Raw genomic sequence first — 144,179 nt, 5'->3', positions numbered from 1 at the left:
CCATAGCGGCCGTCTTTTAGTCAGCTTTATGATCAGAGACATCATTATCAGCCACACTCTGCTTCCTACCGGTCTGTATTTCTTCCGTCCCCAGAGCAGCTGACTAACTTCTCCCCATGCAGGAACCATGGAACTTTGGGTCCACTTCCCAGCATCTATCCCTGGGCTGAGTACACCACAGGTATTGAATGCACATCTGAAGAAGCTTTATTGAAAAGCAAAGCGTTGCGGGACAGCATTGTGGTGCAGCAGGTTAAGCCGCCACCTGCAATGCTGGCATACTATGTGAGTGCTGGTTTGAGTCCTAGTTGCTCCATTTCTGATCCAGTTCCCTTATAGTATACCTGGTAAAGCAGGGAGAAATGGCCCAAGTGCGTGGCACCCATGTGGGAGACCCAAATGGAGTTCCATGCTCTTGGCTTCGGCCTGGCCAAGCCCTGGTCTTTGCATTCATTTGGGGAGTAAACCAAGAAATAGAAGATCTCACACTCACCGTCTTTCCCTCTCTCTGTAACTCTTTCAAATAAGTAAATAAACCTACAAAAATAAATAAGTGAATAAAAACAAAATATTGGAAGATGGATCTGAGAAATCCGAATGTTCTTTGGAGGACTGACAAGATGGTATATTTGAAATATGACTTTCCCAAGCACCCAGGCCAGGTGAACAAGATACATGTATTATTGATGTCTTGGAGATAATAACAACCAAAACAATGATAATAACCACACCAGGTGCCTTCTTGCACAATAGATCATAAGATCGTGTCCTCTGACTTCCAACATCTCAAAAATTTACAAGATGTCTCCAGAAATTTGAGGGGAAATATGCACTTAAAAAATGCATGGTCTTCAAACTTTTTTGCACCAAAATTAACTAACTTACTTATTTAAAAATATTTTATTTATTTATTTGAGAGGTAGAGTTACACAGAGAGAGGTGGAGAGGCAGAGAGAGAGAGAGAGAGAGAGACCTTCCATCCACTGATTCACTACACAATTGGCCACAATGGCCAGAGCTGGGCTGACCTGAAGCCAGGAGCCAGGAGCTTCTTCCGGATTCCCATGTGGGTGCAGGGGCCCAAGCACTTGGGCCATCTTCTGCTTTCCCAGGCCATAGCAGAGAGCTGGATTAGAAAATGAGCACTGGGACTCGAACCAGCGCCCATATGGGATGACAGCACTGCAGGCAGAGGCAGCAGCAGCCCCACTATCTTACCTTTTAATTTTATTTTTCGTAAACTTTTTGAAGCACGCTCGCATTTACCCATTCGTTAAATACTTAGGGAACACTTGCTGCGGACCTGGCCTTTGGGGAAGGGGCCTTAGAAGCAAATCCGGGGGGGAGGGAGAAGGGACGGGCACTTGGTGCAGGACTTAAGACAGCACTTGGGATGCCCATATAGCATATCAGAGTGCTTAGGTTCAAGTTCTTTCTCTGCTCTTTCAGCTTCCTGCACATGCGTGATCCCAAGAGGCAGTAAGTGACGGCTCAAGTGATTGAGTCCCTGAAAAACCTGGATTAAGTTCCCAGCTCCCTGATTTGGCCTGGTCCAGTCTAGCCACTGAGGGTATTTGGGGAGTGAATCAGCAGATGAAGGATCTATCTATCTATCTATCTATCTCTGTCTCTCTCTCTCCCTTCCTCCCTCCCTCTCATATGCATTCAACAAGCAGAAGTTTAAAAACAACGAAGGCAGCCTTGCGATCTGCCGGCCAGAGTCCTCAGATGCGTCAGGCTTAGGGGGCAGATGCATTAAGAAGGAGATCCTATATAACACGGTTACTGCTACCGCGGGGTGAGCAATTTGCTGTTGGGGCAGAGGAGAGCCATGAACTCTGCAAAGAGCAAACAGAGAAGGAACTTCCGAGTTGAGCCTTAAACCATGGGTGGGCAGCTGAGAGGGGGGAAGGGAGCTGGAAGAGGTTTGCAGAGCAGGGGCTGGGAGGAGGGTATTGAGAAGGGCTGGGAAGCTCCACGGAGTTGTGAGGAGAAGGAGGCTGGGGATGGGGGGTTGGGGCTTTGGCTTCGGGTGCAACTTGGGGAGGTTTGTGAAGCAGCAGCACCAGGCTCTGGCGGGACTCTTGGGACAGATGGAGTTGCTGGATACCCCACGCAGATTTTGAGGGCTGCTGCCACAGAAAGGGATTGGGAAGCAACCTGGACATCCCCAGGGGCTGGGGAAATGACAAGACTTAATAACCATTCGCATGGAGGGAGAAAGACAAACGGAAGGTAAGAGACGAGATTTCCAACTCACGTAACAGAAATTCCTGGTGCTGTCAGCCAAATTTGGAAATAAGACTGAGAATCCAATGCAGGCAAAGAAGCAGTGAGGGCAGAACCATCCCCTTGCCTTGCTTGGCGCTGCTCCTCACAGATCTCCCGACTCCCCCTGCCCGACATCCAGCTCCTATCGCACCCTTCATTACTGCTATCTGCCCACTAGAAGCACACAGTGTCTCGCAGGTGAAAACATGGGCATACGTGATACAGTTACAAGACAGACAGCAATACCTTTCAAAATACAGAGCTCTGGAAGGCAGAAAGAAGATGACCCATGTTGGAGAAATCAGGAAAGACTTCCTGGAGGAGGTAACGTTGAACTCCAGCCTGAGAAATGAATAAGGCTCAACCCACAGAAATGGACCACAAATCAAGGCAATGGGGAACCCTGGATCAAGATGGGCTGGCAATAGCACCAGGGGATAGGAGGGGAGTTGTGAAAGAGAAAGCAGGGAATGTCAGAAATGCCACTGGAGATGGGTGCTGAACCAGAAGCACAACATGGGGGTGAAGCCCACTCTGGACCTCAGAAAGTGCAGCCAACACCAGGACAGAGCCATTGTGCGTGGGGGAGACAGAGGGGCTCAAAACGGGGAAGCAGAAAATGACTTCCTGAGCTGCCCACCCACCCTCACGGGTTTGTGGGTTCCGAGGCTCATGACAACCCTCTTCTGGGACCAGCTCGCGAAAAGCTCTCAGAGCTGATAATTTTATGTCGAGTCTTGTGTAAAACCAGGCTGGATTAATTATTGATGCAAACTTAGGCAAATGAAAGCTCGCTCTGGCTTGGCAAAGTTCCCCTCGGCAAAATTAGCTTACGCCGCTAGGGCTGCCTCCTGGGGAGAGGCACAGGCCTGCCAGCGGCTTGGGCTTGCGACCCCCCCTGCGGGGACACACGCATGGAGGGGCTTTGAACCTCTGACTTCGGATCTGTGCCCAGAATCGCTGCCACTTCCCAACACCATCTGGGTCGGGGGTGGGGAAGCGGGCCCAGAATAAGTAAGGAGCTTGCTCCCAGGCCTCCCGTGGATTCCCTCACAACCCGCCGTGCACAGAAAACAATATCAGCCATAACAGCCTCGCAGATTCAATTCCATCCTATTTAATTAAATGGTTTCAGCACTCACAAATTGCAGCGATGAATGTGAGCTCATGCCAGACACACAGCTGCAGACCTGCAATACGACGCACTTCACAAGGTGCAGCAAGGGCCAGTGGCTGCCACGGGAGAGTGTGCAGCAGGATCACGCTCCTGTCTGTGTAGCCTCCTGGAATGGGCAAGTGCCATCCAGCCATTCCCTAGACAGGCGTTTGGTGAGGTTCCTCTGTGTGTCTCAGCATTGGCAACACAAGCGAAAGATGTGACCTTGCCATTAAGAGACCCAAATTCCCCCAGGAATACAGAGGAGCCAGCACTGACCTGTTGGTATGGTCTGTTTTTTCCCAATACAGCCCAATCTGAGGGTGCTAGGGAAGGCCTGGAGGACAAATGGGAGCAAAAGGTGAGGGTACCCACTCTGCTGTACATGGGCGTCCCTCGCCTTGGAAGTCATGCCAAGAGTTTGGACGTTATCCAGAGTGGATGGAAGCACCTCAGGGAGTGAGAGGGTTATCAAATACACCCTCCAGCATGGACACCATGAAAATGATGGAAATATAAGGGTACTTCAAAAAGTTTATGGAGAAATGAAATTAAAGCATACTTTTTTTGATGCAAAAATGTTTTAAATGCACACATATAAGGCATTCTCAAAGCAGTCATGAAAATGGGTACGATGAGAATCCTATACATGAATTTCAAAAACATTTGCACTGAAATGAACTTATCTTTCAATTTCACTTTCCACAAAGTACCCTTGTACTACAGAGAGCAAAGCTTTCACACCCCCAGTCTCCCCTCTCCCTAGGAGCTTCTCCCCTGCCTTCCAGATAAACACCAAGCCTCTGGGAGGCCCAGGAAGCAGACCACCAGACAGACTATCTTCAGTGGATGGAACTTGGAACAGACCAACCGAGGCAGAGGAGACAGGTTCATACAGCATTAGAGGGTCCAGGAGCAAGGCAGCAGGATTCCCTAAGGCATTTCCCTCTGCCTGAGAAATGGACATAAAGCAACAAATGTCATCTATACTTTAAATTCACCACAAGATTCAAGTGTGAAAGCTCAGGAACACAATAAGGACTCGGCAAGTGCCTTGAATGAATGGAACACGCCAGGAGTTCTTAGTCGACTGAAAAGCACATTGCCATAAAGGAAATAGCTGTTGCCCTTTCTAGTTCTGTCTAGAACTCATTGGTCAGTTGGAGTCAGTTTTTTTTTTTTTTTCCGCAACAGAGACCTGGTTGCACTTTATGGTTTACCAAACAGAATGAGGGTTGGGAATGGCATTTATGAGCATTCATTCTTTCACTTATTGATTCAGCAAATCACTTATTGATTCAGCAAAGTCTTTGGATCTTGTGATTACAACAATGAACAAAACGGATCTGGGCCCAAGTCTCTGAAGTTCATGGCCAGTGGAGAGGTGGATACTAATAAAACAGACCCACGAGTGTATATAACCCACCAATGGAGATGATGATGACATGAAAGAGATATACAAGAAAATGCAAGAAAATGGCCAGGAGCCACCTTCACACCCTGGGGCCTTTGCTGTCATTGCCCTGTCTGGTATGCCTTCCCCAGCTCTGGACAAGGCTGGCTCCTTCCTGTCTCCCAGACCTCAGTGAGGCGTCATCTTCTCAGAACAACCCTCCCGGAACATCCCCCCAGGCACTCTTTTACATGATCTGGTTCTGTTTTCCGCAAAGCACTCATCATTATCTAATATTTCCCTTTTTAATGTACTTCTTTGTTTGTTTATTGCCTGTTTCTGCATAGTAGACTGAGTTGTTTGAGAGCTGGAGCCATCTCAGTGCTCTCAGCCTCTAAAAGAGAGCTACAGTAGGAGCCAGCAAAGAATCAATCAGCAACGGACATCTCATGAGGGAGAGCTGGGGCGGAGGTTTCAGCCAGTTCTGAAACCAGAAGTTCTCATGTGGAATTCACTCAGCCACATGAAAAGATAAGGACAAGTCTTGAAAGAGCTGAGATTTCCAAACACATGAGCTGTCCTGAATCTCATCTATGAGCTGGGGATAATAATAGAACTCACACCCTAGAGTTGTTACATAATGAGGTTAGAGCACTTCTGACAATGCTACTGTTGTTACTGCTGTTGTCATTCATGGTAGTAATTGAAGTGATGGTGATGGTGGTGATGGCGGTGATAGAGATGGTGATGGTAGTGATGGTGGTGGTGATGGTAGAGATACTGGTGGTGATGGTGGTGATGGTGATAGTAGTGATGGTGGTGATGGTGATAGTAGTGGTGGTGGTGGTGGTGATGGTAGTGGTACTATATAATTGTGAGTTTTAAAGCTACTCTGAAAAATGTGTATCACTGAAGTTAACTTTCAACATCACAGAGACTAACTCCATTGAAGGCTTCATAGCCTCTTTCTCCTTAGATTAGTTTGGGGATTCCTATGTCTAGCTCCAGTGTGACTGCTCAGTATATTTTGTGTGCCTTAAATAAAACTGTGATGTAGTAACACAGACTCTCCATTAGAGAGTAGACTGATGGCCAGTTCTACTTCTACCTTTTGCCATTTGCTAGAATCTGAAGAGTTTGCTGAATAAGAAACAACTGCTTTGTGGGACTGCACTAAGGATAAAACCATACCATAAGACACTGAATATAACACACTGTTGCACGTGGCATGTCTTAGGTGCACCATACACCTCCTCTCTCATTTGAGTTTGCCTGACCACCACAGAGTGCTCAAGGCCTTTTATGTCCCTAATTTATCTCTAATTTTCTGAAAAACTTTGGGCTACAAAACCACCCTTGCTGAGCCTCAGTTTCCCAGGCTTGAATGCTAGAGCATCCAATTCTTTTCTAGCTTAATTATATCCTCCAAGAAAATGCCTGATAGTGCATGTACTAAGTGAAAACATTAATTAAAATAAAACATGAGCTCAGCAACAATTAAAATGGGAGAAGAAACATACAAGAAAATAATTCAGAGAGAAAGAGAAAGAGCTCACACACTCAGCCTCTCGCAAAGCCTTCAGGATCCAAGGCTGGCTTGAAAGCTGTAACCAGGGCCTTCTTCCCCAAACCATGTATGGTATCCAGGGCTACAAATTTTCAATGGATGTGAAAAGTTGAGAATTTTGGGGCAGATGTTTTGAAATGTTATCAGAATCCAGTCTTTGCTCACCTAAATGAATTCAAAGGTATCTGATGAAGTGCACCTAGGTACCTGGCCTGCAGAAAAACACCTCCCTTCACTAAGTAAGTGTTTTTTGTTTGTGTGTGTGTATGTGTGTGTGTGTGTTTTGTTTGTTTGTTTGTTTTTTGACAGGTAGAGTTATAGACAGTGAGAGAGAGACAGAGAGAAAGGTCTTCCTTCCGTTGGTTCACCGCCACAAATGGCTGCCACGGCCGGCGCTGAGCCGATCTGAAGCCAAGAGCCAGGTGCTTCCTACTGGTCTCCCTTGTGGGTACAGGGGTTCAAGCACTTGGACCATCCTCCACTGCCCTCCCAGGCCACAGCATAGAGCTGGACTGGAAGAGGAGCAACCAGGACTAGAACCCAGCGCCCATATGGGATGCTGGTGCCGCAGGCGAAGGATCAACCAAGTGAGCCATGGCGCCAGCCCCTAAGTTAGTATTTTACATGCACTTGTTCCTGTGTCAAGCTCTGAAATGCAGACATGGCCATGTGGCCCCTGTCCCCTAGAGGAGCTCCGAGTCCCGGGATCAGGCAACGTGACTCCAGTGTGAAGCAGAGGCTCAAAACCTGGTGGCCCACCTCCCACTCTGCTGACTCCTCACTGTTTCCAGAAAACCTGTTGCACAGTCTTCCCTTGAGTCAGTGCTGGATCACTCCCTCCCTCTGCATCATCTCTCATCTAACAAAACCTTGATTTTCCTTCAGGACTCTGCTCAGGACTAGCTGTCCTGGGGAACCTGCCCTGATGGGCTCACCCAGCCAACTGCACCCTTCATCAAGCCTCTTCCAACCCAACTGACCTCATAGCAGCTCCTGCACCTAATACTTCCTGCTTAGTTGTTGATGTGAGTGTGTGTTTGCAAAGACAAGTCACATACTGGGGAACATTTAAAATTAAAAGAGACCTGAGAGATGATCTAGTCCACTCTGAGAGCCCTAGCAGAGAACCAACAAGCCTATAGTGACTCATGAGGTGGAGCAGACCTGGGCTGAGATCCCAGACCTCTTAGCTCCCAGGGAATGCTTTCTTGTTCCTGCAAACCATGTGCCCCCAACTCCTAACTGGATACAATATTCCCTCAGGTCTCTGGGTAATAAAAAGAGATCCTGATCTCACTGGCAGGATCTAAAGATTTGGGTGCAGCAGCAGGCTGTGGACCATCCCAGGTCCATAGCAATGGAATGTGTTTCACAAATATTACCTCCTCAGGACCAGCCCAGCCATTTCTCAACTCCCCTGCATAAGGAATGTCACATGGTTATCAGCTCCTAGAGGGAAGGGGTGATAAGTTTTCACATTGCTGAGCCCCCAATTTCACTAATCCCAAAGGATGGGCTCCCCATGGTTCAATTTCCTCGGCATTTGTGATAAATGGAATTGTGAGCAAAAACTGGACCCCACATCTGTTCACCAGTCCTGTGACTTCTAAAGCAGTAAAAGAAAGAGCCCAGTGGTCTGGTCTGAGGCTCATTTGGGGACTTCTTGCCTGGATCTCTTTCAGCTTGGCTCAGTCTTCCTCCAATCTCTGTTACGGCCGGCATCTCATGGCTGGTGGTTAGCGCATTCGTGGAAGAGACTGGAGGAGCAAGCCCTCCAATGTGACACACGCTCCCGATGTCAGTCTCTGTGGTCTCCTCTTATCTCCTTGTAACCTCTTGGAGAATGGGCCAATAATCTGTGAATGCTAAACAAAGGCCTGACCGTGGCAAGCTCCCTCTCACATTATGACAGACTGGAAAGGGACGATGTAAGTTCAGGGAGCTACTCTGGTCTTTACACTCAGGCAGTGGGGACTTTGTAATCGAACCTACTTTGGCTTATGTGGCTTTCTTGGCTTCCTCTGAAGTGGGTGAAGTTGCAGCACTGGATCTGTCATCATTCCTGCTCATCAGAGCAGTGCTGTCTGGTGATAGCCTCTATCTGCTTTTTCTCTTCCAACCCCTTGCCTTTACCCTCAGTGATGTTGAAGGTCAACATTAATCAGGCCAACCATGCCTTGGTCAGAGCAAAACATGCAGTGTGATAAAACATTGTGAGGTTTAGCTTGAACTGGCCTGAATTCAAGCCTTTGTTCTGTGCCTTCCTACCTGGAGGATCCAAGATGAATATCCACACATCTCTGGGCCTTAGTCTTCTAATCTGTAGAATGGGAATAATAGCAATGCCTGCCTCATAGGTTTCTGTGAAGACTGAATGAGAAAATCTATGTAAAATACTTAGTGGAGGATCTGGCATATAGTAAGTGCTGCATAAATATTAGCTGTTACCACTGGCTATATTGCCATCATTATCTATATCATCACAATCATTAGTAGTAATAATTGCAGTATTAATCATTCTTATTAATTCAGTGTGTCTCCCGCTCCTATCAATGTGCTTCCAGCAGAAATCCCCACCAAAGTCTGGGTGCAATTTCAAATACCCCTCGGCACGTCCAGGCTCCAAAGTTATGGAGCACTCATCAGAGCACACGCAAGACTTGAATTTGATTTAATGGCATATATTAAGCACTTACTGTGTGCCAATCTCTGTGATAAATAAAAACAAAATTACATGAGACAGCCCTTGTGCACAGTCCACTGGGAAACAGACAAGGAAGCAACTCAGAGCAACAGTTTCTCCAAGCCATAGCCGTTCATTTATCCCTCATGGAATTACTCCGTACTCCCCTAGAAAGCCTTCCCAGATTGCTCCCAGATTTCTGAATTGTCTCCTACAAAATCTCTCCTGCCTCATGATTTAACAGCTCCTTGAGATGACTATCCTCACACTCCTCTTCACGCAGCTCTGCCGATCTCAAAGGAGGAACAGACCAAAAAGCCGATTCCTTTCCCATTCATTGGAGAGAAACTGTTTGCAGCTTTTCTTCCTTCACTTCATGGAATGGAAAAGAAAGAAGTCCCACTCTGGAGTCCACCAGCTGGCTTTAATCTCATTTAAAAAATATTTATTCACTTGGATGGCAGAGTTACAGAGAGAGAGAGAGGGAGAGAGATATCTTTCATCTGCCAGTTCACTCTCCAAATGGCCACAATAGCTGGGGGTTGGGCTGGGCCAAAGCTAGGAGCCTGAAGCTCTATCCAGATCTCTCATGTGGGTGCAGGAGCCCAAGCACTTGGACCATCTTCTGCTGCTTTCCCAGGCACGTTAGCAGGGAATTGGATGGGAAGTGAAGCAGCCAGGACTCCAACTGATACTCGTATGAGATGCCAAGACTACAGGAAGTGGTTTAACCCTCTGAGCCGTAGCACTGGCCCCTTAATCTCACTTTTCAGACTCAGATGAGTCACCTTTTTTTCTGACCCCAAGGGTCTCCATCTATAGGATGGTGTTGCCCCCTGGGACTACTGTGACAGATGCATAGATGAATCCCAGTGGTTGGCACATAGTAGGACTGTCAGCAAATCATTTCCACTCTGTACCCTAGAAACGCCTTACCCCTAGAAAGTGCTTATCCCTAGAAACACCACTGGTGGATCATCCATCCCTGCAGAGCCTGGGCCCCTCTCAGAGCCACACAAGTCACATGCAATTAAAATTGGATTGCCTTTACCAAGCAGAGTACAGTACATTGACTAATATAATTACACTGCAATTGTCGAAGTCAGTGAACAATGTGCATTTACGAGGCAGTGTCTGCCACAATTACAGCCCCTTCCCTCTTCCTAACGCACAGGATCACCCACTGAGGACTTTAGATTAGTCTGCCTGTCTTGGAAGGGATATCAGGTGGGCGCTCTGGTTTGAGTGTTTGTGTCCCCCTCTGAAATTCCTATTGAAATATAATCCCTTTGCATCCATATTAAGAGGAAGGTCCAGGACTGGAGTAGTGGTGCAGTGGGTTAAGTCACAACCTGCAAAGAAAGCACCCCATATCAGAGTGCTGGTTTAAGTCCCAGTTCTGGTCCAGCTCCCTGCTGGCACATCTGGGAAGGCAGTGGGTGAGGCCCAAGTGCTTGGGTCACAGTCACTGGTGTAGGAGACCAGGATGGAGTTCCTGGATCCTGACTGTGGCCTGGGCCAGACATAACTATTGCAACCATTTGAGATTGAACCAGTAGATGGAAAATCTTGTTCTCTCTGTCTCTTCTTCTCTCCATATCACTCCATCTTTCAAATAAATAAAGAAATCTTTTAAAAAGAAAAGTAAAAGAGGAACGACTTTTAGGAGGTGGTTAGGTCTCGAGGACATCACCCACATAGGTAAGCTTAGTCCCTTATGATAGAGCTGGACAGAACTAGGGGCCCCTCTGTGCCTTCTGTTCCTCCTGCCATGAGAGGACACAGAGATTGTCCCCTCTAAAGGACATGACAGCAAGGATCCATCTTGCAAACCTGGAATGGCTCTCACCAGATCCTGAGCCTGTCAGCACCATGACCTTGGACTTTCCAGCCTGCAGAACCATGAGAAATAGATTTATGCTCTCTATAAATCAATCAGTCTCTGATATTTTGTTATAGCAACACAAACTAAGGAGGTAGGAATTCAAGGTTGCTTTTATCTTTCCTCTTTGACTATGCCAGTCAATCTGATCATGAACAGAAGAGAGGAGAGGAGAAAAAGTCAAAATACCCTTTCTCTTCCAAGATCTGGGACAAAAGCTCTGGATACATGCATACATTTCTAAGGCTCTTATCCCCACAGACCCTTCAATTGAGCAAGCACATTCTCCGTGTCCTCATATTCAACTTTTGAGATGCTTTTTTAAAGATTTATTTATTTATTTATTTGAAAGTCAGAGTCACACAGAGAGAGGAGAGAGAGAGAGAGAGACAGAGAGACAGAGACAGAGACAGAGAGAGAGAGATCTTCCATCCACTGGTTCACTCTCCAATTGGCCGCAAGAACCGGAGCTGCACTGATCTGAAGCCAGGAGCTTCTTCTTGGTCTCCCATGTGGGTTCAGGTGCCCAAGGACTTGGGCCATGTTCTACTGCTTTCCCAGGCCATAGCAGAGAGCTGGGTCAGAAGTGGAACAGACAGAACTCAAACCGGCACCCATATGGGATGCTGGCGCTTCAGGCCAGGGTGTTAACCCACTGTGCCACAACGCCGGTCCCTGAGCTGTTTTATAAAACCTAAAGCAAAGAAAGATGCTGGTCCTGCCCAGAGCTGTTTCCCTAACAGAGCTGTAATGGCACTGACATTCCAGCCGGGGGCTGTCACTTGACCCATGTGCCATGCGCTCGTGGCTACGCTGTGCAAAGCCGTGTTGACTTTTTATGTCCTGTCTCATCTTCTCATGCTGGCTCAACCACATCAGCATTCTTCGCATTGATCGAGGTGGGTAAACTGGCCCAAGACTATTTAGATGTTGTAGAGCCGAGATTCAAACCCAGCCTCCTCTGGTGGAAACTTGGAAAAGCCAAGGCTTTCTCAGCTCTCAGACCTTCTAAAGGAGATTTTGATTTCCACTTCTGACAATTACGAAGTACAGAGGCCTCCTACCAGTCACTTAACCAGCTCCCCCCAGTGAATCCTCCATAAGCCACAATGAAAAGTTTACTGCCACGATCATTTGTTTATTTTCTGGCTTCTGCATTGAACTCTGAGCTTCCCGACTGTATTGATTTTGTTCACCAATACATCCTCAATACCTAGCAGAGTGGTGGACCTATAAAGGTGATTAATGAGAGCTTATCAACCAATTCAACAAATAGACAAATAAACGGCCAAGTAAATAGCTCTCATTAGCTGTGTGAGATTGGGAAATATACTTTCTGATTTTCCATTTCCTCTTTGCACAGTGGCAACTTTCGTATCTACTTGGTAGCACTCTTAGAGACTTAGAGACAATGCCCATAAAACACATAGCTTAGTGCCTGGCACATAGTAGGTACTTAACAAGGTAGAGTAACTATTATCATTATTTAAAGAGTTGCCACTTCAGGACAAACTCTCTTGCTTCCACTCCCATGCAGCTCTGTCCTCAAGAAAACGAGAGCTTCAGAAGCAAAGCTGATGGGCTGTGTGCTGTGTCTCTAGCATTTTCATGCAGATGGAAAAAGTGCATTAGTGCCATCTCCTGCATACTGGGAGCTGAGCTGGCAAATTGCTTTCTCTCCATGCTGTCTCACCAATACTGCTATGATGGTCAGTCATGCTCAAACCCCACACCTGGACAGCACTGGGGGCAGGCAGCGCAGTGAGAACTCAGGTCCACCAATGACCAGTACTTGCCAAGGAAGAATGCAAACGTGCCTACTAAAGCTCAAATGATCTGTCCTGGGCTATGGGAGCCCAGCCTGAGTAGGAGCTCCCAACACACTGAGCACATTCAGGCAGACTGCTCCCTGTGTGGGCTCAGTTTGTCCATCTGCAGAACACAAAAGATAAAATCCATCTCATGTAATTGTGAGGACTGCATGAAAGTATATTAAAAAGAAGGATGTTAGGCACAACTACCAGTGAAGTAAGATTTAGTATGTGTCATAGACTGTACCACTGCATCTTCCCAGCAATTCTATTAAAATAAATTGCTATCATCCTTTTATTCAGATGAGAAAATGCAGTCTTAAAGAGGCCAAGGAACATCCCCAATGTAACCCAGCAGTTGAATGGCAGAACAAGGAGTCAAACCTTGGATCTTAGCCACCAGACTAGTCTACATGCTGGTCAAGGAAGGGTGACAGGAGCCTAGTCCCAAAGGGGCAGGCATCCCTGTTGATCTGAGATGCTGGGTCCAACTCTCCCAAAAGGCAAACCTTCTGTGGCCTCAGGTTTCCTATCTGTGAATTTAGGGTGTTGAGTTAGGTAATCTCCAAAGCCTTTCCCTAGAGTAGGATGCTAAATACGTATGTGGGGCACAGTTGCATAGAGATGACTGCTCCGTCTTCCTTAAGCTCCACTTGAAGGCAGTGCCATGCTGGATGCTGGTTATGAAGGGTTAGACCTCCAGCCAGCCTTGGCCCTTTCCTGGAGGGTAAAACCCTCATTGTGCTTCAGCTTCCCATCTGTGTGATGGAGAAGACATATGCAACCTCACAGAGCTCTGGCACGAATTAAAGCCAAAATCCCCACACTGGCCTACAATGTCCTCTGAGCCAACCCATCTCTCCGATCTCTTCTCCTATCTCTCTCACTCTGCTCAGACCACAGGTTTCTGCCTCAGGCCCTCGCACATGCTCTCCTCTCTTCGTTCTTGCTCACTCCCTCATCCGCTCCAATCCTTTGCTCAGATGTCATCTTTTCTGGAGGCCTAACCTGGTCACCCTATTTAAAAGTGTAAGCCTGTCATCTCACTCACAGCCTCCCCAACCCCTTCCCAATCACAGCCCCATTGTATTTTTCTCTGTCACCCTCAGTGCCATCTGATAGGCTGTATGCCATCAATTTCTTCTCACTAAAATGTTGGCTTCACAATAGCAGCAATCTTTATGTCACTGCAATATCTCCAGTACCTGAAACAGTTCCTGATACATAGTAGCTACTCACTAAATACCTGTTGAATTAACAAGTGAATGGGAAATATTATTCAAGGAATCAATGGTTATTCAACTGCTTTCTCTCCTTTGCAATGTACCCTAACATTAGCTGAGCACCTGTACTGAGCCCAGTAAGCACTTGCTATTTACCTGTGAAGTCATTCTCAATACCGAGAGTTTCAAACTACTTGGTCTCCCAGTGTTCAGAGATGCTCTTTCTCACCTGTCATTTGTTGCATCCCTGTTTCTCCAAACCAGTCTCCCAGATGTGTTCAAGGAACCAGTGAGTCTTTTAATTAAAACAGTCTGTTATGATGAATCTGTTATGACTGAGCTTTACCTATGTAAAACATTAATAATACAAATTTCATTTGTTTATGTCAGTGCCAAGCATTAATTTTTAATAGCAAAATGTATGAGTTATGAAAGGCATTAATGCAAACCAAATCACCAGCTGAGGATGAAAAGGAAATCTATTTTTTAGGGTAAGCAGTGGCGATGAAATATTATTGTGACTTCCAAGCAAAGAGGAAGAAAAAAATATATTTCTTTACCCTTCAGCAGCAATTAAAAAAAAGAGCCAGATAAAGAAATAACTTTATCATCACCTTAGCATCTATTCCGAATGCAAGTAGACAGCTGTGCCTTTTATCCTGCTGTGTCTCTGGTGGCAATTTCAAAGCAAGAGGTTTATGCAAAATTGTCCTAATTACCCGCCCAAGTCACATGAATACTTCTAGGATAATAAATGTGTAATAATTTGTTACATTTGTAAAGGACAGTAGAGTTTACAAAGCACTTTTGTCTGTTTGCCTCAACTGATCCTTCCAATATGGCAAGAGAGGATAGTTTATCCCCATTTCACAGATGAGATCACTGAGGTGCCAAAAGCTTAGGTGACAAAACTGGGACTGTAGCAAGTATCTAATGAAGGAAGGAAGAAAAGTAGGAAGTCAAAAAGGAAAGAAAGAAGAAAGGAAGGAGGGACGGAATTGAGAAAGACTGGCCAGCTGGGGAATTTAGGGAGAAGGAGGCAGGTGGAGACAAGAAGCCTCCTGTTCCAGCGATTCTCCATCTGCCACCTCTTCCCTTCTCCAGAACCATTCCCAGTTCTCCTCTGTGCCCTAGGATGACAACATCAACATCCCTCCTCTTTCCAGCCTTCAGCCAATGGGAGACTCTGGAAGGACATCAGTAGGTGGGAGGAGAGAGGGGCAGGTGCATTTCCTCTGCTCACCCTGCCCATCTTGACCCTGCAGCCTTCCCGGGCATGGCTACACCTCTCCATCATCCCAGATCCCACCAGAAATCCCCTTCCTCATGACTCCCTTCTCATAGCACCCTCAAGAATCTTCTGTCTCCCCTTGTCCCTTCTTCCCTAGAAATAATACAACTTCCCTCTGCTGGATTCTGGGGACCTCCACCTTCCTTATTTACACTCTTGTCCCTACTCAACACCTTTGCAAGAGATTCCTCCATTAAATATTCTTCAGCTGTACCCTCCAGAATTCACCACGGATGATATCCCTTTCCTGCTTGGACCCTCATTCCTACATCAATTCTCTCACTCTGCTATTCTAGATGGAACTAAATTACCAACATGAAGCTGATTAAAACGAACATCAGACACCACTTACCTGGAGCCTTATGCCTCACTTAAGGGAGTCTCTTGGTTATGTAACTCAAAGCCAAGATTTGAACTCATAACTTCTGTTTTCAGGTCCTGTCACATTCTTATGGTGACCTGGAACAATCAGAGGCAGGTGCAGCCCCTCCTGAGGAGGTGATAACGGCCCAAACATCCAATAAGAATTTTTGCAAGACAATGGCAGGTGCATATCAGTGTTTAGACACTGCATATTAAATTGTCCAAATAGAATGTATAGAGGTATCTTACACTATAACCTTTACATGTTTGCACACCTACCTATTCAATAGGTATTATTATCTTCATTTGTAGAAGAGTAAATGGAGATTCAGAGGCTGGAACTCACTTTCATAAGGTGGTGCAGTTATTACTGTTAGAATCGACATTTGTCCTTTCTGGGGTACTGACTCTAGAGCATAAGCTGAAGGATACACATGTGTGACATACCATTCAGTCCTTTCAACAACCCTGTGAAATAGCTATATTTAATTCTCCCATTTCACAGATGGGGACACTGGGGCTAAGGTCAAGGGAAATAGGTCCATTGGGACCCACGTTTGGTGGCTCCAAAGTGCACCCTTTTCTGTGACGTCACACTAGTTCCTACCAGGCAAGGCTGCTTGTTCTTCTTTGTCTCACACATGCTCTCTCCTAGGCAGTAAGCACCACTAATTCACTCTCTGCCACTATCTGCTGCTGCAGCAGGTGGAGTGGAGTGGTGTCCCAGGGTCACATGAAAGACTACGTCTGCTTATACTCACCTTCTACCACGTCCCTTCTGTGGTGCTCATGGCGATTTCTCATTTCACTGAAGATTGAAGTAAAAATAGAAAATCCTAAGATGGCCAACATAACTTCCTGGGAAAGCATTCATCCTGTGATCCTTTGAACCTAGGAGATTTTTTATTTTAATTTTCCAAGTAATGCACTGTCATTGTTATAACATTAAGTGGTACAGAAGGAAATAAAGTGAAAAATGAACTCTCCCTCTTCTCAGCTGGCTCCTAAGCCCATTCCTCAGAGGTAACTCCCATATATAATTTATGTCTTCACCTTATAACAGAAATTTTAATGTATTTTCTACAAATGCGACTGGGTAGATAAACTGTACTGAGGCTTATTTTTCCCACCTACATATCTTAGACATTCTTCTATGCCAGTACATATATTTCATTCATTCATTCATCAAATATGTATTGAGCACTGCACTGTGCCAGGTGCTAGATGAGCCGCCAAAATACCCCAGTAAATGAATCAGTCTTCGCCATCACCTTCATTTCAGCGACTGTCATACACGAAGGCCTCACCATATGCCAGGAACTGGGTTAAGCCCTTCACATGGACTTTTTCTTCTTGTTGTTCTGGCAACTTATGCTTTCCATACTGTTAACCTCTTCATTTTCAAATTAGGAGGCAGAGATGTAAAGAAAGTTAACTCACATGAATCCATTCTGGTAGTTTCTGGTAGAACCAAGATTTGAACCCGGGTAGTCTGACTTGCTAGCCCAGGTTCCTATGCAAACCCATGTGACTTGAGGTTCTTGTCCCTTTGATTCACAATCAATGAGGTATGGAAAAGGGGAAGATACCATAAATAATAGGGGGGTGGCTGCTATTCAAAGAAAATTAACAAGGTACATGACTCTATCATATAATATATCATTATTTATTTTAACCATTCCTCTATTGATGGACATTCAGTTTGCTTCCAGTATTTCATGATTGCAACCAACATACAGTGAAAATTATGGTCTACCCAGTGCTGAGCAATTGCATTTGCAGCATAAATTTCTAAAAGTGGAATGACACAGGAAAAACTCTTGAATGGTTTCTAATCTGATGGATAATGCCGAATTTCCCTCCAAAAAGTGATGTCAGTTTGAGTTCCTACATGCAGTGTATGTGGGTGCCCAGTTCCTCATACTCAACAGGACAGGTCATCAGGAATCACTTTCATTTCCAGGGGTAGTTGGAATTTCCTTTCTGGTTGTTATTTTTATTTATTTTCCTTTGAGTATACATCTATGTATGTATCAAATGTGGTCATTTCTTGATTTTTGACTCGTTATCATGGTTAATGTGATTTAATGGCATAAATTTGAGATCACAACTCAAAAGACTTGGGATTTAACCCCAGCACCAAAATAATAGCTTGGTGTCACGAGTCCTGGAGAAAAAGAGATTAGAGGCTGCAGCATCTCAGACCACCAGTGAGGCGCTGAGAAGAGCCCCCACACTGAGGACTCTGCCGCAAAGCTGCCCAAAGGATCAGCTGCAAGATTTAGCCCAACCACACAAGCAACTTCTGACACCCAGAGGACATGTTTGGGATGGAATCCCTCAACCATGAGTCTTAGAGGGATCATCTGAGTCCATTCTGAGCTTACAACCTACAAACTAGATCACTCATAACCAACTCAAGTGAGAGAAATTGGCTTTCCATGGTCAGTCACACGAGGAAACCTGCACTTGCCTCTTCCCTCTCCCATCTCTGTGCCAGAGAGGACCACGCAGGGAAGACAGAGGAGGTTTATAAGAGACAGTGGACTCTTCACCCAAGCCCCATCCATCCACCAACATCTCAACTCTACCCTCTACAAGACGGTAAAGGGAGCTTTGAATCCAACAAGAGATTGAAGTTTTAGCAATAAACATATCTAACTTATAACAACCAAAATAAGACTCTTCATTCAGAAGGAGACTGGCAGTCTAGGCATCAGGCTGAGCTCAATGCTTCTCTCAGCAAGAAAGGGGAAGGGGTTGCAGCAGGCACAGGTGGGAGCGGTTAGACTCAGGGGGCGGGGGGAGGTGTTTTAAGATTCCTTGTTTCTAGTCCTGCCAGTTAAGACTCTTCATTATTAGTAAATAATGAGAGGATTGACTCAGCTGATCTTTTCTACTCCTCTAATTTTGAGATCGCATGATTTATTCATTCATTCAACATGCATTGAGAAGCACTTATGTTACTGAGACTGATGCTAAACTGGGAGACTGCAGAAAATACAAGTGTTGTCTCTTTCCGCTAGGAGCCTTACATCCATGGGGGAAAAAAGAACAATTCCACACTGTGCTTCCGAAAGTTCATGGAAAAGGAAAGTAAAGGCCGGCGCCATGGCTCACTAGGCTAATCCTCTGCCTGCAGCGCTGGCACCCTGGGTCCTAGTCCCAGTTGGGGTGCCAGATTCTGTCCTGCTTGCTCCTCTTCCAGTCCAGCTCTCTGCTGTGGCCCGAGAATGCAGTGGAGGATGGCCTAAGTGCTTGGGCCCTGCGCCCACATGGGAGACCAGGAGGAAGCAGCTGGCTCCTGGCTTCAGGTCGGCGCAGCGCACCGGCTATAGCGGCCATTTACGGGGTGAACCAACGGAAGGAAGACCTTTCTCTCTCTCTCTCTCTCACTGTCTAACTCTACCTGTCAAAAAAAAAAGGAAAGTAAAAAATAAATTTATTGTGGCCCGCATTGTGGCATATCAGGTAAAGCCTCTGTCTGCAACACCAACATCCCATATGGGTGCCAGTTCAAATCCTGGCTGCTCCATTTCCAAAACAGCTCCCTGCTAATGACCTGGGAAAAGCAGCAGAAGATGACCCCAAGTGTTGGGCCCCTGCCACCTATGTGGGAGAATCAGAAGAAGCTCCTGGCTTCTGGCTTTGGCCTGGCTCAGCCGTGGCCATTGCAGACATCAAGGGAATGAAACAGTGGATGGAAAATTCTCTCATTCTCTCTCTCTCTCTCTCTCTCTCTCTCTCTCTCTCTCTCTCTCTCCCTCTCCCTCTCCCCCTCCTTTCCTCCCTCCCTCTCTCCCTCCCTCCCTCTGTGTGACTCTGACTTTCAAAAAAATCTTTTAAAATAAATACATTCACTGGGTTTCATAAGTTTTTGAACTCTGGTTTGTGGGTAGTGTTTTCCTAATATGCATTTCCATGAACTCTCTGAAGACCCCTCATAGAAATGCAGCTTAGAGGTGTGTGCAGGACTCACTGAGAGGAGGGAAAGAGGAGATGAAAATGGCAAACAGGGTTTCCTTATGATGAGGAGCAGTTTGCTTGAGAAGAACTGAGGAGGGACTATTCCAGCAGAGAACACAGTTGTGCCCTGGCATGGGGTGTGGGAAGGCCTGATGCTTGGAGCACCTGCTAAGAGCTCGAGGTGGCTGAAACAGGACCAAGTAGGTGGGGGGCTTGAGGAAGATGAGCACCAATACAGCAGGGTTGGGAGGCAGGTCAAGGTGCTTGGATTTTTCCCCAAGGTAATGGGAGTCATGAGATGGTTTAGGGTAAGGATGTGTCACACTCAGAGTTTGTTTTTGAAAGACAACTCTGGACCTGTCTGGAGATTGGGATGCAGGGACTGGGAGCAGAGTGGAGGCAAAACCAATCTCTACTTCTAATGTCTGCTGGGTCTCTGAGTGGCCCTGGGGTCTCTGAAAAGCATCCTTCTCTACCTTTTCTCCTGCCCTCACAAGCTTAAGCAATAGCACAATCATTTTCTCTCCTTTGCAGAGGCACTGACCCAGCAGAATGGAGTTCCACCAAAGTGGCCAGCCCAGGAAAGAAGATGATGCAGGGAGCTGTGGAGAGAGGCACGTGAATTTCACAGTGTGGTTTCTGCCATGTTGATTCCCCCCAGAACATAACACACAGCAGTGCTGAGTGGGTCTCCTTCCTACCATACAGGCCCTGAGCTGACCAAGTCACAGAGCTGGAGTGTTGCGTGAAGAATCACATCCAGCAAGGCACAGGAGAGGTAAGAAGCATCAACCTTGGAGCTCATGGCAGAACCACAGAGGAAAGATGCAAAAATCGCCCTTTGTGGAGTCCTCAGTCTTACAACTCAGTATTTAAATTCCCCAGCCATCATGCAGGGTGGAAAATATTGTCCCAACTTAACTCTTGAATCAACTGAGGCATGGAGAGTTTAGCCGAGCTGCTCAGTGCCAGCTCACAGGAAGAGACGCTCCCACCCAAGCTGAGGGCTGGCCCCGGCCAGCAGACACCACACAGGCTTTGCTGAGCTTCCAGGCAGTTCTATGTTCCATCAGGAGCCAGGCAGTGAATTACATCCATATTCTTGAATTGAAAGGAAGAAGGTGGACTTCTATGGTGTCAATCAAAACTTTTCTAGTCAAGATGCACTGGTCCTAAACCCTGCCTTCTGCCGATTGGCAAAAGGAAGTCAGCTGAGTGGTGTTCAGAGCTTGAGATACCAATGAAGTTTTTTTGTACCAGCTCAGGTGAACCTGGGTTGAGTCCAGGTCAGCAGAGATAAGGACAGAGCTCCAGGCTCAACTCAGTCCCTACAGTCTATATGGAGAGAGAAGAATGGAGAGAAATGAGAATGTTAGATGGACATGCACGTAAAAGTGCCAAGTTTACCCCCATCTGTCATACAGATGCACCCCAACACAGATGCTGGGTCTCTGAGTGGATGTACCCCAGTGAGAATGAGTTAGGAGCGAAGTGGATGGCTGCCTGGTGCCTGGAATGTGCAGCTGGCCAGTTTAAGACTGAACCCTGACCCTTCAGTTCCCCACTGTGAAACATCCTGCAGCACACACTCCTGACAACCTCAGTTGCCTCACCCGTGACCGGATGTTGCCCAGGTGATGTGAGCATGGAAGGAAATGGCTCGTTGTATTCTATTTTAGAATGCCTTTCATACCCTCTTCTTTCCAGGAAGGATCTGGGATACCTGTGAGACAACACAGACAGAGCTCTCGGCACACTGCTTAAGACGTGGTAGGTCCTCCATCATAGCTGCCCTTGCTTCCTGAAGAAAACCCAGCCTTCTGTCTCATCCAATGCAGAAAGAGTGCAGAGGCCAAAATGAAAGAGGGGAATGCAGCTATTTTTAGAGAAAAGTAGTCTGAATAAGTAGATCACCTAGTCTTGAAATTTTTTTTTAAAAAAAAAAGAAGACAATTTAGAAAACCAGGTAGCAATATGAAAATTATCTGATGTACGTGAAAGAGCAGTGAACAGCACCGCATATGCACGAGGCTTTATAAAACATGATGACCTAACAAGACTGAGACATTTGCCCCCCCCCCCACTCCTCCTCCCATCCAATTCCTTTTGATCTGCCAATGCCATTTGGTTGAGTGACATCTTTGGGATAAAGTGGGTTAAATATGGACATTAATCTGGGTGATACTAAGGGAAGACTTTTCTTGCGACTGCAGGAAAGGATAATTGTGGAGGAGAAATTAAGACGGAAAAAGGAGATGGACCAGAGAAAAGGACTGATGACCCCCTGAGGGTGGGGAGAGGCTGAGACCTTCCCACAGCTCCCACTTGAGCCAGAGTCAAGCTATTACCTCAGGCACAGTTGGAGGCTAGGGACTTGCTAGTGCATGGAGGGATTGGATTTTGTGCTCAGAAGGACAGCAAAGAAAAATAATGATAAAAAAAAATTTTTAAACCACATGCAGCCATGACCCAGAGCAGAGCACAGGAGTAGTGGACCACAGAAACTGTCAGAAGTTGGGAGATGAAATACAAGCTCTTTGAGGCATTCGGTCAGAAAATCGGGGGACTCTGTTCTCATCTGGGCTACATTATTAGACATGAACAATAATGTTAAGAAAATGATGAATATGGGTGATAAATTATAATGAGAAAATGATGTTTGATTCTTTAAATATTTTGCTTCTAATTACAAAGTTATACATGTGCATCATGAAAAATGTGAAAATATAAAAAAAGTATAAGGAAGAAAAGACAATATTTTGGTGGATGTCATTTGATTGTTTTCCCATGTATATGCATGCTAATGCAATACATGCACACCACAGACATTTGTACACATGAGGATATACGATCACATTCCCTGGGTTTTCTGCCCTACAGTTTTTCAACTAAATCATACAATGTGACCAGTTCATACCGCATTAAATGTCTTCTTCTGCATCATTTTAATGGCTGTGTAGTATTCCACACACTATAGGATGATATAATTTCATCTCCTGCTTTTGGAATTCACAATTCTTTGGCTCCATGAATTTTCTCACACATAAATCCTTGTTTGTATCCGTAGTTATTTCTTCAGGATCCATTTCTAGAAATAGAACTGTTGGGTGAGAGATATGCATGTATTGAAAGCCTTTGTCACATTTAGCTAAGCTTCCTTTAACAGATTTTTTGCACACCTTTTACACACAACACATTTTCTCCACAAGCTCACTTAGCACTGAGGGTGGAAAATGTCCTTCATTTCTACCAATCCACTGTGTGAAAATATCACATCAGGGGCCAGCATTGTGTTGTGGAGATGCTGCCTGCGACATCAGCATCCCAAATGGGCACTGGCTCAAATCCCAGCTATTCCACTTCTAATCCAGCTCCCTGTTAATGGCCTGGGAAAAGCAGAGGAAGATGGCCCAAGTGTTTGGGGCCCAACCAAATACCTGGGAGACACAAATGAAGCTCCTGACTCCTAACTCTGGTCTGCCCCAGACCTGACCATGGCAGTCATCTAGGAAGTAGAGCAGTGGATGGAAGATCTCTGTGTGGGTGCCCTCCCTCTCATGCTCTGTAACTGACTTTTTAAAAAAAAATAATTTATTTATTTGTTTATTTATTTTTAAAGAATACAAATTTCATTAGTACAACTTTAGGAATATAGTTATTCCCACCATACCCGCCCTCCCACCCACACTCTCACCCCTCCTCCTCCTCCTCTTCCCTCTCCCCTTGCCAGTCCCATGCTCCAGGAAGATTCATTTTCAATTAACTTTGTACACAGAAGAACAACTCTATACTAAGTAAGGATTTCAACAGTTTGCACACTCACTCACACACACACACAAACTGTTTGAGAACAAGTTTTATAGTTAACTCTCATAGTACAACTCATTGAGTACAGAGGTCCTGCATGAGAAGTAAGTACACAGTAACTCCTGTATAACTGACTTTCAAAATAAATAAATCTCTAAAAGAAAACATCCATAAGCCATATTTTGGAAATTTATATTCATTAAATAAAAGTTAAAAAAAAGAAAACATCACATCAATGTTTAAATTTTTATTTCTGTTTTTCTTAGATTTATTAATTTGCTTGAAAGTCAGAGTTACACAGAGAGAGTAGGAGAGGCAGAGAGTGTGAGCAGTCTTCCATCCACTGGCTCACTCCCCCAGCTGGCCACAGCAGCCAGAGCTGTGCCGATCTGAAGCCAGGAGCCAAGAGCCTCCTCCGGGTCTCCCACGTGGGTACAGGGTCTCAAGGACTTGGGCCATCTTCCACTGCTTTTCCAGGCCACAGCAGAGAGCTGGACCGGAAGTGGAAAAGTTGGGACTCAAACCAGCACCCATATGGGATGCCAGCACTACACCAGCATGCTGGCACCTACATTTTTATTTCTTTGATCATCAGTATAATTAGTGGATTTCTCTAGTGATTACATATTAGACTTTTATATATCACCTTTTATAAGTTACACACTTATGTCCTGTGTCCATTTTCTTTTTTTTTTTTTTTAAGATTATTTTTCGGGACCCGGCTCTGTGGTGCAGTGGGTAAAGCTGCAGCCAGCAGTGCCGGCATCCCAAATGGGCACCAGTTCAAGACCTGGCTGCTCCACTTCTGATCCAACCCTCTACTATGGCCTGGGAAGACAGTGGAAGATGGCCCAAGTGGGAGACCCAGAAGAAGCTCCTGTGTCCTAGCTTTGGATCGGCACAGCTCTGGCCATTGCAGCCATCTGGGGAATGAACCCAACAGATAGAAAATCACTCTCTCTCTCTCTTTCTGCCTCTCCTTCTCTCTGTGTGTAACTCTGACTTTCAAATAAATAAATAAATCTTAAAAAAATTATTTATCTATTTGAAAGACATAGTAACAGAGAGACAGAGAGAGAGAGAGAGAATCTTCCATTCACTGATTCATGCCCCCAAATGCCTGCAGGAGCTGGGGATGGGCCAGGCAAAAGCCAGGAGCCAAGAACTCCACCAGGGTCATTGACATGGGTGACACAAACCCAAATAATTGAATCATAATCTGCTGCCTCTTAGGCACATTAATAAGAAGCTGGGTTGGAAGTGGAGGCAAGACTCAATACCAAGCATTCCAATATGGGATGCGGGCACCCCAAGCCGTGATTTAACCCACTGTGTCACAATGTCTGCCCCCCTTTTGCCCATTTTCTAATTAGACCTTCTAATTTTTCTTCTTTTATACTTGAAATTTAATTATTTGTATGTCATATAGGTTGTAAATAACTCCATTTACCTTAGCTTTTTAAACACATTTATGAAGTTTAGAACCATGATTTTTTAAAATATTTAGTTATTTATATATTTGAAAGGCTGAGTTAAAGAAAGAGAGAGAGTGAGAGAGAGAGAGAGAGAGAGAGAGAGATCTTCCATCCACTGGTTCACTCCCCAGATGGCCACAATGGCTGGAGTTGAGCCAGTCCAATCCAAAGACATGCATCAGCAGCTTTTTCTGGGTCTTCCACTTGATTTTGGGGCCCAAGCACTTGGGCCATTTTCTTCTGCTTTCCCAGGAGCATTAGCTGGGAGCTGGATCTAAAGTGAAGCAGCCGGGACTCAAATGGGTGCCATATAGGATGCTGGTGGTAGCTTAACCACAGCATCAGCCCCCAAACCATGATATTTTTATTTAAATATATTAATGTCTTCTTTTAAGATACTTTCTTAATGCTTAGAAATATTTATCCATCCTGCAATTGTTATTGACTTTTTAAATCTTAATATGTGTTTTAAAATATATATATATATCTTCAGTCTACCTAGACTTAAGGAATTTTTTTGAGATAATGGTCTAAACTCATGGATGTTAAGAACTTTCAGTCTTCCCAACACCATTTATTGACTGATTTATTCTTTTACAATAATATGAAATACCACCCCATCACAAAGTTCTGACATCGCCAAAGTTTTCCTATTCACTGTAAGTTTGGTTGGGTATAAAACTCTCAAATCATAAGCTTTCCTTTTAAAATTATGTAGAAATTTCTGAGTCATCTAATATTTAGTTTGCTTTCTATGTTTTTCCACACTCTGAAAAATATTTACATAAGTACAAGTTACTTGTAGTCAAAGATTCAGAAGTATTTCCCTACTAACCATATAAGGTTTCAGAGAAGTACTTTGAGATTCTCCCCAATTTCTCTCATATTTTTATAGATTGGATCATGTTCATTCAAGTCATTTTTACATTTTCTAGAAAATCTTCTGTTTATCCATATTTTCAAATTCACTAACCAGAAATTTAAAATAGTGTTTTTCTTTAATTTCCACTGTGTTAGATTAGATTTCATCTGTGTATACACTGTTGAATGCTGTATTTTCTTGCTTTCAGTAGTTGATTGTCAAAATCATGTTGTATTCATCTTTTAAAAGCATACATACAAGAAATATATATATATATAATCAGATTTATTGGGCAATTCTACTACTCTTATCTTTTCTAATTTATGATTTCTGGACTTAAGTGTGTTCTATTCTTCTTTCCACTTACCTTCGGCTAATTTTGTGATTCTTTCCTTCATTTCCCAAGTTGAATGCCTAGTTCACATATTTTTTTCTCTTTCTTGCCTGATAAGAAAATTGTTAAAGGCTATGAATATTCCTTTGGGTATATCTTTGGCAATGTTCCATCAGTGTTGATAAGTTGTATTTTCATTGTTACAGTGTTCTATACAGCCTGTAATTACAGTTTGTTTTGATTCAATCGTGACTAAAGAGTAATTGAAATTCTTCCTTATCTCATCCAATATCCTTCTCAGTTCAACCAGTTTCCTTGAGGCTTCATGCTTCTTTTTCAAGTAGACCGTGTCTTCTTAATATTTGTCAAGGATACAAAATAGCTTCCTGGGTTTTTTTCTGAAATCTAAAGATATGTACCTCCATCATAGATCTTGCCTCTTGATCTGTAATAATTTTTCATAGGCTATTTGCTTTTTTTCCCCTGTTGTTCATCTGTAAGAAACTCAGAGTCATCTGAACCCTGTAAAAATACAGGATGTAAGAAAAGTACTGCTCCACTCCATTCTCATAAATATAGGGTGGGAGGGGGGAAAGCAGCAGGCTGGCTGTGTCATGGTAAAAGGAGGGCTGCCCTGTTTTCTGATGCCAATGGTCACAGGGTCTCAGGGTCAAGGTAAGCAGTACAAAGTTCTTACTGTTTTTTCCATTGTCTCCGTTTCATAAGGCAAAGATAAAGCAGGTTTCTTTCAATCCAATTCCATCTGCCTTAGAGTTAATGAAAATCCCTTCTGATTCCATATTTATCAGGTTGCAATCTTCATTTGTGAGCTCTTTATCTCATGTTTCCATAGGTGTTTAGTGGTGCTTTTACAGGGGCCATATTAGGGCCAGAGAGCCAGATGCCATTTTAATGAGCATTTTTCATTCACTGCTATAATTTTCCTTGAGCAATAAATTCCAGTTTTACTACCATCACAGCACAGATGATTATTTCTTGCTAGGAATATTGGGAACATTTCCAGAGTCTTCTTCCTGCCTCCATTTCTATCCCTTAAATTCCATCTTAAACCTTAGTCACCAAGAGTGATTTTCCTAAATCCAAATCTCTTAGGTCTAATTCTCCATCCCAAAATGTCCAACTCAGTCATTCAGGCACTACTTGGCTCCAGGCACTGTGTTGGGTCCCAAGAATGTGGAGATAAACAAAGTAAGGTATCCCTCATTCAAGAATGCTCTATGTTATATGGAAGAGAGAAGAATCAAAACTCACAGATCATCTACAGGGTGAGTAAGGGGGAAGCCCAGTGTGCTTTGAGAAAGAGTAGGAGCATCAGCAATCTGGGAATAGTCTCCCAGAAAAGGAGCTGTTCGAAGGACAATGGAAATTCAGTTGGCCAGGGAGAACATTCTAGAACCTGGAGAACAAAAAGAAAAATGTGATACCCTTCAAGCAGCCCAGTATGGCTGAAACACAGCAGGCTATATGATGAGTGATTAAGTGATGATGCAATCAACAAGGATGGGCCCTGAAGGGCCCTAATTCTAAGTGTAGTCATTTGTTTTTTATCCTGAGGACAGTAAGAATCTATAAAATGTTTTTTTTCCAAAGTGCAGCCTGGCCAAGTGTGCCTATTGTAAACATCCCCATGGCACAGGAGGAAGGATGAGATAGCAATACTAGGTGGAGAGGGATGTCCAGAAGCTGTTGCAATGATTCAGATGAAAATTGATGTGTAGTTTATGAAGTCCAGAGACATTCAGAAGCAAACCTAGAGGCTTTGTTGACTGAGAAACATCCACACATATTTTCATGATACTCAGTGCTTCTTTCTCATTGTCTACATAGGGACATAAGAAAGATCACAAATCAGGAAACAACAAACCACCAGATGTGATCCTCTAAGACCAAACCTACAGTTCCCGTCTCCTATCAGATAAGGAAGATAACAAAAATGAACTGTGCAAGCCAGTAGGGTCCTCAAACACATGTAAGGGATAACAATGTACCCATCACTGCTCTGGGTAATTTAGGGGGGACTGAAACCTGCAAAGGAAACAAACACATTTGTCTCTCTTTATTCAAGGGGGATACATTCCAAGATCTCTAGTGGGTGCCACAGGTAGTATTGAACCCTAAAGGTATCATGTTCTCCCTTTACATATATACAATATTATAAAGTTTAATCTATAAATTGGGCAACATGAGAGATTAACAATAACTAATAATAAGATAAAGCAATTATAACAATGGCTGTAATAAAAGTTAAATGAATGTCATCTCTGTTTCAAGATATCTTATTGTGGTACACCCACCCTTCTTGTGATGATTCAAGATCAAATAATGCCTAAGTGACAAGATGAAGTGAAGTGGGTGGTGTGGGCTTTGTGACCTAACATTAGGCTACTACCATCTGAACACAAGTACTAAGTGACTAATTGGTGGGTCGCATACACAGCATGTATACACTAGACTGAAAACATGATTCACATCTCAGGATGCAATGGGACAGCACAAGATTTCATCACACTACTCAGAACGGCATACAATTTGAACTTATGAAATGTTTATTTCCAGAATTTTCCATTTAATATTTCCAGATGATGGTTGATAATGGTCAACTAAAACCATGAAAGGCAAAATTATAGATAATAGTGTGGTTTCCACTTTCCAGTAATAAACAGCAAGTTATAATAAAATTCCTGGGATCTTCAAGATGGGGACATTTAGAATGCAGAAGGAGAGGCTGTTTTATTGTTGGTGCTGATGTTCTCATAAATTCTCAGTTTTAATGTCTAATATGATAAACATCAACAAATATAACTACACAAAAATTTCTTTGAGTCTACATTAATTTTGAAGAATTTAAGGGAATCCTGAGACCAAAATTTAAAGAATCTTTGAACTGAATGATAGATCACTAATCTAGCAAGTCCCAGAACCAAAAAAAAAGATCTTAATCTGATTTCAAAAGTGAACTCATCTTAACATTTCTGCTGCAACAAATTAGTATAAATTTAGTGGCTTAAAACACCGCACATCTATTATGTCACAGGTCCCATTGGTCCAAAGTCCTGGTTCAGGGCAGCTGGGAAGCCATCAAGGAAATGCCAATCAAAACCACGATGAGACGTCACCTAACATCTGATAGAATGACTGCTATTTTAACAGAGAGAGAGAAAAAAATAACAAATACTGGCAAGGATATAGAGAAAGAGGAAACTCTTATACACTGTTGGCGGGACTATAAATTAGTGCAACCACTATGGAAAACAGTATGGAGATTTCTTTTAAAACTAGAAACAGAACTGTCATATGATCTAGCAATCTCGCTACTGTCTATATATCCAAAAAATGGAATCATTATGTATCCAAGCTACCTGTTCCACCATATTTATTGATGTACTATTCACAATAGCCAAGATACAGAGTCAACCATGCTGCCATCATCAGATAAATGGATTTTTTAAAAATGTGGTACACAGCCACAATAGAATATTGTTCAGCCATAAAAAGAAAGCATGAAATCCTGTCATGTGCAGCAAAATAGATAGAACCGGAGGATATCATGTCAAATGAAACAAGCCAGACACAGGAAGATAACCACCACAGGTTCTCCATCATATGTGGAAACTTAAAAACTCAATCTGAACACAAATTGGTGATTGCCAGAGGATGGGTGGAGTGGCAGGAAGATAGAGGGAATTTGGATAATGGGCACAAAATCAGAGTTCAGTGGAAGGAGCACGTTTCTAGTGTTATACAACATAGTTGGGAGACTCTAGTGCACAATAACCTAGTTACATATTTCATGAACAAATAGAAGAAAAGAGTTTCAAGCCTACAATCAAAGAATAACATCAAAGAAGGGGGAATGTTGAGTTGCCTGTTTTGATCAGTACACATTGTATACATGTATTGAAATGCCACACTATGGCCCAAAATATGTACAATTATTGTTAATAAAAATTTTCAGGAAAAAAGAAGTTTGGGCTGGGTCTGCGACCTTCCCCTGAAGCTTAGAGTCCTCTTCTTCCAAGCTGAATGTTTGCAGGTAGAACTGGGTTCCTTGTAATTATAGGACTGAGGTCTGCAATTTTTTGGCTTCCAGCTGGAATTGCCCTCAGTTCCTAAGGCTCTTGCACACAGCCCCGGGGAAGGGCTGACAATGATCCTCTGTATCGTTGGATGCTTGTTCTGTGGCCTGTGTAATGCAATGGTCAAGGAAGCTGGGCTGGGACAGACTGTGGTCTCCAGCTTAGGGGTAAGATAGAAGAGGCTATTCTGCCTGGCTTAATTGGGGTCAACAGATCAGTCACAAGGAGCCAGAGTAAGAAGGAAGTTCCAAGACAATAAGAGTCCATTAGGAAACAACCAGAAAATGAAATGAGCAAGCAGAGCAAATGGCTCCCAGTTCCTCTCAGGTCATAAGGAAGAGAAGGGTCAACCTAGTGCTTTCCTCCTGGCCCCATAGGTCACCATTTGTCTGGGAAATGCCGAGCAAAGCAAGTTTTCTCTTTAACTTCTTTAGTTTTATCCCCAAAGAATAATACTGTCAGGATTGTCTATATGGTTTGTAGGTTCTTGTGCAAAAGGAAAATTCAGGGTCTCTTGTTCAAAAAGTAAGAATATCAAGATGGTAACAGCAAAGCATTTAACCAAGCATAGGACCCTTCAAAGCAGAGGATCTGGAGCAACTGCACTGGCCATTCACCCTTCTCGGCAGTCCTCGGTATTATGCTTAGACTTGTAATCTATAATCTGATGCCTGGAGGTGGAAAATTGATAGACTTTAGTCCAAATCTAACCCCTCGACTGTTCATTGAGGAAGAATCTGCAGCTCAAAAGCAGAAGAGGACCTTAGTCAAGATCCTAGAATAAGTCAGGGATTGGGTTTCTTAATCTCTAGGTTAACAGCCCTCTGTTTTGTGATGCCCATGAAGTTCTTTCACTCATGCCACTACGGGCGTGAGCTCTACTATCCACCTCCTCATAGCAGAGGCAGTGAGGTATATAGTGACAGACTGTCCTCGATTTACAGCAAGGATTCAACTCTTCACTCCACCAAAAACCTGCACTGAAGGTTGGACCAGTCAATTATTCTCTTTGGTCTTTCGTTTCCTCCACTGCAATAGGAAAGACTTGAATCAGTTGGTCTCTAATGTCCCTTATCCTCCCACACAGCTGCCTCAAGTGTGTGGAAACAAGGAGAAAAGCATTCCAATGACAAACCAAGGGGTTCTTCATCCCCATCAGAGATGTAGCTCTGAGCTAAGCAGTCCTCGGGTGAAATTAAACTGCACTTTCAACTGAATTTGCCAGTTTTTCAGCCAAAATAATAATAATAATAATAAGTATCATAACTACAAGCTGCTCTAAGCCAAGCTACCCTTAAACAGATAATCGGATTTGCATAATTGGGTACTGCTAAGGTTTAAATAATTCATCAACATGGCAGGCTCTTTTTCATAGCCAAACTGAGCTGCCAGACTCCAGGAAAGGATCAATGGCAATCTATGCCCCAGAGATGTGAGCTGCATCCTCAGGGTGGCCACAGCCTCTAGGTGAGGTTTAGAGACTGGGCTCTCTAATGCCTAGTTCTACACACTAGCATGGATTAGGACAATGGTTTTCTTTTCTACTTCCATGGTACCAATATGTTTAGAGACTTGAAGCTAAGGAAAACCCCTGAATCCCTTTGAAAAAAAAAAAAGACAAATTTTCCTGAGAGATCTCAGATTCTCAGATCCAGCAAATCCAGGGAGATGAGTGAGATAAAATGCATGATAAATGGATTGGATACAGAATTAGGGGCATTTAAATAAAAATATCTAAGAAGTGGGAGACAATTGCATTGCCTTTCAATCTCCAAAGAACTGCCATGGCCTAGAGAACAGAACTGTTATGGTAAGACCAAAGCCAGAGCCCATAGTAATTCACTGGGAAAGAGAAGATGTCAAGTTATCTAGAGATGAAATTTCTATTCATCCCATGACAGCTTGTGCTGCTTCAGTTGTCAATGTGCCCCCATCAAAAGGTTGCTAGGAACACACCTGTCATCAGACAAAGTTGACTTCAGTTCTCATCACAAGGGAGAACCCATACGGTGGGGAGCCATGAGGAGCTTGAATGGGAGGGTGTTGGAAATGACTTATCCTACATAAGATTCGAAGCTGTGTAAGGTGATGGGCAAGGAGGGGCTTTTGGAGAGTAAGCACTAGTCATTCAGTTGGATGCCATCAGGAGGAAGGAGAAATTCCACAACTGGGCACCATCATAGTCTCATAAAAAGGAGAAAATAACATATCAGTGCAGAAACCAGAATAGGTACAGAACAACCCCTCATATAAGCTAGGAGAGGAGGAGATTAGGACAATGCCCTTGCTTTTGTCTCTGCTCAGACCAGGTTATGAAGGGGTCTTTCTCCAACCTCAGGTGTTCTGAGAGCTTGTTTGCTTCTAAGAGGAGTACATCACAGCTCACCCAGGAGAGCCAGGCAAGGTTCTGAGCCCCAAGCTAAGTGTAAGACCAATTCCCAGAAAGCAGGTGCTGCTTTTCTTTCTTGCAGTCATATAAGAAAATCAGTTATTATCACATAATCTCCCACAGACTGTGACTGAGAATATCCAGTGCTGATTTTGCCATCTCTCCTGAAACTTGCTCCATCTCCACTGTTCCTCTTCTTCATCAATGGAGACGCCATACTGATAGGAGCCTGGGTCAGAAATTGGAACACTATCTTAGCCTCTACCTTCTCCTTCCCCCAACATGCAGTCTCTTCACAAATCCTATTGATTCTGCCTCAAGATCAAACTTGTACTCCTAGAGATGGTGCTGTTGTAGTTGGATTCTCACTGTCCAAACTAGTGTCCAGGGAAAAGACTGTGGACATGGGAACCCCAGAAATGATGGAGAAATGGAGGCAATAGCACGGCCTCCATCTCCTTTCCCAGCTGTTACCTTGGATGAGTCTCTAGTTTCAGGCAAGCAGGAATTTAGGAGAGAAGAAAAAGAAGGTTTGTTGGTGAAAGACCAAGGAATATAACGTTGAAATCTCCATCATTGTGTATGGCATATAATCAGAACAAGAACCTTCCATTCTCCCAACTCCACCAAAGCCACCAGGTGCATTGGCGATCCCCTTGACGTGGTATAAAGGCAAATGTGCCCACGGCAGCTGAAGTCTCAAAAGCGGCATGGAAGACAAAAGCAAATACCTTTTTAGTGGAAGTCAGAGCAGACAAACAAGGGTCAAGTTTTTATGAGCACCAATAAGCTGGGGGAGAGACTTGGTCTGGAGGCTTCAAATCAGCAAAATATAAATACTATTCTGGTGAGGGTATGGGCTGATGAAATAGTAGAGACATTTGGATCTCACAAAATCTATGTCCATGTAGAGGGCCGTTGGCCAGTGCTTCTCAAGCCTGTTGATAATTGTGGTGGTATTGGTATTGATTCCCAATTCTCCATAAACCATTCTGTGTTCTACTGCATGTGACTAAGACTTGGTTGATGCTACCTGCAACTCATCACCTACTTTCTATGGTACCCAAAGTGGTCTGCACTTTGTTCAACAAAGCCAGTCCTCTGATCATGTGATCAGGTGACTCAGCAATACCAACTTGCTCTAAAATGTTTTAAACGCTTTGTTCAGTAAATTCACTTTTTTGCTCACCCCTCCTCCCACAAGACAGAGCCAATGAATGGGATAGAGCAGAGAGGATGATGTCTTCCTAACAGTTCATGAATCAGCCCCAGTATGTAGACCATACATAGCCTAACACTGCCCTGGACAATCAAATGTCAGAGGTCTCATTAAATGGTTATCTAGTCTCATCTACCTTCTCAGGTGGTAGCATTTTGTTAAGCCAAAATGAACAAAATTAATTTTTCACCCTGATAGAGTCGAGACAGACTCCTGCCCTAAAGGTAGTCAAGAAGAGTGTGATCATCAAATTGTGTCTTCTGTCCAAGACAGTGTATGCATTCCTTTCCTATGGCTGTTGTGAGGAATAATCACAAACTCCATGGCTTGAAAACAACACAACTCCGCGTTCTTAAAGTTCTGAAGGTCAGAAGTCAAAACTGAATCTCAAGGGGACGGAAGTCAAGGTGCTGGCAGGGCTGGTTCCCCAGGCAGTCCCAGGGAAGAATCAATTCCTTGCTTCCTTCCAGCTCCTAGAAAATACAGTATTCCTTGGCTTCTGGGCACAGCTCTCAAAGTTCTACTTGCCTCATCACATCATGTTCTCCACACTATAAATCTCCTTCCTCCTACAAGGAACCTACTGATTAGATTTAGAGTCTACCAGAGGGTGTTGCATTTAAAAATCCTTAACTTTGGGGTTGGTACTGGGGTGTAGCAGGTAAAACCGCCGCCTGCAGTACCAGTGTCCCATATGGATGCTGGTTTGAGTTCCGGCTGCTCCACTTCCAATCCAGCTCTCTGCAATGGCCTGGGAAAACAGGCCCAAGTCCTTGGGCCCCTGCACCCCCATGGGAGACCTGGAAGAAGCTCCTGGCTCCTGGCTTCGGATCAGCTGAGCTTTGGGGAGTGAATCAGTGCATGGAAGACCTCTCTCTCTCTTTCTATCTCTGCCTCTGCCTCTCTGTAACTCTGCCTTTCAAATAAATAAATCTTTAAAAATAAATAAATAAGCCGGCGCTGCAGCTCACTAGTCTAATCCTCCACCTGAGGCCCTGGCACCCCGGGTTCTAGTCCCGGTTGGGGCGCTGGATTCTGTCCTGGTTGCTCCTCTTCCAGCCCAGCTCTCTGCTGTGTCCCGGAAAGGCAGTGGAGGATGGCCCAAGTGCTTGGGCCCTGCACCCGCATGGGAGACCAGGAGGAAGCGCCTGGCTCCTGGCTTCAGATCGGCACAGTGCGCCAGCCGTGGCAGCCATTTGGGGGGTGAACCAACGGAAGGAAGACCTTTCTCTCTGACTCTCTCTCTCTCTCACTATCTAACTCTGCCTGTCAAAAAAAATAATTAAATAAATAAATAAACAAATAATCCTTAACTTTCTCACATCCCCAAGGTCCCTTTTGCTATGTAAGGTAAAATCCACAGGTCCTGGGACTGAAGACATGGACATCTTTGATCTGGTCATTAGTCAGGACATATTTGGATTTTTCTTCCCATGTCAAGCCTGACACAGTGAGAAGAGGACTGGCTTCAGCATCCGGTAAGCTTATATTCTAACTGCAGCTCAGACATTTCTTTGCTGTATGTCTTGTCATTTCTTCTTTTCTCTCAACTGATCTATCTGTAAAATGGGCTCTCCACCCCACCTCACAGGAGTGCAATGAGGATAAATATGAATGTGCATGTAAAAGGCCAAGCACCCAATAGGTGCTTTCCCTGGATGCAGACCTGTCCCATCAGACCTGGGGCTTCCTTCTCCCTACCACTTGGAGGACACATGTCATTGTGATTTGACACACATATCTCCCTGCTTGTCTTTCATCTCCGTGAAATCTCCCCCTGCAGCATACCCCTACCCTCCCAGTCCCACTAAGGCCAGCAGAGGCCTTTCTCCAGCCGTGGTCCCAGCAGAGCAAAGACAATGGGCAGCTTCCCGAAGGAAGGCTACACGAGGATCCACAGCCAGACCTGCCTCCTCCCTGTCTACTTTAAGGCCAGACATGAAAGGCCTTTTTAGAGAGATGCAGAGAATTGTCATTAGAGCCTTTCTTCTCTTGATAATGGTCCTGCCAGAACCAGGAGGAAAAAAACATGTTGATGTGCTATTTATTATAATACGTGGGCTGCAGGGTATATATAATCATGAAAATCATTCTTTGACCAAGACTGCTGCTGTATTTGTGCCAGTTTTAATACTGTGTACTATCTAAAATTCTTTTATTATTGGTGGTCTTGTAGGAAAATCATAGAATGTTAGCATTCTGGGGGACTCAAAGCCATTTAATCCTCTTAAAAAGGAAGCAATACACAGTGATTCCACTTGCACCTATCTAGTGCCAGGAAGCTCACTACCTCCTTCCTTCAGAGCTTTTTCGAGGGGACTCTTTGTTCCTATTTTGAGTCAGTTATGAAAGAGGTGGCTGAGTCAGCTGGGGAGAATCTATGAGCTTTGTTGCTGAGACAGGGCATGGAGGAGGCAAATCAGATTGGAGAACACAACGAGTGTCTGTGTCCTCACTTTTCCCAGTTCTGCTCTCAGCCTCTACACCGGAGGGAAGATCAAGGGCAATAACCACTGCCCAAGCCCCAGAGCCCAGTGTTCTGCTGACTCATTGTGTCTCTTTGGGCAAATTACTCAAATTTTTTGATTCTTCATTTCCTCACCCGTGAAATGGGGTCATGTTGATCCCTTCCTCAAAGGAGATAATGACTGTTCACCGAGCGAGGCTATAAGAAGCATTTTGTCCAGGGCAGGGTTCATAAACAGTCGCTGACTGCGTTGCTGCCTATGGAAATACACAATGAACTTTGCTCGCCTTGTGGGCCTCCCCCTGGTGGCTACTCCTGAAAATGCAAGGGGAAAGAGGAGCCCCAACTCCACCCCCCACAGCCACTCCGGTAGGGGAGAGGTTGCCAGAGAGGACCAGGGGCGCGATGGAGTACTGATTTGTGCAATTCTGTGAAATGTGTGGGCTCATTGATCAAACATTTCCTCACTCTTTATCCACTTCAAACTCTGGGTTAGGCCCTGCAGCTGGAAAAGTGAGCCCCACCCTGTTCCCTACAGATCTAGCAAGGGCATCCATGTGTGGTATTCACAGTAGGACCCTCAACTCAGGAGGGCTCTCCAGCCAGTGGTCTCTGGAGTGCTTCCTGGGGGGAGAAGGTTGTTTTCCAGCTTTGCTGAAGTATATTTGACAAATACTAATTATAGATGTTGCCTACAGAGTAAAGTTTTGATATGTGTAGATGTTGCAAAATGATTACCATAATCAATCTAATTGGCATATCCAATATCCACTTCACATAGTTATCTTTTTTGTATGTGATGAGAGCATTTAAGATCTATTTTCTTAGCAGTTTGCAAGGGTATCATATATATTTTTGGTATAGCACAGTGCTATACAAGAGGTTTCCAGTTACTCATCGTAACTGAAACTTTATCCCCTTCAACCAACAGCTTCCTGGTCCTTGTCCTCCATCTCCAGCCCCTGGCAGCCATCACTCTACTCTCTAACTTGTAAGTTGGATCTTTTCAGATTCCATGTATAAGTGTGATCGTATAGTATTTGTCTGTCTATACCTGGCTCATTTCACTTAGCATAGTGCTGTCGAGTTTCAACCATGTTGTTGTAAATGACATGATTTCCTTCTTTTTAAAGGCTGAATGATATTCCATTGCATATATAGCCTATATTTTCTTTATCCAGTCATCCATCACTGATAGACACTTAGATTGATTTCCTACCTGGGCTGGGAGCAGGAATTTGAACTGTGCTTTGAGAGACAGCTAGAACGTGGATGGGTGTTAGATGTGTTATTTGTGCCACAATAAATGCTGTGCAATAAACTACCTCAAAACTCAGTGACTTAACACAATAAGCATGTACTTTTGATGATGAGGCTCTTTTTTTTTTTATTTGACAGGTAGAGTTATAGATAGTAAGAGAGAGAAAGGTCTTCCTTCTGTTGGTTCATCCCAAATGGCCGCCACAGCCGGCATGCTGCACCAATCCGAAGCCAAGAGCCAGGTGCCTCCTCCTGGTCTCCTATGCAGGTGCAGGGCCCAAGCACTTGGGCCATCCTCCACTGCCTTCCGGGTCCACAGCAGAGAGCTTGACTGGAAGAAGAGCAACCAGCACCAGAACCCGGCGCCCATAAGGGATGCCCGCACTACTGGCGGAGGATTAACCAAGTGAGCCATGGCGCTGGCCCCATGTTGATCTTGACAGACATTGCCACATATCATGATGAGATTGTCTAGGATGGCCTTGACGGGGAAGACTGGGATAATTCAATCCTTATCCTCCAGCAGGATCACCTGGGAGTGGGTTCCAGATGATCACAGGGGAACAGAAGTGAGAGAAACGTGCAACATGCAAGCATTTTTCAAAACTGCGTATGTCACATTAGCTAACATCCAATTGGCCGTGAAAAGTCAGGTGACTGAGTTTACAGAAGACAGGATGCTGCAAAGTTACAGAACATGGGAAAAGGCAAAGGACAGATTTTTAATGCAAAAATCTGCACAGGAGGATTCCAGAGGAAAGGCTGAATGAGATGTGTGGGTAGGGAAAGAAGCAGCTCTCCCCCTCTGATCTGAACATTCAATACCATTGTCACAACCACCATACAATGCAGGCATTCCATTTTAGAGATGAGAAGTCAAGGCTCAGACTAAATAATTTATAAGCTTAAAGAATGAGTCAGCCAGGATTCAACCCTGATCTGTCATATGCAAAGCCCTGTGATCTTGGACCGCTTTCCTCTGCATTCCACACTCATTAGGAATCAAGGAGGAGGTTAATGACCCTACCCGATGGCCAAGACTAAAAGCCCATCATTGTTCCGATCACCCTGCTATCCAGGCTCACTGGATTCCAGGGCTTCTTTCTCCCACTGCCACGATGCTTCCTGCTCTCGCTCCCTTCATTTAGGCATCCCCATCTGAGCTTAATTAGGTTTGCACTAAGTTCATGAGTTCTGTAAACTTAATGGGCTCTAAAGAGAAAATGGAGGTCTTTCTCACCAGGTGTTTATTTTCTTCCCAAGTTGTCCCCATTGTACTCTCAGATTCATTTCCAAGTTCCATCTGGTTAATGGGTGCAGGTGAGATTGTATCCCCTCCCCATAGGCCCCTCCTCCCCAACCTCCCCACTCACAGTACCCCCAGATGTTCTTCAATCCCCTAGAAAGAAGATGGGAATGAAACATAACTCTTGAAAGAACAGCTTACGGGGCAGGCGTCAGGTGCAGTAGGTTAGGCCGCTGCTTCGGACACCCGCATCCCATATCAGAGTATCAGTTTGAGTGCCAGCTTCTCTGCTTTCAATTCAGCTTCATGCTAATGATGCATCCTGGGAGGCAGCAGGTGATGGCTCAAGTACTTGAACCCCTGATACCCATGTGGGAGATCCAGATGGAGTTCCCGGCTACTGGCTGCTGGCTGCTGCCTGGCCCAACATTGGCTGTTGTGGGTATGAGGGATGGGGGATCTCCCTTTCTCTCTCTCTCTCCTCCTGCCCCCCCCACCCCGCTTCTGTCATTTTGCCTTCCAAATTAAAGAGAAGTAACAAGTAAGCATTTTTTTTAAAGGCTCTTAAAATTAAATCCTGCTCCAGTCCAGGATGAGCCAAATTCAACCCTCCCATCTGACCCCATATAGCTTTGCAAAGGCAGGAAGAATGTAGCATTTCTTGAGTACCAGCACATGCTCAGTGCAGCACCTCCACTCTCAGTATGCCCATTGCATACTGGATTCTGGAGTGGGTTCTGGAGTCAGCTCCCCACGCAGGGCTTCTCACCAAGGGTCCCTTGGAGCCTCACTTGCTTCATGTGAAGCCAGTAGTGCACATGATACTCATCTCAAGGGTCATTGTGAGGACAAAACGAGTTCATATTTGTAAAATGCTTAGCACAGTGCCTGGCTCGTAAGAAAACATGGAAACGTGGGCCATTACTGTTATGCCTATTATTTCTAATATCCTTATGAAAATTCTGCAAGACAGGCAGTTGTAGAGGTAAAGCAATTTGCCTCCAGTCCCCAAACTAGGACTGTAATAGCTAGCCATATGATTTGAAATTTGTCTGCCAGGAAAGTCCTCTCCTTGTCTACCACACAACCAACCACCTGCCCTCCCCGTGCAATAGGACAGTGTAAAGGAAATGATCTTTAGTGGGGAAAAAAAACCAATCCTTTCCAGGGCAAGGACATAGTGAGTTCCCAGGAAGTGGGAGGTGGAGATGGTCACAGCTTTGATCTGACCCCAGTGAGACCACCCAGTGTCCAGCCCCAGGTCATGCAACTCCCCTTCTCCTCCGCATGGGCACGAATGCAGTGACAGGTAACAGCCCTCACCCGGGATCTCCTTTCTGTGCCGGAGGGAGTAGCCCACTCCTCCTGGTTTGTGGATGTGGGCCCAGTTGAGGGACCTCTAAAGGACAAAGGAAGCTCACAAAGGGACAGAGAAGCAGAGAGAGCCCAGAGCCGGAGGACAGAGGACCGGAAACATGAGAGCTTCTGGCTTATCCTGCGGATGGGGGCCCTGGTAGGTCCAGAGCATAAAATGATTAGGGCTGTGGAAATAGTGAGTATTTTTGAAGGGCTTCCAGCGTCAAAGAGAAGGCATTGGGGTTTCATTCTGTACCCAGCAGGGAGTCACTCGGGGTTGTTAGGATGATGGGTGACACAATCACAGCTGGGATTTAGAAAGTCAGCCTGTGGAGATTGCATTGAGGAGGCCGATATTCAGAGAAAAATTAATGTGAGGAGCAAGCTCATGCTCCCCAGGGCTGACCCCTTGAGCCTTTCCAGTGACTTCTGCGCTGGAATCTGCAAGCTACTGCCTGAGGGCCAAATGCTGCCTCCTCCCTGTTTTTGTAAATAACACTCTTTTAAATACAGCTACCGTGTTCTCTATGACTTCTTCGCAATATATCAGCAGAGCAGGGTGCTTGCAAACCCTTTTCAAAGAAGCCCTTTGCAGAAAAGGTTTACAAAACTGTGTTGGACCTGCTATTATCCCCATTCCACGCATGAAAGAAACTGAGGCTGAGAGAGACAAAGTGACGTTCCCAAGGTTGGACAGCTTGTAAGTGGAAGTAGGGAAGTAGACCACAAGGTCTGTGACATCCACAAGGTGAAACCAGGTTAGTGACCCCAGAATGCCTGACCCCAAATCCAATGCCGCAGCCCCTCTGGCACCGTTCTGTCCCCTCCCGCACAGCCCCACCACTACAGCCAGCCAAGAGGGCTCAGGCGCCTCTTTCCCAGCCAGAGCTCTTGCTCTGGTCCTCAAACCAGCATCAAATGACTAATTTAAAACCTAATACTTCCACCACGTCCACCCCGGCTGCCCCTTCTTCAGCTTATCGCATCCTTTTCAAATCCAAAATAAATTATTTCAGCTCTGCAGCCTTTGGATAAAGAAAAAAATGAAATTAAAAAATAAAAAAGAAAGAAGGGAAAGCTTTGAAGGGACAGCCTGCCTGCCTCCCTTGCTGGCAGTTCCAGGCCTTTTTTCTCAGCCCACTCTGATAACCTCCATGGATGCTGAGCTCCGGAGGCTGCAAGGACAGAGCCTCGCTTCCTCCCAGACCCTAGACCTGCCCTAGGTGACAGGGCAGAGGGAGGCACGGGTGCAACGCGGGGTTTTCTCCATCTCCCTCCAGTTGACAAAGCACTGTCACTCTCTCAGATCAGAATCCCATGTGTTTAGGGAGTAGCATCACAGTGGAGAGGAATGGGTAATCAGTCACTTGTTCTTTCTGTATTTATTATCCACCTACTGTACACAAGTGTACTTCAAATTGCTTATGGAAAATGGAATTCAAGGACTGGTTTATTTTGGTGCAAGAACGTTTTGAACTCCATGGATCAAAGAGATCTTCAAAAGGTTCGTGGAACATGAGCATTATAAACAAAACCATTTACAGATTTCAAAAAGTTTTTGTGCCAAAATAAACTTTTCCCTTTTAATTCCATGTTCCACTAATTTTTTGAAGGAACCTCAAAAGTGTCAGATGTGGGCTGGGCCTCGGCCTACAGACATAAGCAGGAGCCCTGCGTCTGTGCCCCTCCTGCCCAAACCGTCAAGTCCACTGCACTTGACAGATTCCAAGGCTCTTTCCCCTCCATTCCTGCCAGAACCTCCCAATGATTCTCTGATCCAAGGCCCCATTTTGTAGATGGGGAAACTGAGTTTTGAAGCTCACACAGCAGGTAGGCAGCAGAACTTCACAAATTCTCCTCATGTGAGAGCAAGGTCATGGGTAAAAGCCCAGCCAGGCTGATCTGGGTTTGCTGACTTGGTGATCTTGGGAGGTGTTTCACAACCTTGCTACACCTCATTTTGTCCATATTTTAAATGAGGAAAATGGCCTCTGTCTCACAGAGTCATTTTGAAGGCGAAAATGAACAAGAAAAAGAATCTAGCTCAATGCTGAACAAACACACAGCAAGGTTCTCACACGTGGTTCATCTGCTGCTGGTGCTGCTGTTGTTGGATGAGAATAATAGGAGGCAGGAGAAGAGGGAGAGGGCCAGGAGAAGGGGGCAGGAAGGACCCACGGCCCAACTCCAGCTGGCCTTTCCCCAGCCCCTACTCTCCCTCAGTGAGATGAAACCAAACTTGAACTGTGGTCCTGGGACCACCAATTTGGACAAATCCCCTCTCTGCTCTAGTCTTCATTTCCCCACCACAAATCAAAAAGTTTGACAATGGGTCAGCATTGTGCCTGCGACAGGCGAAGCTGCTGCTTCTGACTCCAGTAAGCCATATCAGTTCAAGTCCCAGCTGCTCCACTTCCAATCCAACTTGGGAAAGCAATGGAAGATAGCCTAAAAACTTGGCCCCCTGCCAACTATGTGGGAGTCCAGGATGGAGTTTCTGGCGCCTGTTTTTGGCCTGGCACAGAACTGGCTACTACAGCCATCAAGGAAGTGAACCAGCAAATGGAACATTCTCTGTGTGTGTGTGTATGTATGTATGGGTGTGTGTCTTTCTTTTAAATAAATAAATCTTTTTTAAAAAGGAAAGGAGGAAGGGAAGAAAGGAAGAAGGAAGGAAGGAAGGAGGGAGGGAGGGAGGGAGGGAGGGAAGGAAGGAAGGAAGGAAGGAAGGAAGGAAGGGAAATAAAGAAAGGGAAGGAAGGAAGAGACAATCTCCAAGTCTGCTTTCTGGTCCACTTGCTGGATTTAAGACCCGATAACCAGGGGTGGAAGAGGACCAGCGAGGAGGCTTGGGCAGGGCAGATGCCTTGTAAATTGAATTCCGTGACTGCTGTTGAAGAAGATGCCTCTCCATGCCCAGAGCAATCCAGGGGGGTTCTCTTCTGCCCTGCCTGACTCAAGACAAGTGAATGTGACCAGAGAGCTCTGGTGAAAACCATCAGATGTACTGCTGGTTTCCTGAGCATCTTGGAAGGTCTGCAGGTGCTCGGCAGCCACTGAGAACCTCTGGGAGGAAATCGCTAGCACACATTTCCGAAAGCACACCTGGCGGCAGTTGGTGCACTGCACTCTGACTGTTGCTTTGAACTGCTGCAGTCTCCACGTTCACTTGGAAGGGCCAGGCCCAGAGGCCTGTGTACTCAGATGGGACAGCCAAGGTGGAGAGAATGCACAAAACACACCATGGGCTTTGACGGAGCTGTGAAGATGAAAGCCCAGATTTGAGGCGAGGGCAGTTTGACGTCCCACATTTGCCCAATGTGGACAGAGGCCTCGCTTGCCCCATGTCCAAGGCTCCCAGCACTAACCCCTCGGGGGTGGCTTTTGCATTATTCCATTTCCTGACTCCCTCGAGGTGTTCCTGGAAGTCCTGAGAGTCAGCCTCCTCCCAAGGAGAGGCACCCCTGCCCCTTCACCCAGGATGGGCCCTCCTTGCTGCCTGCTGTCCATGCAGGTCATGGGGTCTCCAAGACTGAGGTCTCATGGCTGGGAGAATTCCAGTGGCCTCTAGTATGGCCTCTCCAGCAAAGAGCAAGAAGGAAGCCGTGGAAAGAGAAGGGAGGCCTATTGGAGTCGGACCGCCTGGGGTTGGCTCTGAACACTGCAGCTCTACAAGGTTAAGCAAGCTCCTAACTGCTTAGAAGTTCAGTCCTCTCCTGGGTGCAGTGGGGAGGCAGGGCAAACCCACAGCCCAGGCTTCTCAGGACCACAAACCACAGGTTAGTTAGTGTGCCAGATTGTTCATGTTGCTTGTTTATTTTGTCCCTGGCATCATGCTAGAAGCTCACAGGTATTCGCTCATTTAATCCTTGCCCCTGCCTCATGAGAGAGAGTTCTTTGCCCTCATTTACAGAATAAGAATTCTTAAGCAGGCCAACACTGTGGGTTCAGCAGCAATTTGCAATGCTGGTATCCCATATTGGAGCTCAGGTTCGAGTCCTGGCCACCCCACTTCCCATCCAGGTTCCTGCTAATGCACCTAGCAAAGCAGCAAAGGAAAAGCCAAGTCCTTGGGTCCCTGCCACCCACCCATGTGGGAAACTGGGATGGAGTTCCCAGCTCCTGGCGTTGGCCTGGTTTTGACATGGCTGTCGCAGACATTTGGGTAGTGAACTAACAGATGGAAGATCTCTCTCACTCGCTCACTCTCACTCTCACTCTCTCTCGCTCTGCCTCTCAAATAAACCAATAATTCCTTCTAAAATAGAATCCTGCAGCCCTGTTGGGGCCAGTGACTTGCCCTGGTCCTTTTGGCTGGTGAAGGTAGAGCTCAGCTTTGGAAACAGACAGTGCCTCTCATTCCTCTGCTATGCACCCTCCGATGAGAACAGGCTTTTTTAATGCCAGGCCTTATAATCAGGGACCGTGAAGCCCAAGGATAGGAAGGGCTTGCTCAGAGCCACACACCCACCATTCGTGTGTGGCCCCGCTGGAGGTAGACTAGTCTGGCTGGTCTGGGCCCTCACCATGACCTCCAGACTCCTCCTCTCTTACTGCTTGTTTAAAGTTAGAAAGATAGGCCTGGCATGTGTGGCACAGCAAGCTAAGCCACCACTTGCAACACCTGCATCCACATCAGAACACTGATTCAAGGGCAGGCTGCTCTGCTTCTAATCCAGCTCCCTGCTAATGTGTGTAGGAAGACAGCAGAAGATGGCCCAAGTATTTAGGTCCCTGCTACCCACGTGGGAGACGAAGATGACTTCCTGGCTCCTGGCTTCAACCTGGCTCAGACTTGGCTGTTGCCGGCATTTGGGGAGTGAACTAGCAGAAGGAAAACATTCTCTCTCTCTCTCTCTCTCTCTCTCTCTCTCTCTCTCTTCCTCTTTCTCTCTCATTCTCTCTCTCTGCCACTCTGCCTTTCCAATAAATAAATCTTTTTTTAAAAAAAAGAAAGAAGAAAAAAAACCTCACTGAATGTTTGGCAGAGATGAAACTGATCGAAGACATCACATTGATATTAAATTATGGATCGAGCCGGGCTTGCAGTCCTCCCCCACATCTGCCAGCCACACTCCAGCCTCCGTGACCGTCTCTGGGCCAGCCTCTGACAGCTTGTCAGGAAAGGTTATTCTGCACTCGTGGTGCCTTGCTAATGGGCTGCTTATGCTGCTGCTGAGACCAAGGAGGCAGGGAGGAAGCACCTCTGTTCAACCTCTAAACCTCTGCAAAGAGCTTTCCCCTTAGGCCAGAGAAAGACGGGTCCTCTATAGGGAGGGGCAGTGTCTCTGTGACCTTCCCTCACCTGTGCCCTTTTGCAATTGGACCTGTTGTGGGAGGCAGGCAGCCTGGTCCAGGAAAAGAGTCTGCAGTTAGGTTCAGAAGGACCTAAGCTTCAACCAGAGCTCCAACTCTTTAGCTGCATGACTTCAGGCAAATTGCTTGGCTTCTCTGAATCTTGGTTTCCTCCTTTGCGGTACAAGAACAATGGTGCCTGCTATATGAGAGATCTTCAAAAAGTTTACAGAAAATGCATAGTGAGGGACCTGTGCTGTGGAGTAGTGGGTAAAGCTGCTGCCTGCAGTGCTGGCATCCTATATGGAAGCCAGCTCATGTCCTGGCTGCTCCTCTATCAATTCAGTCCTCTGCTAATGGTCTGGGAAAGACAACAGAGGATGGCCCAAGTGCTGGCACTCCTACAACCCACATGAGAGACCCATAGGGAGCTCCTGGCTCCTGATTTGGCCTGGCCCAGCCCCAGCCATTGCAGCCATCTGGGAGTGAACCAGCTGATAAAAGATTCTCTCTCTCGCTCTCTCACTTTCTCTCTCTCTCGTCCTCTCACTCTCTCTTTCTCTCTCTCCTCTCTCTCTCTCTCTGTAACTATGACTTCCAAATAAATAAATCTTTTTTAAAAAGGAAAAAATAAAATGCATAGTGAAAAAATATGCAAAGACTTCAAAATATTTTTGCACCAAAATAAACTTCCCTTTTAATTCCACTATTCCATGAACTTTTTGAAGTACCCTTGTATAAAGGTCTTACAGGATACAGGTGAGGTGAGAGAGGAATAGGCATAGAAACAAAGATCTGTGCTTCATTTCTGACACCTGGGGTCTCACAGATGGAGATGTTGGGGAGGGTGTTGTTATTAAAATAGTTTTAAAAAGGGGGGCCAGTGTTGTGGCATAGCAGGTTAATACCCTGGCCTGAAGCACCAGCATCCCATATGGGTGCCAGATCAAGTCTCGCCTGCTCCATTTCTGATCCAGCTCTCTGCTATGGCCTGGGATAGCAGTGGAAGATGGCCCAAGTCCTTGGGCCCCTGCACCCACATGGGAGACCCGGAAGAAGCTCCTGTTCCTGGCTTTGGATTGGCGCAGCTCTGGCCATTGCGGCCAATTAGGGAGTGAACCATCAGATGGAAGACCGACCTCTCTCTCTCTCTCTCTCTCTCTCTCTCTCTGCCTCTCCTCTCTCTGTGTAACTCTGACTTTCAAATAAATCTTTAAAAAATAAAATAGTAAAGAAAATAAATAAATACAAACAAGTGCCTATGAAGAAAATGGGGACAGGAAGAAGAGGAGGTGAGCTGATGACTGATGTTCTTAGCAACTCATTCTAATGACCAAGACTTTGGCCTCTGACTTCTTCAAATTCAGGCGAGGTCACATTGGCACCATAGAAAGGTGACATCAGGTAGGGGACAGCTGTGTGCAGGGAGCAGACTTTTCCTGGACATTTACTCAGAGCCAAGCGCCCTGTGAGCATGACCCTCTTCAATTCCTCAGCTGACCTGGGAAGCAGCTTTTATGATCTCCAGTTGGCAGATGAGGCAGAGAAGTGGAGCACCTGGTAGACCAGGATTCAAACCCAAGTACGCTTGCCCCCAAAGTCTGAGCCTCCTCCAGGCTGCCACATGGGGAACCAGCCTCCAGGTCAAGCTGCTGTCTCAGGATCCAGGGGAGGAACCCAGTTCTGAGGCAGAGACATGAAAGGGATGGTCAGATGGAGCCAAGGCCACAGGGACCAGGCAGGGAAAGAGGAGGGGTCTGTGCTGCCCAGGGAAGGGCTGGGGGTGTTTACTGTATACTGAGGCTGCACCTTCCAAGATCACGGTAAGGGCTCAGCAAACGGGTCCATGTCACCGCTCTGAGCCTCACTTTCCCTTCTTACACCCGAGACTCACAACACCTGCCCCGAGGGCATAGAATGAGATGGTTCAGGGTGCTCTACGGGGAGCCTGGGCCTTGGAGCTCAGTGCTCCAGGGCAGTGCCTTTGCTGCCTGGGTGAGAGCACGTGTGGCAGTGTGTGAATGCCAGTGAGAGCACAGGGTGCCGATGCACTGTGTGTGTGTGTGTGTGCAGGTGAATGTGTTGCCCACCCTCAGGATGCCTCCGGAAGAGAGAGAAAATGTGTGAGGGGGAGACAGAAACCTAAGAGCGAATGTTGAGAGAATGACAACGAAAGGGGAGGAGACATTCATAAACTGTTTCCCTGTCTCCGTCTCTGTGTACCTGTCACTCTCTCTCCTTTTCCTAGTCTCTCTCTCTTCCTCTCCTTCTTTCACTTTTTCCTTCCTCTGTTAGTTTTTTTAAAGATGTATTTATCCATTTGCAGCTCTGAGTGACAGAGAGAGGGGAAGACACAGAGGCAGAGAGAGAGACAGAGACAGAGACAGATCTTCCATCAGCTGCTTCACTCCCCGAATGGTCTCCACATAGCCAGGTCTGGGCCAAGCCAAAGCCAGAAGCCAAGAAGTCCATCTCGGTCTCCCACAAGGATGGCAAGAACTCAAGCACTTGAGCCATCCTCTGCTGCCTTCTCAGACACTTTAGCAGGAAGCTGGATTAGAAGCAGAGCAGCTTGGACTGGACCCTAAAAATGGCTGTTCCACAAAGCTGGCCCTCCCATCTCTCTCTCTCTATTGCTGTTTCTCTTTCTCCTGTTTTTTTCCCCTGTACTTCTTTCCCCTGTTTTTCTGCCTATCTCTTCCAAACCCTCTGTTAGTACTCCTCTCTCTCTCTCTCTCTCCCTCTCTCTCTCTCTCTCTCTCTCTCTCTCTCACACACACACACACACTCACACACACACCCTAACTTCCACCCAACACATACTCTCCTGTGTACATCCATGTGCAGAAGCCTCTCAGCCCCTTAGTCACCACTCAACCTCTCCAAATACTCGTGCCCCTGCCCCATGTGCTTTCAGACCCACACATCACTCCATCACCAGCCATCCAGTGGCCTCCACACCTACGTTCCTGCTCTAGAGGCACTGTCCATACTTCATTCTCATCTACCACCCACCATGGAGCACCTGCAGGGAGGGCCCAAGTGCCAACACTCGTGGCCCACACTGCCATCTCAGGGAATGCTCCTCCCAGCCTCTGCTGTTTCCTCCCAGTAGAAAGGCTGCAGTTAGTGTGACACCTGGCCTGCCTCTTCCTTTCCTCTCTGCCCTCTTCTTGGTTTCTGACATGAGGACTGGGGATGGGACACTGACCATCCTCAGGTCAGCTAGGCTGAGCCCTCCAGTGTTAGAATGAGGTTAAGCTGACAGACAGCATGCAGTTCCCCTCTGGTCCTTATGGCTCCAAAGCCTGCCTGTGTGGCCAACCCTGAAGTGGGGCATGTCCCCCCAAGGATTTCTCAACTGGGTAGACATGAACAGGCTACATGCTCATCTCCAGTCCCATCCAAAACCCACCCTGAACTACACTCCATACCACATATATCAGCCCCAGGCTATAGATACAACTGCCTACCCTCCATGCCCCCAAACCCACACAGCTGTCTCTCTGCACATCTTTCCTGCCTTCCACCCCATGCCCCCACACACCTCTCTCCACCTCCCCAAATTTTCCCTCCCACACCAGCTCAGAGCTCACTGCAAGTCATCCCTTGCCAGCGCAAAACCAGGTCATGTCACAAAGCAATTTTGCCCAGCCTGCCAGATTTTTCACTCAGCTCACAGATAACTAACAGGACCATCTTCCCAGCTAATCGCAAAAGAAATCTGGTGGGCTCAATTGCTGCTGATATGCATTTAAATGGCTGCATCTAGGAGGGAAAGCTAAATGAGAGCTGAAAAACGCTGGGATGGGGGGAAATCTCGCAGTAATAACTGTGTGCAGCGAAGCAAAACAACAGAGAGCTGTCCGCTCACTTGGGGAGCAAAAGAAAAGACTACTGGAATGTGTGTGCTCCAAAACACACTGGAATCTTTACACTTCTAATATAATAGCACTAGTGTCACCTTTGTTTATGTATGAACTTTGCCAGCCACACATAATAGACGCAGAGCTATTTCTCAGCATGGGTGATGTTTCCACGTGGGTACAGGGAGAAGCCAGGCGTTTGATGATCCTTCTGAGCCCGGGTGATATGAGGCAGCCCTAGAGTACAGAGGGAGCCTGTGTTTTAAGGCAGGACAGACTGAACACAGAGGCTGCCAAGGTGGCTCTGTGCCTTACACACTAGGCAACCTTGGACAGATTATTTAACTCAGGGAATGACCACCTCCTCCTGGATAAGAGCAGATAGCAATGGATGTCTCCTAGAGTTGACATGAAGAGTCACGGAGTCACACAGAAGCACTTGCAAATAATATGTGCTCACCTAATCAATGCCATAAGCTGGGTTGCATTTGAATCTGGCCTCTAACACTTAACAATTGAGTATTCTTAAGTTAGTTGTTCTACCTCCTTGCTTCTTGCTGTAAGATGGAAACAAGAGCAATGCTTTCCTCAGTGAATGGTGTGTAGCATTTGAACTGTTGTCTGCATTTTGTATGTGCTTGGTTCATCCTGGTGTCCACCATCATCCTCATCCTCCTCACCATCCTAAGTCAAAGGTACTTAAGTGGGTGGAGCATCTTTTGTACAGTGCCTTGAAGATTAGAAGAAAAGGGACTGCTGAGTGCAATTATGCATCTCACCCACCAGGCAGTCCAGAAGACAAGCCAAGAAGCTGACTCTCCCCCAAAATCATGTTTCTAAGAAATGGATGAAAGTAGAATTATTTAACCAAGAGAATAGAGTACTTGCTTACCCCATGCAAGCTCCTTTAAATTACCATGGGACAAAGCAAACAAGTTTGTTCCATTTCGGCAAGACAAGCAGAACCAGGACCACAGCAACAGTGAGGCTACAAGGACTCAACATGAGGTGCACTCAAAAAAGTATTCTCCAAAGAAGCGTTAATAGCAGACAACTAGAAAGGTGAAAAGTTCTCCTTTACAAGAAGTGATTAAATAAAGCCTCAACAAATTAGTGGAAGAAATGGGATCTTGGAAGTCGAAGGCAGCTGTCAACACCCCTCTAACATGACCACAGCCACCATCTCCACCTGCCTAGTTGGAAGGAGCCCACCAACGTCTTCGTGTCTGGTCTCAAAATGCAGTTACACAGGTTCATAGTTTTCCATTATGGAAGACCCATCAGGATATTCAGTTGAAAATATTTTATTTTCCTGGTGTTAGGAATTCGACCTTTGAGAGTTAACATAGATCTTACTTCAGTAGTGTCACCTCTTCTTCCAGGCATGCAATGGCCTTAGAATCAAAGGGGCACTCTGGTCTTGCATTGGACCTGAGATACACAGTGTGATGACCATGGTGAGGATCATGAAAACATCTAACGATAAAGCAGAGGGAGCAGCAAGTGCCAAGGCCCTAAGGAAGAGCAAAGCACTGTTGTGCATCAGGAGAACAAAGAGTCTGCAGGGAGTGGCAGGAGATGAGACAGAGGGCAGGCAAGAGGCCAGATGGAGAAGAATCTTGGATGCCATCCTCAGGAATGGGAAGCCAAGGAGAGGAGTCCAGAGGAGGAATGCCAGACCCTCGTTATATTTTGAAAAGATGATGCCAGCTGCTACACAGACAATATAATGTAGGGAAACAAGGGTATCAGTGTGGCAGCCAGCTTCATGACAACCCAGGTAACACACGAATTTGATTAAGGTCATAGGGAGGGGTGTTGACAGTGTGACCTGACTCACATTGGTTTTTCAAAGTGGATCAACAAGATTTACTTATCTGACATGGAATGGGAGAGAAAGAGGAATCGAGGGTGACTCCAAGGTTTATGGCTTGAGCGGGTTGGTGAATGAGGAAACACCTACTGATGGAGGGATTACCAGGGATGAGAGGTCCCGAGTGGGCTTGCAGGGGAGAAACGAGAAAGGCAGTGGGTATCTGAGGACCACTGACAGAGCCCATGCAGAATGCTAGGCAGAGTGGCTGAAAGGATTATTTGTGAGGACCAGTGGATCTGGGGTGTGTTGTCTGGTTGTTTGCTTGGGTTGTTTGTCAGGTGCAGGGTGATGAGACTCCTCCCCTAATCCTCCATCTTTCAGCAAAGGTCTGCATGCCGCAGCTGTACGTATGCATTTGCACTGGCAAGGACAACCAAAAAGAAGGAACTGGAGGCAAAGAACCAAAAGCAACTGTAAGAACACACATTTGCGAGGGACAGTAAATTTAAGCTAAAGGTGGCAGTAAAAGTGTAAGCCCCCAAAACCTCCTCAGGCATCTCCAGGAGCTGTTTGGACTTCTACAAGCATGGAAAGAGAATTTGAGCCAAATGGATCCAGACCTCAAGGGCCAAGAATTTCCAGCTCACGTCTTTAATAAGTATATCAAAGACTACAGTAAAGGAGGTATGCCAAACTGTTAAAGAGGTGGCTGTGCAATTATGGATAATCTGTTTCTTCTTCCTCATTTTCTCTAGATTTTCTAAATTGGTAGCAGTGGATCTATTTTATAATCATAGAAAATGTATTAAAAGTGAAAAAAGATGCAAAGTAAAATCCTATCAGTGACTGCGTTTCACCTGGTGAAGACAGAATGCATAAAGGAGCCACACAGGCTTAGTCCTGTTGTAGCCAACACATTTCTAATAAATCTGGTTTAAGGTGAACACGAGCAGGGCTGGCATCGTAGGGTAGGGAGTAAAGCCACAGCATCCCATATGGACACTGGTTCAGGTCCCAGCTGCTCCTCTTCCAACACAGCTCCCTGCTAATGGCTTAGGAAAAGCAGCAGAACATAGACCAATTGCTTGGACCCCTGCCACCCACATGGGAGACCTGAATAAAGCACCTGACTCCTGGCTTCAGCCTAGCCCAGCCCTGGCTGTTGTGGCCATCTCATGGATACACCAGCAGATAAAAGATTCTCTCTCTCTCTCTCTTTCTCTCTCTCTCTCTCTGCCATTCAAACAAATAAATAAACATTTAAAAAAGACGGACAGGAGCACATCACAGAGCCAAGCTCACTGTGTGCAGTGTGTCTGTATGATTGACAGGTGAAGTATCTTAGCTGGAGTTCCCCCAATCCCACCCAACCTGTGCTACTGCTACTGCTGTATAGACCTGAATGCAGGATTTGTAGTCATCCTCACAAAGGTCTCCTTTTGTAGGACTTCATCCCAAATTACAGGTTGCAGAGACCTTTTCTCTGAGTCCTGAGCCTGTCATCCCGAACGTCCCCGGACACTCCCTGCATATTGTCCCTGGAATGCACATTATCTGCATCTCATTTCCCCCATTCTGTAATAATGTCCAGCTTACTCAGCCACCCTGTTCTCTCCTCATCTGTAAAAAGAAGCTGAAAATAATCCTCACCTTATGGAGCTGCTGGGAGAACTAAATGAGTTAATACAAGTCGGCTCTCAGAAGAGTGCCTGGCACATAATAACTGCTCTGTTAATCTTAGTTATTAGTAGTGTGGTCAGATATAAGGAAAACCAAGAAAAAGTGCCACTCGTCCTCATATTTGCAGTTTCCATGACTGCAGATTCAACTGAGGATCAAAAATATTTGGAAAAATGTGGCCTCTCTATTGAATGCATACAGGCTTTTTCTGATCATTATCCCCTCAGTGATATAGTATGGCAAATATTTGACTTAAATCTGGGGACAACTTAAACTATATGGGGGATGTGCATAGAACGCATGCAAATACCACATCATTTTGCATAAAGGACTTGAGCATCCACGGATTTTGCTGTCTGTGGGGTGTTCTGGAACAAATCTCCCATGGATATCGAGGGGCACCACGTTCAATGCTCTCTAGAGTGCTCAACAGGGTTCAGAGAGTTGAAAACTGAGTGCTGAGCAAAGAATTTGCCTTTTCTCTAAGCATGCATTAAGGAAGGCAGTCTGGCTTTGCAGGCAATGGGCCAACAGATGCCAAGGCCTAGAGGCGTGAAGGCATGGGATGGTGGCTGTGTCTGTAGGGTGTGCGTCTCACCCTACATTTTTCTTTTCACTCCACCCAGGACAGCCTCCACCACTGGTCTGTCCAAACCACCTTAATCTGTGGCCTCTGGAGTGAAAGGTACCTGAAGACTTTCCAGGTTTTAGCTGTGTTTAGCACTGAAAGTGCACAAACTTTGGCTTCAAAGAGAAAAGGCATTTGAAAGGCTTATGAAAAGGCTTATGAGCCTTCTCGAACATCAAACGTGCCTTACAAAGCAACATTTTGATGAGTTAAGTGCAAATGAATCAGAAACACAAGGATTAAATTTCCCTTGAAATACACATAGGTTTTAAGATTAAGGGGAAATTGCCTGGCAAAACGTGTTTTGGGTTAAACACTGCAAAGTAGTTCAAGTTGGTTCCTGTCTGCCACTTCCTCTCTATTATTAGTGTAAATAACAACCATAATAATAGAATCAACACTGCTTGATATAGTTTTAGTTCACCCAGGACACTTCTGGGTAGGTGCATAAAAAATTAAAAGGTAATGATAAAAATGGAAACCCCCACCAGGAACCAGGGTGTAGCGGCAGACACCGGCTTCTGTCCATTAAGCCAGCTGCCTGTCACTTCCAGTCCTGATCCATAAAAAGCTCCCTTGTGCTCATGTTCCTTCTCTCTTTCTCTCTAGCTGCCAGCTGGACATTTAAGCTCAGGCAATCTTAGAGGTCATGTGTTGAATATGGCAGTGTCTTCATCAGTTCCACTGCCAATGGACTTTATGTACACACAAAATAAACTTCTGTCATGGAAAGCTAGCAAGGTCTCAGACTTCTCTGCTGTAGTAGCTAATGTCACTTTAACCAAGATAGATAAAAGGCCACATAGATAAGAAATTTGGGTCAAAAATCAGGACATCTAATTCCTAGTCTCCATTTCAAATGTGCTGTGTGATGCCCTGGGGAGTTCCCTTCCTAAACCTGAGTCTGGATTTCTCCAGTGGTAAAATGAGAGAGCACACTAAGTGATGGCTCTAATCCTTAAGATTAAATGACTGTATATTTCAACTCAGAACTTGAATTCAGTTCTAGTCAACATGGTTTATGAAACAGCTACTATTTGCCAGGACTTAAGGCTGCAGAGAGAAATAAATCCAGATATTCAGAGTATGCATTTGAAGCTAAATGACAATAATATAAAGTAGCAGAAAGCAAATCAATCACAAAGAGCAAGCCACTCTGCCTGGGCAAAGGCGAAGGTGGACAGAAAAGCCACTAGGAACCAATGACATTTGAGCTAAGATGGGCAGGCAGAAGGCAGCTATCAGGCTAACAATGTAGGGGGGTGGGTCCATACTGGAATACAGCTGAAAGGGCTCTTATTTCACAGATGGATATACTAAGAGCCCCAGAAATTGTGATTAGTTACAAACTTGGAAGTCATTAAGCAATTTTACCAAAGTCTCAGTCTTGGACAAGACTAAAGAAAAAAGGTAAAACCTCTAGGATATAAGACTTGAGGATCAAACAGATAGATCTAGGCCCACCTAACTCATGCTTTTGGCTTTCAGCCCCCACCACTAAATAGACATCCATAGACAAAACCATCCTCAACACTCTACTGGATTCTTGGAAATGCACAATTCCTCCATCCATTCTATTTGACACAGGTATGGCTCCTTACAAATGCTATAATTAATTTTATATTTTAAAAATTCAACTCATAATTCCAGCTGGGCATGATCCAACATTCGCTCTCTTTTCAGGCTCCACGGAACCTGTACATTGGACCATAACATTGTCAATGACTTCATAAAGTCATTGATAATACAAGGAATTATCAAAAAGTTCATGGCAATATATATTGTGAAAAAATGTATAGATGTCAAACATTTTCTACACTAAAATGAATTTATCTTTTAATTCTATTTGTTCCATGAACTTCTGGGATTCCGCTCATAGTTTGGACAAGTCCAAAGACACAACCTGGAACCAGTCACTAAGGGCTTCCTCCTAGGTAAGTATGCCTGACATCCATTTCAGGGGAGTATATGTGACTTTAGGGTCAGCAGATTCTGAAGCATGGAATAAAAGGAGGTACATTAGTTTCTGTGGGTGATGCAACAAATTACCACAAAGTAGTGACTTAATCAGCATAAATGTATTTTTCTTACAGTTTTGTAGGTTAAAACCCAACATGGGTCCCACTGGGCTAAAAGCAAGGTGTTGCCAGGGCTGCATTCCTTCCTGGAGGCTCTACAGGAGAAGCTGTTTCCTTGTTTCTAAGGACCACCTACTCACATCATTGGCTTCTCTCTGCCTCCAGTTGCTATGGCAAAGAGGAGAGGAAGGATACAACAGGGGTCAGCCAGGGGCAGTAAGAGTCTGCTTTAAATGCAGAATCTCAAGAATTTCACCTAGAAAGAATCTTTGTCCGAAGGAAGCAACTCTATTCCAAAGATAAAACCAACTTATGGGAACAGGATGAGGGGAGTCAGAAGGACACAGGGATAGGATTCTTGGAGCCAGTCACTGAAAGGTAAGACCAGGTTTGATCAGAAAAGATATTGTGCATCGTACATGGATGAATAATTACTACCAGTTGTGGGGCAGGTGCTAGTACAGCGTGAAGGAACAACCTCGGTTCTGGTAAAAAAAAAAAAAAATCTGGGCCAAATTAATCTCCCTAGACATTGTTGGTTGCCTAGTATCACCATCATTGGAGCTCTGAAGTCTAATACATCACTGGGTTCCCAGCCATCACAGTTTCCCCCAGCGTGGCAATGATGCATTAGGAAATCAGAGGTCATTGCTATCAGGGCTATCACCACACAGGCCATCCTTGCTTCTTCATATTGCTAACTTCTAATTGAAAATCTAGAGTGAGAAATAGCATTCAAGTCATGGGTCCATGACCTCACTAAAAGGGGAACTAGGAAAACAAGCCAGTATAGCACCTGTCAAAGCATTTGACCTCCCAAAACTGAAAAGGGCACCCCAATCCACAGGCTACCTTAGCAGGTAGAAACACTTTCAGTGCAAGTCACACAATTGCTAATGTCTTTAAATGACTTAAACAATGAAAAAAAATTGTTGGCTCCAATAATCAGATATGCTCTGTTCAGTGACTCCAGGATTGTTCCAGAGGTTAACTGTGTTACAAGAAACTTGAATTCTTCCCAACTCCCTGCTTTGTTATTCTCATTCTATCAGTTTAGTTATTACGCATGACTGTTCATGGTTACAAGACAGCCTCCATACGCCGGGCATCACATTACCAAAAATTAGATAAGATTCTACAGTTGACTAGTGATATAATTGTCCCAATTTTTCACTACGTCCTGTACCTACACCCTTCCCTATGAGACTTTGTATTTTTTCCTTACCTACAAAATAGGGTTTACAACCCCTTTCCTTAAATGTATGTAGGCTGGGCTTGTGACTTATTTTGGTCAATTGAATGTTTACAATGTGCTAATTCTAATACCCCCAAGAACATGTATATTTCCACTTTTTAATCTTCAGTTGCCTGAGGACACACCTGGGCTACTCCATGGAGGAAGAAGACAAGTTGCTCAGTCTCCCCAGTTGCTCCTGATGAGAGCTAGCCAACCATCAGCCATGTGAGCAGGGACAGAAGAATCACACAGCTGAGCTTTGGCTAAATTGGCAATCTCAGATTCATTAGCTAAATAAATAATTAGTGTTATCAAGCCACTGAGGTTTCTTACACAGCATTATTATAGCCACAGATAACTGATACACATGGCCATGCAGCAAAGGAGGGTGGGAAAACAATATCTGGTATTTTCAGCCTCAATAATGAAAAAGAATAATAGCTACTGAGCAGGCAACCAACAATGTCTACTGCAGCAGCCAACAGGAATGACAAATATCTAAAAGGTCAGAGGAGGGTAAAGACAATGCCAAATGCTTCTGTGTAATTCTTCAAAAGGGACTGGCCAATGGGTGACGGGTTAATGAGGGAATGAGATGAAAGTAGCCAAGTCCTCATGCAGCCAAGATTTAGCAGGTCTCTCTGCTTGAGTTGTGATGATAAATACATTGAGAACTGTATTATCAGCAGCACAATTGCAGAGTCATGGGACAACTTCCTGTAATGCAGAATGCGCAAGCTTCTGGAAAGAGTGTGCATTAAGCCATTTCTACCAGGTGACTTCAGCAGAGTTTGCACAGTCAAGTCTAATACATGGTCCATTGTTAAGCTTAACTGCCCCCATGCCTGGCAAATTCCCCAAGGGAGCTCCCACAACTCACCTCATGGCATTGTCCAAACAAAACTCCACAGTAAAAGTTGCATTAGCTCCTCATCTTGGTTGGACCTTCCATGTCCCTTGCATTTATGCTGCATTTTCTATTTCCAAACAACCTCTACGTCTTCCTAGAAACCTTACTTTGACCTCAAAGGGTGAAAAATTCAACTCTAATCCCAGACGCGAACTTAGTCTCAAAAGGTTGACCCTTACCCAAGGGTCATACCAAGATGAAGAAATTAATGGTATAGCTAGTACTCAAACAGTATTTTATACTTTGTGTTTCGGTGTAGGTGCAAACTGTTGAAGTCTTTACTTAATTTATACTAAATTGATCTTCTGTATATAAAGATAATTGAAAATGAATTGTGATGCGAATAGAATGGGAGAGGGAGCAGGATATCGGAGGGCTGAGGGTGGGAGGGGAGTTATGGGGGGGGGAGCCATTGTAATCCATAAGCTGTACTTTGGAAATGTATATTAAATAAAAGTTAAAAAAATCTCAATAAGAATAAAAGCTTCGTGAGGACAGTCCCTTGGTTTTGATAATGGCTATATCCTCTGTGTCTGTGATACTGACTGGCATTACTAGGTAACTAAAAGTTATGTAATGAATGACTGACTGAAGATGATAATTAAATTGATCTTCCATTTCGTGTCTATGTGAGCCCTCCAGAGTCACCCTAACATTAATTTTGCTTTTGGAGCATTCTCTCTATTAATAGCACACCTAGCTTTGGTTCATGTTCTTCCACACCACTTAAACTCCATGAAGAACTGAAATCTTTCCATGGTTGTCACCAGAAACATTTCATGTACACAAAAAGGCATTCTTGGGCAGTCAATTATGATCTCCTGATCATCTGGGATAAGGAGGTAGAGAAGAAATTTACAGCCTGTGAATACAAACAATGTCATATCAAATATTAGACATCACTGTTTTAGTGTCCTACCACCATCCAAACATCTTGACCAGCCTCTTACCTGAACCTCCAAGCTTTCACATCCCCTCAAGTACTGTGTCTCTCCTCCACTACCCTCCTCTCACCTTCCTCCTCTCCCTATCCTCTTCTCTTTCTTCTCTTCCTTCTACCTCCCTTCCCCAGTAAAAGATAGCACCTTGGCCATTTCATTCCAATGCTTTGCCTCCTATGATCCCTATGAACCACAAAGATGTTTCATCACAAACATCATCCCGAAAAAAAACATAGGTCCCAACCTTTAACAGTTTTCTTCTGCTGGAAAAGTAAAGGAGCAGCAAAGCTCATTAGAGTGGAAACACAAAGCCAGTTGAGGAGTACCAGCCTTCTGGTATACCTACTGCTTTCTTTACTAAAGCCTCACAGATATAATGTGATGGAGAGCGTATGTTCTGTTTTACAGAAATTAGGTAGTTGAAGTTCAAGGAGGATGTGATCTACCTAAAGTCACCGAGGAGTAAGCAACTGAATAGAATCAATTCAAGTATAAGTTCTCAGAATGGCAGTGCTCATTGTATCCTGTATGTGCCTGGGAAGTTAAGCCCTTACAATGATTTCAGAAGGGAGGAGAGGAGTACCCTGGTCTCACTTTCAAACCTTAGGTTCATTTTGAGGTGTCCCCATGGCATCTAAACTCAACCTGCACAAGACTTCTTCACCTCACTCACTCTTCTTCTGATTTCAGCAAAAGGCACTCAAAACGGGGACCCTGGGGGTCTTCTGGCGTCTTCTGCACCTTCTCCACCCATGCCAAATCTTTCTTTAATCTCCTCCTGAAGTGTCACTCAGCCCAGTGCCCACTCCTTGCCCACCTCCATTGCTGCAGCCAGCCAGTATGTCATCCCTCCCCTGCACAATGGTGGCCGCTCCCTCCCCTGGTCCCCCTGCTCCAAGGAGGGCTCCACCACCTACTCTCAACACAAATTGCTGACAGTGGGATGCTACTGAAACACATATTTGATCGTGAGGTTCCCTTGCTTACAGACCTTCTATGGCTCCCCCATTGCCTTCAGAAAAGGGGTAGAATTCCTCAATCTGGTCCACACAGCACTCCAAAACATAGTCCTTTGGATGTTCCCACCTCAGCCTTCATGCTATAACCAGAATAAACTCCTGGGGGCTCTTCTTATTCGTTTCTCTCTCCTTTTCACCCTGGGCACAAGCTGTTCTTTCTGCCTAGAGCTCTATCCCCCACATTCTCTCTCTCTCTCTGTAAAAGTTCTCACTCTCTCTTCATAGCTCAGCTCAGAAGTTACCTCCCACTGTCCACATTATCTGCATGTACCACAACTGTATAAATCCATGCTGCTCAGAGCTCCAGACACCCCCTTCCCCCAAGCTTGTTCTAACACAGCCCTAATCATGCTGCTCTGTATATTTGCCTTACATATCCAACTGTCCCACCAAATCATGATCACTTGAAAGGCAGGGACTAGATATTTTTTTCTGTTGCCTCAGTGTTTGACAGGTGCTTGACACTTAAGAAGCACTCAGTGAGTATTTGTTGAATGAATAAATGAATTTAGCTATTTCCTGAGTCCCTCCCACTTCAAACAGTGACACACAGAATACTATCACCCCATCAGCACCATCTGCCCTGGAATATTTATTTTCATTCCTGATTTCAGGAGTCAAATTTTTCATCTTCTCTTCTTAGAATTTCAAAATTATGTCCTAACACACAGTTGAATATATCATTATTTCTAGAATTTGAATAATATATAAATTGGCCTTCAAAGAAAGTGAGTCTCATGCTCTGCCTCCCATCTAGTTTCCCCAGGTCTAACGATTTGGGTTTGAAAAGCATTGAATTAGGAAAATGAAGTCTTATTCTATGCAGATGTCTTTCAGTAGTAAATTACTGCTGCTAGAGATGCTTTGTCTATAAAACCTGTAAAAAGAGAATAAAGTGAAAATAAAAAAATATACACATTCACATTAACTCAAGGCACCTCATCAAAATTTCATGACCACACAAACCAGGAAACTGTGATCTAGACAGTGTGTCTTGCTACAGATTGCGCAGCAATGCAGACAAGAACCTGGAACTCTGGATCTTGCTTCTTCTGACATCTACTTTCTACCTTGGTAAGTCTTTATAGCTACTGTTAAATAAAAAAGTATTCAGTGAGACTTACAAATAAAGTAAGGATGACTTCATTCAAAACCATTCATTCCATAGCCATGGCAACTCATGACTAGAGCCTAGGGAGATTACTGACGCCATGAACAGGAGTGTCAAATTGTTAAGTCAGCAACAGGAGTCACTGTGTACTTACATCCCATGTGGGATCTGTCCTTAATGTGTTGTCTAATGTGCAGTGATGCTATAACTAGTAATAGTATTTTTACACTTTGTGTTTCTGCGTGGGTACAAACTGATGAGATCTTTACTAATTATGTGTTGAATCGACCTTCTGTATATAAAGATAATTGGAAATGAAAAAAAAAACCTGGTGTTAAATTGGAAATGGCATAGAAAATTAATTAATTTTAAAAAAAATATTATGTAGGATCTCTGTCTTTAATGTGCTGTACAATGTTATTTAATGCTATAACTAGTACTCCAACAGTATTTTTTTCACTTTGTGTTGTTATATAGGGGCAAACTGTTGAAATCTTTACCTAATATATACTAAACTGATCTTCTGTATATAAAGAGAATTGAAAATGAATCTTGATGTGATTGGAAGGGGAGAGGGAGTGGGAAAGGGGAGGGTCGCGGGTGGGAGGGAAGTTATGGGAGGGGGGAAGCCATTGTAACCCATAAGCCGTACTTTGGAAATCTATATTCATTAAATAAAAGTTTAATAAAAAAAAAACCATTGTAATAGACATAGGGACCATGACAATGGAATTTTGCAAGAGAGAAGAGGGTTGGACTGAACTCTTTTTTTTTTTTAAGATTTATTTTATTTGTTTGAAAGACAGAGTTACAGAGAGAGGTAGAGACAAAAAGAGAGGTCTTCCATCTGCTGGTTCACTCCCCAGATAGCCACAACGGCCAGAGCTGTGCCAATCCAAAGCCTGGATCCAGGAGCTTCTTCCGGGTCTCCCACGCAGGTACAGGAGCCCAAGGAGTTGATCCATCTTCTACTGCTATCCCAGGCCATAGCAGAGAGCAGGATCGGAAGAAGAGCAGCTAGGACTAGAACCGGTGCCCATATGGGATGCCGGCACTTCAGACCAGGGTGTTAACCTGCTGTGCCGCAGAGCCGGCCCCATGGACTGAACTCTTAATACCAGGTGAACAAGTGGAAATTTATAGTCAACGAGCAAGGAGGGAGTCAGTGAATGGAAAATAATAAGAGGAAGCACTATGAATAAAGGGGGATTCTGGTTACACTAGGGTAACAGGATTCTTGCAAAAGTAAAGCCAGGATGATCAGACATCACCTAAAGGTTGGTAGAAGTTGAGGAACCTGACCAGAAATTAAGGGTAATTAGCTATCAGGAGCAGGGATTTCTTGCTAACTGACTTATCAGTGTTCTTGCTAAAAGTGGATTTTGAAAAAAAAAAAAATACACATATGGGCCTATGAGGAAGTTAAGGAGTCTAACTAAAGTTTGACCAGGCAAAGGGCCATTGTCACTATCTACCTAATCACATACTTTACACATGCCCATCGATATGTTTCAGTTTTTGCCAGTTGACTCAGTTTGTTTGGAGGAAGTAATTTTAAAATCTCCCCTCCATGGCTCAAGCTTGGGCACCTGCACCCACATGGGAGACCAGAAGGAAGCACCTGGCTCCTTGTTTTGGATCGGCGTAGCTCCAGCTGTAGCGGCTATTTGGGGAGTGAACCAACGGAAGGAAGACCTTTCTCTCTCTCTCTCTCTCTCTCTCTCTCTCTCTCTCTCTCACTGTCTAACTCTATCTGTCAAATAAATAAATAAATAAATAAAAATAAATCTCCACTCCAAAAAGTAAACCTATTGTCCCAAGGAATTTTATCCTCAAAACTCAGTAAAATACCAGTTTCCACAGCATTTCAAGAATCCATAACTTCTTACTATTGAAGAAATGGCGGCAGTGTGGTACAGAAATAGACACTCGTCTACTGCTTTCAGGGATACAACAGACAAACCTCCTATAAAGGAGTGTTCTTCATAGGACCCTCCAAGCTAAAGCCTTTCCCACAGCCAAACAAAAGTCTCTACTCTCACACATCATTCATTCATTCATTCCTTCAACAAGCGGGTTTTTAATGATTTGTTTTTTATTTACTTGAAAGGCAGAGTTACAGAGAGAGGAGGAGACACATACACACACACACATACACACATACTCCCCAAATGGCCGCAACCTCCAGGTCTGGACCAGGCTGAAGCCAGGAGCCAGGAGTCTTTCCAGGTCTCTCACATGGGTACAGGAATCCAAGCACTTAATGTCCCTTCCCAGGCACATTAGCATGGAGCTGGATCAGAAGTGGAGCAGCCAGGTCTTGAACCGGCATCTGTATGGGATGCTACATTACACGCAGAGACTCAACCTGCTGTGCCACAATGCCGGCCACCTTCAACAAGTTATAATTGAGCATATGTTTTGCATCAAAATCACCTTGATTTGGAAAACTGAGTTTCAGAAGCAGAGGGTGATTTACTCAAAGTCACAGATCCATAAAGTGGTAGGGCCCAGCTACAATTAGAATTAAATGTCTCATTTTATTTGAATTCCCCAGATTCTTGGAAGCAGTGTGGTGTAGAGACAAGATCCCATGCAAAGCCAGTTGATGGATCTGAAGGGAGACATACACTTTAAAATAATAAACAAGAAACCATTTATAAGAAAAGAAAAATTGAAGGGCAGCATGTAATGAATCACCATTGCAAGTCAGCACAAAAAGAAAAATTAGTTCATAAAAATGCAGTTGGATAAATAATAGGTTATTTCATCATGTAAATATATCCCAAAAATAACTTTATTGAAACGAAAACATCTATTGCAGCCTAAACTATTTATCACACTAACATATATCTAGAATCCTAACAAATTTATGAAAATGTTATATTCTGTAATCTTCCTGATCCAATGCAAATAAATAGTCGTGCTTCAACTGTCTCGTTATGAAATGATTAATCACAGCTGCCAAAAGCAGCCAAGAAGCTAATTTTGATGTTTCACGTTGTAGGTGGCATCTGGGGGAGTCTCCAAGGACTTCTGTCTGAGGATTGGACATTCTAGAATGGAGATCTTTGTTCCTCTGCCTTCCCTAATCTGGACCAAACCTGGAAACAATTGTCATTATCACTTTTGAGCTGAGTACATCTTTCTAAAGAGAGTCAAGAGCTTCTAACAGGATGGAAGAAGACAGGGGAGAGAGGAAGGAGACAAACACTCACTGTTCTTACTTTATTTTAGCCTCAACACACCTCAATAGATGAATTATTATTATGGTGATTCCAGATGGGGAAGTGGAGACTGAAATCACCTGTAGATTGGCTCAGCTGGGGCAGGGCGGTGGGGAGCAGAGGGAACCTACCTGTCCTGGTTTGCCCAGAACTTTCTCAGTGTGGGCTCTGAAAGTCTCTTTCTAGAAAATCCTGTCCCACCCAGGTAAATCATGACAACTGATCACCCATTGTCCCCAGCAATTGAAATGGGGCACTTGATTTCAGTGCCCTGAGCTTGTCCTATTGCTGCAGGAGCACCTCCCAGAAGAAAACTCAGAGGCCACCTTTTGGTGACAAGTACTCCAAGAGACGGAACAATCTGGGGTTGGCCTCCAATCCTGGGAGCTGTGCTCTTGGACAAGGCAATTAAATCTCAGGCCTTTTGTTTTCTCGACTGTGAAACAGAGGAGGAAGAAAGTGGGGATTAGACTAAATTATCTCTATACCTTCTTCCAGCTCCAACATCTTGTGATTCTAATTGGGTCCTACCCACCCGCGTGTTCCCAGTCCCATATAGACCATCATGTAATAGAAAAGTAGAGGAAAGAAAATCTTTCATCTCTATGTGAAATCCTCTCCAATTACCTTTATAATTAGACAAATAATTTTGTGATTTTACTTTAGAAGTTCTGTTCCATTTTTCCATTTTTTTAAAGAGTTTGTTTTGGGAGAGAATCTGGTTCCTGCAGAAAAAAAAAGGAAAGTTTTTGGCTAAAACTGTGAATTTTCTAACTGCAAGCTCTTTCAAAGGCAGGAAGGCAGCCAGAGAAAGAATGGTTGCTAAGGAGACAATTGTATTTAAATTATCAGCTCATGGTAGACCTAGCAAAGATATTGATTGGATATGAGAGGGTAAAATTATTTTCTTCAAAGTAGAGAAAGACTGAGGATCTGGCCAGAGAGGTCCACCTTTCCCAGTGTGGTGAAGAGAGATTGCGGTGTGATTGTACTGGTTTTCTTTGTTTAAACACAGCTACTAAGAACTGAAGGGAAGATGCTTGCTTTATGTTCTCCATAATAGTCTTTCCCTGAAGTTCGCTGGAACTGGGAGAAATGAAGACTTAGAGAAGGGGAATTCTTATGCTCACTAAGAAAGCTAAGGGTTCAAAGGAAGTTTTTCTAATAGTCCTGAAGGTAGTACATATGAGAAAACTAATAATGATAGAATGCACATATACTTCTTTTTACATGAGCACGTTCTTCTAAGCCTTAGCAGGTACAAGGGGCCCATTCACTTGGGGTGTCACCAAACAAGCAGCTTCCAGAGGGAGTTGCTCACAGGAAAGCTTTATTTGCTTGTGACAATGAAAGGAGACAGTGACAAGGTACCTAAACAAACTGCCTGCACAAGAGGCAGTTTGCAAGGGACTTTATAGCAAGGGTTAGGGGATTGTCCAAGGTATGAGAAATGGCGCAAGGGGAGGACAAACATATCTTCAGACCTCATATGTTCGAAAACCTGACTCAGACTTGTTTCTTGCTTCTTTCCTTGTTTGTGGTGGTCTGGTCCCCTCTGAGGACAATATTGCAAGATAGGAGAAAACAGTTTCTGACTCTCTGCTCTTGTCCCCAAGTCCCCCTTTAGCCTAATTTCCTATATTTAAGCATATTTAAGCATATTTAAGCTTCAGAATAACCCGGTGAGGTGATTATCCTTCTTCCTACTTTACAGATGAGGAAATTGAAGAGGATGAAACAAGCTATTGAAGGTCACACAAGTAGTAAGGGAAGAGCTAGCAGGTGAACTGGGGCAGCCTGGCACCAAAAATCCACACGCTCACCTTCACATCGGGCTGCAGCTCCGCATTGTGCATCATGCACATTGGCATAAAAACCCTGCCGCCTGTTTGGACAAACTCCAGAAGAAAGTGTCTTCAGTTAAAGGCATAACAAGGAGACTGAAAGTTATGCGTTATCCAAGCCTGGGGAGAAAACTGGGATTTGATGAAGCCATAACTGTTAACATTTAAGAACCGATAATACAGGAACACATGGTGTCTGGATGGGATTCCAGTCTCTTTCAACCTACAGTAAAGGAATAATATTTTTCTCTACTGTTTGAGAGCAAAGGAACAGACTTTCTCCCTGAGTTAGCTCAGAGGAAGACAGTCTTATCAGATTTCAGGGGATCTGGAGTGGGTAGGTGCCAGGAGCCAAGGCTGAAACCGAACCCCTGTAATGCAAAAGCAGGACCCAGCCTCTTGTCTACCTCCGTAAGCCCAAGGTGTCCTTGACTGTTCTTTATCCAAAGGAAGTTGCTGACTTGAGGGACTGATCCTACTGGTCTTGCAAGGTTCTAACCACCGGAGTCAAGGAGTCATTTGCTTCTCCAATAGATAAGAACCTGGATGGTCAGTATTGTTCCAGGGTGGTTTGTGTAGGGGAATCCCATGTCCGGGCGCAATGTAGCTGCCACCTTCCTGTAACCTCCAGACCAGTTGGAGCCCACCTAGCACCACTGACCAATCAAAGGAAGGTCACATCTCCACTGACCAACCAAGAACTTGGACACAAGCTGATCATGCATCTCTCAGCCCCAAATTCAATCTATAAGAACCTTCACCCCTAACTCCTCGGGGAGCCCCAAAATTAAACCATTGCTGCCTGGCTTCTTGCTCTGCGTTTTGCAATAAATACCTACTTTCTTCTACCACCCTGATGTCAGTGATTGGCTTTCTGTGTATAGGGCAAGCATACCCAGTTTGGGGATTCTATAGCAATGTCTTAAATCGGTTTAGGGTATTGTTCAGTAACAAAGCTATCAGCTCCCACAAGTTCCTGCTTCTTCTTGTGTCCCCTCCCTCAGATAGGGTCCTCTGTTCCCCCACCCCCAGCCCAAACTGCTGACAACCCAACATCTTATAATTCCGTGCCCACTACAGGTTCTCTTTGTTCAAATTGTCTAAAAGTAGAATTGTGATAGATATACCAGTCCATCTGAAGAAATCTTGGAAACCCTTTCTGTGTCCACCCTGTGTCCACTCCTTTTGGAACGTTATGATTATGTTCAGTGTGTTTATACTTGCTTCTATCCCTGTAATAATAGTGAGTTGAGCAAGGATTGCTGCAATATTGACCATAGATTTGATGTATAAACTTTTTAAAATCAATTATTTCAGATCAGTATAAGCCCATAAAGGCAAAAGATACAAAAATATCATAAAAAAAGGGGGGGAGTGGGGCCAGCTCTGTGGGGCAATAGGTTAATCCTCTACCTGTGGCGTCGGCATCCCATATGGGCACCGGTTCTAGTCCTGGCTGCTCCTCTTCCAATCCAGCTTTCTGCTATGGCCTGGGATAGCAGTAGAAGATGGCTTGAGTCCTTGGGCCCCTGCACCTGCGTGGGAGACCTGGAAGAAGCGCCTGGCTCCTGGCTTCAGATCGGCGCAGTTCCGGCTGCTGCAGCCATTTGGAGAGTGAACCAACGGAAGGAAGACCTTTCTCTCTGTCTCTCCCACTCACTGTTTGTAACTCTACCTCTCAAATAAAATAAATAAAATCTTTAAAGAATAAAAATAAAGGGGGAGATTAATTCTTCTTCAAACCATAAAGATCAAGCACATCAACAGATCTTACAAAATAGAAAATAGAAAAATTCAATATATTATGTAAAATTTCATTGGTAAACAACAGAAGAACTCATTGCTTATGGTAAAAAGACAAGGAAAGCAACTAACATGGTCATTAAAGGGAGACTGATTAAATGACTCAAGATACAACCATATGATAAAATAGCATCCAACCATTAAAAAGATGCTGTTGATCCAAAAGTACTGACATGGAACATTGGCCAGGGTGTTCCATGTGAAACAGTAAAAATGTTTGGCAGTGTGTGTTAATGAAAAGAGTTCATGCAAACGAGTTGCTTAACCATGGTGTCTCAGAAGGGTTCAGAACAGTGATTACATCTGGAAATTGTGCAATGGAGGGTCAGAGTTAGAAAGGCTACTATTCGGAGCTTCAGTATTTTTTATCATTAACATATATAATATCTTAAAGAGTGAATTTTCCAATAGGTAGATGATAGATAATAAATTAATAGATAAATGATGATATGGATAGATGTTAAATAGATGGAAGATAGATGATAGATAGATAGATAGATAGATAGATAGAAATAGATGACAGATAGATACTCATGTATACCTACATTGGATTTTTTAAAAGCTCATGAAAATGCATATTATGAAAAAAATGTGCATAAATTTAAAAATTTTTTTGCACCAAAGTTTTTTCTTTTGATTGCATTATCCATCACCCCTTTGGCATTTCCTTATATATTCACATATGTGTATATATATATACATATGCATAAATACAGGTATTGATGTAAGTATAATATAAATATGGCGGTGGATATACTCCAAATGTTCCTAGAATGTCCCCTTCCCATGTAGATCCCCTCAGGAAAGTGAAGCATGTCCAGGATCTCTGCCCTCAGCTCTGTCTTCTGCTCAGATCTCAATCTGCTCATATGAAACCCTTTGTGATGTTCAAGGTGCTTCCACAACTATTTGGTTCCCATAACAACCCTTTAAGATGAGGAACTCTGATGTCATTCTCCCATTTTACAGAAGAGGAAACAGATGGATTTTGGTGACATCACAGGACTGGAGAGTCTGGGTGTTCCAAATCTCAGCCCTTCACTCCTTCCACTTGAGTAGGCAAACTTTTGGAGCAAGACCTTCATTCTACTCCCCAGTGGGACTAGGCTCATGCCTCCTCTGAAAAGCCTTCCCAAATTGCTCCCTGGTGATCCCACAGCACCCCTGCCACAGGCTTGTGATCTGTGCTTCCCCACCCCCACCCTAGCCCTTAACCAGACAGGTGCAAACTATATCTACCAAAGTTGCTGATTTGCCCCCTTGCTCCAAATGTGAGCCCCACAGTCAGTTATTTCTTGCTCCTCTCCCTACCCCCACACCCAGCACCTTGTCTGGCACATAGAAAATGTTCAGTAAATGTTTGTCAAATAAATGATTCAGGGAATGATCATTCCAAAGCCTGGTGGCTTCGTAGGACTTGAATTATTGCATATTTTTTCCCTCTACCTAGAAAGAAAAGCTCCCACACGACCCCTCAGCTGTATTCAGATATTGTAAATAATTGATCATAAAGATGAAACGTGCAGGCCGGACAGAGACCAGGGAACCTGTCAATATCATGGGAATAAATCTCTGTTCACAGCAGCCCAGTGCCTGAGCTGGAGTTCCAAGGCCATTAAACTATCACTGCAGCTCAGGCATTAGTTGGAATAAAGTGTTTCTGTTTGTTTGTTATCATTTCTTAGTAAAACTAATTAAGGAACTAATTGATTGTTTTGTTGTTCTACTAATTAACTCCATATGGTGCCCATTTCCATGGAGATAGACTATGAGTTATGGGAAGGGCTCTGATTTAGCGTGTCTTTTCTGGATTTGGGGACAATTCTTTAGAATTAAGTATGCTTTCCTATCTCATTTCCCTTCACTGCTGCAGCCATGCTTTTGGCCTCCCCAGCTCCTTGAGGACGGGGAGATGGAGTCAACAACGCCAGCCAGGAAAGGTTGTTAAGAATGAAGCATTTCAAGGTTGGAGCGGGTAGTGGAGGAAGCCCTGGGCTGAGACAATAGTTATTACACAAGCTACCACTTCTAGCTTGTGCTGTATAACTCGTACCATGTGGAACATTACACATACATTACCCCCAAACCTGTCAGTGACTAGAATCCATGTTTGGGGTCCCGTTTTGTGCAAAAATAAAATTCTGACACTCACGGTCATCATGTTATCCAGCCAGTCTGTTTGATTGTTCATTCATCCATTCATTAAATATTTATTCAAATCCCACAGTGTGCCAGGTACAATTCTAGCCTCTGAAAATAGCTCTGAATCATATGGGTTCAACGCTTCCTCTCACAAAGTTGATTTTCAGGAAGGGAGAACCAAGTAATGAAACAGAAAACAAATAAATAAGATTTTTGGTAGTGAAAAGGCAGGGAAAAAAAGAAGAGGTGCAATTGTAAATCAATTGGTTAGGGCAGACCCCTATGAACAGCTGATATCTGAGCTGGAGGTAGATAATGAGAAGGATCCACCCTTGTGAATATTTCAGGTGAGAACCTTCTGGATTCAGAACAAAAAATAGAAAGCTGAGGCAGGAAGGAGACTTCTGTGTTCCAAGAGCGGGCAGGGATCCAGAGGAAGGAAGCCAGAGGAAGAAAGAGAAAAGAAAGGTGGAGTCAGACAGGAAAGTGCAGCCAGAGCAGGAGGGCCTTACAGTCTTGACAGAATTTCACTTGATCCGGGAACTCATGCTTTTCTCATGGCCTTCAGCAACAGGTCTGTACAGTTCCATGGACACATGCAAGGTGCCCACCAGGCCTGGTCCTGAGAGGGCCCTTCAAGAGTGACTCACCCAAAGGACTCTGTCATATGATCTCCATATTATCAAGGATCAAAGGAATTGTGAAGGACTGATGACATAATGGTCAAGAAATCACTTGACTTGCTCACATGTCATACTGGAGCGCCTGGACTCAAACCCCAGTTTTGGTCCTGATACCTTAGGAGGCAGCAGGTAATGACTCAACTAGTTGGGTTGATGCCACCCACATAAGAGACCTGGATTGAATTCTTGGCTCCTGGCTTTGGTCTGACACAGCCCCAGATGCTATAGGCATTTGAGTATGAATTAGCAGATGGAAGCTCCACTGCCAATCCAGCTCTCTGCTGTGGCCTAAGAAAGCAGTAGAAGATGGCCCAAGTCCTTGGGCCCCTGAACCCATGTAGGAGACCCAGAAGAAGCTCCTGGCTCCTGGCTTCGGATTTGGGCAGCTCCGGCCGTTGCAGCCATCTGGGGAGTGAACCAACATATGGGAGACCTCTCCTCTCTCTGTGTAACTCTGACTTTCGAATAAATAAATAAATCCTAAAAAAATACTAAACTGGGGGGGGGGGGATCAGTGCTATGGTGCAGTAGGCTAAGCTTCTGCCTGCAGTACCAGCATTTCATATGGATGCTGGTTCATGTCCTGGCTGCTCCTCTTCTGATCTAGCTCTCTGCTATGTCCTGGGAAAGCAGTGGAAGAAGGCCCAAGCACTTGGGTACCTGCACCCCCATGGGAGACCTAGAAGAAGCTCCTGGATCCTGGCTTTGGACTGGCCTAGCTCTGACCATTGTGGCCATTTGGGGAGTGAACCAGCTGATGGAAGACATTTCTCTCTGTCTCTCCCTCTCTCTGTAATATTACCTCTCAAATAAGTAAATAAGTATTTTTTTAAAAAAAGAAATACTAGATTTTCACATGCATTAGACACTGCCATTGGTAGCAACATAACTAACAGTGGTAAAGGGTCAAGATGAATTAAGTACATTAATATGAATACAGACTTTCCTGTTGGGATAGATTAGTACAAGGGAGTCGTGTTGTAGTGAAAGCTCTGAAGCCAGATGTAGGGGGTTGAAATCCAGTTTCTACCACTTGGTTTAGAAACAAGACATAATCTGAGCCCCAACTTTTTAATCTGTAATAGGGAAAATAATTCCTACTTTGCAGTGAGGGTGTCAGGAGTATATAACAAAATATATATAAAATACCCAGCAGAGTATCTGCTGGAGGTTGCCCTTCAGACAAGTTCGCTTTTAGCTGTATGTTCTTTTTTTTCACTTTTATAGTGGTAAGAAAAATCAACATGAGACCTACTGTTTTAAAGATTCCCAAGAGCACAGGTATGCAATACAAAAACACTATCCATAGACACTCGCTCTACACTTCAGGTCTGTAGAATAAGTTATCTGTAACTTATTCACCTTGCATTTCCAAAGTCTATACTCATCAGTACTCCCCATTTCTCCTCTCCTCCAGCCTTGGAAACCATCATTCTATTCTATGCTTTTGTGTTTGGATGTTATTAATAATTCACATAAGTGAAATCTGGCAATCTGTCTTTCTATGATGGGTTCATTTCACCTAGCATAATATCCTCAAGTTTTATCCACATTGTTGGGTATAGCAACAAGATTTCCTTCTAATTAAAGGCTGAGAAATGGTCAATCCTACATACAACCATGTGCTGCCTAATGACATTTTATGGACCAGGTATATGACTGTGGCCCCATGAGATTACAGTAGAGCTGAAAAATTCCTATCACCTAGTGACATCATAGCTGCCATAATGTCATAACACAACATATTACTTGTACCTATGGTGATGATGGTGTGAACAAATCTACTACATTGCCAGTAATGTAGAAGTACAGCACACAGAATTGTGAACAGTATGTAATTCTTACTAATGTTAACAAATGACCATGTTACTAGTGTATGTATTGAGATAACATGTTTTTACCATTGTTTTAGAGTGTACTCCTTATGTTTTTAAAAAGGGTCTTGTAAAACAATATAGTGGGCCGGCGCCACGGCTCAATAGGCTAATCCTCCACCTTGCGGCGCCAGCACACTGGGTTCTAGTCCCAGTCAGGGCACCGGATTCTGTCCCAGTTGCCCCTCTTCCAGGCCAGCTCTCTGCTGAGCCAGGGAGTGCAGTGGAGGATGGCAAATGTGCTTGGGCCCTGCACCCCATGGGAGACCAGGAGAAGCACCTGGCTCCTGCCATCAGATCAGCACGGTGTGCTGGCCGCAGCACGCCGGCCATGCCAGCCATTGGAGGGTGAACCAACGGCAAAGGAAGACCTTTCTCTCTGTCTCTCTCTCTCACTGTCCACTCTGCCTGACAAAAAAAAACAATATAGTGAATTGAACCAGCAGCAGCTTCATGATCTCATGTTAACCACATCTCTTGATTCCATCATTTTCTCATGATTTGATCTTATGTTGTTTATTCACCATGGCCTTAGGATCAACTGGCTATACCACAGGTGTACAGTCCAAAGATGAGGTGTGTAGTAGGCTATACAGTCTAGATTTGCTTGAGTACATTCTATGATGTTTGCACAATGAAAGAATTGCTTAACACACATTTCTCAGAATGTATCGCCATCATTAAGTGGTGCATGACTGTATGTACTGCATTCTCTTTATCCATTCATCCATCAATAGACATTTAGGTTGCTTCTACATCTTGGCTATTGTGAACAGTGCTGCTGCCAAGTGTATCACACTGGGGAAAAGATAGTCTCTTCAACAAATGGTGCTGGGAAAACTGGGTATCCACATGCAAAGTAATGAAATTGGATCTTTATCTTACACCATGCACAAAAATCAACTCCAAATGGATTAAAGACTTAAACTTAAGACCTCAAACTGTAAAACTCCTAAAAAAAACATAGAGGGAAAGCTTCATGACATTGGTGTTGGCAGTGATTTCATGGATGGGACTCCAAAGGCACCGGCAACAAAAGCAAAAACAATCAAATGTGATTATGTCAAAATTAAAAGCTTATGCACAGCAAATGAAATAGTCAACAAAGAAAAAGGCAACCTATGGAGTGGGGAAAAAATATTTCCAAACCTTATTTCTGATAATAGATTAGTTTATGAAGCATATAAAGACATCATACAGCTTAATAGCAAAAACAAACACAAATTTTAAAAAAAGAATAACTCTATTTAAAAATGAGACAAATATTTGAATAGGCATTTTTTCAAAGAAGACAGATGATGACCACCAAGTACATGTAAAGGTGATCAATGTCATTATTCTCAGGAGAGGCAAATCAAAATCACAATGAAATATCACCTCTCAACAGTCAGGAGAGCTATATTATAAAAAAGAGGGAAAAAAAGGAAAAGGCAAGTGTTGGTGGAGAAAACAGAAGCTTTACACATTGTTGGTGGGAATGTAAAATGATGCCCTCCGTGGAAAACATTATGAAGTTCCTCAAAAATTAAACATGAAACTACCACAGGATAATCAATATCACTCTGCATATTTATCAGAAAGAATTGAAAGTGGGATTTCAAAGATATATCTGTACTCCAAAGCTCTTAAATCCATTTTACTTTTTTTACTTTTTATTATTAACCGATACATTTTTGAGAAGACAGAAGATCTGATTTCAACTTTGCCATTGCTATTCAGTTCTATAAAATGAAAAAGGGGAATCATAAAATTCAAGAAGATACCAGAGAGTTCTAAAAATGGGCGACCTTGCTGTTTCTTGTGCCAATTCAGATTCTGACATCATGGAGATGTCCTGAGAATTGTGAGTAGTTCTCATGGGAAGAGAATTCTTCCATCCATTCTCTACCTCCCTGTTGCTCAGGTCGGCCTCCTGTGCACCTCACATGCAGCTGTTCACCCTAAGTCTCCTCGGTTCCCTCCTATCCCCGCCCTTAACTTTTCCAGTGGTTTATTTTCTCAGATGCTATGTGGAGCTTCAGAATAATTGTGGCAGGAGAAGCAACTAGCTCAGCCTTCAACAAGTCATAGAGACAGACAGGCAAGCAAGGGTATTAGGCTGTCAATTTCCAGGCCTTTCCAAATGTTAGAGCAATTTTGGTGAATTACAAGCAATAGAAAATCACTTTAGGTGCTCATTAGGCAGGAGGCAGGAGTGATGATGAATGCTTGGAAGCGGAGGCAGAAGCAGGCTTTCCCAGAGACTAAAGCCCACCTTCCAGCTCTTCTGGAGGAGGTCCAAGGAGTCCCAGGATTTGGAGAGTTTAGATGATTCCTCAAGGCTCTGGACAAGTCACTATGCATTGATGGAGTACCCATTGCCTATGTGGGATCTCAGAGATGAGTCAGACACACTAGGAATTCTGTTTCTCAGCCCAGTGAGAGAAAGGCACATAGAAAAGCTAAAAATGAAAACACAGACAAAAGACGATGTGGAATGAGGAAGATGGAGAAACCAGGGGCACTACAAACACATACACGCACGCACAAAGGTGGCATCTGAGTGGAGTCTTGAAGAATGAGGAAATTAAATACACTCCTACTCTGCCATTAATAATAATAGTAGTAATGACTAATATTCTTTTAATGCTTATACATGCTATTGTGCCCAAATCTGTAACTAACTGTCTTACAAATATATATTAAGTTTTATAATAATTCACAATAACCTTGGGTTTACACTAATACTATCCCATTTTATAAAATAAAGAAGTTGAAGCCCAGAGAGGTTAAGTAATTATCTAAAAATTATATCCAATAGGTTACCAAGTAGAGATATGAAAATGAACTGTATGTGATGAGTAGAAGGACTATCAGTCAAGAAGACCAGAGTTCAATTCCAGGCTCTGCCACCTACCCCTCGGTGAGTATTTAAGTGACTTGAAGGAGTTGTTTAGGATTTCTGAGCCTCAGATCCCTTAAAGGAGTTCCAAAAGTCCCAGGTGTCCAGGGACAAGACCCAGCAATAGTGAAAGGAAGAAGTTAGCATCAGAAAACTAGATCTGCATTCATTCCATCACCCACAGCATTCAATGATCATCTGCTGTGGGCCTGACACGAGGTAAAATGTTATGGTGAAAAAGATAAATGAGACCAAATCCTTACTCATATGGGAAATGCGCTGTGGCAGGTAATTCTTGTAAGTATAAATCTACCTGCTTGCTCCCAGACTTTGGGGTCACTGAATTCTTTCAGTTGCACCTCAAGGGTCTCTTTTCTCTGCTACTCCCCAGGCTGCACATGACTGTATAAGTCATCCATTGTGCAACGTAAAACAAAAGTTTCTGGGAATACTACCAAATGCACATAGTCATTTTTCTGATTTCAGACGCTAAGAGAGAACAGAAAAATGGAGAAAGAAAGAGGTTGGCAAGGGACATCAAGGACCAAAGAGGCTGGGATAAAGATTTGCTTAGAGGTGAAAAAAAAATGACCTTGTACTTAAAGTGTCAGATTTAAAGAATACAAATTGACTTAGCAGTATCTGGGTAGAGGGGCGTTCATCTGCCGGATATCAATCCCATTAGTCCTTGGTCATCTAGCTTGCTGTTGTGTTTGTCTATACCCTGCAGAATATAAACCTGACTGGTTCATCCTATGAAAATTTTCTGTGGTCTTCGTCACTTCCAAAAATGCCAAAGAAGAGGATGCAGGCTTTGAACATCTCATGAGATGATCGTGGCCTGAGGGGAAAGCAAGGTGGCAGTAGAAGGAGTCAGCTGGAAATTTCCTCATTTCATTATCTGGGGAGGGAGTCAGATAGATGAAGGTATTGGAGATGTTGGTGCTGGGATGGAACCAACCAGGGTCCCAGAACATGAGGTCAATTCTACCAGCTGATAGCAGGAGAAATCAGAAAAACCTTCGTCAATAAGATGACCTTAAACTGAGTATAATTTCAAGCATCATGTCTTAGGGTAATGGGGAGATAGTTGTAAAGCCAGTGATAGCAAAACTAGAACTTCAACAGAACAGCCTGGGTGAACAGGAAGTACCAAGATGCAAATATCACATGGGATAGAGAGCAAAGCCCCTCAAAATCTGAGTCAGAATGGAAGCTGAGAGGAGAGAATTCCAGAGCAATCCCAGAACATGAGGCCAGGGACACTCTGGCCTTAAGCCAGGAAAAACCCTAGGTCTTAGAGTAGGATGAAGTCACCGGTAGGGCTCAAGTGACTCCAGCTTGGTGGAGGGGTATGAAGCGAAGCTGGCTTTAGAAGCTTTACAGCGCTTGACACACAAAGATGGACACAAAATGTTGTCATTTTTGATCTTAAGGTCAACTGCCTAAGCCCATGATGGAAGAAATATTGGTGAAGAGAAGTTTCTATGAAAAAGATTTAAGCGTAAGAGACAACTGCAAGCTATGTAGAAGCCAGCCCTAAATTAAATCGAGATTTGTTACAGTCAACCCCGACGCACGATAGTCAGATGTACAGTCAAGATTTAATAGGGGCATTTTTTAAGCTGGTAGAAGGAAGAGGAAACTAAAAATGCATGGACCTGTGACCCCCCCCAAAAAGTAGCAGGGCTATGAAGTCAGAAAAAATGTGGGCTCGGCTTCTATTTGGGGTGTTTAATAGCTGTACAACTTGGGCAAGCTCTTTTGCTTCTGTATGGCTGTCTATTCAGGTGGAAAGCCTGCTTAGGATATTAGAGAAAATGTATGTAAAGTAACTGATGAGCTGTCTGGCAAGAAATAGCTGCTCAAAATACTGTAGGCTTTAATGATGATGAAAATGATGGTGGGGGTGACAAATAAGATAATGTTGCCCTTTAATTAAGTCCTACTGTGATGATACTTTCTCAACAGACCCCACAGGTCATTAGTACTCTTAAAACATTGAAAGATGAAGAATAAGCATTCAGGTGGACAGCTAAAGAAGCAGTGGGCCTCTAGAAGAGAAACTGTTTCGCAATTGATAAAAGCTGGAACTTGGAGTATGCCAGGAAAATGGCTGTCATTTGTGAGGTTGTCACCATGGGTAGCATGACATGAAGTGCTGTCTCATTCAGCACCCAGTTTCAGCCCCTTAATGCTCTCTAAGGGAAGCACAGCCAATGCTCCCTCCGGATGAAGGAAAGAGCCTGTGCAAAGGCCCTGGAGGGAAGGAGTCAGAGGACTGAAGAGCAGTGAGCAGAGAGCAGAGTGAGGTGAGATAAGGCTGAACAGAGAACCTGGACCAGCTGATACAGCTCATAGAACAGTCCATAGTAAATGCTCAGTAAACTCAGATTCTGTATCGTCATAGTCATCCTCACCAGAAAGGACTTTGTAAGAGTTGGTGTTGCCCCTGCTGGGCGAGAGGTTTCTGCAGGAAGGAATGAGCTTGCCATCATGGGAGGCATCCAAGCAGTCATCCTTGGACCCTGAAGAGGACTGTGAAAGGCCTGATTAAAGCATTGGATGGAGCAAGGCTTGGATCTACCAGGTCTGGGAACAATTTCCACAATTGCTCCCAATGAGCCAGGAAGCGAGGAAGTAGAGGATGTGCCTTAAAGCCTCCTGCCCCTAAAATCCTGCATGGGGGAAGGGGAGCCTACCTCCACAGCCTCTGACTGTTGCTGTCTGCCTAGGCCATGTGTAGATTCTTCCAGAGGCTCCCGGCCCAACCCTGGGCACAAATGCCCCAGAAAGGCAGACTTTCTCTCTGTGCCTTAATCCCTTTTGAACTTGTCCTGCCTCCTTTGTTCTCCCATTTTAATGATTTCATTCTCTCCACAGCCCCCCCTCCACAGCACGGGTGGATCAACCCCCACAGCAGGGAGCCCTTTAATTGGCAGCGATGTTGCCAGTCCTCAGCTGCACAGGTGGAGAGGCATTTAGTGGTGTTTGTTCTGTGTAGGGGGAAGAAGGGGGAGTTCTTCAAAACCAAGGCGCTACAGTCGCTTGTTCAACATGATTTGAAGGTGATAAATTGGACCTTATTTTTTTTGTCATTTTTTCCCCTGCTGGTTCTTCTGACAAGTGGCCACTGCTGAGATTGCTCAAGGAGACAGAAATTACTTCCACCAGCAGCAAGTGCCTTCCCGCCCCCTCCCCGCCTTCCTTCCTTTGGGGCCATCACCACCCACCACAAGGCCGGCCTCTGGGTGGCGCCTAACAGACCCAGGGCAGCACCTCTGAAGACCCCTGTACCAGGGCTCCGGAGTTGAGGAAAGAAAGATCTGGAAAGAAAGCAGAGTTTGTCTGTTCCCTGGAGTGTGGTGTGGGGTCTGGGGATTGGGAGGCCCTCGTCCCCACCCCCTCACTCACCTCTCCTGTAGTTCATTCACTCCACGAGCATTTATTGAAACCTACTATGTGCCAGAGCACTGTACTGGGATATACCAGTAGATAAAGCTGACAAAAATCATTATCTTGCATTGTGAGTAAAGCCGCTGCTTGCAGTATCGTCATCCCATATGGGCACTGATTCATATCCTAGCTGTTCCACTTCCATTCCAGCTCTATGCTATGGCCTGGAAAAGCTATAGAAGGTGGCCCAAATCTTTAGGCCCCTGCACCTGCCTGGGAGACCAAGAAGAAGCTCCTGGCTCCTGGCTTCAGATCAGTGCAGCTCTGGCCATTGCTGCCATTTGTGGAGCAAATAAGTGGATAGAAGACTTTCTCTCTCTTTCTCTCTCTCTCTCTCTCTCTCTCTCTCTCTCTCTCTCTCTGCATCTGCCACTCTATAACTCTGCCTTTCAAATAAATAAATAAATCTTTAAAAAAAATCCCTGCCCTAGTAGGTAAGAGGGAGGACACAGACAATAAACAGCATCCATAATAAATCAGCAGATTATAGATGAGGGCTATGGAAAAAACAAACAAGCAGAGGAGGAAAAGGAAGACTGAGAGTGTAGGTGGGAGTAGGCAGACTGCAATTTTCAATAAGGTGAACAAGGTAGCCCTTACTGAAACAGTCAGGTGGGAGCAAAGCCTGAACGCATTCACTCAATCATTCATTCTCCCATTTGCTCATTCAACTGCTCACTCACCTCTTCATTCGCTCACTCATTCACACTTCCATTTAGGCATTCATTTATTCCATCAATCAATAACTCACTCATGCCCCCATCCATTCACTACATTATTCACTCATGTATCCCTTCATCTGTTTGGGAATCCTTCATTCATTCCTTCAACCACTCATGCACTCATTTTTCTATTCACTAATTCAAGCATTAGTCATTCCCCTGACTGCTTGCTCACTCACCCATTTAGACATTCACGAGCTCACTCACTGATCAAGGACTTTTCCTTGCCAATTACAAACATGCCTGTGGGCCCCCTTTTTCTGGGTCTTTGCATCAATTGTTCTCATGGCCTGAAATGTTACTTCTGCTCATCTCCATCTCTAGTGCTTGGTTTAGAATCTTTCCATCCACAGAGATCAGAGTCTAGGCAAAGGGCCCCAGCTCACCGTTCTAACCTACCACAGCCTTGTTGCAGCAGTCAGTTTCATAGCCTGACACCCCCACAAGATGTAAGCATTTTGAATTCGGGCTCAGTGTCTCATGCCCATACCTGGCATCACACAGAGCACAAAACAGATACTCAGTGAATACTTACAGAGTCAATCAATTATCAGGAGCAGTTTAGGCAGAGAATGGGAAGGATTGCTGTTCAGCTAGGGATGCACACTACAGAGTAGGGGAAGAGATAGTTTGTGTTGAGCTCTGCTTCGCACTAGAGGCTACATAGACCTTGACAAGGCTCCACAGGAGACAGGCATTTCCAACTCTACTGTGCAGGTGAGCACACTGAGGCAGAAAGAGGTTACATGCTTGCCAAAGACGCCACAGTCAAGAAGTGGCCCAGCGAGAATAAAGCTCATGTCAGTCTGACCCAAACCTACTCTTGCCACGCTCCTGAGCTGCTCCCCTAAGGCCAAGGGAAGCCCACCTGGCCAGATGACAATGAGCCTGGAGCTTGGCAGCCACATTCACTGGGTCCTGGCCCCCACCTTAACTACCACAGCTGGCTAATATAATAATATTTTCCTGATTCTGCATTTAAATGGGGCCAGACCTCCCCAAGACCATGGAGCCCTGGCCTTGGACCTTTTTAACTGGTAATTACTCTGCAGCCACAGTGTGAGATCATCCATTAACCTGAGGCCAAAGTGTGCCCTGCTAATCAGCCAGCTCCAATTCTATCAAGCAGCTGGGCTGATTGCAGACCTTAATCACAGAGGTACGGGCACAATCAGACTGTCCAGCTCTCCTCCAAATCCAAAGGGGGGAAAAGTTTTTTTTATCAAGGGGCTGACATTTGTCATCCTCCACAAGGAGGGGTTGCCATAGGTGATGTCTCACCCAACCACCACATAGGACCCAAGAGATGGGAGGAGCTTGAGCTAAGAGATAAAGATGAAGAGCAAGCACATGCCGTGGCCCAAGCACTGTGCCAGGTGCTTAACTTACATTGTCTTTCGTCTTCAAATAATGTTGGAAGATAAGCATTCTTGAGCCTCCATATACACTGGGAAGGCTGAGGTCCAAAGAAGTTAAGAAAACTTTCCAAGGTCAGGCTGCCGCACAGGGACAGAGCGAAGAATCAGAGGTGAATCTTTCTGGCTCCAATGCCTGTCTGTGCTTTCTGCCATTGCCAGGTATCCAACTTTCCGCCTGTCTGATTTCCCTGCATTAGGGAGGACAAAACGGTTGATGTGGAGGTGGAGACAAATGTGCAGTACCCATCCTAGACACATTTGCATTTGAAGAGAACTGTGATTAACCTGAAGAAGAGGCTGGAAGATAATAGAATTTCAGGCACTGTGTTAGATTACCCGTGGGGAGCTCTATCAGCCAGGAGCACTCTACAGATCTGAGTCCCCCCTTTAATACTAATCCCTACCCCCCTCTCATTTTCTTTAATCACTCTGGCTGGGAAAGAACAGCATAGAAAACCTGAGACATCGTAGATATTTTTGCAAAATTCTTTGGCTAAAGAAAACAAATAAGAGGCACACCATTCTTGGGAACAAAGGTTAAGAGATGTCCAAAGTGGACCTGTCCAATGAAAGATTCTTGAGCTGTGAATGGAAGAAGAAAACAGTGTAGAGGAAGGCAGGGCTACCCTTTGCCCAACATGAGATGAGCATGTGATGCCCTCCCCTTGACCACACAGAAATGATGTCCTCGGGATCTGAAGGTTCGTGAAAGGTCACACATGAATTGGGCTTCAGACATGGACCCAGCAGCTTGTACATCACCACGAGGATTCCTCACTCACAGTCCTCCATAGCTAATCCATAATCCTGCTCCCTGTCTTTGTCCAGTTTCTTTATTTCTGTGCCACCGCCACTGGCCAAGCCACAACCATGCCCCACTTAGAGAACACGATAACCCCACAAGTGGCCTTCCTGCTCCTACTCCAACCCCTGCCCCCCACTCTTGCTACAGCAGCAAAAGTGGTCTTTCCAGTGAATGAATTGGTTTGTCATTTCCCTGTGTGCAATCCTAAGATAAAACCAAAATTCCTGGCCAAAGTTTGCAGAGTCTTCCTTGGATCCATGCACTGTGATTTTACCTTCTTAAAAGTAACAGGGGATCTGCTACTATGGACCAAATATCTGTTGGGGTTCTGAACACTCTGTGTGGCTACTTTGCCATCCGGGTCTCCTGCCACTTACCAAAACATCCCTACAATGTCTGTACATTGGCACATGTGGGCAAGTCTAGGAAGGAGGATTTGCCTGCCCAGACTCCTCTTTTATATCCTAATTCTAAATCTCATTAGTTTGGATCATCAAACAATCACTGAGCACCTATTCTATGCCATCTGTCCATACTAAGGAATCAGAGATGAACAAAACAGAATCTCCAAGAATCCAGAGGCTAGGGAAGCATTCATCCAAAGCTGGATTTGACCCTTTTATCTGAGCTCTGTGAAGATCTGCTGTGTCAGAGGCCCAGCAGGAAAGAATGAGGTACTCAAATAAGGCAATTGGGATAAGTTCAATGAAAAGTCTTATTTACAAAGGCAAATGCAGGGCCAGAGTAAACCAACAAGAGTTAGTGTGGTATTCTGAAGCCCTCACTCCCAGGTGTGAGTGAGGTAGGGAGGACAGGAAGCAGTTAACAAAAGCAGAGAGGGTGGCAGTAGCTCAGCAGGGACCAATAGGAGGTGGGAGAAACAGGAAGGAAATTAGCCTGACCTCTGCCTCCTACCCTTTGTTCTGATCCTATTCATTGAATTCCATAGGAACCCCAAATGCAAAGATACCCATTGATACAGCCCATGGAGTTGGCTTCCCAAGACACAGAGCTGGGGGAGGAGGGTGAAGAGAGGGGACAGACAGGCAAACATGTATGTTATAGAGAATTGGAAATGACCCTGGGCAGGACATGACCTTCACCTCCTTCTACCCCTGAAATCCCCTCCCATTATAATGCCTGGGTTGTTATTTCCAGGAATGTGTCACAGGAGGGAGTTCAAGTCACAAAATGCTGTTGTTGAAACACTCTGGGTGTCTCCAAGGCCCTATTGAAATTCTCTCCCTCTCCCCAACTCTCCTGGTAGCATTGCAGGATTACTGCAGCTCATATTCATCTGTCTCCAAAAGATTAAACCGTCCCCTGGAAAAGGCCACTGTTTCCCAAAGGAGGAGAGCCCATTTATGCACGTTCCTGCAAGAAACTCACTTTTCAGAAGTACACAGGTTGATTTCTTCCCTGGCTCAGGAGAAAGCTCCTATTTTGCTGGAGGGGAGGGCACAATTGTGTGTATCTGAAATACTTTTTCTCATCAATACCAATTCATTCACAAAGTTTTGTTGGAATTGGAAAGTTGAGAAAAACAACAACTGCAATAGCATAATAATAACTGACATTTATTTATTGAACACTTAGTATGTGCTTGTCATATACTTGTCAAGTGATACGCACAAATTATCTGATATGATTGCCACACCCTCATGTAATATCTCCTGTTAGTAATTCCATTTAATAGGGGAAGACTCTGATACAGAAAGGTTAAATGACCTATGGAAAGTCACACAACTACCAAGATGCAAGATTGGAATTAGACTCAAGTCTGGGTTTCCTCTAAAGCAGTGGTTCTTAGTAGGGGTTGTCCCCCAGGGAACATATGGCAATGTCTGCAGAGATTATTGATTGTCACAACTGAGGGACAAGTGGTACAGTATTAGCACCATCTAATGAAGTTCCCAGAGACACTCCTAAACATTCTGCTATGCACAGAACAGCTCTCCACTGTAAAAAACTATCTGGCAGGGCCGGCACTGTGGTGCAACAGGTAAAGCCGCTGCCTGTAGTACCAACATTCCATATGGGCGCCAGTTCAAGTCCTAGCTGCACTGCTTCCGATCCCACTATCTTCTATGTCCTGGGAAAGCAGTAGAAGATGGCCCAAGTCCTTGGGGGTCTGCACCCGCATAGGAGACCCAGAAGAAGCTCCTGGCTCCTGGCTTTGGAAAGGAGTAGCTCTGGCCATTGTGGCTAACTGGGGAATGAACCAGTGGATGAAAGAGCAATCTCTCTCTCTCTCTCTCTCTCTCTCTCTCTCTCTCTCTCCTCCCACCCCGTGTGTGTGTATATGTGTGTGTAATTCTGACTTTATGACTTTCAAATAAATCAATAAATTTTTAAAATAAAAAGAAACTATGGCCCTCAATGCCAATATCACTGAAATTGAAGAAACCCTGCTTTAGGTAAAGTCTCCCACCATCTTCTATTATATCTACAAATACCAGCTCTCCCAGCCTGGGGGAAAGCTCAAGAGGAGAATGCAGGCCTGGGCCCTACAGTGCCTGGGATAATCCTTGTTGGTCTTAGCCTCAGAACATTGGAAAGCCCCTGAAGAATTCTGAACAAGAAGGAGACGTTGTGAGTCTGAAATTAAAGATGACTCTGGCTGCTGTGTGAAGGATGGATTGTAGAGCACTGAGGAGGAGTTCAGGGAAGCCATTGAGAAAATCCGGGTGAATAATGAATGTGGACTGGATGGCATAGAGAGAACGGAGGTGGAGACAAGTACATGGAGTTGGGATCTATTCAGAAGGTGACAAATTTTCCAGGACTTAGAGAAGCACATATGACTATCAGGCTTCTGACCCTAGAGACCAGCTGGATGTGGGATTCACTTTGGGTTTATAGACCTTACTATCCATAACTCTGTCTATCTTTAATTACTTCTCTCTAGCAAGCAACTGTGCAATTCTGACAGAAGAATCAGAATCTGCAAAGTCGCTGAGAAGAGAAGGGGTCAAGGACCACAGTAAAGGCTGTCAGGGATGATCGCCAAGATGACTACACTGTGAATGAAGCCCAGTAACACGGAGCAGACTACATTGTAGTCCAACTTATCACACTCCCTGGCCTGTGGGAGCAAAACAAAACAAGCAAAAACAAGTTCAGTATAAAGAAGAGAAGACCCAAGTGAATACATCAAGTCAGTACCTCCAGCTCCCTTGGAAAGTTCTCCTACATATACAGAGGAGAGGAGGCCTGTGTGGCACCCACAAGCTCAGAACACATGAAAGTATTAAGATGTGTATTTCAGTTCAATAAAAGAACCATTTAATAAGGAACACTATTGAACCATTAATGTGGTCTGTTTTAAAAAGAAGTGAGCTCCTCATCACCAGGAGAATCCAAGCTCAGGCATGACAATCTCCACCCAAAGATGCACTGAAGGATCCCAGGATCATCTGGGTAAGATAATAAGAAAGACCCCTTTGTGGTCACATTGAGCTCTGAAAGTGGAGAATGGAAACAAGGCAGGCAGATATCTCTATGTTGCCTGTTACAACACCCAGATGAATTTCTCCAACAAACTCTTAGACTATTTGCAGCATCAGCTGAAAAAAATCATACCAACACTCCTGACCACACCACTTATTAAAAAACACTCCCTATAGGGCAAGGAAAATCTATCAGATTTTTTTAAATGTATCGGCAATTTGCTTGCAGTCACTGACAGAACTTCAATAAATACTCCCTCAGTGTAAACATGCTTTCTCTCTGCTTTCCTCTAACAAGCACTTCTCGGCTCCCACCCCTACATTCTTTCCTTTCATTTGGGTGGGAGTTAAGGAGTAAAGATCATACACGATTAAGTAGATGGTATGGGACAGCCATGCCTACATCTTGAGGTGAGTCATGCATTGCCCCTATAATCCTAGTCCAGAGCTTCATACTACACTCCCAGCCTGCAGAGACAATTGCTCATGGAGCATCCTCAGTGTCACATAGGCATCTCAGGCTCACCAGGTCCCAAGTAAATCTCATGTATCAATCAGCATGTCATTAATCAAAGGTTAATTTGAAGGTTTAGGATTAAAGAAATTTTATTTCACACTACTGTTTAGAGGTTCACAGTCCGAGGTTCAGTAGCTACATTAGTCTGCTATCTGGTGCGTGCTGACAATGACAGAGCAGGTGTGGAGGAATGACCACATGGAGAGCCAGGAAGCAGAGAGAGACACAAGAGCATGCTCAGCTTTTGTAACCTACCCTCTTGCAATAATTACCTTCCCAGGGCAAGCCTTAAGAAATCCCTCAAGGCCCACTTCTCGGATTCCTTAATTAGGTCAAATCTCCACTCAATCTATCTAGCATTATGAAAGACTGAGGTTTAAACATCTGTATGAGTTTGAGGAGCCAAGTCCTGTTCAGTCAATAGTAGCTCAGCATCCTCTCCCTAGATGCAGTCCTGCTCCAGAATCCTAGATTCTATGGATCATCCAAGCCAGATGCATAATCCTTCAGGAGTATCTTTGACCCTTCTTTATTCCCTGTGACCATTCACTCTTGCCTTGGTTTGGGTCACCCAAATGCAATTCTGAAAGTGTTAAAATTCACATGGAAAAACAAAAGATCCTGAATATCTAAAACAATGTCAAACATCAAAAACACAGCCAGAAGCATCACAATACCACATTTCAAGACATACAACAAGGCAGTTACAATCAAAATAGCCTGTAGACATATAGATCAATGGAACAGTATAGAAACCCCGAAAATCAATCTATGAATCTACACCAACTGTCTTTGACAAAGAAGCTAAGGCAAAAACTTCTTGGAAAAGACCCCAGAAGCACAGACAATCAAAGCCAAAATAGATAAATGGGAGTACATCAAGCTAAGAAGCTTCTGCACGGCAAAGGAAACACTCAACAAAGTGAAGCGAGTGATAGAATGGGAGAAAATATTTGCAAACTATACAAATGAAAAGGGATTAATATCCAGAATCTATAAAGAGTTCAAGAAGCTCAACAACAACAAAAACAAGCAATCTAGTTAAGATATGGACAAAGGACTTGAACATTTTTCAAAGCATGAAATTCAAATGACCAACAGACACATGAAAAAATTCTCCAGTGAACTAGCCACTGGGGAAATACAAATAAAAACCACAATGAAGTTTCACCTCACCCCAGTTAGAATGGCTGTCTTACAGAAATCAAAATACAGTAAATGCAGGGCCAGTGCCATAGCTCAATAGGCTAATCCTCCTCCTGTGGCACTGGCACACTGAGTTCTAGTCCAGCGGCAAAAGAAGACTTTTCTCTCTGTCTCTCACTCTCACTGTCCACTCTGCCTGTAAAAAAAAAAAAAACAGTAAATGCTGACAAGGATGTGGGAGAAAAAGTACACTAATATACTACTAGTGAGAATGCAAACTTGTACAGCCAGCATGGAAGACAGTATGGAGATACCTCAGAAATAGGAAATAGATCTGCCATATCTAACCAGTGAGATCTAACTATCTACCTCCTGGGAATTTACCAAACAAACTGAAATCAGCATATGAAAGAGTAATCTGTAATCCTATTTTTATTACAGCTCAATTCACAATAGCTAAGATATGGAATCACCCCAGATGTCCATCAACCCATGACTGAATAAAAAAAATGGTATATATATACACTATGGACTATTAGCCATAAAAAAATTAAGTCCTATCTTTTGCAACCAAATGAATGCAACCGGAATCCATTATACTACATGAAATAAGCCAGTCCCCAAAAGACAAATATCATATGTTTTCCTTGATCTGTGGTAACTAATAGAGTACAAAAAATGTAATATATAAGAGCAAATTTGACACTTTGATATTTGATTATTTGTAGAGCCCTTGCCTCTACTGTTGAGGAACAGTGTTTTTTTTTTTTTTCCTCTTTTCACTCTTTGTTGAATTCTTTACTTAGTGGAGAATTAAGCTTATGATTATGAAATAAACTGAAAGTATATCATTGTAAAAATTAAAAGAAAGAATAAGAAAGGAAGAAGGATGGATCGTGGAAACAAGTGCAGGAGGGAGGGTAGAGTGGGAAGTATCACTATGCTCCTAAATCTGTATATATGAAATACACAAAATTTGTTCACCTTATATAAATAAAAGTTATTAAAAATAAAATATGAGTTATTTATTTGGCAAGTACAGGAAGCCTAGGATGAAGGAGTAGGAAAATAAGATAATAAATGGCACTCCTGGCTGGGGGAGGGTGTTAATTTCCTGGCATTTATATCCTGTCTTACCCTCAGGCAGTTCCCCAGCTTCAGAGAAAGCCCTTCAGGCAGAGAGATAGACAATACAGTTGGAGAGAATCCAGGAAGTCAGGGGCTCAAAGGAGGTGGGCAGAGCCTCAACAAAGTTAGCTCCAACATCAAGTCCTATGGAGACCGTCACCTAAATAAGTCTTCAATATTCTAGTTCTTCCTATCATAGATTCCTCCCTCTTTATCTAGGCTACAACATGACTTTTGCAACCATCACTGACTGGCCTCCTGGTCTCCAGCATGACACCATCTGATCCTTCTCTAAATTACAGCCTATGTGAGGTAATATGCATGAAAACTACAGAATAGGCTCTAGTTTGGGATGTCTTATCTCCTTCCAGATACAAGGCTGCAGGCAGAACACTTAACACCTCTGTGTCCATTTTATCATTACTCAAGTACAAATTAACTATTAAAATCCTACCTATGTCATAGGATTTTTGTGAAGATTAAACGTGCTGACACATATGAAGTGCTTAAAACAGCACCTGGTACGTGGTGGGTGTCCAATAAATGTGAGCTATTATAATTTCAGTAACAGAAATTTCATGATGTTCTACTTTGAAGTCTTCCCTCTGGGAATTAGACCCTGGATGGTTAAGCTTTGATAGTTGCTGAAAGATTCACAAGCTAGAGAACTCTAGTTATATTCTTGGAGGACAACTCTTTACCCAAGGATCAAAGACATTGCTTGTGCAACAAATACCTTGGGGGAAAGGGGCCAGATGAGAATGACTGCTTCATGAGTTTGCTCATCATAGATATTAAACCAAGGATGTAGAGTATGACTACAGCCAAGCCTTCCTAGTCAAGGGAAGACTTGAAGGCAGAAATGTACAACTATAGAAGGAAAGGGTTCCATGCCCTGGGCTGTATTACTAGTTTTGTGAATATAGCGGTCTTCAGCATCCAACTTATACAGGATTCAAACATGTCTCCAGTACTAATCTAGTGTACCTTTGCAGAAGTGACTTTTCCTCTCTCAAAAAAATTTCACCTTAGAGAAAACCTTATAGAAATAGTTTGGAGATTAAAGATTACCATTTATATTTAAAAAGCTTCATCATATAGAAGGCTCTCCCCAAAAGTGAGATTTCTTTTCTCTCCTCCCCCATAATTACTAGATCTCCTAGCCATAATCTTTACATAAATATAATAGAAATTATGATACCAACTTGGATATTTTGAATGTCCATTTCACATCTTCTCAACCCTTATTTTCTCACATCTTCTCAGCTATCTGTGTGTGGACACAGTGAGACACCTCACATTGAACCATTTTTTCCGTCTACTTATACCTGAAGCCTCATGAGAACTTTCTTTTTTTAAAAGAAAGGTTTATTTATTTATTTTAAAGGCAGGGTTACAGAGAGGCAGAGAGAGAGAGAGAGTGAGAGAGAGAGAGAAATCTTCCATCTGCTGGTTCATTCCTCAACTGGCTGCAACAGCCAGAGCTGCACCAATTGAAGCCAAGAGGCAGGAGCTTCTTCCAGGTCTCCCACTTGGTTGCAGGAGCCCAAGGACTTCAGCCATCTTTGACTGCTTTCCCAGGCCATAGCAGAGAGCCTGATTGGAAGTGGAGTAGCCAAGACTCAATCCAGCACTCATATAGGATGCTGGAACTGCCAGCAGTGGCCTCTCCACCACAGCACTGGCCCCAAATGAGAGCTTTTTTATAGCCAACTAATTCAATTCATAGGTCTATCAGTGTTCTTCAAAATGAATGAGTGTTGCACTATAGTCCTACTACATAAGTTGACCCTGAAGAAAATAAATGGGGATTCTTCCCAGTAAGCGGCATTTGGAGAAACACCCCTAGTCATTCACCTTGTACAGCGAGAGGAAGATGCTGAGGTATCACTATAAACAAATTCCTGGGCAATGTCAAATGGCTCAGTTGGTGGAAGAGGTCCTGGAAGGAACACAAAAAAGATTAGATACAAGAAAATTTAGGGAGAAAGCATATAAATGGAGTCTGGATATAGATAAAATATATTCAAGCTTTTGTATCTCACATCATTGCAGACAAAAGATCATCCAAGCAGAAGGAGCATTCAAGAATGAGACAGACAAAATGATTCAACCAGTGGATGTCAGTCAGTCTCCTTCCTTGGTCACCTGAGTGTTATACAAGGGGTACGTGAATGGAGCAGCAATGATAGCAGAGGTGGAGGTTAGGCATGGCCTCAACAGCATGAGCTCCTTCTCACTAAGGCTGGTCTAGCCATTGCTACTTATGAATGTCAAAGCTAATAGCAGCAGAGACTGAAAATGAGACATCAGGTAATCACTTGATAAATTAATTTCATCAGGATCCCCTTATTGAAGACAAGATAGTAGTCATCCATGTGGGGATTGAAGTCCACTCTAGCTATGGTTTATTGACTAGGTTTACATTGCCTCTGGCCAACACCACAAATCATGGATTTTAAAATGTGTGGCAAGGCCAGTGCTATGGCATAGCATGTTAAGACCCTGTCTATAATGCTGGCATCCTATATGGGCACCAGTTCAAGTCCCAGCTGTTTCACTTCCAATCTAGCTCCCAGCTAATACTCCTAGAAAAGCAGTGAAAAATAGTCCAACTGCATTGCCCACTGCACCCACATGGGAGACCAGAAGAAGCTCCTGGCTCCTGGCTTCAGATGAGCCCAGCTCCAGGCATTGTGGCCATTTGGGGAGTGAACCAGTGAATAGAAGACTTGTCTCTCTCTTTCTTTCCCCCTTTGCAGATTAGGGCCAATCATTGTCCTGCAGGTTCATTGACTGCACATAATGCTAAGCACAGCAAATGCAGGCAGTACAAGAGATGGACTGTGCCAGACGTGTTTCTGTCATTCTCCTTCTTACTTTCTCATGTTGATCTCTTTGCCCCAGTTGTTACCAGGCATTGCCTGGCAGAACCTTATCTCAGCTATATGAGAACACTTTAAAAAGTTGATGGAAAATAGGTTTAAAAAATAAGTTTATCTTGATGCAAAAAGAGTTTGAAATTCCTACATAGGTTTTTTAAGACACATTTCCCACGAACTTTCTGAGGGCCCTTTATAATATCTCTTGTTTTCTGCCCTGGGATTTCTGTGATCCACAGGATGCTGTTGGAACTCCATTTAGCCATTCTGGTGCATGTATGTGCTATCTGGGGTTTGCCAGAGATACAGAACCAATGAAGGGGGGAAGGGGAGAGGAAAAAGAGAGAGACTATAAGGAATTGGTCCATGGGTTTATTGAAGCTGAGAATTCTTACACTCTGCCATCTGCAAGCTGGAGACTCAGGAAATCCAGTAGTTCCATCTGAGTATGAAGATCAGAGAGACATGACTGTCAGTGGTCCCAGCCAAGCACAGGAGAAAACCCAGGCCCCAGATAAAACATTCAGGCAGAGACAGAAAATTCTCTCGTCTTCCACCCTTTTGCCTAGGCAGGCCTTCAATGGATTTGTTAGCCTGATATTTGGGATCCCAGCACCCAGTCCAGTCGACAAAAAATTAGCCATCTTAGTACACAAATGTGGAAATGTGAGGAAGTTAACAGCCTCTGAAGCAACCATTAATCAATAGTGGACAGAAACTGGAGCACAATTATTCTCCGTTCTGGAGTTTGACTAGACAACTTTGAGGCATCTTCAACAAAACTCAAAGAGGATCCCCAGCAGAATAGAGGCCAACTCGTCCAAAGTGCAAACCAGGTCAAGAACATGCCTTTGAATGGTGCTTTTCTACCTTTCTCATTTCAGTATATCCAACCTCACCCTCATCACCTACTTCCCAGGAATCACTTTCCAAGAAAAACTGCTTCTATATAAACTGACTCAGAAAAGCAACCTGGCCTCCCCGAGCCTCCGATTCCTCATCTGTAAAATGGGAATAGTAGTTGTGCCTCCCTCCTATGGTTGGGTGAGCGTTGACTGTGAAGTGTTGAGCCTTATGCCAACAATGAGGATTCAGACGAGGACTGAGAACTGAGACAATGCACAAAGCAATGTTTGACAACTTCTTTAATAAAACCACGAAAGCAGATCTTTGTCCTCTTATTCCAAGTTTCCTTCTGCTTTTGTTCCACTAGGAGCCCTTAACACAAACATATAATTGTTGCCTTTTTTTCTCTCCTGTGACAGTGGGGGTGGGAGGAAATGGTGCTCTTCTCTGGAGGGGCTGGGACGGGAGAATTCAATTATTTATCGGCCCTTCTTTTCCAAGGGAAGACCACCACATGAAGATTCAGTTGCAGAGGCAGCCCAGGAAAAAAGCTGAGGCGGGGCTCCCCAGAGGCTGGGCCCAGCAGCAGCTCCTTCCCTCTAAGAGTCACCCGGCTGTGCCTCTGAGTCCTTCAGGGATAGGATTTTGGTTTTCATTGGTTCTGGCATCTCTTTATCCAGAGCCTCGGATGCTACATTCACAAGGGGCTCATGAATAATGCATGGTGACCTGAAAAACTCCAGGCAGGTAAATTAAAGATGAGCATGAAAAACCCGGATGCTCAGGCTGAATTCAGCTGTGACCGCAGCAGACAGTTCTGCTACACATGATCCATCTGGTGGTTATCCTGCTCCTCCTCGAAGACACGCCCCTTCCCCAGGCCATGCAATGTAGGGTCCTCCACACCTGCCTGATAACTCGTGCAGTGCCCCAGTTCTGACCTTGTTCCCCAGCAACCTTCAAATATGTACCTCTCCTAAGCCCTCTTTCCTCTGGAGCTTCTTGAGAAGTTAAAGTTGAACACAGCCATGTAGACCATGATGATTGACGCAGTGGCACCCTCCCCGACCACAATTTTGTGGATTTCTTTTCCCCCAAAGGCTGTGTTTGAACAATGTCTGCATACAGAGGTAGCAAAAGAGGAGCTAGGATCACAGGAGCCCCCATAGGATGCAGATGCAGGAAACAGCTGATCCCAGTCTGGTCTCCCTGCCAGCATTGCCTAGCTGGATGGCTCAGCACCAAAGGCTCCGCCTCTCTGGATTCAGTCTCCCTCACAAAAAGTGGTTGAACTTAGGCCCAGAGTGGAGAATCGACTCTCCCAGGGTCACACAGTCGATAACAGAAGCAGAAAGAGAACCAGACTCCCTTTTGTTCCAGAGCAGCCTTCTCTCCCCCATTCTACAAAGCCCATCACCCTATTCCCAGGGGAGCCATCCAAGGGGAAGCGGGGGGTGCAATACATTTGCAGGTGATTTAAAGCAGGGATGCTTCCAGGATGCCCTGCTCCCTCTGGGTAATTTATGGATGTGTGAACAGGATGATGGGCTCATTGCTTACACCGTGTAATTCAAAAACTGCAGCTGCCCCAGAAAGATGGGTGAGAGGTATAAAAATATGTACATTTGATGGAGCATATATATGTGTTTGTAAGTACAGTCTGTTATTGCTCAGTGTTATTATATATCCATCATCTTTCTTTGGGTTATTGGAAACATAAAAATCTTAAAGCACTAAAAACACAAAGAACGATAAGTCACCAGGAAAGTATATCTTCTCGGGGATGATTTTATGTCGGGAACAGTTTGTGCTTTCGGAAAATAAAGTTCTCGCACTGGCAGGGAGGGAAGAGAAGACAGAGCATGGTGCTGGAAGATGGGACCTACAAGCCTCCAGGCAGAGCAGATCCTAGTGGTGACAGGACGGCCAATGGCGGTGGACTGAGCGTACAACACAGATGAGTGTCCGGTGTTTACAGCCCATCTGGTTTTGAGCAAGTCATAACCTTGAAGCCTGTTTCCCTAACCCATGAAACTGAGGATCAGAATGCCAGCAGGGACATAGCAGGGTTCCACAAATATCTGTTCCCTCCTCCTCAAACTGCCCCCATTCTGAGCAAGTGTCAAATGTGTCGGCACAGAAAATAACACTGATGGATCAGCCACTGCCGCCTCCTCTCCAGATTCTCTCCTTGCAGCCCAGGCATACAAACCACCAAGTGGAACCATAAACTAAATTCCAAGCAGCAGACACAGTCAATAGCACAGACGTGATTTTTAAGTGAAATTAACGATTTTTCGAATATAGATTTCCTCTTCAGGCCCTTCCCTCTGCAGCGTTGGAGATTCATGCTTCTACACACGTTTGATAATGTTGCTTGAAGCCTAGGCTCCTGTTATAAGTCAAATGTTAAGGAGGCCTTGAGGACAGCACAGGGGTGGAAGGCTAGCGCAAAGGGTCACTCATCCATACACCAACCACTCCACTCAGGGCTTCAGGTTGTGTATCTTAAAATGAAGGGGTTGGAATGGAAACTCACTGAGTTTCCCTAAGGACTTCACTTTCAACGTGAAGTTGGGATGATATAGTTCCTCTCTGTTTGCTGCCAAATCCCCAGAGTGCAAAATAGCAAAAAAAAAAAAAAAAAAAAAAAAAAAAGGCGAGGGGGTGAGGGAGTGGGTACAGAGTTGAGTTCAGTAAATGTTTGCTTCTGTAATTAATTTTGCATATGTTCTTCAGAAGTTCACCTAAGTGACTCCAGGGATAGTAAGTAGAGTGATTGCATGAAGAGTGATTGCATGAAGGGCCCCAAGTAATCCCCTCCCTATGTCCACAGCCTTTGCAGTTCATCCCCTCTTGGATTCTGAACTCAGCCACGTGATTTTCTTCCATCAGCACACATTGCATATAGCTGTGTGCATATAACTGGACACATGTACACACATTTATATCTAATGTACAGATGAAATCCCCTAATACTTAATGTCTATATCATATGTATAAATATCATAGAGAGAGAGAATAGTCAAGTCTCAGGGTGGTGACTGGACCAATTGGTCCGCACAAATCTGAGACTCTTAACATTCTGTCTCTAAAAGAAGCTGGGAGAGAAACAGTGGTTTTGCTAAGGTCAATCTGCAAGACCCAAACTCGGTTTGTTCTCCCTCCTCATCCAGAGCTTCCTCCGACACACTCTATTACATTTCCTCACGGTCCCCACTCCTGGGAAAATGCAACGCCACTTCAGATCAGGTCTCAGTATTTGTGCAAGAGAGACTTCCATAGCTCCCACACATTCGCTCTTGGACACGTCTGGTCCCCACAGGCTGGAATGAGTTCCAACCAGTGTCATATTATTTACTAGATCTTCTGCACAGCTCCCAACATCAGGTCTGCTGGTGATAATAAACTCCATTCTATCACAGCAACAGCTCAGATATTTTCTGCCACAATCCTCAGGTCAGAATGGGAAATCGTACAAGACTGGGAGCTCAGAGGCTTTTTGGAAAGGCATGTTTCAAGGAGTTTATCAACCAGAAAAAGGTTTAGGCACTCTTTGGAAGACCAGCTGGGTCAAAACACACCTGAGGGGCCCAGGGAACAGAGAGGTTGCATTGAAGCTGAGTCAGGGCAACCAGTGCTCACTGGGTTCCTACTCAAGAGTCAACCCTGGAAGCCACAGGGGTTACAAAAATGGTTGGAAGAGATTCACACTTACCATGTGACCATGGGAAAGTTCCCCCGCCTCAGCATTGCCTCACTTTTATAATGAGAGTGCTAATTGATAATTGTAAGGTTCCAATAGGAAAATTCCTATTTAAGCACCTAGCCCAGGGCCTGGCACATATAGTAGATACTCAGTAAATGACAACTCTCATTATCATTAGGTTATGGAAGACCATTCAGGGCACAGTAGAGCATGGAGTGAAAGGACAGGGGGACAGGGAAACTCATCTAACCCCTGAGCCAAATTTGGGGAAATGAATCTAAAGTAACTTCGTGGATACGAAGGAAAGTCATTTCAGGCAGGTGGCATAAGCAAAGTCAAGGAGGCATACGAGATTGTCATGCACAAGGGACAAAAGAATTAAAGTGTCTACAGGACAGAGTGCAAAGTGGGGATGTCTAGTAATATATAAGGCTGGGAAGGGAACCATAGTGCGGAATGTGACTGATGTTCCATTTCGCATTGAGGAGCTCAAGATTATTCCTTAGACACATGGGACCCATGGAAGGATGTCGAGCCCAGAAATAGCATCTTTCATGCAATTCACACTAATATGAGAGTGACTGATATGTCTCCATGTGTGACCTGCTGGGGCCTGAGTTGTGGTATAGCAGGTATACCTGCCACCTGTGGTGCCAGTTCGTATCCCGGTTGTTCCACTTCTGATCTGGCTCCCTAGTAATGGCCTGGGAAAAGCAGTGGAGGATGATTCAAGTACTTGGGCCCCTGCTACCCATGTAGGAGACCTAGAAGAAGCTCCTGGATCCTTGCTTCAGCCTGGCTCAGCCCTGGCCATTTTTACCATCTGGGGAGTGAACCAGCAGATGGAAGATTCTCTCTCTCTCTCTCTCTCCTCTCTCTCTCTCTCTCTCTCTCTCTCTCTTTCTCTTTCCTCCTCTGTGTGTATGGGGGGGGGGTGTCTTCCCCTCTCTCTCTCTCTCTGAAAGATTGACTTTTGAATAAATAAATAATTATTTTTAAAATGTGATCTGCTATTTTACAAGAGTATTTTTTTACTTTATAAGAGCCAATTCCTCTGGTGATAAAGACACAAAATGCCTACTGTGTGAAAGAGGCACCTTGCTTTCATTAACTCTTTATAATTTATAATAAGTCTGTGTGATGGATTGATGTCTTAGCATCGTTCTCCCTTTCCTCCTCACTTTGCAGATGGGAACACTGAAGTGCAGAAACGTTAAATAGCCAGCCCATTTTTGTTTGGAGTAAACAAGGGATCTGTGGGTTTTTAAAAGTTTTTTAAATTTTGAGACTCAATAATTTTTAACATTTACTTCATATGTAGATGTAATAGACACACACATACAATTTTTCTTAGAAACAGAGGTATTAATATCACAATGATCATAAATCGAGGAAAGAAGAATATATTGTCACATGAATGGTATAATACATACAATATTATAATATTTATAATACAATATTTATAACACAATAATTACAATATTTATAACTAAATGTAAACCAAAGAAAAGGACACCCAGATAATTTTACACTCTATGTGTAATGACTTCTGCAAACAAAAAAATACATTCAATATTTGTCTTCCTGGGTCTGGCTCACTTCACATAGCATAATGAGCTCCAGTTCCATCTGTTGGGTTGTAATGTCAGAGTTTCATTCTTTTTGGTGGCTGAGTAATATCCCACTGTGTATATGGACCACATTTCCTTCATCCAGTCATCACAGATAGACATCTAGGCTTATTGCATGTCTCGTGTGTGCTTTTCCCCATCACACTACTGTGCTTCTTAGCTAAAGAAGTCAGTCATTAATACTACGCATTGAGGATGAGCAAGTCTGTTAACTGGAGAAAAAGGACTCTTGACAACACAATGGAAGAAACTCTGTGCTGGAGTAAATAAAACTTGAATTCCAGACCCAGTTTAACCTCTGAATCCCTGTGTGGCAATGAGCAAGTTGCTTTCCCACTCTGGACTTCAATCCCTCATCCAAACTGCAAAGACCCTCTGGCTTTGCTATATTGAGGGTGGAGAGTAAATTGCCATGTTGTTAAGTTATATATATGATACTTAATTCTGAAAGCATGAATGGAAAGGTGTGGTCTGGGATAAGGAGAAAATGGGGAAGTCAGGATGCCTCTGGAAAACTAATTTGCAAAAAAATGAATGAACCAGTGAGTGACAGGCCAAGGACAGTGAAAACATCTTCCCATCAGGCCCCACGTGGCTATGCATTGACCAGCTAAGCTTCAGACAATACTGCAAGAGGAAGCCATCCTAGAGGCTATGTCACAAGTCAGTGGATTTCACAGTCAGCTTTAGATTTTTCTAAATCTTTCATGGGATGCAATACATAAAGTTGATTGTTTAAAAACATTTATTTTCCTCTACAGAGAAAAAGAAAAAAAAAGAGAGAGAGATTTTTGCATCTTCTGGTTCACTCCCCCAATGCCTGCATCAGCCAGGGCAAGGGCAGGCCAAAGCTAAGAGCCCAGAACTCCATCTGGGTCTCCCACATGGATGGCAGAGACCCAAGTACTGCAGCCATCATCTGATGCCTCCCAGGAGGTGCATTAGCTGGATTGAAAGCAAGGGAATTGTGACCCCAGTGTGCACTCTGATATGGAATGCAAGCATCCCAAGCAGAGACTTAGCCCCTGGTTCTATAAAGCCCACTCTTATAAAGCTGACTTTTAAAAAAATCTATTTACTTGAAATGCAGAGTTACAGAAAGAGGGGGAGAATTAGATAGATAGATAGATAGATAAACTTCCATCTACTAGTTCACCCCCAAAATGGCCACAAAGGCCAGGGCTAGACCAGGCCAAAGCCAGGAGCAAGGAGCTGCATCTGCGTCTCCCACATGGATGTTAGGTACCCAAGGTCTTGGGCCGTCTTCTGCTGTTTTCCCAGGTGCATTAGCAGGAAGCTGTATAGGAAGTGGAGCAGCCAGGACTTGAACCAGAGCCCATATGCAATGCCAGCATTGTAGGTAGTGGCTTAACTTGCCATGCCACAATGCCTCCAAAGCTGTTTTTTTTTTTTTTAAAGCAATACTTTGGGTTAATTTATTTTATAAGTATAGATTTTAACCTTTATTTATTATAAAGTCAATAAACAAAAACAAGACTGTTTTGATTAAATAAATTGAATGTTCCAGTTGAGATAGAAAACTGTAATTGTCATCCATAACCCCCTGACTTCACATTTTTTGTGTTTATCAAAACAGCCTGATAACTTTGGTTAGCTTGGTTGTACAGTGATGTGAAAACATGATTTACACAGATGAGTAGCTATGATGCTGACAAGTTTTTTTTTTTTTAAATAGAAGCAGCTGCAAAGGTGGCTTTGCAATCCTCAAATATTCTTCAAAGTCATTCAGAAGTTTAAAAGGAAGCCAGAGAGACTTATTTGAATTATACAAAATATCCTATTCCAGATAACATCCACAGTATAGAGGGTCACTTACTCGTCTATGTGTTCACCAACTATCTCATGAGTGTCTGCAGTGGATGACACACTGCCCTGACCTCTGGGGATTCCGCAGAAAACAAAACAAAAGCACCCTGCTCCTTTTGTATTTTAAACTTTATCATGTGGAAGGTAGACAATCAACACATGAATAACATTTATAGGACAGTAGTGATGACAGATCCAATTGGCCACTGAGAATGGAGGTCAGGGCTGTAGCCAGAATAGGCTGAGTAAGAGGGAGCCGGAGGACATGAGAAAGGAGTTAAGTAGGGCCTACGTTGGGTCTGGTAGGCCATTGTAACATGGAGTAAAACAGGGAGCCAATAGGGATATTTGAGCAGAGACTGACTGACATCTATTTTTACAGCATCACTTGAGATGCTAACCTGGGCACAGAACACAGGGAACAAGGATGAAAATATGAGGCACAGGAGGTGATCGCAATAGTCTAGAAAGGACGGTTGGTGGCTTGGACCAAGAGGCAGTGGAAATGATGAGAAGCTTTTGAATTCTGGGTATGTTTTAGAAATAAACCTGACAGCAGGGGCCGGCACCATGGCACACTAGGTTAATATTCTGCCTGCAGCACCGGCATCCAATATGGGCACCAGTTATAGTCCCAGCTGCTCCTCTTCCAATCCAGCTCTCTGCTATGACCTGGGATGGCAGTGAAGGATGGCCCAGTCCTTGGGCCCCTGGGAGACCAGGAAGAGGCACCTGGCTCCTGGCTTCGGATCTGCGCAGCTCCTGCAGCTGTGGCCACTTGGGGAGTGAACCAACGGAAGGAAGACCTTTCTCTCTCTCTCTCTTCCTCTCTCTGTCTATAAATCTACCTCTCAAATAAATAAAGAAAATATTTTTTTTAAAAAAAGAAACAAATCTGACAGCAGATGTTTTCAACTGGATGTAGGGTCTGAAGAGAGGAGTCACTGATGACTCCTCAGGGTTCGGGCTGAGCAATTGGTAAGTGCAGCTGCCATTGCCTAATATAGGGAGGACTAAGGAAGGATGAGATGTGGGGTGGCTGTGCATCAGGAGTTTGGTTCAGACGTGTTGATTTCAGAATGTCTGCTAGAAATCTAAGTGAAGGGGGTTAAGCTACAGCCTGCAGTGCTACCATCCCTTGTGGGCACTGGTTCGAGTTCCAGTTGCTCTCCTTCTGATCCAGCTCCCTGCTAATGACCTGGGGAAAGCAGCAGAAGATGGCCCAGGTCCTTGAGCCCTTGCCACCCATGTGGGAGACCCAAAAAAAGCTCCCGGCTCCTAGTTTCAGCCTGGCCCAGCCCTGGCTGTTGTGTCCCTTTGGGAAGTAAACCAGCAGATGGAAGATTTTCTCTCTCTCTTTCTCTCTCTCTCCTTGTCCCCCCATGTAACTCTGCCTTTCAAATAAATAATCTTTAAAAAAGAGAAATCTAAGTGAATATAGGACACATGAGTCTAGAGTTCAGGAAAATGACTCAACTTGGAAATATGACTTGGGGAGTCTTCTATTGCAAGTGATGCTTCAAGTGTAAGGGAGACAGCCTGGAATCATAATACCAGTAGGTATGGACAGAAAGGAGGTGCAACGAGGAGCATGCCCAGGGCTCCCCAACATTAGGAGGACTGATTTTGGATAAGAAACCAGCAAGAAGACTGAGAGGGAGCAGGTAGGCACTGGGGAGTGGGGATTAAGAGAATGTGGTACTCAAGGGGTCAAGTGGGAAAAGCACTTTAAGGAGGAGGAGGTGTCTAGCTGTGTCAAATGCTACCAGAACAAACAAGAGACGGCCTGAGACCAGACTCCTGGCTTTAGCATGCACAGGTCATGGTCCATAGGTGACACAGCTAAATCCAGTCTTGATGGCATCATTGGGACAGAAGCCTGACTAGGGTGTCCCAAGAGGGAAATGGAAGTGAAGAAGTGACACAGCAGTAAAGATGGATCTTTCTAGAATTTTTGTTGTAAAGGCGAGCAGAGAAATGAAATGGCAGTCAAAGGTAGTAGGGAGATTGGGATGTTTGTTTGCTGTCTGTTTTTGTGTTGGAGGAATCTTGGCATGTTTATACATGGACACCAAGAACTCAGAAGCAATAGAACTGTTATGATGCTGGCGAGAGGTGGGAGAATTGCCATGTGTCTTTGGATGGAGTGCAGGGGGAGGGTTGGTCTGAGTGGGTGAGGGGGGCACAGTGACGCTTAAGGGACAGCAGGGAAAGTGAATCAGTGGGTGGTAGAAGCTGCAGAAGCTCTGCTCTGATTGCTGGTATTGTCTCCGAGATGGAAAAGAGGTCATCAGGCGAGAAGGAGGGGTGGAGAGGCAGCACTGAAGGTTCCACAGGGAAGGTGTGAAAAAAAATCATCTAAATGAGAGGAAGAGTGGATGGACCAGGGACACGATCATGGTTGCCAGGCAGCGTCAGAGTCCCCAGGACAGCAGTGCTGGTACATCCAAAGGGAAGCTGTCAACGTGACCACATGATTTCTCTGTCTGTGTTCTGCTGTCTTAGGAGAAGCATAGAGTAGACCAAGTTGAATAGAAACCAGATTTGTAGTTCTGCTAAATAACTATGAGAAGAGAATTCAAAACTTTGGATTCTGGAGCAGAAGATTGGATCACAAATCCTTGACACACTACTCACTAGCTGTGTGATCGTGAGCAAGTTACTATGCCTCTCTGTACTCCCATTCCTTCACCAATTCTTAAATCAAGGTTATAGACATAGTGTTTAGAATAAAACTCTCAGAAAGTGTTTAGAATAAAACTCTCAGGAGATGTTACCTTTTATTATGATCAATCATGTGTGAGGGAGAGGAGAAGGGGTTCCTTGGTCAATTAAAATCCTCACTGTTTGGCAGAAAACACTCAAGAAATGTATCTTGCAACATTAGGCGATATTAAACAATATCATATTTTTAATCTCAGCTGTCCCCATTTCGGCTGGATATAGCTTCAAAATTCCAAGTTTAATTTACTCTTTTTTTGTATGTTGAGGCTGAACATGAAGCTTCAATTTCCCTGCTGACACTTTATCTGCTGCCAGCGCCGTGAACTGAAAGTCAGTAAGAAGCACCCAAAATGTACAATAGCTCGATATTATCACAACACAAAGCGGCGCACGCTGCACAGCCAACTATTGCACTGCGAAGAGAGCAGCTACCTGAGACACACCTGAGCCTTGCATGGAATTTTAGCTGACCTTAGAAGAACGTTTTTTGTCTCAGCCCTTGAATGCTAGAGTCATATAGACACGGATGCACTTTCCTATGGGCACACGTACAGCAGCAATTCTGTAGAGACTTTTGCAGGTGCAAATTCACTAACAAAAGCCGCATTTATAATAGGTCTGATTCTATTGACAAAGTGAATGAACCCGGATGCAGGCCAGTGGTAGATGGTGGAAACCTGTGCAAGGCCTTTTGTGGCACTTCCATCTGCTCAGGAGAACAGAGGAGATGGGCATCCGCCAGCCCAGAGCATGGGGGAGGGGGCAGGAAGGCGCAGAAGAAGACAGAAACTCTAATGGAAGCCGAGCACCTTAATTTCCTGGGAGCCTAAGATGAAGCAGTATTCAGCAAACAACACATTTGAATGTGTGTGATGCTTTGTTCAAAGTTTAGGAGCACTGCTCCTGGAACCAGCTTGGGATCCTGTCATGCTCCTTAGCCTCTGCCAGCCTCAGTTTTATGGTGTTGTTTTTTTTCTTTTCTTTTCTTTTTCATCTGAAAAGGGGGAATAATTAGGGTATTCATTACATAAGATTGATGTGAGAATCAACCACGGAGAAACATTGGCAGCCCGTAAAACAAGGCCTGGAAACAAAATGATTCAGGTGTTAGCTATGAATATTTCTGTTTTGAAGGGCATCAATTAAATTTCTACCTTGAGTTCAGTTTCTGGAACCCTGAAAACACTCCCATGAGACTCTAGGGTTCCTCTGAACATAGTTTGACAGCCACTAGTCAACTTCAACCTTCCTTTGATGTGAGTTAAAAAAAAATCAGAATCAATGAGAGGGTGAAACTCACCCAATGAACATGGTGAGGAATCCACATGTCATTGGCTGCACCAGGAGGAGGAGCCAGAGAACTTAGAGCTAGCACAGCAGAAAGCGAGGCAGTGACACCCTAGAGGAACTTCTGGAAAGCAGAGCCCAAAGGCTTTGCCCTCCAGTCCCCAGGCTTTGACCTCATACTTATTTTGAGCCATGGGGGAATTTGCTGCAAGGGATCTGGAGAAGTGAAGCATGGACAAGAAATAAAGGAGGGGAGCTTGGGGATGGGCCATCACTGGAGACTTGTTCCAAAGCAAAGCATTCAGGATGGTTCCAAAGGACCAGCAAAGTGGAGACGAACAGAAAACATATTTAGGGTGACCAAGGCCAGAGTTGATTCATAAACCAGCTACATCAGCATCACATGGGAAATTATCAGGAATGCAGAAGCCCAGGTCCCACCCTAGACTTATAGAACCAGAGTCTGCTTTTTAACCAAACCACCAGGTGATTCCCGTGCACCCTTAAGTTCAAGGCCCTCCCAGTGCATCGCATCATTCTTTCATTTGTTCTTCACCACAGGTCTGCCCACATTATCACCCTAATTTTACAGATAAGGAAAACCCAGGGCTTGGAACAGTTCACCCATTGCTCAGTGACCCACTGACAGTGCATAACAAATTGAGTCTGAACCCAGTTGTCCAATTCCAAAGCTCATGCTCTTCCCATGACTTTGACCTGGCACCTCCCTGATAGGACATCAGGTTGCATCAGCTCCATTTAGGAAAGAAAGGGGGGAGGAAGCAAGTGCTAGTCAGGACAGAAGCTGCTCGTGGCACAGCAAGGGACCCAGTAGCACTATATAACTCATTTACTTCTTCGTTTAGCAAACGTTTCTCAAGGGTATGTACTCAGAACTGCAGCAGAGAAGAAAATCCCCAGGCCTGGGCTCAAGAAACTTAAGTCTCGTAGGGGAAACAAGCAACCCCGTGTCTCAAACACTCCAACTCTCACTTTGCTATCTTGCCAGTCCCTTGCTTTTTCCCTCTTCCTCCTGCCTTCTTGTCCCTTCTATGTGTCTTGTTCTTTTTCTCTTACAAAGGCCCTCCTGGACAGCTCCAAAAGGGAAGCAACGAGAAGTGTCACTCTTGAGGCTCAAGTCCAGACCTTAAATGGTATTTCAATGACCTCTCCAATGCCTAAGTCCCTGGCTCATGACACTAGAAGGATCATTGCCAGGTCTCGTCCAGTGGATTTCAATGTCCTTTCTTTGAGGGCCATCACCCCCCCACCCCCAGGAAGTAAGAGGCAGGTGCAAATGAGTTCCTTGTACCCATTCAGGTCCAGTCAGCACCAAGGAAGTTAAGATTCTGAGCTTTTTGAAAAAAGCAGAGAAAGCATTTAGTGTAGTGGTTAAGATACCTCTTGAGTTGCCCATATTCCATATTGGAGTGCGTGCCTGGTTCAAGTTCTGACTACTCTGCTTCTGATTCCAGTTTCCTACTAATGGGCACCGTTGAATCCAGAAAATAATGGCTCAAGTACTTGGGTTCCTGACATCCACATGAAAGACGCAAATGGAGTTCTTGACTCCTGATTTTAGCTTGGTTCAGTCTTAGTTGTTGCAGACATTTAGGGAGTGAACCAACAAATGGAAGATTTCTCTCCTCTCTCTCTCTCTCTCTCTCTCTCTCTCTCTCTCTCTCTTTCTCTCTCTCCCCTCTCTCTGCCTTTTAAATAAAGTGAAAACAAATAAATAAATTTTAATTATAAAAAGAATATCATTTGAAGTAGGAGGATTCAGCGTTGTAAGAAAGGAGATCAAGGCCGACGCTGTGGCTCAACAGGCTAATCCTCCACCTAGCGGCGCTGGCACACCGGGTTCTAGTCCCAGTCAGGGCGCCGGATTCTGTCCCGGTTGCCCCTCTTCCAGGCCAGCTCTCTGCTGTGGCCAGGGAGTGCAGTGGAGGATGGCCCAAGTGTTTGGGCCCTGCACCCCATGGGAGACCAGGATAAACACCTGGCTCCTGCCATCGGATCAGCGCGGTGCGCTGGCCGCAGTGGCCATTGGAGGGTGAACCAACGGCAAAAAAGGAAGACCTTTCTCTGTCTCTCTCTCACTATCCACTCTGCCTGTAAAAAAAAAAAAAAAGAAAGAAAGAAAGGAGATCAAGTTCATAGCACCACTGGAACTATTATTTTTGCAGCATGGCCCCCAGGAGACAGCAAGAAAAGTGAACCCAAAGGAAGCAGGGCCAAGTTTAACCACAAAGCTAAGTGGAAAAAGCAGTTGACAAAGCAGGATGAGCTCAGTTAAAGATACAGTGAGCATCTGCATACACACGTGTATATGTAAACATACATGCACAGGCATACACACATGCTTCTGCACACGTACCCGTGTCTGTACCACATGTGCAGCTGTGCACACACATGCATTTTCATACATGCCTGTATCTGTACCACATGTGCAGCTGCACACACACATGCTTCTGCACACACATGTGCATATGTATACGCACGTGCATCTACATACACTCATGCTCGTACAAAAACGTCTGGAAGGGAGGAAGTGTGATGAGAGTGGAGGGGCAAAGTGCTGATTTAGAACATGACAGGACTCTAGGCAGGCAGAGAAAAGGATGACTCTTCTCCCATTCACCTCCAGCAGCTTGATGTCAGCAATGAGCCTGACCAGACATCTGCCATGTGCTTTCCCTTTACCTCATAAACTGCTGCTCCCAAATTTCCCCATTTCTTTCCATAACTTCCTCCCCTGTGATTTCTATGACCTCTAATAGGATTGTTAACTTCATCCCAAAGCCCTACAAAAAAGTGTAATGCGTTGAAGCCTCAGAAAACAATGCTGCTGAATTGTTCTGACCAATAGAAGGAAAGGAAGTCCCTGGGAGGAGCACAGACCTGGAAAGTTTTCCATTCTGCTCTGGATCTTTGGAGAAGGAGTTTTTGTTTCATGTAAAACTGACACACACATCTCTCAAAAACACTTGTTTAATTTTAGATTGAGGCATCATGTGACTTTCTCTGTCAGGATCTCTGAACGCCACCAAAGTTTAAAATGAAATGTCCCTGTTTCTAAAAACAGTCTTTTTCCTTCCATGGATTACTTTGGCCCCACGAAAAGAGGGGGGAAAGTCCCAGCCCCAAGCTAACACTGCAATAGTCATTTCTGGGGCCAGTGTTGTGGCGTAGCGGGTAAAGCCACTGCGTGCTACGTTAGTATCCTATATGGGTGCTGGTTCGAGACTAGGCTGCTCCATTTTCAATCCAGTTTCCTGCTAATGTTGCTGGGAAAGCAGTAGAGGATGGTCCAATTGCTTGGCCCCTGCATCAATGTAGGGGACCCGGAAAAAGCTCCTGGCTTCATATCAGTCTAGCTCTGGCCATTGTGGCCATTTGGGGAGTGAACCGGCGGGTAGAAGATCTCTCTCTCTCTCTCTCTCTGACACTCGGTCTTTTAAACAAGAAATAAATCTTTTTAAAAACTTGTCACTCACAGAGTGCTGAGCACCTGCACTAAGTGCGTAACATGAGTTATCTAGTCAGTCCCCACACCCAAACTACGATCATCCTGTTTGTCCAATGAGTAAATTGAGACCCAGAAAAGTTAAGTACAGATCTGCTGGCCTTAGTGCCTACTGCCCTGCTCTGGGCTATCACGATGCCTCCCACCCATCATCCCTGAAATAGTAACAGTGGTCACCACTGTTTTTGTTTCTGTATCTTGACTTAGGTATACTTTCTGAATATTCCACACTGTGTGTGTGCTACCTTTGATATAAGGTTAAAAATAATGTAGAAAGTTTTGAAAAGGCATATTGGACCCATAAGGACCCAAAGGGGGCTGTGGGTTGGGCACGTCCTGCTATGCTCCAGCCTGAGGTTACCCTCTGCTGAACCTGGACTCTGAGTGCTGGGGAGGCACTGAGAGAGGCACCTGTGGTCTGCAGAGACTTCCCACTCAACCCTGAAAGATGAAACATGTCAATGAACATGACCCAGAAAAGTGATCCGTTTAAGTACATAATTGATCATAATGATTGGATTAAGTGCCAAAGAGATCACATAAACAAGACTAGTGTCTGCCAATAATAACTGATAGAATTAAAAAGGTGAGAATGATCCAACATGGGAAGCAGGATACACAGCAGACTCATAGAATGGCAGATGTCCTAAATAGCACTCTGGCCTCAGAGTCAGCCCTTAAGGCATTTGGATCCAGCTAAACAGCCCATGAGAGTTTCACAGGCATGGAAAGCCAAGACACTGGGCAAGAAAAATGACCTAAATGAAAGATCTCTGTGAGTGAGATCCCAACAGAAAGAATGGGCCATCAAAGAAGGAGGTACCTTTCTCTGTATGGAGGAGAGAACTTCCACTTTGACTATAACCTTGTCTAAATAAGGTCAGAGTTTGTGAACTCAAGAGGCTTCCATAGCCTTGGCAGCTCACAACAAGAGCCTTGGGTGATTACTGACATCATAAATAATTAGAGTGTCAATTGTTAAATCAACAACGGGAATCACTGTGCACCTACTCCCCATGTAGGATATCTGTCCTTAATGTGTTGTACTATGTGAATTAGTGGTGAAGCTACTACTCAAACAGTACTCTATACTTTGTGTGTCTATGTAGGTGCAGTCTGTTGAAATCTTTGCTTAGTATATACTAAGCTGAACTTCTGTATATAAAGATAATTGAAAATGAATCTTGATGAAGAATGGGATGGGAGAGGGAGTGGGACATGGGATGGTTGCAGGAGGGTGAGAGGTTATGGAGGGAAAAGCACTATAATCCAAAAGTCGTACTTTGGAAATTTATATTTATTAAATAAAAGTTGAAGAAAAAGACAGAATGTGACCCATAACACTTTTTGACTTGAAGCACCCAATTTACATGTGTCCTCAGTCTCAAAACCATTCTATGAAGAAGCCAGCCAGTTGATTTTGATTGATTGAAAGCACTTGCTAATATAACCCTCTTAAGTCATCAAGGTATGTCTTTAAAGGGACTGTATCTTTGGTGACTCCTAAAGGGACCTTTTCTCTTGCTAAGCTGTGGTGACTTCACTGTGTTCCCCTTACTGTCATGCTCTGTTCCTTACACCTTGAGGGATCCACAGCAGCAGGTGTAAGGTGATGGGGAGTCCCCTGGTGCTGGGTGGTTGACATTGCAGTAAACAGAGCTGGGACATGTGTGCATTCAGGGTTCAGAACACAGGGTCTTCAGAGTGGTTGGTCACATCATCAGGTGCTCAAACTTGCCTGCTACAGAATGCCCATAGTTCCCCAACTGTGGCCAAAACATCAAAGATACAATAAGAACTCATACAATGACCACGACCACTCGTACAGTGAGAAAGCTGCCCACACTTCCAGCCTTGTCAGTCCTGGCCTGGAGCGGGTGCCTTCTTTTGCCTGTGTTCTAAGTAGGAAGCTCAAAGCTGAACCCAGGCAACCGGGTGTTCACATTTGCCAGAGGCTGCATTCCAGGCAGAAAACTGCATTCTGGGTACATCCAAGAGTTGACAGCCCTATTGGGGAATCTTATGGCCCTTTAGTTGATGGTTTCTGGGGTTAAGCATTGCCCTCAGTGCTCTCATAGGTCGTCCACCACAGATGGGGTTTTACACGAGGTGGTAAAATAGCACCATCAGAGCAGCAACATATGGGTCTTTGTGTGGTCTCGTCCCCTGCAGGTCCAGCTTGCTATTTGCATACATCAGTTTAATATTCAGCAGAGGCAGATGGACCTCTCTTGATTGGCTTTTCTTGAAAAAAACAAAAGAATATAAAGGGAACAAGAAGTGTAAAAAAGAGTCACACTTTCAAAGAAGTTCAAAAGAACTTGGAGAGTCCCATCATGACTTACATCCATTGTAGACCCCACTGATCCCACATCCAATTGCCCCCTCTGAGCCTGAATCCAGCTTCAGAGCCCTTATGAATATCACATATTAGGCTGCAACCCCCAGCTGGTTGGAGCTGCCACATAAAATCTATTTTATGTCCTCAATAAAACCCAAACCTATCATTTTACAGATGGGAAAACCAGACTTAGGAAAGGAGGGTGACCTGCCTGGAATCATACAGAGAGTTGTGATAGAGGCAGTCATAATCTAGAACTATATAGCTTCAATTCCAGGGTTCTTTCCACTGTTCCAGCATCAGTGATCCAGAACATTATAACAAGGTGAATAGATGACCTTTTATGTCATCCTATAGAAAGAACAGTAGTTCTAAGTAGCTCTGCCACTTAGAAACTGTGTGCCCTTGGGCAATGGACTTTACTGTCTCAGATGCTCAGTTTTCCCACCTTCAAAATGGGGATAACAATGCCCATCTTATAGAGTCACTCTGATGCTCAAATTAGAATATGCATAACACAGTGCCCAAAAGACTAAGTAAGAATGTATGTTGGAATGTTACCTTGTCAGTCAATAGTAGGCTTCTAATGTCTGCTACTTTCTTTCATTCACCCTCCCCTCTCCCCTCAGTGTAACCACCTGTTCTCTTGATGGCCATCTGTGATGGATGAGGCTTTAGTTTCCGTGTTTGCCAACTGTGTCTATTGGACAGATGACTTTCGTAGCCTGCAGGTCTCTTCTTAGAACTGGCAAAATGTGAGGCCAATGAAGCTGAATTTTTACTTTTTTTTTTTTTTAATTTTTGACAGGCAGAGTGGACAGTGAGAGAGAGAGAGAGAGAAAGGTCTTCCTTTTGCCGTTGGTTCACCCTCCAATGGCCGCCCCGGTAGCGCGCTGCAGCCAGCGCACCGCGCTGATCCGATGGCAGGAGCCAGGTGTTTATCCTGGTCTCCCATGGGGTGCAGGGCCCAAACACTTGGGCCATCCTCCACTGCACTCCCTGGCCACAGCAGAGAGCTGGCCTGGAAGAGGGGCAACCGGGACAGGATCGGTGCCCCGACTGGGACTAGAACCCGGTGTGCCGGCGCCGCTAGGCGGAGGATTAGCCTAGTGAGCCGCGGCGCCGGCCTGAAGCTGAATTTTTAAAGCACCTGAGTTTTCTGTACTCTGGGAAGTGATTGCGATACTCCCAGAACTTTAAGACTTCCTATGTTGATGCCTAAATAATGGTGGTGACATCACCAGGAAGCTTCACACAAAGTCAGAATTAAGTGTCAACTGAGCAAACAATGAATGAGACTCCAGAAGTCTCTGGCTCTTCTCCTAGCATGAGTTTCCTCAGGGAAGGCCATCTCCCATTCAGTTGCACATTTCCTGACCATATCTTTTCTCTTGTAGAAGGTGCTCAGGGCCAGTGGCATTATTGACTCCAATTTTCCACCCTTCCCCCCTCTATACCCTTTATCTTGTAACTTTACAATGCTTTATCACTATAAGAAAGACATCATTCTCAACCCAGACCTGGCCATGTGAGTTGCTGTGGCCAAAGAGATGTATGTTTTTATCTATTGCTGCATAACAAATAACTCCAAAACATAGGAAACTTAACACATACTGATTATCTCGCTGCTTCTATGGGTCAGGGTCAGGATTCTCAGTATAGCTTACTTGGGCCCTGTGCTTCAAGATCTCTCACATTGTGCAAAGCTGCAACAAAGCAGTCAACCAGATACTCATAGTTATCTCATGGCTCAGTTTGAAAAGTCTTCTCTGAGTGTGTGTGCTTTGTTCACATGATTTGATTCCATGCAGGCTGTTGGTTGGAGGCTGCCCTCCAGTCCCTGCCATGTGGGCTACTTCCAGAGCACATAAGCCCAACAGACACTAGAGAGAATTTGCTAGAGAGACAGAAGTCAAAATCCCTTGAAACATAATCACAAAAATGGCAGTCCATTTTTCACACCATCTTCCATCAGGTACAAGCAACTTGTACATCCTGCAGGTCAAAGGGAGAGCAATACCCAAAGGGCTGAGTGGCAGGAGGTAGGAACATTGAGAACTTAGAAGTATGCCTACACAGACCATTTGCAGATATACCAAACAGTTTGAGAAGCACATGTGCTTCTTGTTCTGGCAAGAAATATGTGCCTTGGTTAACCTGGTTCTCCCAGAAGAATGAAAGATACACAGGGCAGGACTAAGTCCTCCAGCCAAACCCAGCCTAAGGTGGAGTCCCCAGTAGAGTGTATACACACGAGTGAACCCAACCAAGATCAACCCAGTGGAGCAGAACCCAGATCAACCGAACCTGGCAAGAGTCACTGAATGTTTGTGTGTGTGTGTTTTTTTTTTATCCAGCAAAAGTTATTGATACCATGAGCAATAAGTATTAATAAAATCCCTAATTATTTATTCCACAGTTCAGTTTTCTTGTCTATAGAAAGGGCACACTAATATTTAAAACACATGGGTCATTATGAAAATTAAATGAATTAATATTTCCAAAATACTTGCAGAAACAGGTGGTGTCCAGTCATCAAGCATTAGCACTAGTTAAATTAAAATAAACTAATCAATAATGACTGAACTGTTTATCACATATTAAACATTTTTATGCATAGTTCTATTTATTCCTCTAAACAATCTTGTGAGGTTGCTATAATTATTACCTTAGGCTTTAAAATGCAGCTTAGAAAGATCAGGAAATGTTCACAGGTCACACAGCTAGTACATAAGAAATCCAGAATTTGGCCGGCGCTGTGGCTCAACAGGCTAATCCTCCACCTAGCAGCGCCAGCACCCCGGGTTCTAGTGCCGGTCGGGGCGCCGGATTCTGTCCCAGTTGCCCTTCTTCCAGGCCAGCTCTCTGCTATGGCCCGGGAGTGCAGTGGAGGATGGCCCAAGTGCTTGGACCCTGCACCCCATGGGAGACCAGAAGAAGCACCTGGCTCCTGCCTTCAGATCAGCGCAGTGCGCCGCGGCAGCCATTGGAGGGTGAACCAACGGCAAAGGAAGACCTTTCTCTCTGTCTCTCTCTCTCACTGTCCACTCTGCCTGCCAAAAAAAAAAAAGAAAAGAAAAAAAGAAAGAAAGAAATCCAGAATTTGAAAGAAATAGAACCCAAGATCAGAAAGTTAAGAGAACAGAGTCATCAATTGTGAGATTGGAAGAGTAACGAGAGGTATGAGAGAGTATGATTGATTTAGGATTGAGGCTGCCAAAAATGGGCAGGTGCCTGGGCATCCTGAGAGTTTGTGTCCTTGTGTTCTTCCTTGGGGGCGAAGGAATGAGCCAAGGATGACAGAACAAAGTCTGAAGGAGCAACATGAGAGTCGTTTGCAAATGAGAAAAAGCCACTGGAAATGGGAATTGATGGCTCAGTGTGACTCCAGGGCACAGATCTAGGTTATTTGGTGGAAGTTCAAAAAGGGGTCAATGCAAGGAAGAATTGGGTAAGAATTCCAGCTGGTAAACCATGAACAGAAGCCTGAGAAAGTGATAAGCAAGATGCGTGCAGGCAGGTTCCAGAGCACCGCATGCAAGGGTGTTGTAGATAGATCTCTGCCCTAGATGAGGAGCCAAATGATTTACCTTGTGAAGCCACTTTCAGCTCTCCGTCTGGGCTTCCAAGAATAAATTGTGAATATGGGTGCATGGCCAAAAACGTGCCCATCAGGGAACTGCCACCTGGTACATTTTTCATTTCATGTCAAGAAACAATGGGGATTTCCAGCACTGTTCTGTTTTTCATAAAAGGGAGGTGTAAAGTGAAGAGTTGATTATAATTCCTAGGACTGGAAGTGCTAACACTAATCGTCATCATGGTCCTCAGCAGATCTGTGGATGTCACTAACCTTTCCCTGGGTTGATCATGGGCACACACACTTCCCAAGCCCCTACTTAGATCTGACCAAACCCTACTCCCTGACTTAACCTCCTTCCTCCACACAACCTCTCCAGATCTCACTCCTGTTTCAGATGAATGCTGAGCTGCCCCTTCGTTTGTTGGTTTTTGGTTGCTGTCTCCATCTTTTACTTCCTGGAGCTCCTCAATGACCTCTGACTCTGTTTCCTCTCACTTGGGAGTTAATCCCAACAGTCCATCCAGCGTTCCTTTCTGACCAATTGTCCACCAGCATGGGTGATCTCAACCACTGCTGGGATTGGGGTAGGAGGAGGGGGGTTGTGCCACTCAGACACTGGCAATTCCTCAATCTCGGGCTCTGGTACAGATCTCTTCCCAGAGCTGAACCCTAAGTGTCCAACAGCCGTGGAACATCTCCACCTGAAACTCTCCAGGGCCTCTGACTCACCTCTTGCAAAAATCTTCATCTTCTACCCAAATCACCCCATCCTTTTAATGGCAAGGAAATGTATTATTGGGTAACTGTCTTTTCCTTTTCTGGGTTTCATTTTTTTACCTCTGTAAAATGAGAAGTGCATTCTTTTCAAAATCCCTTTATTTCTTTCAATTATGATATGTAAACTTTAAAATTCTAGAATTTTTTTTAAATTTTGGATTAACATGTAATACTTGTACATTTTTAAGGGGTAAAATACAATACTTCCATACATAAACACAGCATAAACCAATCATCCTAGTCAGTTATATTTTCTGTATCCATACCTTTTCTTTGTGTTTGGAGCTTACTAGCTCCTCTCCCAATTCTTAAATCGAACATCATACATTACCATGCACTATGGTCACTCCCACTGTGCTATGGAATATTGGGATGTATTACATCTACCCTATTGGGTTTGGGTACATGTTTATCCAACCTTCCCCCCATTCCCAACACTTCCTAGCCTCTATCAATCAATCCGTTTTAAACTCAGATCAACTACCTATGTGTTTCTTCTAAGAGCTTCCACATATGAGACAGAACATGTGGTATTTCTCTTTCTGTAACTGGCTTAGTTCACTTAACATAATAATTGCCAGTCCCATTCAATTTTCTGCTAATGTCAGGATTCTAATGTCAGGATTCCTTTTTCTTTTTCTTTTTTTATGATTTAATTATTTATGCCCTAGCGATATTCCAGGGTTGATGTGGGACGGGACAGCAGATTAACCTGCTGCCACCTGAGACACCAACATTCCATATGAGTGCTTGTTCAGGTCCCAGCTGCTCCACTTCCAATTCAGCTTCCTGCAAAAGCACCTGGGAAAGCAGTAGAAGATGTCCCAAATGCTTGGGCTCTGCACTCACATGGGAGACCCAGAAGAAGCTTTTGGCTCCTGGCTTCAGCCTGGTCCAGCCCTTGCCATTGCAGCCATTTGAGAACTGAACCAGTGGATAGATCTCTCTCTCTCTCTCTCTCTCTCTCTCTCTCTCTCTCTCTCTGTTTCCAACTCTCTGTGTGTGTGTAATTCTCTTTCAAACAAATAAAATAAGTCTTTTACAAATAATAATAATATTCCATTAGGTATTTCTGAAACATTTTCTTCATTTATTCACCCATCAGTGGACACCTAGGTGGATTCCATTTCTTAGCTATTATTAACACTGCTGCAATGAACATGAGAATGTAGCTCTCTCTTTCATATGCTTATTTCATTTCTTTTTAAATATATTTCCGGAAGTGGGATAGCTAGGTCATGTGATAGATTTGTTTTTAGTTTTTTGAGAAACCATCATACTATGCTCCATATTCCACTAACAGTATATTAGAGTTCCATTTTCTCCACATCCTCACCAGAATTTTCTATTTTCTGGTTTTTTTTGATAATAGCTACCCTAACTGCAGTGAGATGATACTTCATTATGGTTTTGATTTGCATTTCCCTAATGGCTACTGATACTGAATATCTTTTCATAAATTTATTGGTCATTTGAATTTCTTCTGTTGAGACACATCTGTTCAAAGTCATTGGCCCATTTTGTAACTGGTTTGTTTAATTTAAAATTTTTTTAGTTTCTTATATATTCTGGATATCAATCCCATGACAGATATGTAGTTGCAAATATTTTCTCCCATTTTGTTGATTGTCTCTTCAATGTGTTGTTTCCTGTGCTGAGCAGAAGATTCTTGGCTTGATATACTTGTTTTCATCTATTTTTGCTTTTGTTTCTTATGCTTAAAAAAATTATTGCCCATGGAAGTGTCTTGAATTCTTTCTTCTATGTTTTTTTACCTAATAGTTTCATAATTGCAATTCTCAAAATTTAAATCTTTGATCCAAGTTGTGTTTATTTCTGTGTGGGTTAAGAGATAGGAGAAAGGTGTTTTGTTTCAGTCTTCTACCTGTGTATATTTAGTTTTCCCAGCACCATTTATTGAAAAGCCTTTCCTTCTCCAGGGTATGTCTTGGGTGGCTTTGTCAAAGATAAATGGTCTGTAGATGCATGGATTCATTTCTGGGATTTCTATCCTGTTGTGTTGCTCTTTGTGTCTGTTGTTATGCCAGAACCAATAGCTCTACAGTATGTCTTATAACATGGCATTATGATTCCTCTAGTTTTGTTCTTTTTATTCAGGATTGGAAGAGAAGAACCCTCCTAGTATTACCTTGATTCTAAAAGCAGACAGGGAAACAACAACAAAAAGAAACACATAGATCAATATCCCTGATGAACATAGATGCAAAGATTTTCAACAACATACTAGCAAATTAAATCCAACAATACATCAAAAGATATTTACCCAGACAAGGTGGAATTTATCCTAGAGATGCAGGGATATTTCAACATATATAAATCAATAAAGGTAATACATGATATCAATACAAAGAAGATAAAAATTATATGATCATGTCAATAGATTCACAAAAAGCACATGATGAAATTTAGCACCCATGTATGATTTTAAAAATTGAGCAAACTAGTTGGCACCGTGGCTCAACAGGCTAATCCTCCGCCTTGTGGCGCTGGCACAGCGGGTTCTAGTCCAGGTCGGGGCGCCAGATTCTGTCCTGGTTGCCCCTCTTCCAGGCCAGCTCTCTTCTATGGCCCTGGAGTGCAGTGGAGGATGGCCCAAGTGCTTGGGCCCTGCACCCCATGGGAGACCAGGATAAGCACCTGGCTCCTGCCTTTGGATCAGTGTGGTGCGCCGGCCACAGCACGCTGGCCGCACTGGCCATTGGAGGGTGAACCAATGGCAAAGGAAGACCTTTCTCTCTGTCTCTCTCTCTTATTGTCCACTCTGCTTGTCAAAAAAAAAAAGAATTTAAAAATTGAGCAAACTAGGTATAAGAGGAACATTTCTCAACATAATAAGGACTGTGACTGACAAACACACAACCAACATCATTTTGAAGGTGAAAAAGTAGAAAGCGTTTCCTCTGAGATTTAGAACCAGACAAGAAAGCCTACTCTCACTGCTCTTATCAATATAGTAGTGGGAGTTAAAACCAGAGAAATTAGGCAACAGAAAAAAATCAAAAAGTACACAAATAGGAAGAAAGAAGTCAAATTATCCCTATTGGCAGATGGTATGATTCTGTACCAAAAGAATTCACCAAGAGATTAATAGAACCGATAACAAATTCAGTAAAGCAGCAGGATACAAAATCAACTCACAAACATCTGAAGCATTTTATATACCAACAGTGAACACACTGAGAAAGAACTCAGTAGAGCAATCTCACGCAAAATATCTACAGAAATAAAATATCTTGAAATAACTGTAACTAAGGATGTGAAAGACCTCCACAAGGAAGACTGCAAAACATTACTGAAAGACATTGAAGAAGACAGACAAGAATGGAAAGACCTTCCATGTTCATGGATTGGAACAATTAACATTAAAATTTCCAAACTATCCAAAACAATTTACAGATTCAATGCAACCCCCATAAAGATACCCATGACATTCTTCACAGAACTTAAATTCAGAGTCAAGGACTTCAAGCAGTCCTATATCCTATTGCTTTGAAAGATAATATAATGGCAAAATAATAGTAATAGCTGATCTTTATTAAGCTATTTCATGTGCTATAAATTGTGTAATGACTACCCATGGGCTTCTCCCTGAGATGAGCCCACCACTGTTATCTTCATCTTGAAGACAAAGAAACAGAGGCCACAGAATGCTGTGTGCCTTGCCCAAAGCGACACAGCTAGAAAAGAGCTGTCCAAAGATTCAGACCTTCGTGATCTGACTCACGTCCTTGGCTCTAGACCTAGATCAGCCTTGACTTTGAGACTTGGCTCCAGGTTTTGTTAACTTTGTGTTCTTAGGCAAATCCTTTGCTCTTTTGCAGCTCCATTTCCCCAACTTTCACATGGGAGTAGGAATAAGAGCTAATATTAACTCTCAGCTTTTGCAAGATGAAATGAGATCATATCTTGGAATATGATACAAGGACTTCACCACCTGCATTCCCTTGTTCCAATGATACGAGTCTTCCACTCTCAGGCAGGAAGGTGCCCAGTCTCCAAAGCTTTCACTGTTTCAGAGAAGTGACCTGAGGCTGGAATTCAGAGAAGTATGAAAAGCCAAGACCCTAAAACAGCTAAGACTGAAATATTGATTTGAGAAAAACAACTCTGAGTCAGAACAAGGCTTCCTGGCCCCAAGCATAAAAGAAGCAAGGAGTAGATGCTGTTTTTCTGAGAGGTCTCGTTCTCATCTGTCCACTACTCTGCATGTGGTAGTGGTAAGAAACAGTGACAAAAGCCCTAGATAGATTTAGAGATATGAGGACAAAAGGATTTGTGCCCCTGACACCAGCTCAGAAAGTCCTTCTGTAGAAGGAGCTGAATCTCAGAATCACAAGATGCTGAAATCACCTTAGGAATAGAGCAAAGAGAATACAACCGAGAACATCAAGGGAATCCTTGCAACCGAGATAAGAGAGAACTCAGCAGCAACCCACAAAAAGCAAAAGGTAAGAGACAGGACGCCCTGGCAGCCACCAGCATGGACAGTTGATGGCACATTTGGTACCTGATGTCCATGTTCTCTCCAGCACCAAAATACCTTGAAGTTTAGACAAAACTTTGAGGCAAGGTGGGTTCCAAATAGAGTGAGGTTAGTTCTGCTCTTAGGGCATAAAAATGATGAGGAACAAAAGAAATGACTTTCCAAGGGCACACTCCCAGTGACTTCAAGACTTCCCCCCCAAGAATTCCATCACCTTCCAAGACTTCCTTTAACATATGGGTCTTTGGGGGGTGTTCAACACCCAAACTAAGATCAAAATCTGGCCAGACATGTATTTCAGTTCTAGTCCTCCTGGATTTGTGGCCCAAAACCATGGCCATTGCGTATGTAGGAGCTCAGCCCAATGCATGGCACAAAGTGAACACTGATAAAGAAGAACTGGTTCTACACCACCTCCTGGGAGAAGTTCCTCTCTGCCCAGACTCTCCCCTGTCCCAGTCCTTGGTGTGTGGCTGGTGTCTGAGTGCCCAAGCAGAGAAGGAAAGTATGGAGATGAAATAAATTTGCTCACCTCCACAACTTCATGCAACTCCAGGTGAAGAAACCACTTTTCTCTCCTAGTAACTGCAGATGCTTAGAATACAAAAAAGAAAAAAAAAATGTGTAGGAGTGAAACAGACATCTTGTGCTTGGATTGTTGTTTTTAGCCTTTGTTTATACTCTTGTGGAACTGTGATCTTTTTACTTCTTACTTGTTGAATATTGTGATTAGAGGTTCATTAAGCCTGTGATGATAGAGTGGATTGAAATTATGTTTTTGTAAAAATTAAAGACAAAAAGAAAGGAAGGAAGGAGGGAAATTGTGGAAGAAAAGCAGGGAGGGAAATATCTTCTTAAAGCTGTACCTGTGAAATACATGAAATCTGTTCTCTTTATATTAATAAAAGTTTTGTAATGGCAAAACAAGTTTTTTTAAAAAAAAGAAGATTAAACGGCTGGCTGCGGACTACTCTTCAAATCTGGAATTCAGCATGGAGTGTGTCTATTTGTTCAGTTGGTAATTTTTTTTTTTATTTAACAACCACACTCTATGAGATGCAGCCATGGGAGGGAAAAATCCACTAGATTCCTACTTCTCAAGTTCCAGGGTGTCCACACACCATCTGTGGATTTCTTAAAATATAGAATCTCACTCAAAAGTCCAGAAAGAGGGCCTGGACCCTACATTGCTAATAAGCTCCTAGTGATATTAATTATGATCCAGGGACCATACATGGAGGCTCAGAGACAGACACAATGGGTTCAAGTTCTTCCTAGCTAGGTTTCCTTAGGTAATTTCATCAACCTCTCTGAGCCTCAGTCATCTGTCATTACACAGGGTGATAAATAGCTTCTAAAAGTTTGTATAGGTGAAGTTTAAAGATAACTTAATAGAGCCCTGGCACGATGTGGGCACTCAGCAAGTGGCAATGGGAGTTGCTAAAGATATAGAAGAACCTTCCTACTTGATTTTTGGGATACCTCTTGTCCTAATATTCTGCAATTCTGGGAAAATAGAATAACTCTGAAGTAAAGAAAATTGTGGTTTCTAATAAAGAGGAGGAGCATTTTGTCTCTGTTGTCAACATGTGTGGTCATAATTACAGCTCAGCTTTTGCGCATCCTGCTTCTCCTCTCTCCTTTTCAGAACTGGACCCCAACCAGCTCAAGATTTGTCTCCTGAATGTGTGTCACAATTAGCATGAATATTAGAGAAGCTCTCGGGTCTGGATGCATTCAACCCCTCAAGCTGGCCTGAGTCTCTTTCTGAGGTCCCCAGAGCTAGTGACAGCTTTGCAGGGCCCAACCCTGGAAATAAAATTTTCAGTTAAATATACTGGAAATTTGATTATATTTTATTACTGGAAGGAAAAAAGACAACAACATTCAAAGGCTCAGAAGAGAGAGGAGTGTGCTCATCAACACACAAATGGGAAAGCCTTTTCTACAGCCTGACTCACCAGGCCTGCAGAGCCAAGGAGCATCTGTCCACCTTGGGGCCAAGAGGAAGCTGGTCAGGCCCAGGGATGGCTCTGCTGAAATGGTGATGATGCTCACCTCTGAGCAGCGGGGGTAGGCTCTGCAAACAGGCTGGCCCCCTATGCAGATCACTGGGGCTTCAATCCAGGCTCATCCACTCCTGAACTGCGTGAAATTGGAAAGAAGACTTCTTGTGCTGTGGGATGATGCTGATAGCAGTACACAGCTCAGGGGAGGTGGTATGAAAGAGTGTGATCCCATATGCTGCCCACCAACAAGCATAAACTGTGTGATCAGAATAAGAAATGCACGACTCACAGTAAGAATTAGAGTTTGCATCATGGCCCTATAAATATACATGTACACATAAGTAGGTACAACGAAAACACAATGTGTTACAAAATAAAATGTGCAATAATTACAAACACATATGCCAATATGTATGCATGTCCTGTATCAATAACCGTACCCTTCCTATGTTCTACATTCTGCCCTAAACCTTTTATAAATATTAACTCACCCCTATGAAGTAGCTACCATTATTATTACCATTTTATAGACAAGAACAGTGAGGCTCAAGCACCTTTGAATAACCCACCTTTGGTTCCACAACCAGAAATTGGCAGAGCTAGTCAGTCCTAGCCACTTTGGTCGTGACGGCTGAAGAGTCACAGTCCAAAATCCAAAAATGCAGCCTGGCCCTGGCTACACCCACGTGCACAGACGTGGCCTTCCCTCACTGCTGACGGGTGGGAAGTCTGCATTCCTGCTGCCAGCACCCTGCCTCAGTTACTCAGCACACTACTAGGCTCACAGGAGTCCCCAGGAAAGACGTTTTTAAAGTAAATGTTTTAGTTTTTTCTTTTTTTCATACAAATTGTGGAACTCTGTTCTTAGTATAAATTGTATGTATAAAGTTAATTGAAAATAGATCTTAGTAAAAAAAAAATATAAGAATGGGAATAGAACAGGGAGGAGGAAGAGGGGTGGGAGTGCAGATGGGAGAACGGGTGTGGTGGGAAGAATCACTATATTCCTGAAGTTGTACTTATGAAAAATAAATTAAAAAATTGTTATAGAGTCATAAAATAAATAAAGTAAATGTTTTACTGAAGTAACTAGGAACTTTTTGTTGTGATAAAAAACAACAGAACATCTTCCATTTAACCTCTTATAAGTGGACAGTTCAGTGGCAGGAAATGTATTCATACTGTTGAACAACTGTCACCATTTCCATCACCAGAACCCTGTCGTCAACCCACACCAAAACTCTCCCCATTAAAGAGTAACTCTCCATACCTTGCCCCCAGGCCCTGTCTTCACTCTACTACTCTCTGTGGATTTGACTATTTTAAGTGCCCCATGTAAGTGGAGCATACAATATGTATCATTTTGTTTCTTGCTTATTTCACTTAGCACATTGTCTTCCACTTCAACCATATTGCAGCATATATCAGAATTTCATTCCTTTTTAAGACTAATACTCCACTGTAAGTATACACCACATTGCTATTTTTTTAATATTTCATATACTAAGGAATATTTGAGTTGTCTCTACCTTTTGCCTCTTGGGAGTAATGATGCTATGAACATGAGTATACAATATTTACTAAGCTGGTGCCTTCAGTTTGTGGGGTATATACTCCACTCAGAACTAGAATTACTGGATCATACGGCACTTCTGTATTTAAGTTTTTGGATACTCTTTGTGCTGTTTTCCAAAGTGTCTTAACCAGTTTATATCCCCAACAACTAGGGTTCCAATTTTCCCACATCTTCACCAACAATTATTTTTGGTTTTGTTACAGTAGCCATAGTAAGAGTGCAAAGTGGGTGTCTTACTGTGATTTTGGTTTGCATTATCCTTCACAACTAGTTGTATTGGATAACTTTTTTTTCAAAAGCCCTCTTATTTATTTATTTTATAGTATTATTTTAATATAAATAGAATAGATTTCATGTATTTCAAAGATAAAATTCTAAGAACATAAGGAGACTTTCCTCTCTCATCGCTCTCCTCCTTTCTTTCTTATTTTTCAAGTTCTGAGATGACATACTTTCATTTTACTTCATAATAAAGCTTAATCCTCCATTAAACAAAGAATAATAAAGAATTCAATAAGTAGTAAGTAGAAAGACCACTGTTCCTCAGGAGTATTGAGGAGAGCTATATATATCTTTTCATGTTCTTATTGGTCACTTGTAGCCTTTATTTGAAGAAATGTTTGTTTACTCCTTTTGTCCTTTTTTAACTGGATTTTTAAGGTAAATGCTATTTATTTATTTACTTACTTATTTGAGCAGTAAAAAGAGGCAGAGATAGAGAGACACACAGAGAGAGTTCCCATCCTCTGGTTCACTTTTCAAATGCCAGCAATGGCTATGGCTAGACGAGGCCAAAGATGGCAGCTGGGAATTCTATCCAGGTCTCCCACATAGTTGAAAAGGACCAACCACTTGCACCATCCACTGTTGCCTCTCAGAGTTTGCATTAGCAGGAAGCTGGACTCAGGAGCAGAGCTATGACTCAAACCCAGGAACTCTGATACAGAACACGGGCATCTTAAACAAGTGTCTTAAGTGCTAGGCCAAATGCACTCCCCAAAACTGTTTTCTGTTTCTGATTTGTAAGTCTTCTTTATATATTCTGAATACCAATTGTTCATCAGATACATGATTTGCAAATATTTTCTAAGAATTTTATAATTTTAGTTGAGTTTTATGATTTTGATTTACTTTGAGTTAATTTTTGTATATGTTGCTCAACTGCCTTCATTTGCATGTGAGTATCTAGTTTTCCCACCACCATTTGTTGAGAAGACTATCCTTCCACCATCAAATTATTTTGGCACCTTATTGCTTATCATATATTAGTGTTCGTTTCTGGGCTCTTGGTCTACATGTTTGTTTTTATGCAATTACCACACTATATTGCTTACTACAACTTTGTAGTAAATTTTGAAATCCAAAAGTGTGACTCCCCTAATTGTGTTCTTTTTCAAGACTGTTTGGCTCTCTGGGGTTCCTTGGGGTCCTGTATGTGGAATCCACTTTTCTTTAAGTAAAGTGTAGCTGAGAGGAGATCCTTTGGGAAAGAAAAGGTTTATTTCAACTTACAATGAGAAGTTACAGGATTGGGTGGTTCCATAGTCCAGCATTTAGTGGAGTCTGTTTGTGGCAGATGCAGAGGTACAGTTACATTTTCACCCAGGAAGGGAGAGAGAATTTAAGTCAAACTTGAACTCAAATAGTCAATTCTATCATGAGATCTACCCTCCAAGACTGGACAGTTAGAGAGAGAGGAAGAGATCTTCCATCTGCTGGTTCACTCTCCACATGGCTGTAATGGCTGGGGCTGGGCCAGGCCAAAGCCAGGAGCTTCATTGAGGTCTCCCACATGGGTGCCATGGTCCCAAGCACTTAAGTCATCTTCTGCATACCCAAGCACATTAGCAGGAAGCTGGATAAGAAGCGGATGTGGCACTTCTATATGGGATGTTAGTGTCACAGGCAGATCTTAACCCACTGGCCACAATGCCAACCCCATTAGCACTGTTCTTAATGCGGAATAACACTTCAATATATGATAAGCATATTTGATTATTATCCAATGTCATTCATGACCCTTTGGCCTGCACTTTAAGGAGCAGAGCCTCTTTCCTACTACTTTGGGAATCTCGAGTTTCTGCAACTCATCTTGGAAACCTGGTATCTGGAAGTCTTCCTGGGAAGGTTGTGCTGAAAGTGCCTTCACATTGGTCATGAAACCCAGCCTACCAATGAGCATGGAAAGTTTCTAGTAGGACCACAATGTTTTGCTCTGCACTGTCTGTCCCCATCTCTTACCCTTGAGTTTGCAGTGACAAAGATATATAACATTTTCCTATGCAATGGGCTTGAATTATCCCAGGGATAATAGAAAGGTATTTTTCATCTTTAGGTGCTAATGAATATAAATGGGATTCACAGCTCATTTCTCTGCTTTTTGTTCCTTCTGGGAAGTGAGATCATAGAAAGAAAACTTCAGTGGCAGAAGGGTAGAGGAGTTCCTGACTCAATCCTACTGTTCAGGACACACCCAAAGATGAGAAGACGTCAGCAACCCCAATGCCTCCCATTTCTGTACAACTGGAGAAAAACTACCCTAAGGATAAAGTAATTGATTCATTGCATATTACAAGGATTTTTCTTTTTATTTTTAGCTAAAAGGAGTTTTGTCCAATAAACTTTTCAGTGTGAGCTGGGATCCAATGAAGCCAATATTTAAATCTTGGAATATCCCAATCTCTGCTCCAGGCTTTCTTCTGGGCAGCAGAAAGTGTTGCCTTGGTCCCTGTCAGTCCACATCTCTCAGAGAAATAATTCTGTCATCACTCCACCTCTCCTGCTTTGTCTATGTTGGATGAGTTACAGAACCCTGAAAGTTCTTTTCCTGCTATCCTGTGCCTACACTGTGTTTCTCTTCTCTGCTTAGCCAGGGACAGTTGCAAGTGGCTCTAAAGTGTCATCATGAATAAAGAAAAATGCAGTATATACACATAAAGAAATACTGTTCAACATGTCTCTCTGTTTCTCTTGCTCTCTCTCTCTCTCTCAATCTCTGCCTCTCTCTTTCTATCTCCTGATCTCTCTCCCTCTCTCTCTCTCTCATTCTCTCTCTTGTTCTCTCTTATGCTCTCCTTCTCCCTCTTTTCCTTCTTCGCCCCTTCCCTCTGGTCTGTCTGGTTTCCCCCAATAAACCCTTTCCCTTAAAAAAAAGAAAAGAAATACTGTTCAGCCTGAAAGAAAATTGACAGAAATATTGTCATTTGCAGCCAGCTGGATGAACCTGAAGGACATTATGCTAAGTGAAATAATCCAGGCACAGGTAGACAACTACCAACTAATTTCACTTACATTTGGAATCTAAAAAAGTGAAATGCATAGAAGCCAAGAGAGTAATGGTTACAAAGGCTGGGGAATTTGGGGTTTGTGCAAATGTTGGTCAAAAGGCACAAAGTTAGGAAGAACAAATTCAAGAGTTATATTATACAGCATAATAGCTGTAGTCCATAACAGTGCTTTGGGTGCTTGAAACTCACTGAGAATAGATTTTTAAATTTTCTCATCATTTAAAAAAATGGTGAGTATGTGAGGTAGTGCATATTTTTATTAGTTTGATCAAGTCATTCCACAATATATGTATATATCAAAACACCATGCTATATGCTATAACTATATGTTATTTTTAAGAGCCATGGAGGAGACATTAAGTCTAGAGGTTAAGATCCACACATCCCACAGCAAAGTGTCTGGATTTGATTCCCGGCTTTACTTCTAGACCCTAGCTTCCTGCCACTGCAGCCTTGGAGGCAGAAGTGATGGCCCAAGTAATCAGGCTCCTGCCACCCACGCAGGAGACCTGGATTGTATTATTGCCTTCTAGCTTCAACCTTAGCCCATCCCCAGCCACTGCAGGCATTTGGGAGGTGGACTAGGAGTCTCTCTGTCTGTATCTCTGTGTGTCTCACAAAAAAATTAAAATGTTTAGAAGTTCAGCAGAAGCATCCGAAGGGATGACAATGACAATATCCGACTTGTGACCTTTTACTAGTGTGTCACAAAATAGTACCCTTAGGGAGATCGGGAAAAGCATCTCTGTATTATTTCTTATAGCTTCATGTGAATCTATAATCATCTCAAAATAAGACCTGTAATTTTTCAAAACCTCCTCGGATAGTCTAATGTACAATCAGAGTTCAGAATGATTGCTCCAGCCTAATACTGGCCTAAAGAAATTTCTGTGATGATAGAACTGTTTTCCATCTGTATTTACAACACTAACAACACATCACTAGGGGCTCTTGAGAGGTGACTACTATTTAGTAAAAACTAAGTGTTTTTTGGTTGTTGTTGACTGATTGAAATCAGAGCCACATGTGGTAGGTTAGTTTGCCGGGGCTGCCTTAACAAAGTCCCCCATCCTAGAGGGCTGCCACAAGGTCAAGGTGCAAGCAGGACTGCTTCTTCCTGGGGGCTGTGAGAGACAATTGGCCCATGGCACCCACCTGGTTCCTGATGGTTTGCCAGCAAACCTGGAGAAACATGACCCTGCTTCCTCAGTTCTGTCCCTTTAACTACAAACTTCCAGGTAGCAACTCCTAGCTGCCTTTTTTACTGTTCCTTCTGTCAGCAAATATTTATGGATATTTACTTACTATAAGGTAAATACTTACTATGAGCCAGGCACAGTGCTAGGATCTGGGAAAGAGTGGCTATAACACCCAGCTCTCTCAAAGCCTTCAGTTGTCAAGAGCACCCCGGACTGGATAATCATGGTATTTGCACAAACCACTGATGTCTACAGAAGAGGCTGTTTGTGGCTGAAGGAAACAGACAGACTGAGGGCCTACCTTGACACCCCAAGGGCTGAAAAACTCAGCCACTTAGCATACCAGAAGCCCATCAGAGGATGCTGTTAGGCAGTCAATCACCACAAAGTGAGATCAGCTCCGGAGGGCCAGAGAAAACCATGGATCTAAGGAAGAACAGGAGAGGAGCCCCAGCTCAGCTTGGGAGATGCAGAAAACCTTCCTCCACGGAAGAAAAGGCATCTGTGGTAGTTATTGATCAGTCATTAGTGTTGTGTGTCAATAACTATTCCCTTCTTTTTCTAAATACCCACAAATGGCACTTTTCCGTACCCTCTAAACCAGTTTGTGTAATAAACCATCTCGAAATTTAGTGGCTGAAGTTAACAGTCATTCAATGTTCTGTGACCTGGCAGTTTGATCTGGGCTCAGACCGAATGTCTTTTTGCTAGTCCCACCTGCATTCACATGTCCTCCACTGGCAGCTTGACTGGTGCTGGTTGCATCTCACAAGACCTCCTTCAGTTACCTGGAGGTTGATGTTAGGTGTGGGCTGGAGTGATGGAGTGACTGGGCCATGTGTCTCCAGCCTTCTATGCTGAGCTAATTTACAAAACAATTAAAAGTTTCCCAGGAGAAGCTAAAGAGGGCAAGCCTTTAAGTGCACGCATTTTTCAAGTCTCTGCTAGCATCACATTTACTCTTTTCCCATTGCCCAAAGCAAGTCACCTGGCCACCCAGAATCAACGTAGATAGATACTACACAAAAGCACGAATACAGGAAAGGGTGAACCAGTTGGCAGGCATCCCTGCAACAGTCATAGAGCAATGGCCATGTGAATTGCTCAGTCTTATAATAAAACCAAAGGTATGCTAATCCGTGTCCTGCAGGGGGCTTGAATCTCAGCTGCTCCTCTTCTAGCCAAACTGACCCTAGCTGTTTTCCTTGAGCAGTTTACACCATTTCACTGAATTTCAATTTCTGTGTCTGTAAACACCATGACAATAACTAAGTTACAGAACCGATGGAAGAATAAATTCTAACAAAAGTGTAAAGGACAGAGCGCAGTGCTTCTTGCAGGATCAACGTTCAGCACAAGATTGGCCACTGTCAACCTCATTAGCAATAGCTAATCAAGACTTTTTTAACCCTAACCCCACTGCCACAGACTCAATTTTGCAACAGACTGAAGGATACAAAGACATGAACCCCAAAAATAAGAAACTGCTATCCAATGCTGTCTCTGTCTTGTAGTGGCTGGGTCAGTGCTGAGGCTAAAAGGCAGACCATGAGCCCAGGGGAAGCTTCCAGGACCTAAGTAAGGAGAGCATGCAGCCTGGTTTAAAAAAAAAAATGATATCTGATCCACACAAGTCCGTTTTTATGCTCAGAAGCTACATGTGGTCAGTCCTGCTTCATTCTCTTGGAATCTTCCCTGCTAAAGCAGAGAATTTTATCTCCTCCTCATTCCCTGATGTCAATCCTCCTCATTCCCTGATGTCAATCTTCTAGCCCTCTTCAGGGTAAGGTTGAAGATTACGCCTATGACAGCCAACTGTGCCTTTGCACTTAAGCAAACCCAATCAATAGCCTTGGGAATAAAGCCCATGACCCTGCCTCTATACTCTCCCTGACTCCAGCCTGGCTTGGAAAGATCTAGGATACACATCCAGTTGAGAATTCTAAACATGTTATTGGAATTCAGTGGAGGGAGAGAGCACTGTGAGCCGTGGGGATAGCGACAGGATTTGTGAGGACTTGCTGAAGGAGGTGGCTTTGGCATTGGTCTTGAAGGATTAGCTAAAGAGGTTTAAAAAAGACTGGCATATTGTTTCCCCAAGGGATTTGTAAACAACACTCATTCTGTGTGGCATTAATAGATAAGGACTACAAGATAAAGGGATTCCCAAGTCAGAAAAAGTTTTGGAAATATTTGTTAAACAAAATTAAATAGATATATCAGAAATTTCATTATGGTAATATGTACTGTGCCTCTCTTGGAGAGGGATGGATAGCCTTCTTCAAATGTATGGGACCTTGGACCTGTTTTCTCATCACAAGCATCTCTGTTGATCAATGTGCCAAAAAATACATTATAAGAGATCTTGATAGAAAAAAAGGATAGAGGCGGACTTGACAATACATATTTAAGAGAGCAAGCAAACTCTTCTAGAGCAGAGGGTGAGGAAAGATGAATAAAGATAAAACTGGGAAGGTAAGTTGAGGCCAGACCATCTATCACTGAGAAAGATGCCTCTTTTCCACTATGCACGGGTCAACCCTGGATCTACTTCTAGGTGAGATTTTCAATCATCATCACCTTCATCATGATCACATCATCGTTGTCCTCATTATCATCTCATCATTATCAACACTGAGTTCTACCATGAGCCTCATCAATATCTTCGTTGTCATTACCATCATCATCATTGAACAAGCTCTTCTGAAGAGCTCTGTGACTCTGAGAACTGATACATCAGAGTTGAAACATTCTATTGAGCAAATGGACCTAATAGAAATTTACAGGACATTTCAATCAACAACTACAGGATATACATTCTTCTCATCAGCACATGGAACATCTTCTAGGATAGACCACATATTAACCCATGAATCAAGTTTCAGCAAATTTAAAAAGATTGAAATCATACTATGTATCTTCTCAGACCATAAAGAATAAAACTAGAAATAGAAATCAACAACAAGAACAATAGAACACTCATAAATACTTGGAATTTAACCAACATGCTACTGAGTGATCAATGGACCATTGAAGAAATTAAAAAGGAAATCAAAAACTTTGCCAGTACCGTGGTTCACTTGGTTAATCCTCCACCTGCGTTGCCGGCGTCCCATGTGGGTGCTGGTTCTAGTCCCAGTTGCTCCTCTTCCAGTCCAGCTCTCTGCTGCGGCCCAGGAAGGCAGTGGAGGGTGGCCTAAGTGCTTGGGCCCCTACACCCACATGGGAGACCAGGAGGAAGCACCTGGCTCCTGGCTCTGGATCGACATAATTCCAGCCCTAGTGGCCATTTGGAGGGTGACAAACGAAAGGAAGACCTTTCTCTCTGTCTCTCTCTCTCTCTCTCTCTCTCTCTCTCTGTCACTCTATCTGTCAAATAAATTTAAAAAAAAAAAACTTTTCTGAAATAAATGAAAATGAAAACACAACATACCAAAACCTGTGGGATACACCCAAAGCAGTATTAATAGGGAAGTTTATAGTATTAAGTGCTTATATTAAAAAAAGAGAAATGCCTCAAATTAAATATCTAGTGGTACATCTTGAAGACTTAGAAAAACAAGAACAAACAAAATCCAAAATCTGCAGGAGGTGAGAAGTAATAAGTAATAAGGATCAGCTGTTAGAATTGATAAACCAATTAAGTAAAGTTGCAGGTTACAAAATAAACATACAAAAAACGGTAGATTTTGTGTATGCTAATGATGAGCTCACAGAAAGAGAAATCAAGAAAGAAATCCTATTCACAGTAGTCACCAAAAAATCAAATATTTAGGAATAAATTTAACCAAAGAAGTGAAAAATCTTCGCAATGAAAACTATCAAACATTAATCAAAGAAATCATCAAAGACGCACAAAATTGGAAAAATATTCCTTGCACATGGATTGGAACAATCAATACCATTAAAATGTTTATACTACCTAAGGCAATTTACAGATTCAATACAATCCCTAACAAAATACTAATGGTATTCTTTATAGACTTAGAAAAAGTAATCCTGAAATTCATACATTATCACAAAAGACTGAACAGCCAAAACGATCCTGAGCAATAGAAAAAAAAATTGGGGCATATAATACCTGATTTCAAAGTATACTCTGAAGTAATAGTAATTGAAACAGCCTAGTACTGGCATAAAAACTGATCCATAGGTCAATGCAATAGGATATAGATCCCAGAAATTAATCCACATACATAAGGCTAATTGATTTTTGACACAAGTACCCAGAACATACAGTGGAGTATGCATACTCTCTTCAACAACTAGTTCTGACAAAACTGGGTATATATGTAGAAGAATGAAATTAGATGCACCCGCATGGGAGACCTGAAAGAAGCTCCTGGCTCCTGGATCAGCGCAGCTCTGGCCATCGTGGCCAATTGGGGAGTGAACCAGCAGGCAAAAGACCTCTCTCTCTTTCTCTCTGCCTCTCTTCTCTCTGTAACTCTGACTTTCAAATAAATAAATATTTTTTTAAAAATCAACTCAAGATGGATCAAAGACCTAAACTTAAGACCTGAGATTATGACATTGCTGGAAGAAAATGTAGGGGAAACACTCCAAGACATTGGTGTAGCAGACCACTTCTTGGACAAAACCCCCAAAGCACAGGCAGAAAGAGCAAAACTAAATACATGGGACTATATCAAACTCAGAAGCTTTTGCATAGCAAAGGAAATGATCAATAGAGTGAAGATACAACCCACAGAATGAGAAAAACATTTGCAAACCACCTATCTGACAAAGGATTAATATCCTAATATATCAGAAACATTAAAAAGTCAACAACAAAAAAATCAACCAATCCAGTTGAGAAATGGGCAAAGGACTTCAATAGACAGTTCTTAGAAGAAATACAAATGGCCAATAAATATATGAAAAAATGCTCAACATCGCTAGCCATCAGGGAAATGTAAATCAAAACCACAATGAGATATCACTCACCTCTGCCAGGATGATAAAATCCAAAACACAGAGAGTAAAAATGCTGGCAAGAATGTGGAGAAAGGGAACACTGATACACTGTTGGTGGGAATGTAAATTAGTGCAGCTACTATGGAAAACAGTGTGGAGATTTCTTAAAAACTAGAAATAGGCTCGCCCCATAATCCAGCAATCCTATTACTGGGTATATACCCAGAAGACTTGAATACAATGTGTCAAAGAGATACCCTGCACCACTAGTTTATAGCAGCCCTGTTCACAATAGCCAAGATTTGGAACCAGCTAAGGTGTCCATCACCATATGAATGGATAAAGAAAATGTGGTATATACACACAGTGGAATATTATTCAGCTATAAAAAAGAGAGAAATTCTACCATTTGCAGCAAAATGGATGCAGCTGGAGGTCATCATGTTGAGTGAAATAAGCCAGATCCAGAAAGACAAATATCACGTGTTCTCTCTTACATGTGCGAGCTAAAATTAAAAAAAAAAAGAAAGAAATGTCTGTGTGTATCATTACTGCTACAAATACAGTTTTGTAAGACATTGTCCTATAGCTTTATCAAATCAAGGGCTAAGAATATTATACTACTATAGTTCTAATAAACTGTGACAACTTTAAAATTTACTGTATATGGTTGAAATGTCATTTTTCCCTTCAATTATTGTTTACATTCCCACTAAACTAGGGTCTTTTTGCTTTTTACTTGTTAAACTTTTTATTTGATGAAATATTAATACTTTTTACTGTAATGTAATTTTAAAATATGTTATTTCAAAAACTAAAAATAAAAAAAAGAAAGGGAAAAGGAAAGAGGGTGGGGGAGGAAAGACAGGAAAGAGGAAGGGAATACACTAATGTTCTTAGAATTATATCTACAAATCACATTGAATTTGTTAAAAAACTAATTAAAAATTAAAATTAAATTTTTTTAAAAGAAAAAGAATGCTGGGCTTAGAGTCAGACACATAAATTCCCAAGTTTATCATTAGCTGTTGTGTGTATTTGTGTAGTTTCCAAACTCATTTCGCCTCTGTAAATCTCAGTTTCCTCACCTAGATAATGATATATGAATCTAAAATTAAAAGAATGAACAAGAAAATGTCCTCTCATACTAATCTACGAGTAGAGCCTGTTCTCATTAATATGACTTTACGTTTTACCTGATCTACTCTGTGCCTGATTTCCCAGGAACATTACCCTAAAGTCAGATCTCAATTACTATGGCACAATTCACTTTTATTTCATTTCCTCTGTAAAAACCAAATAAGGTTGCATTCTGAGCTAATGGGGGTTACCACTTCAACATATAAATTCGGGGGATAATTCAATCCCTGAATTATGAATTGAACAGGGTTTGGTTCCTGAAACTCATGCAGATGTTTAAATCCCAAATCTCACATTAACAGCTAATGAATTAATGACGGAGACTTATTCTGATTATGGCGTCTGGGAGGTGGGCCTAGTGGGAGGTCTTCAGGTGGTTGGGGGCTGGCCCTTGGAAGGTAGTTCTCATGAGAAGTTTGGTTATATGGGCTGAGTGTGTGCTCCCGGGCTCTCTCTCCACTTTATGTCTCACCATGTGACTGTTCCTCTACACACTGAACCATTTCCAGCCTCCAGCAGACATTAGATCAAAGGACCTGACTGATCTTGACCAGGGACCTCCAAACTGTAAGACCAAATAAACTTTATTCCTTCCTAAGCAGTGGGTTCCTCTCAGGTGTTTCAGTAAAAGTGTGAAGAGCTGACCAGCATGCTGTAACATCTGGCCATTAGTTATCATCGCAATTCCTCTCTGAGCTGGTGTTGGGAAAATATGGTTTTGACTCCTTCCAAGTCTGTGACTTCAAGTGAGTCATTTTCCCTTTCTGAGCTTTCTTCTTTTTATTGAAAATATAGTTATAAGGATGTTGCAAGAATTTAGTGAAACAATATATGCTAGGTATCTGGCATATGGAGGGATGTCCATTTAACCCCCCCCCCATTATCCTTTTAGGATGGAATCAACCCAAGAGGCGCAATATAATGGGATATAGAAGAAAAAGATGGAGGAGGGGAAGAAGGAGAAAGAGAGGAAGAGGAAGAAGAAGAAAGAGAGAGAGAGAGAGAGAGCGCGCACTACATTCATAAAATATAACACCATTGATTTCCAGAAAACTACAATCTGAGGGAAGTGGCTTGTGCTGGTTTGTTCATGAGACCTTGGACAAACAGAATGAAGCAGTCTCCTAACTTCAGATCAGAGGCCTCTGGGTTAGACCACGGCAGTCCAGAAGAGTTATTCTCCCCTTCCTCATTTTCAGTGTATCCAGGAATAGAAATTCACAAAATAAAGCTACTGGTACAGACAGCTTTTAGGAGCGAGAAGGGCTGCCAACAGCAAGAGACACGGGGAGCAGGAAAAATAATGTTATCCACCCAGATACATGTATGAAAGCATCATTTCATCTGCAGTTGCCTCGGTTACAAATAGAACTTTCTTTCCCAACCAGAGTTTCCTCAATAGCAGAACCAATGCTCTGTGGAAGGAATATGTGCCTTGCATGCATGAGTTGTTATCGATTTCCCCACAAAGGCCAATTTGGGGACACCAGACAGCATGCACAGAAAAGGGAAGGCAAAATGCTAGCTAAACTGCTGTACACAAAGGGAGTATGTTTCCATCCATTGCTGGGTCAATGGGAGGCTGGCTAATCCTCTCAAGCAGAGAGGCAGGGTTCCAAGCCCACCACGTAAACGGAGGCTCTGGAAAGGCACTGTGGGAGACAACGCTGTGACCAGGGAAGATCACCAGACCGGAAACATGGAGACCTGAATTCCAACCCCAGATCTGCCAGAGGCTTGTGTAAGTCCTTAAATCTATCCAACTTCACAACACACTGCACAAATAGGAAAAGTAGGTATTTAGGATAAAAACAATTACCATGAGTGTGATGTATTCATGCTGAGTTTTATCCATTTATGATCCTCCTATTATGTTCTTGGCACTGTGCTGGTACAGATAGAGCCCCAACCCTCCCAACAGCTAGAACCCCGTATAGGAGGTTGGGAGTCAACATTTAATTATACCTCCAAAAATAACTTTTGTGTCACTTCAAAGTGTTTTAAGTGTTATAAAGGAGAAATGGTTCTATTCTAGGGTAGGATATTTGAAGTCAGGGAAGGCTCCCATGAGAGATGTCTCATATGAAATATAAGCAGTAAATAAAAGAATGTACAGAGAGAAAATGAGGTGGGAATTTTTATGTAAAGGAAACATAAGTCAGGCCCTGTCCTGAGCTCTTTGCTTGCATAATTGCATTTCATTCTTATAATTCTTTGGAGTTGATTTCAGGATTAACATCAATTGGCAAGAGAAGAAGTTAGTAAAAGATCTCTTGACCAGTCTAGCCTCAATCACACAGTGCATAAGTGGTGGACATGGGAAACTGAGATGTGAACCAAGGAACACTGGACTCTAAAGCCTTACTGTCTTGACTGCTGCAAGCCACTACTCCCAGACTATGTAGACATCCTGCCAAACTCCCTGGTCTCCACTCAAAGCCTCTGCCTCCCTGTATTAGCCAGTTATTGTGGCAAAATAGGCATATAACAAACAACCTCAAAGCACTGGGGACTGACAACCCTTGCAGGTTCTCAGGGGTTCACATGGGATCACTGGTGTCTCCTGGGCTTGACTCCAGACCATAAGTAGAGTTCAAGTACACTCACCATATCTTCAGCTTGAAACCAAGAGGCTACCCAAGAAATGCTCTTTTTCATGGTGAGTCACAGAAGTGCAAGAGGCCAACCTAAATCACGCAAGCATATTCAGAGCTTCTACAATATCATGCCCATCATCCAATGCGAGTCAATTGGCCAAGTTCAAAAAAGAAAAATCTTAACACTCTAGTGGGAGGTACCACAAGGCCACTTGGCAAAAGCCATGTATGTAAATTGGTTTAAGTCATCCAATCTACCAATATCTCTGGACAACTTGACTCGAGTCCTACTGCAGGTCCTCTATGGCACATGGGCAGATACTCACCCCTATTTTCTCCTTTCAACCTGGAAACACAAATTAAACTAGAGTTTCCAAGATTCCTTGCTTCTAGGTGGGACAATATGACTTGTTCTAGTCAATGATATGTGAGCAGAAGTGACATTGGCCACTTCCAGGCCTATCCCTACAATCTGCCAAACTACCTTTCAAGATCAGCTGGCTGGTGGCAGATGGTCTAGTAGAGGACTCCAAGGCCTTAGAGGAGCCACTAGATGGAAAAGCCTTGAAGTTCTGCATTTTTGGTTAAGGAGAGGTCATGCCTAACCAGCAAGAGACATACTCGGCTTTGTGGAAGCAAAGAATAAGTGTTTTGCACTAAGCCTCTGAGATCTGAGGATGGTTTTGCAGAACAGACAGCTTTAACTACTCACACGCTCCTTCTCTTGCAGCCTCTCTGCTTGCCTCCCTTCTTTTTTTTTGTTTTTTTTTTTTTGGGGGGGGGGGGCTTCTGCAATTTCTTTTTTTTTTAACTTTTATTTAATGAATATAAATTTCCAGTGTACAGCTTATGGATTACAATGGCTTCCCCCTCCCATAACTTCCCTCCCACCCGCAACCCTCCCCTCTCCTGCTCCCTCTCCCCTTCCATTTGCATCAAGATTCATTTTCAATTCTCTTTATATACAGAAGATCAATTTAGTATAAAGATTTCAACAGTTTGCACCCACATAGAAACACAAAGTGAAACATACTGTTTGAGTACTAGTTATAGCATTAAATCACAATGTACAGCACATTAAGGACAGAGATCCCACATGAGGAGCAAGTGCACAGTGGCTCCTGTTGTTGACCCAACAAATTGACACTCTAGTTTATGGCGCCAGTAACCATCCTAGGCTGTCGTCATGAGTTGCCAAGGCTATGGAAGCCTTCCAAGTTTGCCGACTCTGATCATATTTAGACAAGGTCATAAAAGACAGAGTGAGGATAGTAACCAATGATCCTGAGTGGCATTTACCAGGTTTGAACAATTATACAGCATTAAGTGGGGAAGAGGACCATCAGTACACACAGGTTGGGAGTAGAGCCATTGATGGTAGAGTAGAGGTTATGATTACAAAGGAATGAGGCCCAATTGCACTAGACAGGGCCTAGAACAAAGGACAGAGTCATTATTGGAGGAGCTAAGAAAGGTGCTGTCTAAGCTACAAGTAATTTTTCTGATTGAGAGGCAAATAGAACCTGATAGAAGGGGCTTGATAATAATCTGGTAGGCTTTAGGCCTTGTAAATTCAGAGGCCCAGACCTATCTATCTCTTCACATGGGGTACATTCTAAGGGAGGTGTGAACCTCCTAGGGGAAGGCACTCTGTTGACTTTCATTACTTGGCTGGCCTGGGAGGAGAGCTGGCCAGGTAAAGGCAGGGGGCATCTCTAACAAGAAATTTACAGTTCTGCCTGCAATGTTGCTGACCCTACTTGACCACACCCTCAGCTGCAGTGGTCACTTTGGAAGTTGGGCTGAGTGAAGGGCTTTTCAGCTTAGAGCCAATAAGATCTGTGGCTCTGACCTGGGCATCCTTCGACTCCAGGGCAGGTCCATTTCCAGTGATCCAACTCTTGGCAGAGCTGCCAGGGCTCTTCACAAGCTGACTTCTGCTGAAGCCCAGGCTTACCACATTGAAAGCCACTGCAGTGGACTGGCCTGTTGGGTCTCCTTGAGGGCAGATCACTGTACAGATCAGCCATTAATAGGCCTACCACCCATTGCTTCTGATGCCTAGCTTTCTTTTCCTCCTGGTTTGTGTTCAAGCAGACCAGAGGATGCAAGTCAAGGGAGTGCCCGTGTCCCATCTCTAATCTTCGGTGGCCTGAACTACAAGTCTATAGTCACAGGCATGTTCTGTAGTAGTTTTTCTAAGGTAGACAATGCCCATGAGGAAAAATTATATTCTCACTTTAAAACTTTCTTTCCCTTTGGTCTGAAAGGGAGGTTTTTTCTACTTACTGTATACTTCGCTGATGGCGAAGTGAATCTAGCTATGAGATTATTATTTAAGTTCTTATTTTGGCTATGCTATTGCAGAAAAATGTTAGCCATCTCTTTTATAAGGTCTAAAGATTAAATTGTGCATCCTACAGATTCCTTCATAATAGAATTAGTTTCCTACCTTGAAGAGAATAGAGAAATGAAAGAACAAGTTGGGCTTAGAATAGAGAAATGAGGGAGCAAGTCCTAGATCCCTTGCTGACAATAGCAATATCACATGAATACTTAGCAAACCGTTTCAACCATTAGATAACAACTTAAGAAAACATTTACCAGAAAGTCCAATGCCTTCTATAAATTTTAAGAATCATGTATTTGAAAACACCTCTTAAATATCTAACATGGTGTAGTTTGTTTAGCCAGTAAACTTAAGCACAACCATCTAAAATGTTTTTAGTTTCTTTCTACCAACAAGTTTAAAATATATGATACACAGATTCAGGTCCCACAAATTAAAATGTATCTTTGATTGATTTTAGCAGCTTAAATTTATGGACAATCTTATCTATAAGCCATTTAAAATAAAACTCTTAATAAAATTTCCCCATGTGGACATACAATATGTACACACATATAATATAGCATAATAGACCAATATAGCAATTTTAATAATAGCTTTTAAAATCTTTAATTCTTTTTGTAGATTGCCAATTGATTTGAATTGCTTTTTCTTTTTAGTAACCTCAGTTAACCATACTTTCTCTCAGTTGGTACTGTTAATACATTATTGGCTTCATCTGTTTACAGAGCCATCCCAAAGTACTGAATACAATAAAAGTGGCTGGAAAAAGTCCATAGGAACCTATAGGAGGACAGCTAAACACAGAACCAACAACGCTTTAGTTTTATGAGCAGCACATCATATATAACTGTGGATGACAAAAGACTTTAAGTCGCCATGTTTAAAATTATAAACTCATCAACCAACAAGAGGCACTTGCTTACTTCACAATATTTTTGAAAGCACCTGTAGGATTTTACAAGTATTTAACCCTTTAGGCCTCTGGGGCTTTCTCATTAAGATAACTATCATGTCTAGTAACACAAGATCATTAGACTTTTTAATTCTCAAACATTTGTATTAATAGAATTTCCATTATAGAAACTTAAAGTCTGGTACCACATCACATCTTGACAGTACTTCTAATATAATCCAAATAGCCTGATTAGTTGATGTCTCTATAAGATGAGAGACATAGGTCCTTCGATTTTTTCAGTTGGGCCCAAACTGGAAAAACCAAAGTCCAGGATTTACTGGAAATTTTAGAGACCAGATTGTTTGAAACTTTGATTTTTTGAATGCCTGTCAAGAATGCCAAGAAGGCTCAAAATCCAAAATATCTGGTTGAAATAAGATTTCTTAAAATCATGACATAACATAGACCAAATTTGATCATTGTTACAAGGTGATTATTCAAATTTTTGAAAAAAGCACATATTTAAATAACCCATAGCTCTTAATAAAAATTCAGCTGTTTTTGAACAATTAGAATTTAACAGACATCAAGAGAACATAATAGATTACTTTAACACATTGCTTTAACAGAGCATCAGAGTTTAATTCTATGTCAAAGAGAAATTGAGCTTCCTGTGATCTTTTGCTGTGAGGTTTCCTTCCTTTACCTTCTTTCATATTGGTGACCATGTTTCTGTGTTTCTGTGTGTAACACATCTTTAAGCATCTTTTGCAGGGCAGGATGAGTGGCAACAAATTCTTTCAGTTTCTGTTTGCTATGAAAAGTCTTAATTTCACCTTCATTCACAAATGAGAGCTTTGCAGGATATAGTATTCTGGGCTGGCAGTTTTTCTGTCTTCGTACCTGGGCTATGTCTCGCCATTCCCTTCTAGCTTGTAGGGTTTCTGATGAGAAGTCTGCTGTGAGTCTAATTGGAGATCCTCTAAGAGTAATCTGACGTTTCTCTCTTGCACATTTTAGGATCTTTTCTTTATGTTTCACTGTGGTGAGTTTGATTACAACATGTCGTGGTGAGGATCTCTTTTGGTCATGTTTATTAGGGGTTCTATAAGCTTCCTGTACTAAGATGCCTCTGTCCTTCTCCAAACCTGGGAAATTTTCTGCTATTATCTCACTGAAAATGCCTTCTAATCCTTTCTCCCTCTCCATGCTTTCAGGAACTCCTAGAACCCGAATGTTGGTTTTTTTAATAGTATCCTGTAGATTCCCGACAATATTTTTTAGATTTCTAATTTCTTCTTCTTTTCTTTGGTTTGCCTGTTTCCTTTCCTGTTCTCTGTCTTCTAAGTCTGATATTCTCTCTTCTGCTTCGCCCATTCTGTTTTTAAGGCTCTCTAATGTGTTTGTCATTTGATCTATTGAATTCTTCATTTCATTATGATTTCTAGTCACTATCACCATTTCTTGTTCCACTAGTTGTTTCATTTCATTTTGATTCCTCCTTAATATTTCACTTTCACGAGAGAGATTTTCTATCTTGTCCATTAAGGATTTCTGTAGTTCAAGAATTTGTTTTTGAGAACTTCTTAATGTTCTTATCAATTTTTTGAGATCTGCTTCTTGTATTTCTTCAATCTCCTCATCTTCATATTCTTGAATTGGGGTGTCTTTTTCATTTGGGGGTGTCATAGTGTCTTCCTTGTTCTTGTTAGCTTGGTTTTTGCGTTTGTTGTTTGGCATGTTGGAGATATTTGGTTTCTTCACTGTGGTGTTTTTTCTTGTTACACTATGGCTCTATATTAAGTGGACTGTCTGCTTTCAGTGGAGCCTTAGAGGCTTGAGATGAGTGTGGACTGAGAGCTGTGTTTGGTTCCTCAGGGTTGAGGGTGTGTCAAAGATGACACTCCCAGGTTAGGTGTGGTAAATCTCTTTCTTTTTTTGATTTAAAAGGGAAGTAATTCCGCACAGCTGAACGTAATTGGAGGTAGTTAGCAGGCAAATGATATACCCACAGGAGCCAGAGATCGGAAGCTCTTTCCCAAGGACCACACAGGGAATCTCTGCTGCCCTCAGTGTGGGCTCCAATTCTCCTGCAGTCTCCCACTGGGTTGCCAAGTTAGATGCTAATCTCCTGTTATTTCACCCCTCCCCCCAGAGTCAGGTTTTTCTGCTAGGCTCAGGGCTGGTGCAGACCTGAGGTCACCCTGCTTATGACGTATGTCCAAAATGGCGCCTGCTCTGTCTTGCTCGCCTTTGAGAGGTGAGCGGAGAGAGAGAAACTTGTGTCTGTATCGGTCACTTTTTTTATTTTTTTCCTATCTCTCTTCTAGTTAGCCTGGTGAACTTTTCCCCACGGAGTTTCAAGCCTCATTCCCTCTAGCCTCCTCTTTCCGCTTGCCCGCTGGTATCTCGGGCTATTGAGGTTCGGCTCACCTCGCGTTCCAGCGCTGGTGTGTTGAGTCTGCCGCTGGTGTCCCGAACTTGGGCTCCCACGCTCTCCACGCAGGTCCACTGTGAATCACTAGTTCCGGAAGAGTTTCCTCTGCTGTTTCATCCCCTACTCTTCCTTGACCCTGCAGTATCTCCACTTTTATTAACCTGTCTGTCCCCCGGACTAATAGTGTGCTCCCTGCCTATTCCGCCATCTTGCCTCCCTTCTTGTGAACCAATCAGCCTTGTGCTGTAGTTAGTGATGCTTCCCTTGCCTGCACAGAGATGCAAGAAGAACAATTCCCCATTCACATCTGCGCCTCAATTTCCCCATCTGGGAAGGCATGAGCTGACTTCTCAGGGCCCCTCTAACACTGATATTTTCCTTTTCTCATACCACAGTGTGAGTTTATACTGAAGATGTGTTGTTCAAAGCACAAAGGCAAGACGAGGGTCCTCTGGTCCTGGAAAATGAAGGACCCAGGACCGTCAACTAAAGGAAGCCATGATTTTCAATGAGGAGGAGTGGTTCTGTGTATTCCCCCATAGCTATCTCTATGCACAGAAGCCCTCTCAGTGTACATTTAAATCCTCAAAAGAGCAAAGAATACTGGTTAGCAACAAAAACTCAAAGAACTGGACTCTGAATTCTGGAGCATTGAAATCCAAAAACAATACCACTCTGACCTGCTTCCCCTCTCATAGTGTAACCCAAGTGAGGAATAGCATCCCCCATGCCACTTCACTACGGTCACTCCCAGGAGCGCCACTCCTCTCCTAACGCCGTGTAGCCCAAATTCCTTTAAGAAAATCTCTCAGTAGGAGTGAAGAACTGCAGACCAGCCTTCCTGACAGAAATAGCTCAACAAAATTCCATTTGTCACTCCCTAATGGATGGCGTTTGGGTTTCTCACCACTGATCAGCAGTGAGAGAGAATTAGAGAGTGGGGACTTGGGAGAAAAGTGAACCCTTAGCACAAAGAAAGCAGAGAAGCCCTGAGAGAAAAGGAAGTGGCTCCCCCAAGGCAAGCACGGGGGAACACAGGACGCTAGAGGAAGTTCTCCCAGACCTGAGAAGGAAATCAGCCATGCCTGGAGCTATCGAAGGGTAGACTGTGGCGGTCATCAGAAGATCTTTCCTCGTGGACCACAGGTGCGCCTGTCTCAGGTAAGGCTTTTACTTCACTGAGTGTCCTGCATGAACCACGGAACTTCCTTGAACCTTGGAATTCTCATTTACAAAATAACACACAAAAGTCTACTTTGCTAGATTATCCTACAGAGCCAGATACATTAGGTGAGAAGTAAGTGCTCGGAAAAAGCTGCAGCAAGGGTGTTGATTATGGTAATGACGGCGGTGGTGAGTCACGGATGACACCTGAGAATGACTCACTGAACTGCCTTTCTCCCCTGAGGAGTGTGTGTTAGTCCTCAGCGGTTTTTATGGAATGAGTTTGTTAAGTCCTGTTGAGGTGAGCTGAGATATCAAGAGCTGAGCAGATGAAATGCATTTTTTGACACTGCTCATGCGCACCTTGAAACCATGATATGCTAACCAGCATTCTAGAGTAGATATAAGAACACAGATAAACAAACCATGTAATTAGCATGTAGCACACAGCGATTACAATTCATCTCACACAGCAGGATAGACTGCATTAGAAGTTCCAATTTTTCACATCTGCCTGTTTCTACACACTTTGACATGTGACTCTGCGGCTCTTCACACTGAAGAAATGGGGTCTATTTTCCACTGCCTTGAATTCTAGCCCAGCCATATAAAGTTCTTACATGGAGACAGGCGTGACAGTTGGCCAGGTTCAAGCCTCGGCCTCAAGAAGCCTTGGGTACTTACTCACTCTTGGGTTTCTGTCATTCCTGTGAGAACCTATTCAGACAAGTCCACTGGTCCCAGCAGATGGATGAGAGACTCTGTGATCAGAACTTCCCCAGCTCAGCAGTCAGCCCAGCCTGGCTGGAACAGAGCCGAGCCTCTAGGCCTCCACAGGTGCATGAGAGAGTTCAGCCAGCATCATCCAAGTCCAAGTAAGAGCAGCCAACCTCCAATCATCCTATTACAGAAGCAATAAAGTCGTATACCACCAAGGTTTGATAGCTATTATATGGTTTTGTTATCTATTATACAGCATCTCCGTGGCAATAATGAGGCACACACTTACACAGAGCAATAAGTCATCACTGTCTAATGTTTTGTGTTAAGACAGATTCAGAATGGGTGCCGGGTTCTAGTCCAGGTTGCTCCTCTTCCAGTCCAGCTCTCTGCTGTGGCCCAGGAGGGCAGTGGAGGATGGCCAGAGTGCTTGGGCCCCTGCACCCACACAGGAGACCAGGAAGAGGCACCTGGCTCCTGGCTTCGGATCGTTGCAGCGCCGGCCGTGGTGGCCATTTGGGGAGTGAACCAATGGAAGGAAGACCTTTCTCTCTGTCTCTGTCTATAACTCTACCTGTCAAAAAAAAAAAAAAAACCAGATTCAGAGTACTCATTCAGGCTTCACAGAGGAAATGTCATGGTGGGTTGGTGAGATCTGCCACAACCAGGGGAAAGTGGAGAGCAATGTACAGGACTATAACTGCTATCCCTAACTGGCAATTAGCAAAACAGATATTTTGATTGGAAGTGATTTTGCCTTTCTATAGGCCTATCCTCCCAATGACAGCAAAAGCACATTTTAAAGAACCTGTTTATTTCTGCAAACACTCTTGCCTGAGACATCCTCTGAGCCTCACTAGAAATGTCTTGGGCTTGGCTGTGTGGCCCAGATTTCCACTGGGACACCTTAGTGGCACAACATAATCAACTTGTACAACACCCAGCACATGGTCTACATTAAATATATATATGTAGGTCCTCTTTGGTGTTTATTGCTCAATGAAGGATATCACCATAAAAATAACTATGGCTGAGTTCTGAGTATGTGCTGGGCACAGTTCTAAGAATCGACTTTTGCTAATTCATTTAATTCACATCACATGCCAATGGGGTCAGTACTATGTGTGGCCCCGTTTTTTTCACAAAGGGAGAATGAGTTCCTTGCCCATGATCAGCTGGGTAAGAAGAGGTAGAGCTGTCTCAAAGGTCAATACACTTAACCACTAGGCAATACTGCCACCTTTTGTTAAGGCTGTAAGACAAACAATTTATGAAGCACCATTTTTGGTTTATTTGTCTTTTAATTATTTGAGAGGCAGGCAGATAGAACAGAGCTCCCAATGTCTGATTCACTCCTCAAATGTCCACCAAGGTCAGAACTGAGCCAGGCCAACACTAAGAGCTGGGAACTCAACCCAGGTTTCTCACATGGGCAGCAGGAACCCAATGACTGAGCCATCACTGCTACCTCCCAAAGTGTACATTGGCAGGAAGGTGGAATCAGAAGAGGTGCCAAGATTCAATCCCACGCACTTCAATATGGGATGCAGGCATTCCAACTGGCATCTTAGCCACCAGGCCAAACACTTGTCCCTACAAGGCGTCTTGAAATTCTCCCTCATCCCCCACCTGCGGAACATCACAACACCTGGCAATTTTGCCTCTTTCAGTCTATCTATTTCTCAATATCTTCACTGCCACCATCTGAGTCTAAGCCACCACTATCTGTTACCTGCCAGAAGTCTCCAAACTGACCTTCCAGTGTCAACGCTTGCTCCTCCAGCCATTGTCCTTACTGCAGCCAGCATAGCATAGCCTCTGCAAACTGTCCAGGTGATCACCTGTACCATTTTCCTGCTTAACTTTCTTCAATGGTTATTCAATGGGCTTGGAACAAAAACCAACCGCACTGCTCCTCAGGACTCCTTGCTGCACACCTCAGTCTGGATCTCAGAGCTCTAGAAGGGCTGACACTCTTCAAGCCTTTGGGCACACCAAGTTCTTTTCTGTTGACAGACTTTTCCCATGCCATTCCCATTTGCTCTCTTTTCCCTGCTCCCCACTGACTTCAACTGCCCGCTATCTACTTGCCCTGCAGAGCTCAATTCCAAGAAAATCTCCTCAAGGAAGCCTTTATTAACCATTAAGGACTTATCAAAATCCCCTTTTTATGGGTTAGTATCCCTCCCTGTGCTTTGCCTCTCCACAGTTTGCAATTGCATATTTGTGCATTTCTTTGATTAACATCTCCAGGGCAGAAACCATCTCTTATTTGCTATCAGGTCTCCAGAATCAGGCTCAGAGTGAGGCTGGAGATGAGACCTGCTGGGAGGCCACTGCAAAAATCCAGGGGGAGACATGTGTCTGCAGGTGCTAAGGGTTGGCTTGTGAGCCCCAAACACAAAATGCAGATGTTGAAGTCCTAACTTTCAGTCTCTGGAGTTTTGACCTTAT

The sequence above is a fragment of the Lepus europaeus genome, chromosome 12 (assembly GCF_033115175.1).
Source record: "Lepus europaeus isolate LE1 chromosome 12, mLepTim1.pri, whole genome shotgun sequence".
In the NCBI taxonomy this organism is placed as follows: domain Eukaryota; kingdom Metazoa; phylum Chordata; class Mammalia; order Lagomorpha; family Leporidae; genus Lepus; species Lepus europaeus.
This window is presented reverse-complemented; position numbering follows the sequence as displayed.